Source organism: Leucopleurus acutus (genome assembly GCF_964270905.1).
Source record: "Leucopleurus acutus genome assembly, chromosome: 4".
NCBI classification, from domain to species: Eukaryota; Metazoa; Chordata; class Mammalia; order Artiodactyla; family Delphinidae; genus Leucopleurus; species Leucopleurus acutus.
Genome location: NC_139146.1, coordinates 43464054 through 43608232, shown reverse-complemented (window position 1 = coordinate 43608232; position 144179 = coordinate 43464054). Strand labels below are relative to the sequence as shown.

The window sequence follows — 144179 nt, the reverse complement described above, 5'->3', positions numbered from 1 at the left end:
CCCTGGGGTAGGAGGCAAGATGCTCAGAGCCTTACCTTTGTCACTAACAGGCCACCTTGAGCAGGTCACAGGGCCTCAGTCTTCCTGTCCAGCAAGGGGTTGGATTGTTGAAGTTCTCACCAAATTTAACATGAAATAGTGTTTCCTTGTCATGGAGTGAAGATGAGTGTGCATTGTATTTTTGTTAGCTTCTCTGAAAACTTAAAGGAGCTAAATCTCCAAGAAATTTTGCTCCGATTTTCTCTCACATTTATGTAGCTCACAGAGAGATGAGGTTACCTTTAGGAAATGATTGAAATCAAGCTGGTTTTATATATCTGATGGAAACATGAGATTTATTGTGAGCACACAATTCGGCCCTAATGTCTACGTTTCTACTTGGATAAAGAATGAACATGTTCTCAAAACATCTGAAATTCAAGGAGAAGCAAGTGCTCTTCTGATTTGAAGAGTTGACTTCAAGAAATGAAGGGGTTACAGACTCACAGATACAGAGAACAAACTAATGGTCACCAGTGGGGAGAGGGAAGGGGGAGGGGCAAAACTGGTAGGGGATTAAGGAGTACAAACTATTAGGTATAAAATTAGCTATAAGGATATATTGTACAACCCAGGGAATATAACCAATATTTTATAATAACTATAAATGGAGTGTAAGGTTTAAAAATTGTGAATCACTACATTGTACACCTGTAACTTGTATAATATTGTACGTCAACTATACTTCAAAACAACGAAGGGGTGGTGAAAGGCCTCCAAAAACAGTTTCTATCTATGGCCTGAGAGCTCTGAGAAGCACGGTTTTCTCTTCTCAAGGAAAAAAGCAAAGCAAAACAAACAAACAAAAACGAAAAACAAAAAGAAAATGAAGAAAAACCATGCCTCAGGAAAGGGACACCGAGAACACTGGTCCTTTCTGAGAGATAGACCATCTACCTACAATAAGGAAAGGACACGTAGAAGGCTTTTCAGCTCCCTTTCAATGTAGGAATCATGCTTGCCTGGTTGTCGTTGTGGTTGTTTTTAATAGACTTTAATCTTTAGAGAAATTTTAGTCTCACAGAAAAATCGAGCAGAAAGTGGAGAGTTTCCATATGCCCCTTGTCTCTCCCCTCAGCCGCCCCCACTCTCAGCATCCCCTGCAGAGGGGCACGTTTGTTATAATCCATGAACCTTCGCGGATACATCATTAACACCCAAAGTCTGTAGTTTACATTAGGATTCACTCTTTTTCTTTAATGTTGGATATCTCCTTATAGATTTTTATTTATTTATTTATTTATTTAGTTGTACCAGGTCTTAGTTGCTGCAGGCAGGCTCCGTAGTTGTGGTGTGCAAACTCTTAGTTGCGGCATGCATGAGGAATCTACTTCCCTGACCAGGGATCTAGCCTGGGCCTCCTGCTTTGGAAGCACAGAGTCTTATCCACTGTGCCACCAGGGAAGTCCCAGGATTCACTCTTGATGCTGTACGTTCTGTGGGTTTGGACACATGTATAATGACATGTATGTTTCATTATAGTATCATACAGAATAGTTTCACTGCCCTAAAAATCCTCTGTGTTCTGCCTATTCATCCCTCCCTCCCCTCTAATGCCTACATTTTTAAAAATCTCAATAAACCTTTTGATTTTGCAATAATTTTAGATTTTCAGAAAAGTTGCAAAGGTATTACAGAGTTCCTGTATACCCTTCAGCCAGTTTCACTCACTGGAAACACCTTACATTTTCATGGCACATTCATCAAAACCAAAACGTTGACGTTGGTACCTTGCTGTTAACTAAACTCCAGACTTTGTCTGATTTCATCATTTTTTCATTAATATCCTTTATTGTTCCCAGATCCAACGCAGGGTGCCATATTGCATTTAGTTGCCACATCTTCCTCATCTCCTCTGGTCTGTGACAATTTCTCAGTCTTTCCTTGATGGTCATGACCTTGAGAGTCTTAAAAAATTCAGATATCCTATAGAATATCCCATAACCTGAGGTTGGCTGGTGTTTTTTTCTCATGATTAGCCTGAGGTTATGGGGTTTTTGAACAAACATACAGATATGAATTACTCTTCTCATTACAACAAATAAAAGGGTGCAGGACATTCACATGACATCATATCACATGACATGTTTTGGTTAAGTGTTTGCCAGGTTTCTCCACTGTAAAGTTGCTGTTATTCCCTTGCCCTATGCTGTTCTTTACAAAAAGTCACTGAGTGTAGCCCACTCTCGATGGTGGGGGAGGTGGGAGGACAGTGTGTAGCAATTAAACTCTAACTCTTGAAGGGGGACAATCTACACATATTATTTGGGATTCTCCTTTCTTGCTTGCTCTTTTGATGTATATGTTTCATTCTGTTTTGTTTTGTTTTGTTGTTTTGTTTTGTTTTAGTCATATGCCAGTGATAATGAACAGTTGGCTCATACCAGCTTGGGAAAGCCTATTGTTACATTTTCAGGAATTTTGCAAGGTGGTTGACATACGTTGACAGCCTGCAATCAATATAGTGGGAGTATTTACACCACAGATATTGGCAAACACTACAAATCAAGACCCCGCCCCACCTGAGAGCTGGTTGTTAAACACCAACACACCTCTATATGGTCTATGTGACAAATAAACATAAAATGCTCCCCCGCAAATGCAAGAGACAATAGTGATAAGATATCATTATGGGTCCTTTATTTCTTTGTTGATTGAAACAGAAAATAAAATAGGAAGATGTCCTCACTCTGCCATCTCATCCCTACATCAGACACTACATCACTATGTACAAAAATGCTCAGCTGTACATCTGCTCTTTGCCCCCATCAATGAGTGAAATATACCACTCTTCAGAATTCCAGCTGAGAAGTTTTTAATACCTATGCTATCCTGAATGCAAACATGAAGTTTCCAGTCAAGGCAATCATTATTATTTACTTATAGCAATAACTACATCCATTCCTCATGCCCCCATCCTTCCCCCTTCTGGGGTGATGCAATGAGAGCCTCACCAGCACAAAGGGAGGTGCTCAACCACAGGGGAGGAAGCCTGAAATATGAATCTGGGAGTGTATATGCATATTGCCCCCTACATTCCAGAGAGAGGGAGAGAAACCTGTCTCCTTAATGTATATGTATTCCCTTTGGGAAAAGAAGGGGAAAGCTCCTGGATTTTTACCCTTTGGAATTTAAATAAATGTCTCCAGGGGATAGAGGAGATGTAAACACGTGGAGAGATAAGCCTCCTGAGGTCTCTGGCTTTTCAACCATCTTTTAACTTCCCAGGCTGTCTTCAGAGGGCTTCTAGGTTTCAACCAAGGACCTAGATTTCTTTGCCCTGAAAGCCCTAGCCAGGTAGAAACAAAAACATCTTCTGGTCTGTCCTACACCATCATCTGGAGAAGGAAGAGACAAAACAGAGTCAAAAGTTTTATTTAACAAGGACTAAAAGGACAAAATTCCTTGGCTGTTCTCAGTCTCTAGAGTCTTGCATTTTCTTTTGCTATTATCCAAAACACTAAAGTTATGGTTTCATCAAAAGAGGCAGCCCCAACTTATAGGAACCTAAAAATGAGCACATCAAGTTTTTGAGGATGACGTTGGTCTCATGAAGAGACATAACTAACAAATTCTGCCTCTCCAAGAGAATAGTAAACTCATCAGGCAGAGTCGGTGGCAGATCTCTCACTGGCCACCCCAGGTGAACTAGAAGCCTTCTGAGGACAGCAATTCTCAAACACAGCCTAACACTGACTGTATGTCCAACATCGGGACCCACGCAGACCTCCTGAATTGGAACCTCTGAGATTCTGGTACCCAGGAAGCCATATTTTTACAATGTTCCAGATAATCCCCAAAAGCAAACAGATGCATCCACTGCTCCAAGGTTCCTCTCAACTCAAAATGATACGGTTCTGAAAATGGTGTACAGCTCCACTGACAGGTGATACTTGCTTTTGCAGCAACTCAATATACACCAGTTACCAAAAGTAACCTTTCCATGGGATGTAAACATGGAAACCTGAAACATCTGCTTTTCTACAATCACTGCCTTCGGTTATACTGATTAGATTGCCCTTTGAAATCTTTTAGGGACATCTTGGACAGATTCCATAACTTTCTAGGCATATTCAGTTATTTAAATTCTAAACCAGTTTCTAACTTCAAACACTCTTTAAATCCTATCTCCTCTCTACGCCCTCCTCACCACCATCCAACTCAGGCATAAGGGATGAGGATAGAAGTTGGGGGCATAGTCCACTCTTTCCTCACAACCCTGGAAGTGGGAGGAGAAACGTGGTCACAGCCATAAAACACACACTGCCTTCCCCTCCCTCTTTTTGGTCTTGCTCTTGCCAGGTGAGTGGAAAGTGAGGAAGAGAGACACTTTGGAAGGGAGTTGTGTCCAGGAGATGCCCAGCCCCCTTTCCGAATGAGGGGTCCCCTTAGTGACCACTTAGTGAGCCCCTCTGTCCTGTCTCATCCTCTAACTTCTGTTTCCCTCACGTGGAGCCTGAAGAGCTGTGGGTATCACTTCTACAACCTCCGGGTCACCCCTGAAGAAATGCGGTCAGGGATTCTTCTCCTTCTTTTCTTCCCAAGTACTTGTCCTGCTGAAACAAAGGGCTCCAGCAAGCCTCCTGCCTTGAGGAATGTAGAAGCAAAAAGCAGTTAATAAGATCTTTGATCATTTGTGTCTCTACACCACTCTCCACTCCACTCAGACAGCAGCACCAGGGTTCTGTTGCCCTCAGCAAGCTACCAGCAGGAGAGCAAGATGGCAATCTGCCCTTACTGCAGACATCTCCAATCCCTACACGAGGCTTTCCAGGAGCATTCCCTGGCTGGGATTCTGGAGAAGGAAGTATCCCTCTCCTCCCTACAAGACCAACAGCCCTTGACTTAGGTGAAGGGGTGAAGCATAGCTAATAGTGGTAAGGCCAGTTTTGCCCACCTCTACATAACCCCTGGCAGGAGTCGTCAAACCCCATCAATGGTTGGCAGCTCTCTTTAGAACGAGGTATATACTCTGTACCTCTTTGTGTTCAGCCTTGGGTCCTAGTCACCAACCATAGAGGGTAAAGAAAAACCCCAATCAGTACTGCTACACACTTACATCCCTCAAGAGGCTGACTGTAGGAAAGACGTCAAACCCCACTGTCTGTTCACAATTGCACTTCCCATGTTTAGCAAGATGGCTGTGACACTGCATGCACTCAGTAACTCTTGAATGAATGAATCAATCAATCAATTTAGTTCTATGTTGAGAACCAAATAGAGACTAGATTCTGTCTTTTCCTTACATTGGTACTTACAGATTTTGCAAGGAAGCAGTAGTCACCCCTCAACTAGAACGGATAACAATGATAAAAAACAGAAACCCACCAAATGCTGGGTAGGGATTATGGTTTTAAATACTTCAACAGCCCTCTGAAGTAAGTCCAATTATCCTCATTTTATAAATGAGGAAACTGAGGCTTAGATATTTTAGTAAAATGCTCAAATACTCTCAGGATATACCTGGTTCTTAACCAAGATTTCTATCATTCTGCTTCTTTTCTTGACCAAGAACCTGCAGATTTTAGTTTTTGACTCTTCAAAGCAGGGATGGCATCTAGGTGTGATTTCATTCGAGGACATTTAAATGGTAGTGGTTGCCTGAAGCATCGTGTCAAGAACAATACTGGGATCCCGGCACTATCGATTGATTATGTCTGCCATGCATATGCAAGGTGGAAGGTGGTGGGACACACGTACCAACCCCCATCCAGGCAACTGTTGATATTTTTTTCCAGCCAAAGTTAGAAACTGGGAAAGTCTGTCTTTGGCATCCCCAGCATCCCTCCCTCTGCCACCTTATTTCCCTTCTCTTTCTTAGACTTGGTGTCCAGTCTTTCCCTCACTCCTGCTTTGATATGGATCACTCTTACTTGTCTGCAGTGACTCTCCGCATGTGCATTTGCATTTAATCTTTAGAACCATTGGCTGCTGTGCTGAGTACAAATTGCACTGGACCTAGAATCATGTGACCTGAGTTTCCATCCTCTCTCAGTGCTTACTACCTGTGTGATCCTGTAAAACTGACTTAATTTTACTCAGATGATCATGACTCCTGTCAGACCTACTTCTAGGGTTGCCTTGAGAATTAAATAAATTTAATTAACTAAAAGGGAATATAACTTATTACAACTGGGACATGACCTAATTTCTCTGCTGTTGAAGGAGCTTCGGGACCTGGTTAGAAGCTGGAGGAGACAATCTCCATGACAGGTACAGTTTCTCAGATACTCTGCCACTATCCCGTGTGGGCAACATCAAGCAATTAAATCACAGTGGCTAAGATGGTGGGTTGGAATTTCAGCTCCACCATGTACAGCTGTCTGACTCTGAGAGGTCTATGTCTCTTTTTCTTTTTCTAAGAAATGGAATAATGACAGTTTCTATCAGGATTAAATGAGACACAATATAAAACTCTTAGAATAGTGCCTGATGCTAAGTGCTCTATAAGTGTTAGCTATTCTTTTCTACCTAAGCTTCCTCTCTTCTCTAGTCTAATAATCTTCATCTTGGCTTGGAAAACCAGTTACTGACCAGGGAGAACTTCATGAGGGGTAGACACCTTGGAGAGGTGGATGCTCCCATGTCAGGTGCTTCTTGTGTCTAAAACCAGGTGCTACACCTCCTCTCATGGTCGCTTCATGGAGAACTTCATAAAGGCAACTCCACGGCTATGGAATGAATGGCTATTGGGTTTGTCTTGTCTATTAATTTCCCCATAAGGCATTGCCATGAATCGTTAGGAGAGTCTGACCAGGATCAGTGATTAGGTGAAAGCATACACTTTGGATGTCAGCAGGAGTTTGAATGGCTGTGTGACATTGCATAAGTTACTCAGCCTCTCTGGTACCCTCTGGCAAACCCTCTTCTCTAGACCATTCAGTGTTTATTTTCATCTCCTCTTTTTTCATCTTTCAATGCAAAGGTTGGAAAGCTAAGTGCTCACTTTCCTAACTTACCTTGCAGCTTGATGTAGCCAGCTGAGAATGTTCTGGCATGTAAATAGAAGTCTTCTGGGGCTGGGAGGGTGGGGATTTCTGGAGAATATTCTACTCCTCCAATTAAAAAAAAAAACAATGAACCTACCACCACCTCTTTGTCCTTCCTCTTGCCTTGAATACAGCTATGGCAGCCATCTTGCACTCATGAGGAAAAGGACAAAAGAACAGCACAGGTGCCATCCTGACACTGTTGAACTCTTGAGTCAATACCAAACTTATGAGAAGAAAACAAACACCTCTTAGTTTCATCAACAACAGGCAGTTTTTCAGAATTCTTTAGTTGAAAGCATTTCTACCTGAAACAATCAATTCCAGATCTATAAATGAGATTACCCGATTCATAAGGATATTGAAAGAATTAAACCAGATCCTGTATGTAAATCACTCTGGAGCTAACAGATGTTCAATAAATGTTAGACCCCAAAGACAAATTCTTTGCCTTCCCTCTCACTTCTTCCCCTGTCAATTTTACTGAATTACATCTTAGACAACAATTACATCAGCCACCATGGTCCTCCATTCTTCTTGTTGTTTCCCAGAAATAGTTCCAGCAACAAGAAGAGGGATAGCAGAGTAGATAAGAGTGTACACTTTGAGTCAATGAGATTTGGGTTCAAACCCAAGGTCTGTCACTTATTGGCTATATGACCTTGGGCAAGTTGTTTCACCACTTCTGAGCCTTGGTTTCCTCATCTGTCACATGATATCAACAACACAGTATTGTGAGAATTATAAAAAGTAATTTATTTCACATAGTGCCTGGCACATAGTGCCTGGTGGGAAGTGAGTATAGTTGATGGCTACTGCTGGCTCTCACTAATCTGTTAAGTGTCAAGAAGGCTAGGACTGTGGCTGACTTTTTCTCCTTTGAACCTCAGGGCCTGGGAAAGACTAGGCATCCAGTGTGAATTGGCCAAATGAATGAATAAATGAGACAAGATGCTGTAGGAAAGCAAGTCCCCTCCATCTTGCTTGCTGTTGTATCCCTATATCTAGGACTGTTCCCAGCAAACTGTGGGAAACGAAGTATTTGTTGAATGAACTATTGTCCTTTAATCAAAATGAGTCTCCAATTATATAATGGAGAGCACTGAAAATGAGATTCAACATAAGAAATTTCATTGTATGAACCTTTCACAGATAACCTAGTTTATTAATCTGGATATACCCAACCTTGGTGCCCCCTCCATTTGCAAATTATATGTAAATAAAATGTGTGTATATCATTTCTTCCTTGTAATAAAGACATCCTGATGGTAAAAGTCATCTTAATAAGTCAAGCTACATTTTCTCCCTCTTTTGGCTTAAACAAATATCTCTGTGATACAGCCCAAATTTTTACACCTGTATTCAAATCTTTTCTTTTTACAGTTTAATGACATCATTCTCTGCATTTTGTGAAGTTCACAATCTTATCTAAAAGATTTTTTAGATTTACTATTTTTTCCTTCTGTTTTTTCATTTGTTAATAATATATACATATCCTTCTATAGATTTTTTTTTATATCTGAAACATTAGCAGGACCTCCTATGAAGGGTGGTATGCCCTTTCACTTACATCATTATTCATCAATTGAATTGAATTATTGCCAATGGCTTTTAAAATATACTAAGTTTTTCATAATGTTTAATTTTGTACTATTACTTCTCTTGTTGTAACATAACTGATTTTTCTTTCTCTTTAATTTTCCAGAACCTAGCCTAGAATTTTTCATTGTCTTTCAATTGTTCTGAATTAAAAATATTATTAGTGATTCTCCTTAATATTTTATGACTGTAAAAAGGAGTAATTTATTTATAGCCTTAAGTGTTCACATTTTGCCTGAGAAGCAACCATTTTTAATTTAAGGAAGATTGTTGCCATCATTACCTCTCAGTAATAATTCAAGATGCTTATTATGAATAGATATAAAATTAAATTAAACCTCGAACTCACTGTTCATGCCAAGAACTTTACATTAATCAACATCCTTATAACCATAACTCATATTTCTATATATTTTTTCAGTTTACTAAAGCATTTTCATATTCACTATTAAACTTACTCAATATTATAACTCTATGAAGTGGAAATAGTTTTATTAATTTGGAGATAAGAAAACTGAGACTCAGAGTAGTTATCCAAGCTATAAATAGAAAAGAACCAATTCTGGCTCCATCATTATTCTGTAGGAATACCATGGAAACAAAAGAATGAAGGGAATTTAGAGACTAGTTGATGGAGGAAAAAACGGCCACTGTAGCAAACAGACCTGGAGTTGAAGTTCATCTCTGCCTTAAACAAGATTTAGCTGGGTGCCTGCTGGGTTCTATGCCACTGGTACTCATTGTTGGGATAAAATGGTGAACAAGGCAGATGTGGTCTCTGCCCTCCATGAACTCACTCTCTAGCGAAGAAGAGAAAATAAATAAACAGGGATTGGGTATTAGAAAGAATCTCTGAGGTCTTCTTTTGCAACTCATTCAATTTGCAGGTACAGAAACTGAGGTTTTGAGAGGCAAAAAGACTTGTCCAAGATCACAAGACAGATTGTCAGAAATCCAGGGCAAGAAGCTAAGATTCCTAACTTCCAGTCTAAAGGAATATATATAAATATCATTTTCAAAATTATTGTTGAATAATAGGTCAAAGAAAACAAAGAGACTTGGAACTGGAATTCTTATTTCATCTTTGACATATATAGGGATTACAGCACATCCATTTATTTACATACTGTCACGGCTGCTGTCACTACAATAGCAGAGTTGAGTGGTTGTGGCAGAAACTTAGGAGGGGTTTAGCTGTAAATAGCTGAGGACCAAACACAACTGCTTAAATAAGAAGGAAATATACATGGAGGCCCATGGACAGGCAAAGAACTGAGCTATAGTACACTCAGTGGGTCAGTGATGTGATTAAGGACCAGGGATCTTGCCATGTCTGCCATCCACAGATAAGGAGTTAGATTGGTATAGTTATGTTTTTGTTTTGTGAGCTCCCTAAAACACAAATAAGAAACAGCACTGGGGATAATGAATACAAATCATGCCTTGACTTCTGAGTACTTAGGGATTCACTAATTTATTCATTCGTTAAGAAAACCTTTCTGAGCATACACTCTAAGTCAAACACCACTCTGGTTGCTGGGGCACAAGAAGATTAAGACAAGGAGTTTCTACAGTGATTTATTAATATGGCCACATTCTGTGACTTTTATTTATGGAGTTATCATTACCTGGTCCCAAAGTTCCTCTAAAAATGTTTACACCAGTGTTTGAAATGGGAAAGCCCAAGGATTACGTTTAAGCACTATGACCATTTGTTTGCCCAAACAATATTTTAAATAAGTGGAGAATTTTGTACAATAATCCAAATTACTGCCTTCCACATGGGACGCTTGTCTGGATTTGAGGAGTGATTCTCTCACTGGATGTAGAGGGGGCATGAGCTCTCCAGGTTCCAAATATCACCATCACTGCCTTTTGCTTCACATTTTGCTGGCTTCACTCATTTACATTCCTTGCCTGCGCCTGAAGGGAGATCACAGGCCCTGGTGTGGATGGATCAAAGTGAAATAGATGACTGCGTATTTGCTCAGCAAGTTTGTAACAGTCTATCAGCGGCTTTTACTCTTTTGAGGATCAGAGGTCCACTTATAATCTGATGGTAGCTCTGAAAATGTACATAAGCACAAAAATCTGCATACAATTCTAGGGGGTTATATTAACCCCAGGAAAAGGTTTTTTTTAATGTGATAGTTGTATCACTTAGGAGGGTTTTGACTGCAAGTAACAGTAGGCTCCAACTGGAACTGGCTTGAACAAGAAGGAAATATACCTGGAAGTCTGAGTAGGCCTCTTGTTATGGACTGAACTGTGTCCTGCATCTCTGCAACACACACGCATGCACACACACACACACACACACACACACACACACACACACACACACATGCAAATTCATATGTTGAATCCCTAATCCCCAATGTGACTCTATTTAATGATAGAGCCTTTAAGGAGATAATTAAACTTAAACAAGATCATAAGGGTGGGATCTTACTCCAAAAGGACTGATTTTCTGTAAGAAGAGGAATTGACACCAGTGATCTCTCTCTCTCTCCAAGAAGAAAGGTCATGGGAGGACACAGCAAGACAGTGGCTGTCTGCAAGCCAGGAAGAGAGGCCTCACCAGAAACCAGCCCGACTATCACCCTGATATTGAACTTCTAGCCTCCAGAACTATGAGAACATAGATTTCTGGATAAGCCACCCAGTCTGTGGAATTTTGTTATGGCAGCCTGAGCTGACTAATGCACATTTCCAAGACTGGCAGTGGTCTAAAGTCTTCAAGTGACCAGAGATGGGTAAAACAAGGATAATATGACTCTGGTGGATTTGGACAAAGCTGCAAAAAGCCCATGCATAATAATATTAAAGATAGCAGCTAATTTGCATTGAGAACGTACTATATCCCAGGTACTACACAGTGCACTTTACATGTACTATCTCATTTAAATTATTACAAGAGAAAGTATTGTCCCTATTTCCCCCCCGGAAAGAAAGGACACTTCTTGATGTGTAGTGGGGGCTGATAATTTGCCTGCTGGACTCATCTTGCAAAACTGAAACTTTGCAAAACTAGCAACCACCATGCTATTTTCCATCTCTAGGATTTTGACTATTCTAAGTAACTCACATAAGTGGAGTCATACAGTATTTTTCTTTTTGTGACTAACAATTCATTTAGCATAATGTCCTCGGCATTCTTCCATATTGCAGCATCTGTCAGAATGACCTACCTTTTTAAGGCTGAATAATATTCTATTGCATTTATTTACCGTGTTTTATTTATCCATTCACTCATTAATGGACACTTGGATTGCTTCCACATTTTTGCTATTGTAACAATGCTATTATAAATACAGGTACACAAAGGGATTTATTATTTGTGAATGTGGATTTTTCTGGGTATTATGATCTCATTTGATTTTCCTGGTTATCATGTGACATGGGATGGCAGACTGCTAGTCATCCCCCAATATCCATTCCCCCTTCTTTCTTAAGTAGCAGAACCCTCCCTAGCACATAGACAACCAAAGTAAAGATGCTAATGCCCCGCTCCCCTTGCAGCTAGATGAGGTTACGTAACTAAGTTCTCTCCAATGGGTGTGAACTGAAGTTATTGTGCAACTTCCAGGCAGGCTCTTAAGAGCTAGGGGAAGACCCTCCCCTTCCCTTTTTCCTTTTCCTACAGGCTGGAATGTAGATGTGGTGGTGACCTATCTTGGACCTTGTAGACAAGGGTACCTCCCCCCTCCACAGAAATGGGGAGCAGCAAGATAAAGGAGTCTGAGTCACTGACTTTGGCTGTTAATGTGAGGGGTATAACATCCTTCTGTCTTATGTTGGGATCTCTGCTAAGATGTTCAACCTGTATCCCAAGTAATACGGATATGTTATTATTACTGCTGTTTCACAGATGAGGAAACTAGTGCTCAAATAGAATGACTTCCATGCAATCATAGCCAAGAACGGACCGGCTCTGCCTGTTTCCTTGCCTGCTTTCTTTCCATCATACCATCTTGCCCCAGATAATGTTTAGGCGATGTATATGCCTCCGTGAGTGCATGTGTGCACATGCATGTCGTGTGTGTACATCAATTTAGATTGTTTTGTAGAATTAATCTTTCTAAACAAATTAAAACTCTAGAGATTAAATAATATTTTAATTGTACCCAGGACACTTCGGAGTCAAAGATATTTTTTAAATGAATCATTTTGTAAGGTGAAGACTAAGTCCCAGTTTTGTTTTGTTTTGTTATGCAAACTCAGATTATACACATACACACACACACACAGAGACATAGATATGCACACATGGACAAATATGTCTCAATTGCCTTGATAGCCTGTGAGATTTGCTTTCAGGCTTCATTTATAATAATGGAGGAGGGAGAAATACAGAGAGGTGAGGACAAGATGGGTAATTTGCAGTACTGAATTTTTAAAATTTCCCTAGCCAATCACATTTGCAACTTAATTTGTTTTTCTGTTGCATGAGTGGTTTAGAAACTAAAACACATTAGAGGGAAGACAGTGGAGCAGACTGAAACATTGATTTTGAACCACAAATGACCATGAGTTTAGTGGGAGTATATCACTATACTTCCTTAATTCTGCCATCTGGTAAGGTTTTCCATGTGATTGATGAGAGACCATCATACAACATTACCAGAAGGGAAACAATTCCACTTACAAATATAGCTAAGCCATAATTACTATGCAAATGATTTCAGTAATGTAATAGAATGGAATCTCTGGTCATTACAGAGCAGACAACTCACAATGCTAATTGGGGTTAGTCTGTTTTCAGAAAGTAAATAATATTAACAGTAAAATAAATCCAAACTAATATTAAGTTTGATTTTGCTTATAATCAAGGAGAATGGTACGCTTCTGAAACTACATTTCTGTTCAAAAGATAAACTGTACTTGCTGCAGTCTCTAGTAAAAGCACAATGACATGGGATTGAAAATACTGGGGGACAAAATCATACTAAGATGAGATTTAGGACTTAAGAAAAATGGTCCTCAGTTGAAGGTTTTCAGGCCAGAAGATAGACGTGGAAATAGACAAGCTTGAATTCTCAGAGTTGTCTAAATATACTTGGGGCAGGAGGTGATGGCTCAGAACATGAAGAAAAAAAGAGGACAACGAGGAAGAAAACTGCTGGTAAGTCATCCTCTTAAATCTATTTTTTTTCTCCCCAGTCTCTCTTTTGCTACCCAAGTTTAAGTCTTACATTACCACCTGCTTGTCCAGTTATAATCATTTTCAAATATGTCGCCTTCTCACTTCATCCTCTGCCCCATTCATACTTACCCTTGCCCATTTCATACTCTAGGAAACCAGAAGCTCCTTCCTGCCACAACTAAAGTCCCACACTTTCTACCTCGGGGTGGACGTACCCAAAGACTCCTTCCATCAAAACCTTTCTCTCCCCATTCTGTACACCCACTGGGAGGGCACAGAACCCAAGCTTGGACAATTCATTCCTTTTCCCAAGACTCATAACAATGGAGTCCATTATTCCAGCAGCACTGCCCTGCTGCCTGTCCTCCACAGCAGACAGGATTTCTGTTTGTGGCTCCCCCCACATCCTGTTTTTACGCCAGATTCTCCAGCTTCCCTCTCATTCCCTGATCCACACAACAGCCCTCTAACAAATTCTCCTTTTATATGATCTTAGCCAAAAAAGAACCCTAACAGATACACTTATCCTAAGAAATTTAAGTCAAATCTTCACAGCATCCAATGGACGGCGGTGGGGAAGAAGGTAAAGATTATGCAGTAAATTAGGGCTGTTTCTTAAGACTCCTTGTGGTCAGTTTAAATTTGGAAATATCCTGTGAGTAGATGACATCATCATCAGAAGTGGAGGTGGTGGTTAATAACCAAGCTCCAAACCCAGACCATGTGGGTGTGAACCTCACTTCCTCCACCTCATAGCTGCATGACCTTGGGCAAATTGCTTACAAGGAAAATTCAGAGAGCAGGAATGCATTCCTCCCAGGATTGCTAGGAGAATGAATGAATTATATGTGTGGAATGCATAGAGCAGAGCCTGACCCCAGCAAGCACTGTAAGCACGTAAAATGTGATTATGAAGACTTCTGAAAAAGAGCTTATGTGGGTAAGCAAGTCAGATTTTAAAAATTGTGATTCAATACACTGACTTGACATCTGTGTACAAGGAGTTACATAGCATCCAAAGAAGTCCCCCTGGGGCTACAAATATTCCCACGATATTGCCATTATTCAAGCTGGGGGGTTTTATTCCCAGAATTTCTCCTTTAGAGCCTGCCGTATGTATTGTAGATAGGTTTGATTGCCTTTGTTCCAGTTAGAAAGGGATTCACTTACTAAATACCAAAAGCTAGTAACTATGACAGTATGCGGGCTATGTCGGACCATTCCTCCAGGTGGTCACTCACGTCCTGCCAAAAATTTAACTTGCAGAGGTGAGGAATTATGAATCTCTGCTCTCACAGGCCCCACTGGCTCAGGAAAGCAAGTCCTGGGAAACAAGCAAGTGCTTGCCTGACAGCAAAGTCCCCAGTCCAGGACCCCAAGTCTCCCCATGGTCCCTGATGGGCTTCTTAGATGGCTTCCAAGGAACCCTCGGTCCAAGGAGATGTTCTTACCTCTCCCCCTCATCTCACTTCTCCTAGAAGACCTTGATCGGTACCTGCTTCCGCTGCTCTGCCTCCTGGTCCTTCCCCAGGACTGGGATGGGATGACTCCCCAGCCCCATCTAGAGCGCTTTGTTAGGCTCTCCAAAGGCAGCCAATCGGATGCGCGTTAACGTGAACCAGCTCCCAGGAGCTGGATCCACTAGGTATTTGACAGGCCACCAGTGTCATACTAAGTTTAACCCTCTACACAGTTCTGGATTTGAAAATAGTGGGACAATCCGTACTCTGAATGAGATGCTTGAGCTCCCAGCTGCCAATAAGAACAGGAAATCAAAAAGTCTATGGATCTTAATCCCAGACTCCATCATACACTGTGCTTTGCCTTCAGAACTTCCTGCTGCCTAGAGATGTCTTGCTTGAGCTGTGATGGTGGTGGAGATAATCAAGGCACAGGTATATTTCAGGGCATGTCTGAGTCAGAGAAACAGTGGTGGGTGAATAGAGGCTGGCCTTGCACAGTCATATTCTGATCCCCATCTGACTGGTGGTCCAGTCACCAAGTCCTGTAGAGAACACAAGTGGTGGTGTCATTCCCCAGCAGTCCCTAATCTTAGGTGATTGGCTGCTGGCTCACCAGCGCTGCAGTCCCCGAAAAGACTCTGGTTAGGCCCTTAGATGAAAGCTCGTTAGCTCCCCACAGCCTCAGAGATAAGTTGTCTCTGACGCTAGCCTGTGCCATGGAATTTAAGTACAGCACACTGAGTGAGAAGAGACTTGGGAATAGAGGATGGTGACACCTCTCAGCCAAAGCCAGGGCTGCTCAGAAACAGGGCCACCGTTGAGGCTGTGCCACGACAAGCTTCCAGGAGGGAAATCTCTGCTGGGGCAGGGAAGTAGTCCCTGACATTGAGGCAGGCAAGCATGGATGAAGCCCATTCACAAGGAGCTTCTGGATTGGAGACACTTCCCACCAGCACAAGGCTCTGGAGAGACTCGGCAGCACTTACCAGGCTGTGCCCAGTGAGTTTCAGTGGTTGGCGTGGGTCTTCCTCCACAATTTTAGCACTGAGCACCTCACACCCTGCTAGCAAAAGATGCCAGGTAGCCGACATGCTGAAGTCTCAGCGCTGCCATAATGGGAGAAGGGGAGGGATAATGACGTCTCTCCTTAAAACGCTTACCGAGCAGGGTTATTTCTGTAGAATGAAATCACCATCACCCTCCCAGTTGAGAGGGATGGGGCAGAGGTTAATTTAGGGCTTGAGCAGGAGGAAATTTAGATATTGTCGGGTGCCAACCTGGCCTTCCTTCTTCTGAAGACAGGGACAAGATCTCCAATTCATTATTTTAGCTCCAGCACCCAGGGCAGTGCCTCCCATTCAATGGGGGCTGAATAAATACTTGTTCAGGAACAGCTCCAAAAAAAATTTTTAAGTCTTCAGAGGGAGACTACAGGAGATAGAAGTTTTCTTTCAGTCCTACTACTCTGTCTACTTCTCAGTTGAAACACAGTGACAATCGTCATCCCCCTTCTCCCTTCTTTTTCTCCCATAATTTTTTCTCTAATCTATTCACAGAGATTAAATGTATAGTTAAAAAATGAACCAAAACAGAACATGATTAGATGTTTATTGAGCTCCGTGGAAAAGAAACCTTGCCATGTTCAGAGGTAAGCAGGAATATATGGCCATGGTAATCTTTTATCTATTCTCATTGTATCCAACCTAAAAAGGCCCACATCAAACAAAACCCATTCCAAGCTTTTCCCTATGCCTCCTTGTCCCCAAAGTAAAATCTGCCCCTTATCTGAATCACCAAATCCCCATGGTACCATGTGGTTTGCTTGTTTGGATTTTTTGCTTTCTGGTTTTTGGGTTTGAGTTTTTTAAATAATATAAAAAATAAAAGTAACGCAGAAATATACAAAAAAATAAAAATTCCCTCAGTCCTCAAGGACTGTATTTCTCTTATAGGCGTTCTTCTTATTTCTTCGCGGTACGCGGGCCTCTCACCGTTGTGGCCTCTCCCATTGCGGAGCACAGGCTCCGGACGCGCAGGCCCAGCGGCCATGGCTCACGGGCCCAGCCGCTCCGCGGCATGTGGGATCTTCCCGGACCGGGGCACGAACCCGTGTCCCCTGCATCGGCAGGCGGACTCTCAACCACTGCGCCACCAGGGAAGCCCTAGGAGTTCTTTACTTTCCTTTTTTATTGTAAAATTTAAAAAATTCGACTTGTCTCTCCCTGCCCTCCAGCTATGCAGAAGTTCATGGAAGGAAAATATTGCCTCTTACTCACTTTTAATCTACTCCATATTGGTAAAATTTGAGATTTGAGTTGGACCTTAAAGAATGGGTGGTTTCAATAGATGGAGAGGATGGGGGAAGCTATTTGGAGCCAGCACAGTGCCTGGAACTTAGGAGAAAACTTATGTTTGTTGAATGTATGAATGAATGGGAGATCTATCCTCTATGATAGTGAAATGATGGACAGAGACAAATTCAAGATTAATAACGTTTATGAATAAAAAGTTTCCTAAAAGATGGAAAAGGAGGATAAGACAAGAAAAAGAAATCCATCTCAGTGATCGCGTCTTCAGCAATGTTGCTAAATTTAAACTGGTACAAATTAGCAGTTTTTATTTCCTAGCTTTTCATACTTTCTCCTTCCTTAACTACCGAATTTGCTCACACGCATACAATGCTGAATTACATGTATTAATGCTTCATTTCAAACTTTAAAAGTAAAAATTCTTAAAGAAGATCGCTCTATATTTTTATTTCTCCTATTGTCCTTGTTTTGTTTTGAGGGGAAACCAGCTTTGTAAAGTGAACTTACAAGCTTTCTGTCTTTCTCAATCACCGGAACAACTTGCATAAGCTAGTGAATAGACTTCCTTCACAATCTGACTGACTGAATCTTGAAACTAGTCTGATCCAGGTGTGTGATGGAGGGCACACGTGTGTGCATACATGTGTGCGTGCACATGCGCACATGTGTGTGTGTGTGTGAACACTGATTAAATTTCTTCAAAGTTAAGAGGACTTTTCAGGTTTTCCATGTCCTCTTGAGTCATTTTTGGTACTCTTCACTTTTCTACATGTTTAATAAACTAGTTCCAAGTTTATTGGCATAAAATTTTTCACAATATTCTCTTGAAATATTTGTAACCTCTTCTGTATCTGTAGTTGTGATTTCTTTTTCATTCCTAGTAATAATTATCATTTACTTCGATATTAATATCAATCACCATTGCTGAAAGTTTATCTATTTTGTTAGCCTTTTCAAAGAACTAGTTTTAATGTTTGCTGATTATTATTTTCTGCTTCCTATTTAATTTATTTCTGCTTTTATCTTTAGTACCACCTTTTTCTCTTGCTTTGAGTTTACTTTGTCATTCTTTTTCTAATTTCTTGAATTCAATCGGTTTTTTTTTGTAATTTTACATCTTCTTTTGTCTAATAATGTATTAACTCCATAAATTTAAAATATTGCAGTCACTAAACCCCATTATCTTTATTTGTAGGGTTTTTATTGTTATTCAGTTCTAAATATTTTAGAATTTTTATTATGCTTTCTTTTTAAGATACATTTTGTTAATTGATCACTGTGGGGTTTTTTAAATTTTTAAAACTGTGGGGATTATTTGTAGTATGGGTGCTAGTTTGAGTACATTTTAGTAGGACAACATTATCTATAGTATATTTGTTTTCAGGTGTTTGCTGAGACATTTCTGTGGCTCTGTATGTATTTATTCTCTAACTGATGGGAACGGGTGATTCTATTATGCCCATTTTGTTGTATTGTTCAGATTTTCTAAATCCTTTTAAAAAATACTGTCTGCCTTACTTAGCAGATTCTGAAAAAGATATGCTTTCTTGCCATTAGTAGAAATATACCCAGTTCTCCTTAAAAGGTTTTTAAAAATATTTTGAAAACAATGCTGTTAGACGCGGATGAGTTCAGAACTGTTCAATTTTCCTGGTGGGTTGTTTTTTTTTATGTGGTGATCTTCCTTGTCTCTAACATTGATTTTACTGCTATGAAAAAGCTAATACTAATTATTAACATACAGTTAAGCCAATATTAATAATTACTAATAATAATTAGGCTAATTAATAATTAATTAGTAACAGTTAATAACTAGTAATAGTATATTAATTATTAACATGCAATTAAGCTAATATCGATGATTAACAATTACTAGTAATAATTAGGTTGATTAATAATAAGCAAGCATTAATGACTAGTGATAGTATAATAATATTGCTATAGCAGCTTTTTTTTTCTCTTGGAGTATATAGAAAAAGGTGTTTGGAGAGTCAAGGAGGATTGACTCAGCCCCATTGGGTCAAGGTTCAGGCTCAACCCCATTCAAGCCAGCTGTCTGCCCCTGAGCTCAGCACTCCTCTGCTTCCGCCAGCCCCTCTGATGAGGAAGGGTAGACGCACACCAATCATCTCAGTCTTGTCTCTCCTTGCCCTGCATGACCTGAACAGTCACGGGGTGAGGCCCCACAGGCTGGGTGAATAAGAGTTTGCTGATAAACACTTCTTCATTGGCTGCAGACCATCCCACACGCTCCAGAGCTGAGGCTCCCTCTTCTGACTGGGGTCCCCCCGCCCCTGCTATTGAATGGCATCTCCTCTCCATCCTAGCTCAGCCCTATCGAACTCTCTTTTCAGGACAAGGAGCACGTCCTAGTGTCTAGGACACTCAATGGCCATTAAGACACTTCAGCCTCATCTCAGCTCCACCGTGGAGAAGCTCTGAGCCCAGAGAAAACCACACGGCCCATCTGGGTGGGTGTTTTGTCTATAAAGAGAGGGAGGTACATTTTTTTTTTTTAAGTCTGAGGTCATTTCTAGCAGAGGGAATGCTATGAATCTGTGAATCTTATTGCAATAGGTGACCCACTTTTCACATGTTGGAAATTTCAGATGTTAAGTACTTTGCTGAGAAAGTAAACAGACAAATCCCCAGAACTGGGCACAAGATGGTGCAGTGAAGGGGAACGATGGGAGGGGCAGGGACGTGAGAATTTACTTACTAGGGTGGAGCCTGGTGGAGCAGGAACAGTTTTCTTTAAACAAACACTCAAAACGAACGATGACTTGTTTTCCCAGGAAATCCCCTTTTTTGTGAACTCTACATCTCTAAGAAATGAAACATGACAACTCTCAAAACATAGCAACTTATACATAAGGATAAAACATTGTAAACATATCACATGCCTTTGAATTTTATTTTTGACCTCCAAGAATCTGAGTAATTATATGTTTTAAAAAAAAAAGACCAAGAATGTACATATTATATAGACCCTCTGTTTCCTAGGAAGTCTAACCTATACCAGTGTTTTCACTCTAAAGCGTTCTATAATTTGGGAAATCACAATACTCACCAAAATTCAGCTACAAAAAGCACAAAATCTGAAATCACCAGCACAGCCCTTCTGCTATTTCACTAGGTGGCAGCATATAATAATAAATAATGATATTACAAGTAAATCATATTATTTACAAGTAGTAAATAATAAAACTGTGAAAAGCTACTTTAATAACAAATGTCAGCCTCACAAAGGTTCTAAAACAGAAAGAACTTCAGTGCTTTTTCAGGTTAATTTGAAAGGACAGTGGACCATTTAGAGGTATTATTGTACTCTACGCATTCACACATTCCATTTTAGGTAAAAATTCTTGAAACTAAAGTATGATGGAGAGAAGGGTTGGATTCTCTGAGACATCTTTTCTTCATTGACATTTAATCAAAGGAAATAAAAACGCACCTCTAAGCAAAGAGAGCTGTCAATAAATACCAACAGGAAGTAATAACGAAGCTTTTCTCAAAGTCACATCTTGAATTTTACTTGGCAGTGAATGATCTAGAAAAGAAAATCGAAATTTTAACTCTAAGGAAACATATCAGCACAAATGAGAAATTTAAGGGCATAGGTAGCAAACTGGCATTCTACAGATTCAGGGCATGAATATGGTTTTCTTGACCTGAAGTGCATGCATGCGTGTGTGTGTGTGTGTGTGTGTGTGTGTGTGTGTGTGTGTGTGTGTGAAGAACTGCCCATATTAAAATTCGAGATGTTTCATACGGAAATCCAGATTCCTGGCTTCTCTACAGCATACAGATCTGCCAGCACTGAGTCCCTATTTTCACATGCAACAAGAAGCTGGCATCAAGTGGTGGCCACTCCTTTTAACCAAACGAGAGCCCTCCAGAGTCTCCCATTTACTCTGACTCTGGTGTCTGCTTCCTAACTATGTTAGTTTTCTGTTGCCGCGCAACAATGAGCACAAACTGAGAAGCTTAAAACAGCACCCGTATGTCAGCTCACAGCTCTGTGGTCAGAAGCCCGGGCACAGCATGACTGCGTTTTCTGCTCACGATCTTACAAAGCTACCGTCCATGTGTCAGCCATCCTGCTTTCCCATCGTCTTCCAAGCCACGTGGTTGTGCTCGAATTCAGTCCTGTGCGGTTGTAGACCTGTGTTCCCTGTTTGTCTCTTGGTTCTGAGCAGGGACACTGTCAATTCCTGTTGGCTGCCTGCATTCCTTACTACGTGGCCCCCTCCATGTCCAAAGCCAGATGTGGAGCACTTATCATGCGCCAAACCCCACTCATGCCCCAGATATCTCTCCAGGAGGAGCCCAGTCCCCTTTAAGGACTCACCTGATTAGGGATGGCCCACCCAAGCTATTCTCCCGTCCTTAAAGCCAAGTCCGCTATGTGATATAAGCTACTCATGGGGGTGACGTCCCATCACAGTCCCAGTCCCAGGGATTATGCAGGACATGCACAACATGAGGTGGGAATCTTAGAATCCTGTCTGCCACAATTGGCTAGGTTGGTTTATCATTCATTATCAAATTTGCACTGTTTTTTTTTTTCAGAATAGAGCTGAAATTGAACTATTTCTATGACACGTTTCTATCAAAAATTGAGACAATGAAAAGTGGAAAGGCCATAGAGTTGGAAAACAATAAGAAAAATGTTCCTACATGTTTCCTATCAAAATGAAGTGGACCTTTTTTTTTTTTTTTTTTGCTGTACACGGGCCTCTCACTGTTGTGGCCTCTCCCGCTACAGAGCACAGGCTCCAGACACGCAGGCCCAGTGGCCATGGCTCACGGGCCCAACCGCTCCGCAGCATGTGGGATCCTCTTGCACCGGGGCACGAACCCGTGTCCCCTGCATCGGCAGGCGGACTCTCAACCACTGCGCCACCAGGGAAGCCCCAAAGTGGACATTTTTTTAGACTCAGGCCCCATGACTCATATTTGTTGCCCAACTGGGAGTTTCAGTTTGTGGCCCTACTTTAAACCATACCGGATATGTGTTCACTGAAGACAAATGAAGCACCTCTCCACTGCCTCTCATGTGACTCCTGGCTCCCCAGTTCTACTTCTCCCTTTCCTCTTGACTTCATAAGCTTCAATCTTTGGGGTTCCCCGAGCTGAGAGACTGTGCTTCCTTTTACCACTGCTTCTCAAACTATCTGGGATGAAGAAACTTCCTTCCTCAACCCGTCACAGACTGATATATTTTTTAAATACCATAGAAATAAAATGAGTTCACCAATTAGGTTCTCAGATACTGGAGCAATGTAAAATTGCTATAAAAGTTTCCAAATTTTACCTTGTTAGAGACTATTAACAGATTGTTCATGGGCAGTTACCACACCCCTAACCACACAAAGCTAATAATGACCATTCATCAAGCATGTTTTCAGTGCAAATGTCATATAGCATCAAATTACATATATTGCTAAAGTTATAATAGCTAACTTTTCCTGTGGAATTATTACATGCCACTGCCCAGTATTTTTCTAGCTCTTTATATATATTATCTCCTCTGGTCCTCAAAATCTACTTGTGAAATAGATTCTACTACTATTTTATAGGTATGAAAGCCAGGCCCAGAGAATGTAAATAAGTTGCCCACATCTACACAGATAGTCAATGTCTCAAATACCGCACTCTGTGGTCATTCATGTCACCAACATTCATGGGGCCACAAGGAGTGCTGGAAATTGTACATGATTTGGTGTCAGGGACCAGAGCTCAAACCACAACTCCTCCGGCTCCCAGATACATGACATGGGTCAAATTACTTAACCTTTCTGAGATTCATGGTCTTCCTTGAGATGTAGCATTATAATATGTAACTCACTGGGATATAAAGGGGGGAGCGATGATTATATGATGTAACTTGTGTTAGTACTTTATAAATCATAAAATTCTCCTCAAATGTTAATTATATACACACCTCAATTTTTTATTGAGATATAGCTGCTGTACAATATTATATGTTACAGGTGTGAAACATAGTGATTCACAATTTTTAAACTTTTTTTCAAGTTGTGATTCACAATTTTTAAAGGTTATACTCCATTTATACTTATTATAAAATATTGGCTATACTCCCTGGGCTGCACTATGTCTCCTTGTAGCATACATATTTTATACGTAATAGTTTATACCTCTTAATCCCCTACCCTTATCTTGCCCTTCCGCCTTCCCTCTCCTCACTTGTAACTACTGGTTTGTTCTCTATATCTGTGAGTCTGTTTCCTTATTGTTATATTCATTAGTTTGTTTTATTTTTTAGATTCCACATATAAGTGATATCATACAGTATTTGTCTTTGTCTGTCTGACTTATTTCACTTAACATAATACCCTTCAGGTCCATCCTGTTGTTGCAAACGGCAACATTTCATTCACTTTTTATGGCTGAGTAATATTCCATTGTATATATACCATATCTTTTTTATTCATTCATCTGTCAATGGACAATAAGGTTGATTCCATGTCTTGGTATTGTAAATAGTGCTGCTATAAACATAGGGATGCATGTATCATTTTGAGTTAGAATTTTCATTTTTTTCAGAATTTATGTCCAGGAATGGAATTGCTGGGTCATATGGTAGTTTTATTTTTAGTTTTCTGAGAAACCAGCATACTATTTCCACAGTGGCTGCACCAATTTACATGCCCATCAACAGTGTAGGAGGGTTCCCTTTTCTCTGCATCTTTGCCAACATTTGTTATTTGTGTTCTTTTTGATGACGGCCATTCTGACAGGTGTGAGGTGGCATCTCATTGTGGTTTTAATTTGCATTTCCCTGATGATTAATGATATTGAGAATCCTGTTATGTGCCTGTTGACCACGTCTTCTTCTGAAAAATATCTGTTCAGGTCTTCTTACCATTTTAAATAGGGCAGTCTGTTATATTGATGTTGAATTGTATGAGCTATTTACATGCTTTAGAAATTAATCCCTTATCAGTCATATCATTAGCAAATATTTTCTCCCATTCTGTAGGTTGTCTTTTGACTTTGTTATAGTTTCCTCTCCTGTGCAAAAGCTTTTAAGCCTAATTAGGTCACATTTGTTTATTTTTGATTTTATTTATTTTAATTTAAAAGACAGATTCCAAAAACTATTGCTACAATTTATGTCAAAAAGTGTTATGCCTATGTTTTCTTTCAGGAGTTTTATGGTTTCTGGTCTTACATTTAGGTCTTTAATCCATTTTGAATTTATTTTTGTGTATGGGGTGAGAACACGTTCCAATTTCATTCTTTTACATGTAGCTATGCAGTTTTCCCCGCACCACTTATTGAAGAGGCTGCCTTTTCCTCATTGTATATTCTTGCCTCCTTTGTCACAGATTAATTGATCATAAGCATGTGGGTTTAATTCTGGACTCTCTATTCTGTTCCACTGATCTATGACACACATCAATTTTTAAGGTAATACTGGCATAGTCTCTAAACAATGCCTTTCAAAACGCTTCTTTCAAATATGCTGTATCAGGGAGGGGTCAGAGAGTGGAAGGATAACCCAGAGATGATCTGTATCAGTCAGGGCTCTGCCAGAGAAACAGAACCAGCATATTAGATGGATAGATAGATAAAGAGATAATATAACGTATGTTATGTATTATAAGGAATCAGCTCATGTTGCTGTGGAGGTTGGCCAAGCAATTCCAAAATCCATAAGGCCAGCTGTCAACAAGCATAGCCTGGAGACACTTGGGCAGGAGGTGATACTGCAGTCCACAGGACCACAGGCAAAATATCTTCTTCCTCAGGGAAACCTCAGTTCTGTTCTTAAGCTCTTTCTCCTGAAGGACCCTGGATCAGGCCCACCTACATCACTTAAAGTTAACTGATTGTAGATGTTAATCACATCTATAAAATACCTTCCCCAAAACACCTAGATTAGTGTTTGATGAATAACTGGGTACTATAGCCTGGTTGACACAGAAGACTGACTATTACATTACTGATAGCAAGAATCCACATCAGCGCTTGGGCTGGGGGAACATTGGAATGACATGGTATCCTAGAGTCCAAATGGTGGGGAAGCATGATGGTAACTGCCTGGTAAGCGCTGGGACCACTGAAGAGGCATTGCAGGTGGTAGAGCTACCACGTTTGGTAGGGGAGCTGAAGAAAAAGGGGAGAAATACCTGGCTATTCTCCCCTTTCCATCTTCCAGTTTCCACCAATGTTTCCCATGGGCCAAAACTTCAGGAAACCAGAGGGCAAAGGAGCCTGGGAAGTGTAGCTTCCTGTGTTGCAAAAGAGCTTAGAGGAATGAAGGACAATGGGACCGATGACATTTATAGACCTAAACAAGAAAAAAGAAAAAGATAATGTGCCCCTTCCTAGGGATGCTTAAAATTGAGAAGGCACTCATAAGGTAACTTGAAAGATGGCTTCTTCAGAAAACAAAGAACTGCTGTGTCATTCCCACCTTTCATTCATTTAGTAAATGTTAAAGCTTTATGAAGTTGGAGATAAGGCTTCAGAAGAGGAACTTGTGTGCAATGCTTAAGAGCCTGGAGTGTTTTTCCTGTGGGTCCATGTGCCACCAAGTGCGATGCAAGTACCACTTTCATCTGATGATCTATGCACTTGTAGAAATAAAGATTTCTGAGCCCATCCCAGATCTACTGAGTCAGAATCTATAGGAATGGAATGCAGAATTATGCATGTTTCTCAAGTTGCCCAGGTGATCATGAGGCAAACTGAAGATCGAGAACCAGAGTTTCAGGCAAGATGAAGCCACAGGAAGGATTAGCAGGGAAGTGTCATGATAATATTTAAGTTTCAGAAAATGATAATACAGATAACCAACACTTATGGACCAAAAGATCAAACAGTGCCTTAAGTACCTCACGTGTGGATTTATTTAACTACTCTGATGTCTCTGTGGAAGATAGTTGGTTTTTTGGCTCTGGGTAGCAAAATGGTAAGCACCAGTTAATTAGTGTTTAGTAATTTCAGATATGGAAAATAACCTCTGCAGGGGCTAAATCAGAACTTCATAAAACAAGTGTTATTGGCTCCAGATTTTTTGAAGATATCTGAACACGTACCATTGATTGAGAATTCATGTGGTTTATTCAAGCACAAATTTGAGCATACTCAAATGCATCTACAAATAACACCCAGTGAGTTTCTGGCAATGTAGTAGTTTCCTTTAGCCCCATTATTAACCCTTCCCTGCACCCACACTCTTTGCCATGTGACTTTGAAGTGCCCTTCTACAGGAGCAGGGTGCTCTGCTGTACCCCCTTGACCTTGGGCTTAGCCGAGTAATTTCGCCTGTGGATGTTAGCAGCTGTGACACAAGCAGAGGCTTGAAAAGGGGTTGCACACTGGGGCTTGCTCTCTCTTGTGCCTCTGTCATCACCGTGAGAGTGTGTCCAGGCTGGCCTGTTGGAAGAAGAGAGACATGTGGAGTAGAGCTACACCCCACCAGCTGCACCAGCCATGGCCAGCTTAGATCAGCCAGTTTAGCCCAGATGCATGGGAAACACACTCTTAGTGTAGATTGCACTAAGGATTTATAATTGCTTATTACATGGCGTAATTGGACCATACATAGCTCTATCAGCACTATATTTCCATCCACTGCATTGCACTGTGGACCAAGAATCACATCTGCCACATCAATAAACAGAGGATGTTGCAGCCATCAAGCCATCTCAGGATGGAAATAGGATGCCTGCCATCAAACCCTCAGCCACGGCAGCTACCCCCAAGGATGCACCCTGAGGAAACTTAGGATGGATAAAAACAGGATACTGGCCCTAGATAGCTGAGGTGCATATCAAAGGAATGATTTCAATGAGCCCAAACTTTTGCATCTTCCCACACACGGAAAAGCACTAAATTCATTAACTTGCGATGTCTGGTTTTCTTTAATTAATAGTCATCTTTTGATGTTCCGACCACCTGGTTTTTGTTGCAAACTCCTCTATATCCTGGCTCCTCCCTTACATCTTTGGGGCAGTCCCTCAGAGCAATCTGAAAGTCCTCTCTCTGGGGATTGAAGTCTGCAGAAAATCTGCCGAATAAAACATAACTCACAACTTTTATGTGGTGCATTTTTTATCAGTCGGCGGCACATTGGTAAAACTCTTTGTAAACAGTGCTTGGTGAACAGTGCTGGTCTCCCTCCAGCGATTCTTTTCTTCTTTAATTGTTCCACCTCTGTATCACCCTATAATCATCTTCCATATTCCACGTTTTTAGAGGTTATGATCCTAAGGAATGTGGAATGATCCCCCATTCCAGAAGTGTCTAGGAAGGAAGTTAGGATTCTTGAGGTTAGCGCTAGAGTTGAGTGAGAGTAAGGCATTCCCACCAAGACAACGACAGACTGCAACCTCAGAGGAACTGGTGAAGTCAGAGGCTAAAAGAAAATGGCCAAGGTCCAGACACAGAGGACAGAGAGAGACAACAGATTCGAAGAAATAGGATAGTAGTCCAGCTCTCAAAGGAAGGCATTCAGGGATATGGAGCTGATTTTAAAGGGAATCATACATAGAGAACTCTAAGGAATCTAAAAAAACATGCCCAAACTGACAGTTAAATTAAATGGAGTTAGTAAGGTTTTAGAAAAGGCCAGTGTACAATCGTATTTCTTTGCATTAGCAAAAAACACATGGAACCTGAAACTTCCAAAATAAGCCATTTATAATAGCATCAAAAGACACAAAATAGTTAATAACAATTTTAAATATATGTATATATAAGATCTATACCTTGAAAAATACAAAATATTGATGGGAGAAATTAAAGGACAGCTAAATTAATGGAGAGCCGTATTCACAGATTAGAAGACTCAGTATTGTTAAGATGTCAATTCTACCCAATCAGAATTGCAGCAGGCAGATTTTTTAAAGACTTACAAGCTGATTCTACAGTTTATTTGTAAATCTAAATGACTTAGAATTGCCAAAACCATTTTGAAACAAAAGAACAAAGCTGGAGAACTGACATTACCTAATTTCAAACTTACTCTAAAGCGTCAGTAACCAAGACAGTGTGATAGTGGTGCAAAGACAGACACAGAAATCAATGGAACAGAATAGAGAGTTAAGAAATAGATGCAAACATATACGGTCCATTGATTTTTGCTGAAAATGCTAAGATAAATCAATAGGAATAGTCTTTTCAATAAATGGTGCTGGACAACTGAATATCCATACACAAAACATTAACCTCAGGTCTTAGCTCACAGCATACATAAAAACTAGTTCAAAATAGATGAGATGTAAACATAAAAGCTACAACTATAAAAACTTCTATAAGAAAGCATAAAAGAAAATCTTCACAACTTTGGGGATAGGCAAAGATCTCTTAGGTAGAACACAGAAGTGTGCATTATAATAGAAAAATCGATAAATTTGACTTTAATAAAATTAAAAACTTGTCTTCAAAAGGCACTATTAAGAAGATGTAAAGACAAGCCACAGATTGGGAGAAAATATTTGAAATGAATGCATCTGACAAAGTACTTGAATTCAGAATATATCAAGAATTCTTACAACTGAATAATAAAAGATGAATAAAATTAAAATGTGCAAAGGTTTAAACAGACACTTCACAAAAGAAAATGATGTATGAATACCCAATAAACGCATGAAGAGACAAGCAACATCATTAATCATTAGGATAATGCAAAAAATTAAAGCCAAAATAAAATACAACTATACATCTATTAGAATGGATAAATTTTAAGACTGGCAAGAAGATATGAAGCAATATTGCCAGTGGAAAACAGTTTGTCAATTTCTTATAAAGTTAAACATATACTTGTCTTCTCACTCCTGATTATGTATCCCACCCCAAATATTATTAAAATATATGTCCATACACATGTATGTTCATAGTAGCTTTATTCATAAGAGCCAAACATTGGAAACAACCCAAGCACGTGATTTGATTGGATAAACAGATTTTGGTATATTTATACAATAAAATACCACTAAGGAATAAAAAGGAACAAACTACTGATATGTGTAACAACATAGATGAATCTCAAAAATACTATGTTGAGGAAAAGAAGTCAGACATAAAACAGTAATACTGTATGGCACCATTTATGTAAGCAGTCAGAACTAATATGTGATTCCATACTAGAATATGCAACACTAGTCTATACTAAGTGTCTTAATCAGCTCAGGCTACTGTAACAAAAATACCATAGAAGGGGTGGCTTAAACAACAAACATTATTTCTCATAGTTTTTGAGCCTGGCAAGTCCGAGATCAAGGCACAGGCAGATCTGCTGTCTGGTGAGAGCCCCCTTGCTGGCTTACAGAAACACATCTTCTTACCATCCTCACATGGTAGAGAGAGAAGAGAGCTTGCTAATAAGGGCACTAATTCCATCATGTGGGCCTCACCCTCAAGACCTAATTATCTCCCAGAGGCCCGACCTATTAGTGTTCCAACATACCCATTTTGGAGAGACACAAACATGTAGTCCATAACACTAAGAGAAACCAGATTAGTGGCTTCCTGGGATTGGGAGTAGGGGACATTGAATGCAAAGGGACATGAGGGGACTTTTTGGGGTGATGGAATCAAAACTATATCTTGAGTGTGCTAGTGATTACATAACTGTATACATATTTCAAAGCTCCTCAAATTGTGCATTTAAAAGGGGGGTATTCTTTTACATAAGTTATACCTTAAGATAAACAAGATAGCAGGCCCAGCTGTAGGGGCAGGGAGATATGGCAGGGAGGAGGCCTAGTCATTGTGTCAATGTAACTATTGTCTGCAACTTGCCTTTAATGCATGATAAGTGCATTCCAGTCACCAGACTCCATGCTTTCTGTACTAGAATGCATTGAAGATTCAGTACTAATAGCAAAGTATTCTCAGGTTCTCCACCTACAAATGCTTCATACTTTATTGTTCTGTATTTTTATACATCTGCTTTTCTTTCTGTCATCCTCACTCCTGCACTAGTCCAAACGTATAAACATAGATAGATAGGGGGAGTTCCCTGGTGTCCTAGTGGTTAGGATTCTGGGCTTTCACTGCTGTTGTCTGGGTTCAATCCGTGGTCACGGAACTAAGATCCCACAAGCCACGCAGCGCAGCCAAAAAAAAAAAGAATTTGTAAGGAATAAAATAGATAAACAACAAGAACCTACTGTATGGCACAGGGAACTATATTCAATATCTTGTAATAACCTATAATGGAAAATATATGTAATATATATATATATATATAACATATATATCTGAATCACTTTGCTGTACACCAGAAACTGACAACATTGTAAATCAACTATACTTCAATAAAAATTGTTTGTTTAAAAAATATAGATAGATACATAGATAGATAGATAGATAATCTCACTCATCTGGTTTACATATAAATTCTGTCAGCCATAAGCCTAGCATAGCAGACATTGAGACAAAAGAGCCTACCTGCTACAAAATGTTAAGTGCAGAGCACATCACATATTTATTTCTAAAGAATTGTATATTCACCAAATGAGCAAAGACCTGGAGAAGGTGGAAAGGATAGGGCCAAGCACACAAGCAGGTAAACTGGCCTTGGGAAAAATCCAGGAAACCCATTCAATGAGATATAAATAAAGAAGATCTAAAAATAGGGGTGTTTGAGAAGAATGCTACAGAATTGGTGGCCTTTTGTCTCTGCACTGAGGGAAATAAAGTGGACGGGAGTGAGGGAAAGAAAAGAGAATATTTTGTGACAGCCACTGGGAAGAATTGGAAGTAAGCTCACCACAGAAGGTCAGGAATGAGTGACCAGCTATGATCAGAAGTCATCATTTATTAATGGTTCCAATGAGTCTTGAGTCAAAATTCATCTCCTTTGAGAGTCCTGGTTCTGCTCTTTGCCTTTCACATGCAGGCATTTGAGTATTTTGAAAATGCACAAGGTATATAGGATATATATATCTTATCCACACATTGTATATCTCTGGGTTGTGAGAACACCAATGTGTTACTATCTTTGTATTACTATACATATGTCCCTAAGTCTTCTTCTTTCCGGTTTAACATCTCAACCTGCAGCTACTCCTCAGATAGCTGTTGTTTTGCCATCTTGGCAGCTCTCTCTTACAAATAGATAAATAACAACAAAAAAGTTAGTCATTCTTCACAGTACATTATGTGATGGTTAATTTTATGCATCAACTTAGCTGGGTCACAATTCCCAGATATTTGGTCAACATTATTTTTGATGTTTCTGCAAAGGTATTTTTTTGGATGACATTAACAGGTAAATTGGTGGACTTGGGGTAAAGCAAATTGCCCTCCATAATGTGGTTGGGCCTCATCCAATAAGCTGAACGTCTTAATAGAAAAGGACTGGCCTCACCCATGAAAGAAGGAGTTCTGCCAGCAGACTGCATTTGAACTCAAACTGCAATGCTTCCCTGGGTGCCCAGCCTGCTGGTCTACTGCATCAGAATTTAGACTCCTCAAGCTTCCACAGTTGCAGAAGCCAATTCCTTAAAATAAATCTCTTAGATAGATGATAGATAGATAGGTAGAAAATAGGTAGATAGATAGATATAAAGTTAGATATAGAGATTGAGATAGAGGCAGAAACATCTCGTTGGTTTTATTTCTCTGGAGAATCCTGGCTAATACACTCTATAAAAAGTGCTTTCACATAAGCTCTCCAGTAGGTGAATTATGGAAATCATTTGTGCTAATCAGCTTATACAGCCTTTTCAAACGTCTTTCACTTGGAAAGGAACATAAAGATTTGTGGTCCTTTCTCCATATCTCTCACTAACTATATTTTCCGAACTCCAAAACAGAGGCCACAGACTTTTCATGATGTCTAATATATCAATATAGATCTTAAAAGAGTTATACAGGGCTTCCCCAGTAGCACAGTGGTTAAGAACCCTCCTGCCAATGCAGGGGACACGGGTTCGATGCCTGGTCTGGGAAGATCCCACATGCTTCAGAGCAACTAAGCCCGTGTGCCACAACTACTGAGCCTGCGCTCTAGAGCCCGCCCGGGAGCCGCAACTACTGAAGCCTGCACGCCTAGAGCACATGCTCCACAACAAGAGAAGCCACCGCAGTGAGAAGTCCGCGCACCGCCACGAAGAGTAGCCCCCGCTCGCCGCAACTAGAGAAAGCCTGCGCACAGCAACAAAGACCCAATGCAACCAAAAATTTAATTAATTAATTAATTAATGTTTTAAAAAAGAGCTATACAGAGGAACTTGAAGGCTCAATTCCTTAGTAGCACTTTTAAAAAAAATAGTGACTTGAAGTTAGTTTATTCCCCAACCCTTCCCTCTGATCTTCAAATAAGTCACCTTTCTTCAAATAATGCAGGGTTTCTAACGTACCAGTTATAAATATCATTACTAAAGTGGATTTGAAATTCAACATCAAATCTATAGAGAGTGATGAGGATTTTGTTGGAATAAAGATGACTAATAATGTATTATCAAGAGCAGCAACGGCTAGGGATGATGCAACGGACAGCTCACCCACATGTTACCAAAAACAGACTGCCTTTTACAGAGCCCTAACAGAACAGTCACACCATTTTCCTGATGCTGGGTTCTCGGAGTCTTTTCTTTGACCCAGCTCTTTAACAGAACATTACTTACAAGCAAACAAACCCTAGTTTAGGATGGGAAGTGAATGGGAGAACAGTATACATAGCATGTATTCTCTCTCCTTTCAACTCCAGTTCACAAAAGGTGTGGTTTAGGGGGCAGAGCTGCATCCGAATGTAGGCACAAACACAGCCGATTCAGATATTAAATAAGTGAAATTTTTTATTGAAATATAGTTGATTGACAATATTATATTAGTTTTAGATGTATAGCATAGTGAATCAATATTTTTATAGATTATACTCTCTTTAAAATTATGACAAAATAATGGCTATATTTCCCTATGTGTACAATATATCCTTGTTTCTCATCTATTTTATACATAGTAATTTGTGCCTCTTATTCCTCTACTCCTAGTTTACGTCTCCTCCTTCCCTCTCCCCACTTGGTATCCAGAGTCTGTTCTCTATATCTCTGAGTCTCTTTCTGTTTGTCTTATCTTTTGGATTCCACATATAAGTGATAACATGCGGTATTTTTGTTTCCTCTGTTCAACTTACTTCACTAAGCATAATACCCTCTAGGTCCATCGCAAAATTGTTTTGTACTTGTTAGAAAATGGCTACTACCCCATGCAAACCTCTCTACCCCAGACCCCTCTTCTTTCCCTCTGGTCCGTCCATGGGGCTCCTCCAAGGCCTTCTCACAGTTTCCAGTTAAAAGGACAGTGCCTGGCAGAGTGGGAACCCTTGGCATCCTGCTCTCTGTAGCTACTGCCAGCACCCATTCTGATTGGTCAGCATGCATGCCCTCCTGACTGCTAAATATTCTAAATATCATACTTAGTTGGATGGGGAAGTTTTGAGCATTTGTTTTCATACAAAGGCTTTTAGTTACTCAATCTATTTTTGTTGAGAAAATAAATAATAAAATAAAAAGCAGAAGCATTTTTATAGCAATCTATACTTCATAGTTTTTCCAATACATTAGCCTCTTCAACAACTATTCAGTCTTACCATGTTCCAAGCACTGTGATAGGTATTTACATACACACACACACACACACACACACACACACACACACACACACATACACACACACACATCATTTACTCCTAATGACAACCCGGTGACTTAGGTGCTACTATAATAATTTCCCCCAAAATCATGTTAATATTACCTAACATTACTTTGTGTGCTAGGTGACCGGCACTGTGGTAAGCACTTTACATGGTTTAGCTCATTTAATCTACAACAATATCATAAGATATATGTCTTTTTCATCCCCAATATATAGATGAGTCAAGTGAGACTGGAAAAAATTAAGAAACATCCTTAAGGCGAATGATCTGGCGGGAACAAAGCAAGAACTCTCATCCATGTTTTTCAGTTCCAACTTTTCCACGGCCTTCTCCATTGTTCCTTGTTCCCTTGTATTAGGAGTGGACGTTGGCAGAAGTCTTGAATAATAGGGCAGTTGTAATTTCTAAATGGCTCAAAGTATCTTGAGCTCTAACTTTCAGCTTTAGGATTGACAACTCACAGATTTCATGTTAGAGAAGTATCACGCTCATACCAACTAATCTAACGGATATCTAGATGAAGTTCTGCTCCATTTTCGCAGTGGTCATTCTTGTCTTTAAAAGGTGGGCATTTTGCTATCCCTTACAGACTCTTTCTGTGTTTTTCTTTTACACTGTATTTGAGATGAAAAAAACTGAGCGTTCAACTTCCTGGGGACATTATAGAGCCAAGGAGTTACTGGAGACTTGCTCCATTCCTGCCCATTCCCCACTTTTCCCTGCTCTCGTGTATTGTAGGATGCTACACCATAAGTTTTGGGGGCAGGGACTGTGCCTATGTCATTGTATCCTTGGCCACTAAACTCGTGCTTAGAACATGAGAAAATAATAAATATTGTCTGAACACAGGAATAAGTATAGGTGAGTGGTGGTGCTTTTTCATTGCCTCCAAAAGAGACAATGGTCCTAATCATGATGAGTATGTGCTCCCCCAGCATACCTCCCACTCCCACCAGGTCAGAACTCCACCATATCCAGTATATGGCATCCGATACATGGTTCTCTCTTTATTCTTTCATACAACAAACGTTTACTGAAATTTTCATTCCTTTACTTAACTGGCATTTTTTGAGGACCTATTACACATGAGACGATATGCTGGATTCTGGGAATACAATGATGAAGAAGGTAAGCAAGGTCCCTTCTTCAGGCGGCTTACTTTCTAGTTGTAGGGAGGAGGTGGAAATGAATGCCTCCAAAAAACAACTCAAAAAAAGAATGCACAAAATAATTACCAATTGTATGGAGGGCTATGAAAAAATAAACAGGGAAGAGAGATGGAGTAACCAGGAATAGCAATGAGTAGATGACCTTTGAGTTGAGCTCTAAAGAGGAGGATGATCTACCCACACCTAGATTGTGTCATACAGAGCGAAGTAAGTCAGAAAGAGAAAAACAAATACCGCACGCTAACACATATATATGGAATCTAAGAAAAAAAAAAGTCATGAAGTACCTAGGGGTAAGACGGGAATAAAGACACAGACCTACCAGAGAATGGACTTGAGGATATGGGGAGGGGGAAGGGTAAGCTGTGACAAAGTGAGAGAGTAGCATGGACATATCTACACTACCAAACACAAAATAGATAGCTAGTGAGAAGCAGCCGCATAGCACAGGGAGATCAGCTCTGTGCTTTGTGACCACCTAGAGGGATGGGATAGGGAGGGTAGGAGGGAGGGAGACGCAAGAGGGAAGAGATATGGGAACATATGTATATGTATAACTCACTTTGTTATAAAGCAGAAACTGACACACCATTGTAAAGCAATTATACTCCAATAAAGATGTTAAAAAAACAAACAAAACAAAAACAAACAAACAAAAAAAACGATGGGACAATAGCATTCTAGGCAGAAAGAGAGCACGTGCAAATGCCTGGGCTCCTGAGGAGCAGAACGGAGGTGGTGCTACTGAAGTCCAGTGAGAAATGGGGAAAGCGTGAGAGCAGGAGAAGCCAGGCCTTGCAGAGCTCCATAGTACAGAGTGTGACTTTTATTCTCAGACAAATGCAAGACCAGTGAAGGAAATGAGAATTTTCTGTCTCCTGTGGACTAAGGAGGAAAGAGTAAAGGCAGGAGGTGATAGTGGCTTGGACTAGGAAAGTGGCAGAAGAAATGGAAAGCAGTCAGTGGATTCGAGTTCTACACTCAATAAGGGAGGCGGATGGAAAGGATCTGGCTGAAGCAGCTGAGATGGGAAAGAGTGAGATAGGGACAGGTTTCAATCAAGAGTTTTTGTTTTGTATATATTATTTTCCATTGCCTATTAAATACCCAAATGGGGCTATCACATAAGCAGTTGGATATACGAGCCTTGAGTTCAGGAGAGAGAGAGAGAGAAAGAGAGAGAGAGAGAGAGAGAGAGAGAGAGAGAGAGATTAGAGCTGGAATTTTTGTTTGTTTGTTTGTTTTCTGTTTTTGCGGTATGCGGGCCTCTCACTGTTGTGGCTTCTCCTGTTGCGGAGCACAGGCTCCGGACGCGCAGGCTCAGCGGCCATGGCTCACGGGCCCAGCTGCTCCGCGGCATGTGGGATCCTCCCGGACCGGGGCACGAACCCACGTCCCCCACATCGGCAGGCGGACTCTCAACCACTGCGCCACCAGGGAAGCCCCTAGGGCTGGAAATATTAAATTTAGGTATCAAGAACAGACAGATGGTATCAAAACCAAGTAATATATATAAAGATCTGTTTCTTTCATCAACACTAGTCAGAATCATGTTCATTCTATGATCTTAAGCAAATAACAACTTCTTCGTGCCTCCATTTTCTCATCTATAAAATAGGAGTCAAAGTCCCACTTCTTAGGGTTGTTGTGAGGGTTAATACAATGATCCATACCCTGGAACTAGATAAGCACTTCATGAGTGTTAATGGAACTAGCTTATATTTTTCTCACATAATTGCCTTCATAATCACTCTGGGTATGACTGTCTTAAGGCAACTGAATGCCTTCTGTGGGGTTACTCAGACATGCTTCTCTATCATCCTCTTGAAGTCCTGGCCAGTCATCCCGGCCCCCAGTCTTCAGCTGCCGTCTCAGACAGTTCCGGCCAGACTCCCACGCTCAGGACCCCCCAGGCAAGGGGAAGGCCCCAGTCTCATGGGGTAGGATGTCGATATTCCCTCCTCGAAGACTTTCCTCTTTTCTAGGTTTGCCTTTAGGACCACTCTAACCTGGCTTAAGGGGACAGCCCTCCCTGGCTTAAGGGGACAGCCCTCCTTTCTTACCCCAGATTGAAGATCGGGAAGATGCCATGATGCTCTTACACCTATGAATCCCATCTAAATCATCCTCCAGCTTTTTCTTATACAGTTGAAGGTGGTTGATGGAGTTGATGAAGCTCTGGACAGTTGAAGAATCCATTTCTTCACCTCTCAGTAAGTCCTACAGAAATGTGTCTAGCATCGCTCTTTATAACATAGGGAATTTGTCACACATTTTAACTAGCTTTGAGTTTCAGCCGGAATTCCTGCAGGAAACATCCCATTTCTCATCATATGTATTTTATTTTTAATTTTTTTCTTAGTGTCTGATTTATTAGCCCATTACGACCTCCATGCAAATAAATACTGGCCCATGAACCTGAAGTCTAAAGAGATTTAGGAAGAATAACAGTATAGAATATTGCCTCTTCTTTCTATGTGCTTATGATCGTGGGTTACTAATCTGAATAAGATTATAAAATTTGTACTATAGAAGAGTGCATGAAAAAGCCCATCTGGATGATGTTTGAGTTTAAGGGAGGATGATAATTAATTGCTCCTTCTCTTCAGAGTCCAGAACCAATTAAGAAATAGAGTCCAATGCACAGAGGCCAAAACATTAAATTTATAATTCAGCAAGGCTAGATTGGAGAATGGAGCTCATCCTGTAGCAAATGGAGGCTTCCGCCCACTGCCAACTCAGAAAGGCAGACCACTGCATCCCGCAAGATGAAAACCTGTCTTTGAAGTCTACCATATAGAAGCAGGAGCCACGGATGCATGCTGATTGTTGAAAGGCAGATCCCAGAGAGACAGTCACATGACCCATTTGAAAGGGAGCGAGAATCAGAGAAGCTTGGACAAGTGGACGTCCAACTTTCCCTACCTCCCAAATAAGAATGGTGAGAGAAGAGAGAGATACTTAAAGCATTCCTTGCATCCTTTTCCTTCCTTCCTCCTTTAAGGAAATGTAGTCCAAGAACCCAGGTTGGTAACAGAAACACTACCCACATTTTAAATGCTCAGCAGCCACACTTGGCTATAGTGGCCACTGAACAGCAAAGATAAAGAATCATTCTGTCATTACAGGAAGATTTATCAGCTCTGTTTCACTCTGTATAATTACATAACAATGTAAGATAGAATATATTTGTTTCATGTGGATGTGCCTTGTTTGTTCAGTGAGCTCAAAAGTTTTTCATGGGCAGGACTCTTCTCTTACACTTCTTTTGTATCCCAGAGCACTAAACCAGTGCTGGGCATGTATGGAAATAGTTTATAAGTATTTGTTGAATTGAATTTTTAGTACTAACTTGGCAATGTGTTATGAAGTAGAGCAGTAGAAAGAGAACTAATTTGGAAATCAGGAAACCAAGTTTCTCGCCCAAGCTCTTCTGCCAGTTAGTGTGTACCTTGGAATATCTCACTTAACCGAAGTAGTTCATAGTTTCCTCAAATGTAAACAGTTATAGATTAGGCTATATTGGAGGATTTTTCCAGGTTTGGAATTTTGTGATACATGTGAAGTGTTCACTCTTAAATAGAAATGCGCTCATGCGCACACACAGACACACACACTCAGAATGGAAAACTAGCCTGTTAAAGAATATTCTAGCCTGTTTAAAATCTCTGGAAGTAAGAGTGCTCCCTCAATAGGAAGATCTAAATGCTATTAACATTCAGAGAGTAGAGAAAAATCACCTAGAATTGGAAGAACACTGGGAGGGGAGCATCATGAGGTTCATTTGCTCTGACCCTGCCAGGTGTGAATTTTTCAGGGGAAGGTGTGTAGGAAGAGTTCCTGCCAGAGGGAGACTGTGAGTGAAGAAGAGGGGGAAAGGCAGCTGTCCTCGGGGAGAACTGAGTGGTCTAGATGGACCTGACCACCAGCAGCTTCTATGGGGGAATAGAGGGAGAGGGTGAAAAGGCCATCTGGAGCCAGGTTGGGGAGGATCTTGGTTATAAGCCATGGAGTTTGTATATTATTTGGTCAGAAGTTGGAAGACAGTCAAAGTTTTTGAGTAGGAGAGGAACATAATTATAACAATGCTTTAAGAAAATTAAGTCGACAGCAGAGTTTGGAATATATTTTCTGGTGAGATTTTGGAAGCAGGAAGATCACTTAGAGGTTCAAGTGGAAGTAATGTTAATTAGTGTCAACGCAGGGGAGCTGGAAGGCAAACGACATGTGTGTGGTGCTCTAGAGTTTACAAAGTTCTTTTCCCATCAGGTACTTCAGTTGATACGGCAATTGTGGGAAGTAAGTCTCTCAATGAGAGACATAATGCAAGGCAATCAGTTTGCATCAATAAATCTTAATTGAATTAACTTCAGGAAGACTCTAAAGGACTTGGTGACTATACACAGGAAGGAAGGCAGTGGGAAAGCAAAGATGACTCATAGACTTCAAACTAGAATAACTCGTTCATTCGTCAAACATTTATTGAGCTCTTATTATAATGCCAGGAACTGTTCCAGATGCTGGGCTGCAGCAAAGAATTTGATGGACAAAGACCTTACCCTCAGGGAGCTTACATACTAGGAATAAGAGTTCATCAATAGATATATAAAGAAATATAAAATATCATGGGGTAAAGAGAAAAAAATCAGGGTGAGAGGATGGAGGGTCAGGAGGTTCTGTTTTCTTTTTTTTTGGCGGTACGCGGGCCTCTCACTGTTGTGGCCTCTCCCATTGCAGAGCACAGGCTCCGGATGCGCAGGCCCAGCGACCATGGCTCACGGGCCCAGCCGCTCCGCGGCATGTGGGATCTTCCCGGACCGGGGCACGAACCTGTGTGTCCTGCATGGGCAGGCGGACTCTCAACCACTGCGCCACTAGGGAAGCCAGGAGGTTCTTTTTTAGTGTATTCAGAGTCCTCTTTCTGGAAGTGGCCAGGACAGAGGCATCTGGAGCCATCTGGCCAGGACAGAGGGATAACAAAAGACCAGATTTAGAAGGGTCTCATAAGCCAGGCTAAGTCATTGTGTGGAAGAATCATTCATAGAGGAACAAAAGTGGACATACAGAGACCAGCAAGAGGGTACTACAGGGGTTCAGGCAAGAGATGATGATACCTTGGACTAATGTGATATTTTTAGAGAATACAAAAACCAGCCAGATTCCCAATACATGATAAGATAAGGCTTACAGGATCTTTTTCTTGGATTTGATGTAGCATGGAAGAAAAAGAGAGAAATCAGAATGCTTCCAAGGGTTTTGCTCTGAGTGGTTCGGTAAATAGTTGTGCCCTTCTGAGATGCGGAATAGTGGGCAAAGGAATCAAGAGCTTTGTTTTGAACCTGTTATCTTTGATCAACCTGCTGAACATTCAAGCGGAGATGTTGCAAAGGAAGGATACGATTCTGGAGTTGGGGGAGATGTCTGGGTTAGAGATCTAAATGTCAGATGGCTTTACCATCACCAAAAATAGAGGAGCCAGGAGGGGAAAGCTGTTCTCATACTTATCCAGTATGTATTAAGTACTTAGTATGTGTAAAGGATTTCTCTAGGCCCTGGGGGTGCAGAGGCCAAAGACATAGTCCTTGCCTTCAAAGGGCTCACAGGTTGTCAGGAATACAAGCAAAGAAACCAATCACACTATAGTATGATAAGTTCTATAGCAGGAGTTTCCAGGAGTGATACAGGACACTGCAGAGGGGCAGCAGATCCAGAATTCAAGGAAGTCTTCCTTAAGAAGGTGATACTCAAGAGAAGTTTTGAGAATTGAAGAAGTGTTGTCTGGGGGAAAAAAAATCCAGGCCCAGGAAGAATGGCAATTCAGGTGGAGGGAACATAATTTATAACATAGAGGCACAGGATAGCATGGCATGGTCATGCATCTGTGGTTATTTCGGTATGACTGGAAAAGAGGGTGCTTGTAGGAGGGGGGCAAGAGATGAGACTAGACAGGCGGGCAGGGATAGATCATGCAGATCCCTCTAGGCCATGCTGAGGAGTCTGCCAGATGGAGAAGAGGACAAGTTTAGTCTTAGAATTGCTGAGTTTGAGATAGATATGGGACATGTCGAGAAGGTAACAAAAAACAGAAGATCAGAACTCCAGTGAATATTGGGGCCAAATTCCTCCTTTTATTTCTAGCTATATTTATAATATTTCAGCATCTCCCTCACAGAGGTCATTGTTGAAGACATAGACATGAATTAAACATCCAAGAAACAGGAAATACAGAGAAAAGAGGAGCAGGAAAGGAACAGAGCTGTGGGCAATGCCCACAATTGGAGAACTGGTAGAGGAGCAGAGTCAGGATGGAAATCAGGGCCCGAACAGTCAGAGAAGGTTAAGAACTGGAAGAATACAACGTCACTGTAGCCAAGGACAGAGGAAGGTGTGTGAAGGGGACTGTTGGTGGCGATGTCATATACTCAGTGAGGTTAAAGAAGGTGAAATTTGAGGGAATGTCATCCAATGTGGTGACCAAATGGTCCCTTGCTGACCTTTGGGAGAGTAATTTAGAAGCCTGGGGGTGAAACTCAGCAGCCAGGGGTTAGAGTGACTAGGATTGGAGTGAGAAAGTGAAGCCAGAGAAGGGGAACTTCCAAGCCTCGAATGCCAAGCCTGTCCTAGTTTCACACCTGGCATCTGCCGTTTGTATTCAACCTTCACTTGACCCTTTTTTCCTGGCTTTCTGTCCTGCCTCTCTTATTCCCACTGTCTACTTCCCAACAGGACAGCATCTCCTGCCAACAACAACCCTAGCATTCAGCCAGCCAGCAAGCTATGAACTGAATCATCAAGTAGACTTTATCAGATGACAAAATAGGGCAAGGTTTACCTTGATGAAACATGTGCTGTCATCGATTCTGTAAAATGAATAGAATCTCATTAAGGACATCTTTGACCTGGAAAAATTCACACTAATCTATGAACAGTGGTTACTAACTGGGTCCAGGCAACTAGGAGGTTGCGGGGACAGGAGATGTTTTTTCATTTCTACCATATGCACCATTTTATTGTTTTAGGTTGTTGTTGTTTTACAACAAAAATCTGTTGGTTTTCTAGTTTTAAACATTTTGGTTAAAAAATAAAAACATGACACGCCTCCCCCACCATGCTTCTAAGCTGCAGAATTACCATTTGGCCAAGACCACCTATATTTCTTCTTTTCTTTATGTTCTCCTCCCATCAATCTTTGGCAGCTAGAATTAACTCAGTGGAAATGCTGGCAAACTCTCCAGTCAGACATTCGTTCTCTTTAACGTCTGGCCATATCGAGATAATTGTTCTTCTATATCCATTGATATCTTGCTTTTAATTAATTGGATCTCTGCATATCCAAAAGCCACTTATGCAAATTAAAACAATGACTCCACTCAAGAAACTGGGAATGATAACCACAGTCATTGTGAAAATGAGTGAAGCTAATCAAAGCCCCATTGTCATAGTTTTCTTCTTAGTGACCAACAGCTGAAACAAGTGGAATCAGGAAAAGGATAATTGGCCACTTATTCCAATTCCCACCATTTATAATAGTAATACACAGCACAAATAGCAAACAAATTAAGTAGTGCTCCCATTGAGCTAATCAATTAACAACATGACAGCTTTACCTCCCACTGCTTGAATCTTTCCCTTTTATCTCTGACTCATTCGGACCCCATTCCACTCCCTGGACCATGACAATAGCCTCCCAGACTCTACTCTTGTTCCTCTTAGGCATAGCCTCTGCATTGGTCACTGGAATGAACTCTCTAATACAAAATCCAGGCCACTGCCTTGCTTAACACCTTTCAACCTGGAATGTTTAAGCTTTTTATCACAGCATCCAAGATGGCTGGTTTCTTGGCTCCTACCTGTGTATCTTCTGAACTCAGGCTCGTGGTGTATGAGATGAAGATTTCATCTTGATTTGGGACTATGGTGTGGAGCTCAGATCACTGCCAAACTCCACTTTCTCTTGTGGTGAGTTTCCCTTTGGGGGAACCAGAGTGTCCTCTTCTATCACTGAACAGTGGTCAGGACTGCCACCGTCCACTGTAGCAGGTTTTACTAATTTTAAGATTTGATGGAGAGGGTTAGTACCTCACTTTTTCCCTCTCAGAAGGCTTTTAGGACCCTTATGCAAATGCATCCACCTTCTCCCCAAACCTCTGCAGACTGAGCAGAGGTCTTGGTTAAATCAACAGCATTAAAAAAAAAGGTTAACAGTATGCCATTTTCCAAAGTCGACATACCTCAATTCTTATATTTATATAGAGGATGCAACTCCGATGTGACTTTCTGTTTGCCTCTAAATAAAAAATTCCACCACACCAGGTACTCATCATAGGTATAAGCACAGACGTATATCTTAATTCTTTTTATGTCTGCTTAGAAAATTACTTTTCTGAAAACTTCCTTTAGTAATATTATTGATATTTTATAGGTGATCTGACAGATCATTTTCTAGAGTCAATAGCACTAAGATTAGAGCCTTCTTAACTTTAACCAAAACCCAAATGAATGAACCATCTCAATCAACTGTTAATTACTTCTTTTGCTCCAGACTTCTAAAAGAAAGAAGGCAAGAAGCTAATAATTACAGATTTGTCAGAGACCATTTACAGGAGCTGTTGAGACAGCATCAGCCTCTATAGACCTCAATCACACATTCACACAGAAAAATGCAGTATCTACAGTTCTTAGGATCAAGTGGCTCTTGGGAAGGCAAGGTTTTCAAACTTGGCCTATTAAAGCTCTTTCACCCATGATAACCCTGCCTCATGGAAGAGCTTCTCAGGCCTCTATCAAATAGTGACTGCAGAAGTAGGAATGTCCATTGAAGACTTGACGGAAAAAACTTTAGAAATACAAGGCTGGACCTTCTGACACCAGTAAAAATATTAGCAGGACCCACAGACATACAGTCAACTAGCATGCTGTGGTCTTTTTAAAGATCCTTAAAAATATAAAAATACAGAGTTGGCCACGTGGATGTCTTCAAGTGCTCCAGCTTTCTGAGCTCATCCATTCTTACATGTACAAGTTGAAGCAGACAATGAACTTATTTAAGGACACTAGGCAGCGCTAGAACCTCTGGGAGTCACGTTTGGAGCTGTCTGAGCTACCTGGCCAGGAATAAGGCTATCCAAGTCATGCAAGAGTCCCACCTATTCGGTTTGAGATGGTTAGGGGAGGTAAATAAAGCTTTGTGTCTTTCTTCACACTATAGATCCTCATTTTCCCCAAATAATAGACCCTTATAACCCAACACTTATCCCATTTTTGTCTTAGTTCTCAGAGTTCCCTGTAGTAACTCCTCAACTAAAGGTTTTGGCAGCATCCTCTTCCCTTTCAGAGTCGCCTTATTTATATGGGTTAAACTCTACAAAGCCAGGGTAGAAACTCTAAATAAATTAGTTAAATTAAGTAGAAAGAGTAGCACATCGCCATAGTCAATTGCTGCTAGACCTAGATACAGACATGGCATAGCTCTGGTCTTTTAAATAGACCATGGATTATCAAAAAATGAATGTCTGTTATTTCACTTTTGCTAAGTCCTTGTATCTTCAGAGGACATCATCCCTTCAATATCTTAATGAAATTGCCTGGGCCCTGTACCATGTGCCTTGGGAAATCCAGGTACAGACACGTGCATGCAGGAGCCATATGCACACACTTAGCCTATCCCGTTTCAGTCTCTCCAAGGCACCCCAAGAGGTTATGTTTCTAGTCGTCGGTACGTGCTCTGAGCTACCTCTTTCCACTTCTTTGCTCAAAGATTGTTGGCATAGTGGACTCTGTGGGCACTCAACCAAAAGGAGCTGCCCGGCCTTCAGAGAAGATAGGAGACAATGACTGACCGACACAAGACTTTGAAAAACCATCCCTTTGCCTCAAGAGGAGACCAGCTCCGTGGTGGAATTCATGCTCCAGAGCTCACCGAGGGGTCAGATCCAAGTCAGCCCCGCCAAGGTCACATCCATGAGGGGCTTTCCTCTCCTTCCCTGTTCTGGTTCTCCCACTCCCCTTCTCCAAGCACTGCCTCAAAACATCACTGTCACAACAATCCCTGACCCAGGTTCTGCTTCTGGGGAACCAGACCTTACACAGTTGGATTTATAAGATTTTTTCCAGAAGGGGACTGAGAACTCAACACAGAACAGCAAGGATTCAGATCTGGGTTCCGTGCTACATTGCTAAACCAAGGAGTCCCAGCGTGAACCGCCGCAGGGTAGAGAATGCAACAACAGGACAAAATCATAACTACTTTCATGGTTTCAAAGACTTTTATTCTGTCCTCTCTAAACTGCCTCCCCAGAAGGAGGTGAGCACAAGAACAAGAGGTCAGCAAATTCTTGGCGTAGTTACTTCCCAGAGTTTGACACTTGTATTATAAGAAGTTTCTGAGAGCTGTGGAAGCAGACACGAGGCGTGGCAACCAGACTGTTTAGCTCTTATAAATCTGCCCTTCCCCAGACTCATTCCTCTCATTTTCTTTTCTTTTGTTTTATACTTCTTGCCATTACCAGATTATGTTTTTTTTTAACATCTTTATTGGAGTATAATTGCTTTACAAAGTTGTGTTAGTTTCCATGGTATAACAAAGGGAATCAGCTACATGTATACATATATCCCCATATCCCCTCCCTCTGGCATCTCCCTCCCACCCTCCCTATCCCACCCCTCTAGGTGGTCACAAAGCACCGAGCTGATCTCCCTTTGCGATGCAGCTGCTTCTCACTAGCTATCTATTTTACATTTGGTAGTGTATATATGTCCATGCTGCTCTCTCACTTCATCCCAGCTTACCCTTCCCCTTCCCCATGTCCTCAAGTCCATTCTCTACATCTGCGTCTTTATTCCTGTCATGCTGCTAAGTTCTTCAGAACAATTTTTTTTTTTTTTTTTAGATACCATATATATGTGTTAGCATACGGTATTTGTTTTTCTCTTCCTGACTTACTTCACTCTGTATGACAGATTCTAGGTCTATCCACCTCACTACAAATAAGTCAATTTTGTTTCCTTTTATGGCTGAGTAATATTCCATTGTATATATGTGCCACATCTTCTTTATCCATTCATCTGTCAATGGACATTTAGGTTGATTCCATGCCCTGACTATTGTAAATAGAGCTGCAATGAACATTGTGGCACATGACTCTTTTTGAATTATAGTTTTCTCAGGGTATATGCCCAGTAGTGGGACTGCTGGGTTGTATGGTAGTTTTATTTGTAGTATTTTAAGGAACTTCCATACTGTTCTCCAGAGTAGCTGTATCAATTTACATTCACACCAACAGTGCAAGAGGGTCCCCTTTTCTCCACACCCTCTCCAGGATTTATTGTTCGTAGATTTTTAAATGATGGCCATTCTGACTGGTGTGAGGTGATACCTCACTGTAGTTTTGATTTGCATTTCTCTAATGATTTAGTGATGTTGAGTATCCTTTCATGTGCTTGTTGGCAATCTGCATATCTTCATTTGGAGAAATGTCTATTTAGGTCTTCTGCCCATTTTGGGATTGGGTTGTTTGTTTATTAATGGAACAGGATAGAAAGCCCAGAGATGAACCCGTGCACATATGGTCACCTTATTTTTGATAAAGGAGGCAAGAATATACAAAGGAGAAAAGACAGCCTCTTCAATAAGTGGTGCTGGGAAAACTGGACAGCTACATGTAAAAGAATGAAATTAGAACACTCCCTAACACCATACACAAAAATAAACTCAAAATGGATTAAAGACCTAAATATAAGGCCAGACAGTATAAAACTCATAGAAGAAAAGATAGGCAGAACACTTTATGACATAAATCACAGCAAGATCCTTTTTGACCCATCTCCTAGAGAAATGGAAATAAAAACAAAAATAAACAAATGGGACCTAATGAAACTTAAAAGCTTTTGCACAGCAAAGGAAAACATAAACAAGATGAAAAGACAACCCACAAAATGGGAGACAATATTTGCAAATGAAGCAACTGACAAAGGATTAATCTCCAATATTCTTAGTTTTTTAAGGAATCTCCATACTGTTCTCCATAGTAGCTGTATCAATTTACATTCCCACCAACAGTGAAAGAGGGTTCCCTTTTCTCCACACCCTCTCTGGCATTTATTGTTTATAGATTTTTTGATGATGGCCATTCTGACTGGTGTGAGGTTATACCTCATTGTAGTTTTAATTTGCGTTTCTCTAATGATTAGTGATGTTGAGCATCCTTTCATATGTTTGTTGGCAATATCTTCTTTGGAGAAATGTGTATTTAGGTCTTCTGCCCATTTTTGGATTGGGTTATTTGATTTTTGATATTGAGCTGCATGTGCTGCTTGTATATTTTGGAGATTAACCCTTTGTCAGTTGCTTCATTTGCAAATATTTTCTCCCATTCTCAGGTTGTTTTTTTGTCTTGTTTGTAGTTTCCTCTGCTGTGGAAGAGCTTTTAAGTTTCATCAGGTTCTGTTTGTTTATTTTTATTTTTATTTCCATTTCTCTAGGAGATGGGTCAAAAAGGATCTTGTTGTGATTTATGTCATAGAGTGTTCTGCCTATGTTTTCCTTTAAGAATTTTATAGTGTCTGGCCTTACAATTAGGTCTTTAATCCATTTGAGTTTATTCTTGTATATGGTGTTACACAGTGTTCTAATTTCATTCTTTTACATGTAGTTGTCCAGTTTTCCCAGCACCACTTATTGAAGAGGCTGTCTTTTCTCCATTGTGTATTCTTGCCTCCTTTAGCAGAGATAGGGTGACCATATGTGCATGGGTTTATCTCTGAGCTTTCTATCCTGTTCCATTGATCTATATTTCTGTTTTTGTGCCACTACCATACTGTCTTGATTACTGTAGCTTTGTAGTATAGTCTGAAGTCCGGGATCCTGATTCCTCCAGCTCCATTTTTCTTTCTCAAGATTGTGCTGGCTATTCGGGGTCTTTTGTGTTTCCATACAAATTGTGAAATTTTTTGTTCTAGTTCTGTGAAAAATGCCAGTGGTAATTTGATAAGGATTGCACTGAATCTGTAGATTGCTTTGGGTAGTATAGCCATTTTCACAATGTTGATTCTTCCAGTCCAAGAACATGGTATATCTCTCCATCTGTTTGTATCATCTTTAATTTCTTTCATCAGTGTCTTATAGTTTTCTGCATACAGGTCTTTTGTCTCCTTAGGTAGGTTTATTCCTAGGTATTTTATTCTTTTTGTTGCAATGGTAAATGGGAGTGTTTCCTTAATTTCTCTTTCAGATCTTTCATCATTAATGTATAGGAATGCAAGAGATGTCTGGGCATTACTTTTGTATCCTGCTACTTTACCAAATTCATTGATTAGCTCTAGTAATTTTCTGGTTGCATCTTTAGGATTCTCTATGTATAGCATCATGTCATCTGCTAACTGTGACAGCTTTACTTTTTCTTTTCCAGTTTGGATTCCTTTTATTTATTTTTCTTCTCTAAAACTTCCATAACTATGTTAAATAATAGTGGTGAGAGTGAACAACCTTGTCTTGTCCTGAACTTAGAGGAAATGGTTTCAGATTTTCACCACTGAGAATGACGTTGGCTGTGCGTTTGTCATATATGGCCTTTATTATATTGAGGTAAGTTCCCTCTGTGCCTACTTTCTGGAGAGTTTTCATCATAAATGGGTGTTGAATTTTGTTGAAAGCTTTTTCTACATCTATTGAGGTGATCATATGGTTTTCTCCTTCAATTTGTTACTATGGTTTATCACATTGATTTATTTGCGTATATTGAATTATTGCATTCCTGGGATAAACCCCACTTGATCATGGTGTATAATCAATTTAATGTGCTGTTGGATTCTGTTTGCTAGTATTTTGTTCAGGGTTTTTGCATCTACGTTCATCAGTGATATTGGCCTGTAGTTTTGTTTCTTTGAGACACCTTTGTCTGGTTTTGGTATCAGGGTGATGGTGGCCTCATAGAATGAGTTGGGGAGTGTTCCTCCCTCTGCTATATTTTGGAAGAGTTTGAGAAGGATAGGTGTTAGCTCTTCTCTAAGTGTTTGATTGAATGCTCCTGTGAAGCAATCTGGTCCTGGGCTTTTGTTCGTTGGAAGATTTTTAATCACAGTCTCAATTTCAGTGCTTGTGATTGCTCTGTTTATATTTTCTCTTTCTTCCTGGTTCAGTCTTGGAAGGTTGTGCTTTTCTAAGAATTTGTCCATTTCTTCCAGGTTGTCCATTTTATTGGCATAGAGTTGCTTGTAGTAATCTCTCACGATCCTTTGTATTTCTTCAGTGTCAGTTGTTACTTCTCCTTTTTCATTTCTAATTCTGTTGATTTGAGTCTTCTCCCTTATTTTCTTGATAAGTCTGGCTAATGGTTTATCACTTTTGTTTATCTTCTCAAGAAACCATCTTTTAGTTTTATTGATCTTTGCTGATGTTTTCTTCATTTCTTTTCCATTTATTTCAGACCTGATCTTTATGACTCCTTTCCTTCTGCTAACTTTGGGTTTTCTTCGTTCTTCTTTCTATAATTGCTGTAGGTGTAAGGTTAAGTTGTTTATTTGAGATTTTTCTTGTTTCCTTAGGTAGGATTGTATTGCTATAAACCTCTCTCTTCGAACTGCTTTTGCTGCATCCCATAGGTTTGGGGTCGTCGTGTTTTCATTGTCATTTGTTTCTAGGTATTTTTTGATTTCCCCTTTGATTTCTTCAGTGATCTCTTGGTTATTTAGTAGTGTATTGTTTAGCCTCCATGTGTTTGTTTTTTTTTTACAGATTTTTTCCTGTAATTGATATCTAGTCTCATAGCGTTGTGTTCAGAAAAGACACTTGATATGATTTCAATATTCTTAAATTTACCAAGGCTTGATTTGTGACCCAAGATATGATCTATCCTGGAGAATGTTCCATGAGCACTTGAGAAGAAAGTATATTCTGTTGTTTTTGGATGAAATGCCCTGTAAATATCAATTAAGTCCATCTTGCTTAATGTATCATTTAAAGCTTGTGTTTCCATATTTATTTTCATTTTGGATGATCTGTCCATTGGTGAAAATGTGGTGTAAAGTCCCCTACTATGATTGTGTTACAGTCAATTTCCCCTTTTATGGCTGTTAGCATTTGCCTTATGTATTGAGGTGTTCCTATGTTAGGTGCATAAATATTTACAATTGTTATATATTCTTGGATTGATCCCTTGATCATTATGTAGTGTCCTTCTTTGTCTCTAGTAATAGTCTTTATTTTATAGTCTATTTTATCTGATATGAGTATTGCTACTCCAGCTTTATTTTGATCTCCATTTGCATGGAATATCTTTTTCCATCCCCTCACTATCAGTCTGTATGTGTCCCTAGGTCTGAAGTGGGTCTCTTGTAGACAGCATATATACAGGTCTTGTTTTTGTGTCCATTCAGCCAGTCCGTTTCTTTTGGTGGGAGCATTTATTCCATTTACATTTAAGATAATTATCAATATGTATTTTCCTATTACCATTTTCTTAATTGTTTTGGGTTTGTTATTGTAGGTCTTTTCCTTCTCTTGTGTCTCCTGCTTGGAGAAGTTCCTTTAGTATTTGTTGTAAAGCTGATTTGGTGGTACTGAATTTTCTCAACTTTTGCTTGTCTGTAAAGGTTTTAATTTCTCCATTGAATCTGAATGAGATCCTTGCCGGGTAGAGAAATCTTGGTTATAGGTTTTTCCCTTTCATCACTTGAAATATGTCCTGCCACTCCTTTCTGGCTTGCAGTTTCTGCTGAAGGATCAGCTGTTAACCTTATGGGGATTCCCTTGTATGTTATTTGTTGATTTTCCCTTTCTGCTTTTAATATTTTTTCTTTGTATGTAGCTTTTGATAGTTTGATTAATATGTGCCTTAGTGTGTTTCTCCTTGGATCTATCCTGTGTGGGACTCTCTGAGCTTCCTGGACTTGATTGACTATTTCCTTTCCCATGTTAGAGAAGTTTTCAACTATAATATCTTCAAATATTTTCTCAGACCCTTTCTTTTTCTCTTCTTCTTCTGGGATCCCCATAACTCAAAGGTTGGTGTGTTTACTGTTGTCCCAGTGGTTTTTGAGACTGTCTTCAATTCTTTTCAAGCTTTTTTTCTTTATTCTGCTCTGTGACAGTTATTTCCACTATTTTATCTTCCAGGTCACTTATCCATTCTTCTGCCTCAGTTATTCTTCTATTGATGCCTTCTAGAGAATTTTTTATTTCATTTATTGTGTTGTTCATCATTGTTTGCTCTTTAGTTCTTCTAGATCCTTGTTAAACATTTCTTGTATTTTCTCCATTCTATTTCCAAGACTTTGGATCATCTTTAATTACTCTGAATTCTTTTTCAGGTGGACTCCCTATTTCCTCTTCATTTGTTTGGTCTGGTGGGGTTTTACTTTGCTCCTTCATCTGCTGGGTATTTCTCTGTCTTCTCATTTTGCTTAACTTACCATGTTGGGGGTTTCCTTTTCACAGGCTGCAGGTTCATAGTTCCTGTTGTTTTTGGTGTCTGCCCTCAGTGGGTGAGGTTGGTTCAGTGGGTTGTTTAGGCTCTCTGGTGGAGAGGACTGGTGCCTGTGTTCTGGTGAGTGGTGCTGGATCTTGTCTTTCTGGTGGGCAGGACTGCATTCGGTGGTGTGTTTTGGGGTGTCTGTGAACTTGGTATGATTTTAGGCAGCCTCTCTGCTAATGGGTGGGGTTGTGTTTCTGTCTTGCTAGTTGTTTGGCATGGGGCATCCAGCACTGGAGCTTGCTGACCGTTGGGTGGAGCTGGGTCTTAGCGTTGAGACGGAGATCTCTGGGAGATCTCTCGCCAAATGATGTTACATGGGGCCGGGAGGTCTCTGGTGGTCCAATGTCCTGAACTCGGCTCTCCCACCTCAGAAGCTCAGGCCTGACACCTGGCCAGAGCACCAAGACCCTGTCAGCCACACGGCTCTGCAGAATAGGGAGAAAAAAAGAAAGAAAAAAGATTTTTAAAAAATGATAAGTAAAAAAAATTATTAAAATAATGATAATAAAATAAGAGAGCAACCAAACCAATAAACAAATCCATCAACGATTCAAGCACTAAAAACAAAACTAAGATAAACATAAAAATCAGAAAGAAATCGGTCTCAGACAGCAAACCCCAAGGCTACAGCTGCTCCCAAAATCCACTGCCTCAAGTTTGGGATGATTCATTGTCTATTCAGGAATTCCACAGATGCAGGGTACATCAAATTGATTGTGGAGCTTTAATCCGCTGCTCCTGAGGCTGCTGGGAGAGATTTCCCTTTCTCTTCTTTGTTCGCACAGCTCCCGGGTTCCGCTTTGGATTTGGCCCCGCCTCTGCATGTAGGTCACCTGAGGGCGTCTGTTCTTCAGACCTGACGAGGTTAAAGGAGCAGCTGATTCAGGGGCTCTACCCACTCAGGCCGTGGGAAGGGAGGGGTACGGATGCAGGGCGAGCCTGCAGCGGCAGAGGCCAGAGTGTTGTTGCACCAGCCGGAGGCGCGCCGTGCGTTCTCCCGGGGAAGTTGTCCCTGGATTCCGGGACCCTGGCTGTGGCGAGCTGCACAGGCTCCCAGAAGGGGAGGTGTGGATAGTGACCTGCGCTCGCACACAGGCTTCTTGGTGGCAGCGGCAGCGGCCTTAGCGTCCCATGCCCGTCTCTGGGGTCCACACTTTTGGCCGCGGCTCGCGCCCTTCTCTGGAGCTCCTTTAAGCAGCGCTCTTAATACCCTCTCCTCGTGCACCAGGAAACAAAGAGGGAAGAAAAAGTCTCTTGCCTCTTCGGCAGCTCCAGACTTTTGGAATCCCTCCCGGCTAGCCGTGGCGCACTAACCCCTTCAGGCTGTGTTCACGCCGCCAACCCCAGTCCTCTCCCTGCGACACGACCTCCGAAGCCCGAGCCTCAGCTCCCAGCCCCCGCCGCCCCGCCGGGTAAGCAGACAAGCCTCTTGGGCTGGTGAGTGCTGGTCGGCACTGATCCTCTTTGCGGGAATCTCTCCGCTTTGCCCTCCGCACCCCTGTGGCTGTATTCTCCTCCATGGCTCCAAAGCTTCCCCTCTGCCATGCCCCCGTCTCCACGAGTGAAGGGGCTTTCCAGTGTGTGGAAACCTTTCCTCCTTCACAGCTCAGTCCCACTGGTGCAGGTCCCGTCCCTATTCTTTTGTCTCTGTTGTTTATTTTTTCTTTTGCCCTATCCAGGTACTTGGGGAGTTTCTTGCCTTTTGGGACGTCTGAGGTCTTCTGCCAGCGTTCAGTAGGTGTTCTGTAGGAGTTGTTCCACATGTAGATGTATTTCTGATGTATTTGTGGGGAGGAAGGTGATCTCCATGTCTTACTCCTCTGCCATCTTGAAGGTCCCTCGTTCCTCTCATTTTCTTTCTCAACCACTTTTATGCACAAAATAAAGCACACTTCCCTCCATTCCTTTAGGGAGTGGGGCAAGTGCTACAATGAGGGATGTGTGACGGTTTGAGGAAAGGTAGAAGGTGATCTGGGCACAAGGAAATCCTGTGGGAACCGAGATGTGCAGGAAGGGCATGGCTTCCCCTCCATGGAGCAAGGGTAACATGAGGTGCATATGCATTCTCCCTTCTGCAGCGGGTGGGCTAAGTTGGAGGGATAGACAGATTGCCAGGGGACTGCAGAAAAGAAAGCTGTCAACATGACCTGGTGATCAGGAGGTGAAGGTCAGCAAACTTTTCACTGAGCTTAGGACATCTGATCTATGCCTGGAAGGATAGGAAGTGGATTACCAAGGAGAAAAGGAGAAAGGAGGAAATCCCAGTTGAGAGCCCCGAGCTGCAGAGATGTGAACCCAGAGAATCCCGCAGTGGTAGGACGAGGGAATCCTGCAGGGCTGTGGCAGGAGATGAGACTGGGATGATAGCTTGGAATCAGCTTGAGAAGGTCCAGAGGATCATGGAAGTGATTCCAGTGGGAACCACTTTGTTCATATGCCCACCCAGTGGGGAATAGACTAGAGAGAAATAGAGAGAGAGAGAGGTGAGAAGGCAGTGAAACCAGTTAGGAGGCTTTTGAAATGATCTCTAGTGCTTACTGCATACTTATGACATGCCAGGCACTGTTCCAAGTATTTTCCACATTTTATTTCACTTAATCCTCACAAGGGCTGAACGGGACAAATACTATCGTGCATCTCAAATGGCAGGAGGAAACTGAGACGCAGGAGGCTAAGTAAGTGGTCTAGGGGGTCCAAGCTAGTAAGCACAGAGCAGTGACTTAAACCTGGGAGTCTGGCTCCAGAGTCGGCAGGCTGTTCTGCTCCCCTATTCTGTAATCCTCCAGGGGAGAAATGTTGAAGGTCTGTCTGAGGGCAATAATTGCTGGAATAGAGAAGAGGGAACAAGACGAATGACATTTGCAGGGTGAGTAGGTGAGACAAAGAGATCAGTACAAATAACTGAGGTTTCTAGTTTCAGTGAACGAAGGCATGGACTTTCGCATTAATAAGATGGGGAATAGCAGCTCCAGGGGTGAAATACCATCTCTGTGTGAGATGTGAAGTTTGCAGGGATTAGGAGATATCCTGGTAAAACGTTCAAAAATGTGCCTTACTCCTCCCCTCCCCTTCCTCCCTCTCCCATCCTCCCCAACTCGCATCATCACATTTGCACTGTCCTTTGCTCTATCAAAATGTCTTCTCGGGGCTTCCCTGGTGGCGCAGTGGTTGGGAGTCCGCCTGCCGATGCAGGGGACGCGGGTTAGTGCCCCGGTCCGGGAAGATCCCACGTGCCGCCGAGTGGCTGGGCCCGTGAGCCATGGCCGCTGACCCTGTGCGTCCGAGGCAAATGTCTTCTCAAGAAACTGCCTGGGACAGATGCCATTGACACACTAAGGCCAGTAAGTTCTCTCTTCCTGGGCAACTCTAATCATAAATGAGAGGCTTATTCCTATCGAAGGAGTCAGTAAAAATCAAGATAATATGCTGGAGAGGAGGCTTCCTGGCACCATGGAGAAATTGACCTCCTTAAGAAGAGGACAGTAAGTCCCACCCGCCACGACCAATCCAAACTTCCAAATAGATCAGGGTCTCCCATTAATTCAATGGCTGTGGACAGACTGGGGTAGTTCTCGGGGTTCTCTCACAGGACACAAAAGCCGTTGGGAAGAGAGAACACTGGAATCTCAACTAATTTCCAAGAGCATACAGGTCTTCTTTCAAAAATGTTCTTGTCCAAAGCACCATATTTTTAAGAAATCAAGCATCTCTCTCTACTTCTTCATCTCTTCCTCCCTCCCTCTCTCTCCTGCCCTCCTGTCCTCCCTCCTAGTTGTTTTTACTTAAATAAAGTCATCAATAAATGCAAAAGGCTATTCATTGTGTCATAATTTGTAATAGCAGAGGATTGGACACAATCCAAATGTCTATCCATACGGGACTTAGAAACTATGATATGTTCCCATAGTTCTGTCATTCAGCCTTGAGGAAAAATGAGGAAGATTCCATACATATCAATATGGATACTGAGATAAATTATGTGCAAAAAGCAAGGTGCAAACTGGCAAGTCATATGCCACCTTTCCTATATATTTTTTTATATTTGCACAGAGAAATATATTTGCATAAAGACTATTTTCAGAAACAACATTAGTTACCTGCAGACAGCAGAGGCAAACAGGGTGGAGGGTACAGGATGAAAGCAACAGGGCCCTGGGTATAACCATTTAATGTTGACTTTGGAATCATACAAATCTTATGTTCAAAAAGTAAAATTAAATGTAAAAAAACAAGGAAAATAGCTCATGCAGAAATTAAAAGGAGATATTTTACAGAAGTAATCCACAGGAAGAAGTCAAACCATGGTGTATGGCCCTCTGGACAAACCCTCAAAGTAGGGGGACCTACTAGGCCCCAGCCGGTCCTCTCTATAAACGGTTTTCGGTGGATGGGTATAGGATGAGAGGAGGACAATGGCGGGGAAAGACAGGGATGGATGGAGAAAGGGGACAATATGGCTCAGGAGGAGAGAGGTCCAGAGGAAGTGACAGGAGAACAGGAAGGGAGAAGCAGCATGATCAAGACATCACTTCCCCAAACGGCCTCCTCCCCCAGCCTGCAGAAACTTCTCCCTCAATCTTGCCACAGATCTTCGTCATTCGCCAAAACTTTTTAGAAATATTTTTTCTAAATATTTAGGGGAGACCATCTTCCCTATTAGCATTATTTGCTTGTGGGGCAGGATGATACTAATTTAAAATACTAAACTGTGTCTCCTTTTCTCCAGGTCTGACCCTTCTTTTCTCTCTGCTGTCCTGCCCCCATCGGAGCAGGGAGGTGTCTGCATGTGTATTGCCTGGGGAACAGATGTGGAGGGTAGAACACAAAGGCCTGTCTGTCCAGCTTTCACTGCCCCACCCACCAGGAAAGAGGGAAGAAGAACGAGAGAATGACGTCTGGCATACTGAGAATGAGAGGATCCATCTAATATTCCGGGCACAGACAGGAAGACTCATGGCCATGTGGCCGGGACCCTCCAGGCAGAGCCCGGCCTGAGACCTGTGCTCCAGGCAAGGCAGGGAGACAGAATGAGACCCACATGGTGTGAAAGGACTATGCAGAGACAAACCTATAAAGATGGACAGTGAACAAAGCCCAGATCCAACCCCACCCATTCTCTGGCCGGGGACAATATCCGGAACTGTGACACATGTCAGGAAGAGAGCCAGCCCCGGGACAGGGTGAGGATTTCCTCTTCTTTCCTTTTTCCAGCAGCCTACTACGATGTGAGTCTAAAGTTAGTATTAAATTGGTCTACAGATCACTTTCATGCAGTGTTTATTGCACACTTCAATTTGGGGGATGAAATATATGCCCAATATCTCTGATTCTTTCTCAACCTAATTAGACCCACTTATACTCCAAGCAGAATTGTGGCTTGGTGCAGGGAAACAGAAGAAGGGCATCTCTGATTTTCCCTGGGCTCCCCCAGCCCCGTGCTGTCCCATTGCAGTGTCCCACCTACACAGGGTGCCAGTGCCAGAGCCCAGAGGCAATGACATGTCCGTGGCATAGGGAAACAGCAACACAAAGACGGAAGCTTGGGGAACTTGTCAGGGAGGAATCATGACTGCTCAGTCCACCTTTATTTAATTCATGTGCCCAGAACTAAATTCCACAGAGGTCAAACAAATACGCTAGACTCGAGAACAGCCAACAAAATTGTCCTGCACTTTGTCCTGAAGGCAAAAACAAACAAAAAAACAAAACGAAAAAAGGGTCAGAACAGGGACAGGGTGGAAGGGGATGCTAGCTATAAACATAAAGGATTCAAAGAGAATGGAGTTTGTTCAATGTCCTGGAGGTCCAGTAGCTGATGTCAGTTGCTACGGAAGGAGAAAAGTTTACTTGAAGGTAATCGCAGTACTGAAACCTGTCCCACTTCCTAAAACAAAGTTAACCTTTGGAGCTGTGTGAACTGGCAGACTGGCAGGTGAAATGATTACATTAGGATAAGAAGAGTGCATTTCATATGTTCTATTGCTCTCATAAGATTGCTATAGATTCTACTAAAAAAAAAAAAGAAAACAATAATAATTAAGGCCATCTACCAGTCCCTACTTACCTAGACTAACTGGTTCTTTTTTTTCTAATAAATTTATTTATTTTTGGCTGTGTTGGGTCTTTGTTGCTGCACGTGGGCTTTCTCTAGTTGCGGTGAGTGGGGGCTACTCTTCATTGTGGTGCGCGGGCTTCTCACTGCGGTGGCTTCTTTTGTTGTGGAGCATGGGCTCTAGGTGCGCGGGCTTCAGTAGCTGTGGCACGTGGGTTCAGTAGTTGCAGCTCACAGGCTCTAGAGCACAGGGTCAGTAGTTGAGGCTCACGGGCTTAGTTGCTCCGTGGCATGTGGCATCTTCCTGAACCAGGGCTCGAACCCATGTCCCCTGCATTGGCAGGCGGATTCTTAACCACTGTGCCACCTGGGAAGCCCTGTCTCCATGTCTTTACTTCCTTCTCACTCCTCCTGTTTGTCTCCCCAGCTGAGTGTTTCTCTCCCACTCATGAGGTGGCTGGCACTAAGGACAGTGATGGTGTCATTGCTGCTAACTCTAAAGGACATGCTTCATGTGTCTCCTACACGCCCTCTGCTGCATCCGTCATCATTGGACCCTGCTCTTCCTTGACCTGACTTCCGTGATAATACCCTCCGGTGGGTTTCTTCCTGCCTCTTGCCTCTCTTTCATGGACTCCTCCTCAGGCTAAGTCTTTCTGGAATGTTGGTGCTCCTCTACTTTTCCTGGGTGCTCTTCTCTCATGCTATATACCCTCCTGGTAGATGTCACCCATACCCTTGTCCTCAACACCCAGATGCAAATGACACCCATATCTGTATTGGACCCTGATTTCTCTCCAAATCACTATATCTGCATCCATATCCTATTTCCTGGACACCTCCCCTTGGCTATCAGTGGGCTGAAATATGTCATTTTGATTCTCTCAATGGAGGCAGTTTGATCTTAAGCAACGGTCCCCAACCTTTTGGGCACCAGGGACCCGTTTCGTGGAAGACAATTTTTCCAAGGACCCGGGTGGGGGTGAGGGATGGTCCAGGCGGTAATGTGACCGATGGGGAGAGGCAGGTGAAGCTTTGCTCGCTCGCCCGCCACTCACCTCCTGCTGTGCGGCCCGGGTCCTAACAGGCCGCAGACCCATGTCAGTCCATGGCCCGGGGACTGGGGACCCCTGATATTAAGGACTGAAATGAAACTGGCAGGGGCCAAAATGAGACATAGTAAAATTTGTTACAGATGAAAGGCTGACTTGAGGATCAAATATCGTTGCTAAATTTAAAAACTGCAAAAATTCTTTCAGAAAATATTGGGCTAGGTTAAAAAAGCAAAGTAAACAAAAGCAAAGAATTTGCCTGCCAATGCAGGGGACACAGGTTCGAGCCCTGGTCCGGGAAGATCCCACATGCCGCGGAGCAACTAAGCCCGTGCGCCACAACTACTGAGCCTGCCCTCCAGAGCCCGCGAGCCACAACTACTGAAGCCCATGCGCCACAGCTACTGAAGCCCGCCCGCCTAGAGCCCGTGCTCCACAGCAAGAGAAGCCACCGCAATTAGAAGCCTGTGCACCACAACAAAGAGTAGACCCTGCTCGCCGCAACTAGAGAAAGCCCGGGTGCAGCAATGAAGACCCAATGCAGCAAAAAATAAATAAAATAAATAAATTTATTAACAAAAAAGAATTATATTGCAATTGTCTGTTTTCTTATCTGTCTCTCCCAAGAAATTATAAAGTTCTCAGGGAAGGATCATGCCTTATTCACCATTATATTCTTAGTACCAAGCACAGTGGCTGACATGAAATAGGACCTCTCTATGTATTTGTTAGACAGATGGTTGGATCGTATTTAATCTTCACAACAATCCTGCACAGCAGGCATTACTACCCTCACTGAAAGAAGCACAAAGAAGTTAGGTAACTTGTGCAAGTTCCCATAGAAAGTAAGTAGCAGTTAAGATTAACCCTATAACAGTTTAACTATAAGGCGCATGTTCTTTTTATTCCACCATGCAGTGTCTTTTAATTAGATGCAACCCAAATACAGATATGGAGACACAGTTCTTACAAATATGGCATTGAGAGTCAACAGGGAGAATAAGGCATTAAAAAATAACAACAGAGTGTGGTCATGTAGTTGTAGGCGCACGGACAATGGGTATATACAGAAAAGAGACTAGCCATGGGGGAAAGGGAGGTTAGGGGAGACTGCGAAGGGGTATACTCCAACTAGGGCTTAAAGGATGAGTAAGAGCTTGACCGGCAAAGTTGGGAAGTGAATCCTGGACAGATGTAGAAAATGAGTTTAGTTTTCTCATATACCAGTTGCTGCATCAGAATAAGCTTAAGAAATTAATATTCTCTCTGAGTGTAGTTTAGATGACAAAGCAGCTAATGCCAATATTTTGACATTTCAAAACACTAAAGTGATTAAATATATGAGTGTAAGTGCCAGTGAAGATGATTTCTCAGAAGCATTGGGCATTATGCTGGAAGTGTCTTTCCTGGATGCTGCCAGTCCTCAGGCAGGCCATTATGAACACATTTCTTCGTGTCTGGTACCTCGTCAACCTATTCTTCTGTGTTCCAAGTGCTAATTAAAATTGTATGCTGCCTGCCAAAGGAAAAGTGCTTATATTAAAACAATGTGTCTAAATTAAATGGCTCAAAACAGCCTGATTCCAAGCTGACGTACAGTTCTTACCCCACGCTATAATTGTTGGGGGAGAGGGCTGAAACTCAGACATAAAATTTAACAGTGTATTCCTTCTGATATTTATAATTAATCAAAATAATCTAGAACTTTAAAGTTTCCAAAAAGCAGCTTCCAAGCCATCATCCCATTTTATCCTTTCAATAGACTAAAATGATTTGATTTGGGATTTTGAGGTGAAATATGATATTCTATACGTGAAGAATACATTGCTTACGGTTAAATTGCATCTGTGATTCCTTGTCAAAAACCTAACCCTTTGTCTTATAGCCAAACAAAACAATTTTTTTAAATGTTTGTTTTACAAATTTTATACAGAGATAAATTCTCAGTTAAAAAGATGTTGGTAAAAGTTCTTAGGGACTTGGACATTGAGAATAAGACTTAATACACAGTAAATGCCCCATAAACACAGATCGACTTTCTAATTGTTCTACTTAACAACTATGGGTAGAAGTGCAAGCAAATCTCACTATATATGAGGCTCAAAGAAACTATGAATTATTCTTGTCAAGAAGGCCCAGAGGTAGTGTTAGCAACCTTTTAACCCCCTAATTCCTCATTCTACTTCCAGACCATTTTTGCCCATTCTTCTGTCTAGTCAATGCCCTGCCTCTCCCACCATTTTTTCCCTGGGTTTAGCCCTGGAAACAAACCCAGTCTTGAAGCTCTACTCAAACACTCTGCATCTTCCTACCCGGCTCCCTCGGCACACGCTGCTCCATCTGCCTGTAAGGCCTTTTAGCTACCTGTCTCTGCCCCATTTTCTACCTGACAAACACATCTTCCAAGACCTGTTCAAATGCCACTTCCTTCTAAGCTGTCCAGGCTCCCCCTGAACAGAATTACTCGGTCTCCCCTTTGAACAACCATGGCACTCCATTCATTCCTCTACTGTAATACTTATCACACTGCAATGTAATTTCTTGCGGACAAGAACTACATGTCATTTTCATTGTTACTCTAGGGCTTTGTGTAGTAACTGACATAAAAAACATTCAACACGTGTTTGCTGAATAATAAATACTAAAGTCTGTTAAGTTAAGGTAAGCAATTTAAGGTAAACATTATAATTTAGAATAGGGAATTTGAGTTCATGGGAAGAAAAATAATATTACAAGTTTATGCCAAGTCAACATTTAAATTCAGCCTAAATACCCCAAGAGGTACCTAAAATCTCTTAAGTCTAGAACTTAAAGGAAACTTCAAGACAATATAGCCAATCCTCTGCTGTATGGATCAGGGAACTAAGGCCCAGAGCTCATCCTAAGTATCATGGCTAGTAAGTGGCAGCACAGAATCCTAACCCAGGCCTCCTGACTCCGAGTTTATAGCTTTCCCCATTTAATCTGCTGTCTCTCTATCTGAAGACCTTTTCTAGTCTACTGCCATCACTTGATATTAGATTGTAGAGTCTAGCCCCAAACAAATATGCCACACAGTTTGGCAAAGAAGCAAAACAATCAGACTGTTTTGAGAAAACCATCCGTTAGCTAGAAATAAATGCTTGCATGGGTGAATCCACCTGTGTGTTTATATAGGTCCCTAAAGAATTAACAGACACTGCCTCTATGAAAATTTAGTTAAAAAATTACAAACTCAGAAGAAAAAAATCCTTGCTGATATGTTGTTTTTAAAAACACATCCTTACAAATACAAAGAAAACTATTTTCTTTCAAGGGAGAAGCCAATTATACTACTCTCCATAAAACAGAACACTGGGAACTTCCCTGGTGGTGCAGCGGTTAAGAATCCACCTGTCAATGCAGGGGACATGGGTTCAAGCCCTGGTCCAGGAAGATCCCACATGCCGCAAAGCAACTAAGCCCGTGCACCACAACTACTGAGCTTGCGCTCTAGAGCCCACAAGCCACAACTACTGATCCCATGTGCCACAACTACTGAAGCCCGCGCACCTAGAGCCCGTGCTCCGCAACAAGAGAAGCCACCACAATGAGAAGCCCGTGCACTGCAACGAAGAGTAGCCCCCGCTCACCGCAACTAGAGAAAGCCCGCGCAGCAACAAAGACCCAACCCAGCCAAAAATAAATAAATAAATTTATTTTAAAAATAAATAAATAAACAATGTTTTTTCTCCTCAAAGAGAGAAATCTGGACTGGAAAGCTTGCTAAGCCATCGCCATGTTCTCTCTCACCAGTATTTTGGAATTTTCCAGAAATTTAAAATTTAATATGAAACAAACCTTATATCTGATCTTGAATAAAGGGTCTCATTAGCCAATAAAGCATGGATTTACGTTCATATACTTTTATTACATAAACAGAACCTACTTTTAGGTCTTCAGAACAGACTATCTTTTATAAAATATCTCTTGTAACAATATACAGTTTTCAATAGGTCCTGTTTAAAATGTTTTCAGTCCTATATTCTTGTGCCAGAGAAATGCTTTTAGAAAAAAGATTTTGCTCATGACCGTTTTTGTTAAGTTGTAACAGGTACATTAGAATCAAAGGCACATTATTCAATTTGTGCTAGATCTTCCAGAAACAAACTGAGTTGATGTCCTTTAGAAATCCATGGAATAAAGCCCAGAGAGGATAAAACATAATAAGCATCAGTCCAAAAAAATGATTGCCGAAGATAGAAAGTATTATTACTGAAACTCAGAGATTCAATATACTCACATAAATTTACTGCAAAGCCTTGCTCTGGGGCCCTCAGTATATTTTATTTCTTTAGAACATCAGTTGCCATGCTGCTCGGATTTTCTGAAAACATCAATTCATACTTTTCTCTTGGAAAGACAAAGGTGAATGAATTAAATTCAGTACTACATTTTGTGAATTAGGTGTGTGGTATTTATGGTTTAGAGAATAGAAGTCATGTACTGCTAAAATAAATTGTCAATTGGGAAATACAGAATTATTTTAAACTGTATTCTATTCAGTGGTTGAATCTATACTACCAAAATGAGTGGTACAATAGTAATCATCTCAAATACCTCTTCAGTTGCTGTTAAATGCTACCTTCAAGCGGTGTTCTTTTTTTTTTTTTTTTTTGCGGTACGCGGGCCTCTCCCTGTTGTGGCCTCTCCCGTTGCGGAGCACAGGCTCCGGACGCGCAGGCTCAGCGGCCATGGCGCACGGGCCCAACCGCTCCGCGGCATGTGGGATCTTCCCGGACCGGGGCACGAACCCGTGTCCCCTGCATCGGCAGGCGGACTCTCAACCACTGCGCCACCAGGGAAGCCCCAATTGGTGTTCTTAAGAGTTATGCATGTGTCCAGTACGGAAAACTTGTATAAAGCACAGAAACCCTGAGTCTTGGGGTGAGGAGTGGAAAGGTCAGCGGGAACCACCAGTTCTCCTCACACAAAGGGATGAAGAGCTAATGCTTAGCTCATAAAGTTGGGACATTAAAGATGACACACCTTGGATGTGTTATCAATAAAGTTACTGCATTTGAATTCCCTGCATTCAAATTTTAGACCCAATTACAAAGTCACTCTATAATTAAGGATTTCATACTTTTCTACGAAACTTCAGAGTATAGGAAAATATCTAGCTCTTTATAACCCAAGGGTCCAAGAATCTGAAAAGGGTTTGGAAGGGTTTTATCAGAAAATTATAGAAGAGGCCATCAGGGTAATCTGGTGTAATACTCTACAGTAGAGAAAATGAAGCATAGAGAGGTCACATGTGTCACCTTAGATCAAAAGACTCTTTGACTGGACAGCCAGAGGGTCCAGGCCTTCTCTTGATTCAGCGCCCCTTCAAGTCATCAAAGTGCCTGATGTTCCCGTTACTCAGGAAAAGTATATGAAACTAATTCCAAACATATTTTAGGGGAAATATACCAGAAATGTTATCATGTTATCAAGAGATAAATTGCTTTGTAGTTGAAAAGTGAAACCTACTCAGTCTAAACAAAAGGAAGCATTGGAAGTCAGCACTGAGGAGAAAGAAAAAGGGAAAATCTTATTTTTTTCAGCTCCTACTGTAGTATAGGTATTGCCCCATTTACCAGCAAAAGATACTGAGAACCAGAGTTTATAGGCTTCATAAGATAATTTTCTGGAGCTTGAATCCATGGTTCCTACACAATGTGTTCAATGTATTTTGTTTAGTCACAAAATCACAATCATTAAATCTTTACTAAAATAGGCTATTTATTGTTTTAATTGTGTACACTACTCACCCAATTTTCATTCTTTTTAAAAACAACATTTTGCGTTTTGCTATTTTCAAAATACAATAGCTACATGGTAGATATTACCACCATTAGGTAAAGAATACAGTTAATTGAGATTGACATATATACACTAATATGTATAAAATGGATAATAAGAACCTGCTGTATAAAAAAATAAAATAAAATTTTAAAATTAAAAAAAGAATACAGTTAAGAATACGTGTAGCAATTTTACAAACTCTTAATTGAATTTATATAATCATAGTTATTATGCATCTATATTAAAATATAATTTGAATATATAAATCCCTTATTATTTAAGAAGTTTCTTCACTCATTGAGTTTTTTTCCTTCAGTACTGTTCACATGTAAGACTCTTCTCCGCTTCTCATTCTTGCTCATCACTTTGCTCTACTGAAACTATTACCCACCAATGAATTATCTCTTTCACTAGCAACTAATATAGTGACATGTTAACAGCACACCATCCTACTGTTTGCTGAATTAATGTTTTAAGTTCAATTCCTGCAGCTCATTGTTATCCAAATTCTGCTTTTAACTTATAATTTAACTCAGAATGTTATTTGATGTCTCTTTAATGGCGAGGGTTATCATGTTTTTGAACTACTCCTATTATTTCCTAACGGTGGCATTATGAATCTAAGCTTATATCTTTTGTTCTACAACTGATATCAAGAACATTATGATATTTTAAGTTCTATCAGAGAACTGTTGGTTTTCTATGCTTTGTAACTATTTCTTGAGATTATGTGTAACTTAAGTTTTGATGATTTAGAATACATACTTCATAATACCCTTTCCCTGGATTCTGAAAATTTGCCAATGGGTTGAATTAAGTCAGAGAAAAATTTTCATATACAGTAAGATATTTGATTATCTAATTATCAATACCTAGACAAGGAAAGAATAGTGTTAATTGAAAAAATTATTTATATTAATGTTCATTTCAAAAATGCTTTTTAGTATATTAGACTTATGTGTTTGAAACTGTGCAGTTTCACAAAACGTCAGATAAAATAATGCAGCTCGAGTGAAAAGACCCAATTGATGAAAAGCTACAAGAGCTTCAGCTTTCCCATTTCTGCTTTGCTCCTCTGCTATAACACCTTCAGACCTGGCCTGGACACACTGCTCCCTCCCTCTCTTTGCTGACTATTTTAAAGGACAGAGACAGCCCTTGGAACACCATGCTCTTCCTCAGGCTATTACAGAAAATGAGAGAAATCCATTCCTACAACTGGCTGCCTTAGGAAACAGAATTTTAGATTCCTTCCCTTCCAGCTCCTGTTGAGTTAAAAGCAGGGGCCATAAGCCAATAAATGTGGTGAGACAGCACTTGGGAACTGACATAAACAAGCAATAAAAGCCTACTTCCTTCTTCACAATCAGTGCATAATAGAATGGGATGGTTTTACACTATAAAAGATCAGAGAATAATAGAATTTGAGCTGTAAAGGAATCTTAGAGGCCATACAATTTTCAGTACCTTTTGATTTTCAAAATGATTCTGAAGATTTGACCAGAGCACTTGTTTTTGATTGATTCATTAAGACTCAGTTTTGACCAAATATAGCCAAAACAGAGAATTTCATGGTCACAGGAATGTTTAGAAATGTCATCCTCTAACTGTTCCATTTTATGAAGGGGAATAAGGATGTTCCAACGGCATCAGTTCCTCCTTTCACTGGTGGCCGAGGGTCGGTTCCCAGCTACGGGGCCTTTTTGGTCCATCTTGGTCGCTCGCCCGTCTCTTACCCTGCTGTTAGACTGTTAGGCGGCTGCCCGCAGCACGGTGCCCAAAATAGCTCACCGTGAGTCTGCAACCAGGTAGGTACTCACTAGTGACAACACAACACTCAAGGTCTTTAGTGAATCAACACGAGGTCGACTTTGCTCTATTCACACCCGTTTATATCTGGCTCTCAAGTTTAGGTCTAGGGTAATTTCCAGTCAGCTTAATGCTAAGGGAAGAATTACAGTTTTCCGTTTTCGAATCAAAGGGTACCAGAGGTACAGGTGAAGTTGGCAGAAGAGAACTCGACCTGTCACGGTCCCCCTAAATGGAGTGCCCGGCCCCTTCCCCGAGCCCCGGGCATCTTTACTTCCAGGAGCCCTGCGGCGGCGGTGGTCTCGGCACCGCCCTCGGTGCGGAGTCACACGCCTGAGCTGCAAAGGACAGTCACCCCAAGTAAAGAGGTCGCCCAGGTGAGGGACCAAGGGCACCACGGCGGCCAAGAGCTGTATCCGAACCCTAATGCCGAAAGACAATCTAGTTTGTCCGCGGGCGCGGAAAACGTATAAAGCACACTGCTCCTCGGGCTGAGTCCCTGAGACCATCGCTTCTCCTCCGCGCCCCCACCTGTTGGGTAGCATCTCCGGGCTCCTCCTTGCCCAAGTGCTTTGGAAACTGTCAACAAAAACCTAGAGGCCAGGGAATGTGACAGGTGATCATAACTATGCAGAGGAGATGGAGCCCAGATAGCGGACCTATGGGGCCGGGCCTCGCGGGGGTCGGGGATCTGGAGCCGGGCCCTCAGAGCCGCGGCCACGCGAGCTGTGCCAAGACCGGGCGGGCGGCGCCGGCGCACTCCGGGCACCGAGCCTGCAAAACGGGCCCCGGGCGAGCGGCCGGCCACCTCGCAGACAGCGGGCAGCAGGCGCAGCGGCCGCCGCCCCTGGGCGCCTCGGCCAACCCTCCGGCCGCCGCCGCCTCCGCTCTTGCCCCGCTCCCGCCGGGGCCCCGACCCGAGCCCCGGAGGCGCTCGCTCTCCCCGGACGCGCGACCCGGCTGCATGGAGCCCGCCGCTGGGTCCAAGACGGCCGAGCCCGGCACAGCGCGGGAAGCCAGCGCTCGCTACGGCGACGGCAGGAAGAAGATGGCGGCGGCCGTGACGGCTGCGGCCTCTCACGCGCAGCTGACGCTAATGGCGCGCGCCGGCCGGCGGACCGCGGATAGTGGTGGCAGCGGCGGCCCGGGCTCCACCGAGGGGCGGGGCGAGGCGGGAAGGGGGCCGGCCGGAGGCGGAGGCCGGGCGGGAGGCTGCAGGGAGGCGGTGGGGAAGGTTTGTTGTGCTCGGAACATGGCGGGCGTCGGCGACGCGACCGCCCAGAGAGAAGGCGGCGGCGGCGCCGACATCCCGGAGAGGGAAGGCCGCGGAGACGCGGAGCAGCCGGGCGGCGGCGGTCACGGGCCCCCGCCGGCGCCTCAGCACACGGAGACACTGGGCTTCTACGAGAGCGACCGCCGGCGGGAGCGGCGCCGCAGCCGCGCAGGTGAGAAGGGCGGGCGGGCGGCGCTAGGCCGCGGCGAGGGAGCGGAGGGGGGCGGGGGGCGCCGTGGGACTGCCGGCTGCGAGCTCCGGGGTCGCCGCTGCCTCCGGGGCCGCCGTGGTGTGGGCGCGCGGAGCCGCCGCAGCTCCCGAGGCTCCGCGGCCGCTGACAGCTCCTCGGGCGGGTCTGCGCGCAGCGCCGAGGCCCCGGCGGCAAACGCCCAGCCAGGTAGGTGCGTCCGAGAGAGAGGGCTGTAGCCCGGGGAGTTCGTCCCCACTCGCTTTCCTGCTGTTGAAAGGTCTTTCAAAACAAAACAGAACGCCTGGTATCCTCACGCCTCGATAACGTTGGCGAGCATCTCCCCACGTCTCAGGGAGCCCAGAACTGAGAAACGCAAGACTGATTTCATTATCTGTGTGTCAAGGTGACTTTTGTTCTGTGTTTTAAGCGAAGTTGAGTCATCGAAACCTGTTAACTTGCCCTCTAAATTTGTGTTCTTCTGCTGCAGATAACAAGGTGGTAATAATGACCGTAAAGTTCAGTCATTTTGCTCAGGACATAAATATTTAGCACTCCTGCAAATGTTACCTGTGAACTTTTCCTAAACCGAAACTTAAGCCACTTTGAAAAAAAAGAAAAAGGCTGCGTAAGATGCACTTGTGGATCCTAATTTCAATGACCGGTTTTAAGCATATTGTTACAATGTTGTTTCTTTAAGCTATAGGAATTTATTCTTATTTTTAGAGAGTTTTTAAAAGTTGCATTTGTATTCATATTGCAGTTGTGTATTAAGCTTAAAAAAGGGGAAGACTGAGATGTGTGTTTCATTGAATATAGGGTGATAACAGCATTTTAATTCTTAAATAATTCTAAGTTTTGAGCAGGAACAGACCCATAACTACATTAATTTCTTCCAACTAAAAATTTGCTTCTGGTACACAATAGGAGCTGCATTAGCCGTTATTTCCTGCAGTTCATGCAAATAAATGTTTAAGTACTAAGGCTTACTGCATCATTGATTGCACTCGGGTATTGAAGATGTGGGAGTACTTAAATGCTAACTTAAGGCTGATCAGGTAAGATCCTGATTGATTTGCTAATTATCAGAAGTAGACGTAGGTTAGACTTTGAAGAGGTCTTTATCTTTGAAAAATTAAGTACAGACTGTGCCTTGTTTTGTCTTTTTCAATGAACCACTTAGATATTCTCAACTCTAAGTTGTCAGTTAAACACTTGCTTGGGAGAGTGTTTACTTTCTAAATTGGTCAGATCTAGGTAAGACAAAGTATTAATCTCTTAGCTGTCTGTTTACTTACTTGGACTTCAAAATTAAAAGCACTCTGGTGCAAATAGAAAAAAATGTAGCCAGGTTTCACTATAATTTCTTTGAAATATTTATGAGTTTTAGGAAAGCCAACATTATAAAAGCCTTTGTTATTGTTTGCATGCACAAAAAATGAAGTTGTTAGGTGCCTTTTGATGATCATAGATGTTGGGCTTCTGGAGTAACCCTTAACACCCCTTCTGTGGCCCTGCTGGTCATGGGTCTGGATATCTGGTACTGTGGACTTCCATTGGCTTCACGCCGCCTGTGCATTCTTCATCATCATGGGTTACGGAGCGTGGTTTACTTAACATGTTTGAAGCCGGACTTTTAACCCAGAGTTGCAGGAAGTCGTTATCGGGGACACACTTCCGGCTTTAGTCTTTGGGGTAGTCATTGTTTCCCAATTCTGGACGTTATGTTGAGGAGGGATGACCGTGGCAGCTCTTGGGGATGAGGACTTAGGTGAGAATCCCAGGAGTATTTCAGCTGGAGTCACCAGCCAGCGTTGTTGTGTCTGGGCCTGCACGTGGGCCCTTTGTCCTTTCCCCCGGGTGTCTGTCTCTTCTCCGCTAGTTACACAGCTCTTGCCCTTGCCAGTGCCCACTCTCCAACTCTGATGCTGCACTGGTCAGGGCATCCTCGCTGGAGATTAGAATTCTTTCAGTCACTCTGAAATGCCCTGGGCTGCTAAGTGGCTTCTGCATTCACCCTAACCCTGCAGCATTGCTCCCTTCCACTGCTCAGCATCCTTTCCTTCCTCTCCTTTCCGGAATTTGGAAAACTCTTACCTAGGGGCTGCCCTGGGCCAGAGGGCCTTTGAGTGGCACCACCTAGTGTCATGTGAGAAATATTTCTTCCCGAATCAAATGTCTTCCAAGCCTAGGTGCTTGCACTTAAGGTGTTACATGTCCATTTTTTATATTCTGGTGCTGCCTCTGATACTCTAGTCTTCCCTCCGTCCCCTGCCAATTCAGGGCAACCTTTGTCTTTACTTTTTTTTTTTTTTTTTTTTGCTACGCGGGCCTCTCACTGCTGTGACCTCTCCCGCTGCGGAGCACAGGCTCCAGACGCGCAGGCTCAGCGGCCATGGCTCTCGGGCACAGCTGCTCCACGGCATGTGGGATCTTCCCGCACCAGGGCACGAACCCGTATCCCCTGCATCGGCAGGCAGACTCTCAACCACTGCGCCACCAGGGAAGCCCTGTCTTTCCTTTTGAAAGTCATAATTTTAGTGTCTTGTTGGCGTGAACCGTCAGTTAGTTCCAAAGTCCCCGTTATCATTTCTCCCAAGGAATTTAGGACTCTTATAAATTAGACGTTTGTTGGCCTGCCCTAACCATCTACGGTCCCGTAAATGAATATACAGATTAGGTGATTATCCAAACCCTCTGAATCCAAGTAAAATAATTCAAAACGTAATGTTTGAGGTTCCTGTTTTTATTTTATACCTGTCTGTGTTCATTGATAGTTTTTTTTTATGTTGGGGGTAGGAGTTTATTAATTAATTAATTTATTTTTGCTGTGTTGGTCTTCGTTTCTGTGCGAGGGCTTTCTCTAGTTGTGGCAAGCGAGGGCCATTCTTCATCGCGGTGCGCGGGCCTCTCACTGTCGCGGCCTCTCTTATTGCGGAGCACAGGCTCAGTAGTTGTGGCTCACGGGCCTAGTTGCTCCGTGGCATGTGGGATCCTCCCAGACCAGGGCTCGAACCCGTGTCCCCTGCATTAGCAGGCAGATTCTCAACCACTGCGCCACCAGGGAAGCCTGTTTATAGGTTTGTAGAATATTTATGTATATTAGTTTGTATATATACAGCCACATCAAGGGTAAGCTTTCTTTTTGTTTGTCTTTTCAAACTCTTCTAATCACTTTGTTCACTGAACTCCCTCTGACTTATATGTAGCCTGGCAATGGGCTGAGACTTTTCTCAGGTTCTAGTACTTAAACCTTAACATAGATAGGAATGGATATCCCACTCGTCATTCCTGGTTTCATTCTCTCACTCATAATGGTCACTGTGTATTCCACCGTAGCCTTATGTGGTCACCTGTCTTGAACTCTGGGTATAGTAGTCATCAAGAACCGCAGATTCATCTCTTCTGTCTTCTTTTTTTCCTCTTCTTAAAAATATGACCAACTTCTATTGTCCTTTTTGATATAAGACCAGATAATAAGTACATATGACTGGGACTTCCCTGGTGGTCCAGTGATTAGGACTCCATGCTTTTGCTTTCTCTGTTCAGGTTTGATCCCTGGTCAGGGAACTAAGATCCTGTAAGCTGCATGGCACGGCCAAAAAAAAAAAAAAAAAAAGTACATATTACTATGTTTCCATGCTTGTGCCCCACTTCACAGGTCTGCAGAAGTTCTAAGTGGGAGAATTTCTGTATAGCCATATTCCCATTTAGGAATCTAGGCCCAGCAAGTCAACTTTTGACTAAGAATTAGGCAATCTGTGCTTGGCTTGGTTCAATTGTTCAATTGCTTTGTAGACTCTATGCTTGCCTAATCCATTTGGCTCTGTTTCATAACTCCACTACTAAATAGTTTAGTATCTGAAGTATCTAAGTTGGCTCTAGTGACTGGAGACTTAACAGTAGAAGACTCGTTGTAAAATAAATACAACACCTACTGGTGAGGATGAAACAATACCTATATAATGCAGGTATTGGAGTATGCATAGGGATAGGTATTGCTTGTAAAACAAAAGAACTTGAAGTAAGGTATGGGTGAACAGTATGGTTTTTGACTGTAGCAGTGCCATAGGCCCATTTTGTTCCTTTTTAGGTGGTGACTCGTCACTCTGGAGCTTAAACTTGTTATCCATCCCTTGGGCTTCTCTTCTCTTTCTTTACATTTTAAACTTCTTGCTTTACCTCCATAAGAGAATGAACAGAGGCAGGAAGAAAGACTAAAACTCAGAAAAGCCAACTGATCTCCTTTTTAGCAGCTCCCACAAAAGATTTTGAGTGGGACAAGGGTTTTAACTGTTCGTATTCACTATGTCCCACTGTGTATTTGAAAATTTAACATTTTGAATATTAAAATACATTCTCATTTAACCAGTCCTGATCCTCTATAGTATGTTACATAGTTATCCTTATGGCCCCAAACTTATCCTGATGGATGATTAAAGGCTGTGATTCTGAAAATTATGCTCTAGAGTAAATCAGTTTCTCATTTACAAAGGAAAGTAAGAATAATTGTAAAACTGCCTGAGAAATTACTTGGAGTGAACACAGCCCTGTTGCAGATAAAGTAAAATTAGCTTCTTCTCTTCTGACAGATGATTGCTCTCCTTTGAAAATTCTCACTTGCTTTACTTAACAAGTACTTGTAAACTGAACAAGCAATGAAAAGTTATTTATTTTGATCTTTGACTGGTTCAATATTCTTGACCTTTTTAAGATGTTTACCTTCCACCTAGTTTACCCTCCAAAATTCAGTGCTAGCAGCTCATTTGCAGCCCACTTTGGGGATGCTTGCATAAAAGAGAAAGAGGTCTTTGGAAAGACTGTATCATTGACTGTCAAGTTAATGATATTTTGTTCCCATTTTTAGTCCCTTACTTTGTAACCTTATGACCTTGGAAAAAGTCACTTCTCTTTTTGTATCTGTTTTCCATCTATAAATTTATGAATATTCTACCTATTCTTTACTTCCCTAAATGAGATTATTTATAAACAGTTTGAGGACCTTAAAAGTTCGACTGGAACCTTTACTGTATTTGACTTAGGAAAGCAGAATTGCTGTCATTGATTCCTAGTTGGCCTTGTACAAGGGTGTGCCTTTGTATTTGTGTAATAAACTTGTAACTAATATTTTAGTGTAACTTTAGTAAAGCCTATTAAATTTTTGCATTATTTAAGACTGTGGAGATTTGCATGTTTCATAGTATTTTCCTAGCAGTTAACCAACATTACTTTACAGTTTTTTTGATGGTCAATGGTATTTTAAGAAAGATATATTTAGACATATTACTGAACATGTAAATATATTTATGATTACTCATTACTTCAAATTAATACTTTTTTATACTGAGTTTTTATTTCTAAAACAAGCTCTCTCAGAAGATAATTAAACAATATTTCTTCTTTTAGGGATGAGGAAGAAACCATTTATACTGTACTTTTCTCAATTTAAGATACTGGATCACAAGGCAATTCTGTGGTAGATGAATATTGTTTAAAAATAATCTGGAAGAATTGATCCAGGTTTATGATTGGTATTATTTTCCTAGTGTTAAATATTCATAATTGGCAAGACTAACTTATTCAAATGTAGAAGCTCGTTTCTATTATAATTGTTGATAAATAGTAAAATACTTCTATTTTTAAAAGACTTTTACTGAATATTTCTTCTTGGTGAGATCTGGATAAATGAACCAAAATTGGTTGACATCTGAAGAGTTCAAACGGTATTCAGAAAATAAACAATTGGATTATTTTATTTTGGAAAATAATTTGCACTTAAACTATAAAGAAAGATGTTTGGCATAACAAATGAAAGTGACTCTTGCTAAGAAGGAATGAAATATCACCATGGTATGGAAAAAGTTACGGTTCAGTTAGCTAGCAGAATTCTTGAAGAGTGGCACCCACAGGTCAAAGAACAGTAGTAGCCTTCCTAAATCATTAGCCAGGCACTCTACCCAGTATCACGGGACAAGTGAATTCAGGTAAGTCTGTAGAATGCTAGAGAACAGCGTTTAAAACAACGGCAGCAACAAACAAAAGCACTGAAACACAGCTATACTTTGGAACAGAAGATTGAGTAGCATCCTGCAGACAATATCCATGGCCAGGAAAAGATTGGAGGTGGGGAGACGAGACAGAGCGGCAAGACTACCCTATGCCTTAGGAGCTCAGGCCACCGGGCAACAGAATCTTGTTCTTCAGCGTGAATCAGACGGCTCCTTCTGACAGGTTGAAGCCAGATCAGGGCTAGGTCATCTTCTCTAGTACGATTGTGAGATATATGGGTGATAATTATGGTCCAGGGGAGAGAGCACGCTGGACTTGGAGTTCAGAGATCCAGGTTCTATTCCCAACTTGCCCCTTAGCTTTTCAGTGACTTTGGACAAGTCTCCTAACCTCTGTGAGCCTCAGATTCTTCATTTGCAAAATGTGAATGCTGTTAACTGTTCTTTAGCTCTCAGAATTGTGAGAATTTCATGAAGTAGTGTGAGCAGGACCTTTGTAAACTACCCCAGGCCATCTAGCGGGAGGATCCTAATCCCTTAAGTAGGGCCAGTTCTCCAGGAGTGGGGGAGGAGGAGGAGGAGGTAAGAAAGCTTTCAAAATATTTCACCCCATGAAGCTTTTTTTGTTGTTGTTAGTATTGCTTTAATGTTTCTTTTAGAACCATTCCCCAGCCATTAGTATGGTGTTAACTGTAGGCAAACACTGCCCTTACACTCAGAACTCACTGCTGGCCAGACATGAAGAAGATCTGGGTACATGGTGCTTGCTTTCAGAAAGCTCATAGGCTGGTAAGGGAGCTGATTAGTAAACAGTGTAACTTCATAGAAGTAAACCCAGAATGCTACAGGAGCACAGAGATGGGGGGTGGGGGGAGACCCAGTTTTCCAGAACACAATGGCCTGTTTACAAAAGCACTTGAGACAGTGATAGAATAATCTGGTGCCAAAAAGCACACACTTTAGGATAGACTGCTTGATTTGAATGCTGGCTCTACCATTTGGCTTGCTCTGTGACCTTGGAGACCTCCTTAACTTCTCTGTGCCTTGGTTTCATCATCTATAAATTGGGCATAATTATAAAAACTGTCTCATAGTTATGAGAGGTGTCTGCTCAAAACATGTTTTATCATTTGATTTTTAAGTGTTTACTTTTAAATTTTCTATGGAAAATCAAAATTGGTGTTTATAACTAAAATTCTTGCATTTCTAGAGGTAAAATCCTGACACGACACTTTTTCATATTTACTATATAGTTAAAACACTTTCATAGGTTTATATTTTATAACTTGTTTAAGGAAAATTAGTTACTTAAGTTATATAGTTTGTTAAAGATGCTTATTTGATGTGTTACCTTTTATCCATGGAAACAGGATTGCAGAAATAGCAATAAACATTAGGAACCACCAAACTAGAATTGGTTAGTACTATAGATCATGTGAAATTACTAGTCAGTAGTTCAAGCATTGTGTCATGCTTTGCAGTTTTCATAGCCTTTCATTCAAGTCCTCTCTCAGTCCCTCGAACATCCTTTGTGGATGGCAAGCAGGTAACAGGTGTTGTAAAACTGCTCCAAGCCTTGGTTTCCTCTTCTGTAAAATTGAGATCTATGAGTGGAGCGGGGTCACGGCACTAATGAGTGACAGAACTGGTGCCAGAACTTCCTTCTTCTAATTACTAATCCTGTGCTCTCTTTGTGCATCATAACAAAACCCTTATTATGGTGGAAGCTCGGTCATCTTGTGGGCACCAGGGAAGGCACCATTATGGAGGATAATTTTCTAAGTAAACAAGGGTACAGTGTTGGGCTGCACCCTGCAGGCCTACAAGCCCTGTGCTTGCCCAGCTTCAAGACTGAAGAAAGAGCCTGGACTCAGCAACAGAGACATCAGTAGTTTAATGGATGGGGGATCTTACACACGTGAAGCAAGATCCTGGAGTGACATCCCACAATGTGTGGCTGACAGCGGGCAGGACATGGTGGCAGTCTTCGATCTCAGGGAGAGTGGGAGATTACCAGTTATAGGGCAATTGACCTCAGGTAGGCTCATTAGTTACCAGGGAAATCAGTAGGGGGCACACCCCTCACTACCCCTTTGATAAGAACAGTCACTAGCTGGGGCCTGAGGCAAGTATATAGGAAGATCACTCATGTGCCTAAGATGTAGGTGAAGCAGGCACTGGCTGGGCAGGGGAAGTACAGAGAGCAAGAGAACAGCCACCTTTAGTGGCCTCACCATACATGCAGCTGTCTCAACCTTTTAATTTAATTTGAGTTTTTTTTAAAAATTATTTATTTATTTATGCCTGCGTTGGGCCCTTGGTGCTGCACCCGGGTTTCCTCTAATTGCGGCGAGCGAGGGCTACTCTTCGTTGCGGTTTGCGGGCTTCTCATTGCGGTGGCTTCTCTTGTTGCGGAGCATGGGCTCTAGGCGCGAGGGCTTAAGTAGTTGCGGCACGTGAGCTCAGTAGTTGTGGCGCACGGGCTTAGTTGCTCCGCGGCATGTGGGATCTTCCCGGACCAGGGCTTGAACCCTTGTCCCCTGCATTGGCAGGCAGATTCTTAACCACTGAGCCACCAGGGAAGCCCTTAATTTGCTTTTTAAAATTTAAAATTGTACGGTAACCTGTTTATCTCCTTCACACACTGTGATACTAGTGCGCTCCCCAACTTCCTGCACTTACAGGGGACGATGCACCCAGCCACTCACCAGCTGTGACTGCATTGCGGTGCCCTGTCCTCCTAGGGGTGGAGGGACAGGTACCTGTTGGGGGACCTTTTCCATCATTTGGATGCATACGGACTGGAGGCTCCTTAGCTCCGGCGACTGCTCAGTCCAGTGAGACACCAGGAGCTTTGCGTTCTTGCCCTGCTAAGAACACCCCAGTCTCAGAACACACCTGCCTCAGTCACGAGCTCTCTTCCCAAGAATCTGCTACTCTCTGCTTTTGCCACTTCTAATTTCTGATTCTGTTTTTCTCTCTGCCACACCCTCCATTGTGATTTCCCTTCCTCTTCTCTGACCACACATTCTTTCAGCGAGCATTGGTTGAGCACCTCTTACATGCTGTACCCCGAGGATGCAAAGGTAGAGGAGAATACCAGACAAGAAAACGCATGTACCGTGGCTCCGGGAAGCATGGAGCTGAGTTGGGGGAGGACTTGTTCTGCCTGGGGAACCTGGGAAATCTTCACGGGGCAGGTGACTCTGCACGTGTTCACCTGTGGAGGCTGGAAGGGAGTTCTCAGGCCAGTGAACAGTGTGATCCAACTGACACATTTGCCAGCAGTGAGAAGTGATGTAACTAGAAAATCATAACCTTGAGGTTCAGGGAGGCAGTTGTGCGGCACTGCTGGAAAGATAGCCAGGGGCCAAGGCTGCAAGGCTCTGGTGTTGCCACTGCTGAGGTGTTGACCTCACCTGGAGGTCCCACGAGCCCCAGAGGGTTTCCATGGCTGGCCTGCGTGCACACGGACAGGTGCCAGGCCAGGTGGGACCGAGGGGACAAAGGATCGGAAGGAGGGCTCCGGTCAGGAGTCCTCTGCAGTAACCTGGAGAGAGAGGACGAGGACCAAATGCAGGCTGAGCCCGGAAAGAAGAGGGCACAGTTAATAAACATTTCGAGAAAGAGTCATTAGGGCTTGGGGAGAGGAGGGAGGGGATGGTCAGAATTGGCCCCAAGCCGCCAGCATAGAACCCTCTGTATCACTGGTGAGCCCTGAGCTAACAGCAGGGCTGCAGGAGGTCGGGGTGGGGGGGGGGATTAGTGGAGAAGAGGTGGTGTTTGGATTTGCTGGTTTAAAGGTGCCTTTGGGATTTCCAGGTGGCAGTTGGAAATATTGGTTCAGGCTCAGGAGTCAGAGCTGAAGGTATGGTGACTTAAGGATTTAGATGATGGTTTTGACCTTAGACGGCCCAAATAGAGTATGTGTAGGAAAAAAAAGACAAGAAAAAGAGAAGGTGGCTGATGACACATCAGAGAATATGGCCTTAAAGGATGGCTGGCATTTTACTGTAACCGTACTTTGTTCGGATATAGTGAATAGAGCACCGAACCGACCAGCAAATGCTTAAGGGTCCGGTGGGGGAGGAGGCACCCCTGCAGAGACTTAGGTTAGCAGAGGTGATTCCGAGAGCAGAGCGCCACTGATGGGGGTGGCAGGCAGGAACGTGAAGCTGGGGGCAGATGCCGCTCAGCAGTTATGGTGAAGTGACCTTTGGGGCTCATGACTCAGCTCGCTGGCGCCAGTGAAACTTTGTGTAAGTGCAGTTTCTTCCGCTCTCTGAATGTCCTGTTGCTTCCCAGTTTTCACAGGAAAGAACTGATATTTTAGATATTAGCTAATTAAAACATCCCTTTCTTTCTAATTGGAAAACTGAACTGTGTGCACGTATAACTGATCTTTCTTTTCTGTTTTAGCTGTTTTGCTTGCAGCTCAAAAGACTCTTTTTCTCTCCTTCAGACGGTAGATCTTGTCCTGGACCTAGCCAGCCAACAGCATATTAGAAAGTTCCTAGCCAGAAATTTTACTCTACACAGATTTGGTTATACTAAGGCCTTTTTTTTTCTTTTCATTTATTTATTTTATTTTAATTATTTATTTTTGGCTGCGTTGGGCCTTCGTTGCTGTGCGTGGGCTTTCTCTAGTTGCAGCGAGCAGGGGCTACTCTTCTTAGCGGTGATCAGGCTTCTCATTGCGGTGGCTTCTCGCGGAGCACGGGCTCTAGGTGTGTGGGCTTCAGCAGTTGCAGCTCGCGGGCTCAGTAGCTGTGGCTCACGGGCTGTAGAGCTCAGGCTCAGTAGTTGTGGTGCATGGGCTTAGTTGCTCCACAGCATGTGGGATCTTCCCAGACCAGGGCTCGAACCTGTGCCCTCTGCACTGGCAGGCAGATTCTTAACCACTACGCCTCCAGGGAAGTCCCTATACTAAGGCCTTTTAGTCTGAACATCTATTAATATATGCAGTGAAGTTTACATCTTGTGCACGTGGCTTCAACCACAAATGTACTGAGAGTACCATGCTCGTGGTGCACTGGATGATTTGGCCTGCCCCTGCGCTGGGCTGCAGTAGGTGGAAGTCCGGTTTTCTCTCCATCTGTTTCAGTCTCCTGTTTCAGACAGCTTTCATGGTATCACTGACTCTCCAAATGGATTATGAATCTTGTATTTTAAAAAAATGTGTGTAATTTTTTGGGGGAAGCTGTAACTTCTATACATAAGCAAGCCACTTCACCTGACGCTCAAAGAACTAGCGGTCTGTCCCAGTGTTGGAGGAAGTAAGCTGTTTTTAGGCCCACTGGGAGATAATAAGTCCACTTCTGAGTCTTCCTAAGGGCTTTTCAAGGGTACTTTGGACTATACACTGTTCCCCATCCCTGCAGCCTTTAAATCCTAGCATCACATAAGACGTAACTATGAGGGTCGATCACTCGTAAATGAAATCAACCTCCCCTCTTTGTCATTTTTTGGAGGGAACACCAATACTGTATTTGGTAAAAGGACTACGAGGCCAGCTCAGAGCAAAGAGGACAATTTGAAACCTTTGGTGTTCTGAGTTCTGGAAGAGAGGATGGCCTCCTAGAGAGTAGAAGTAGGGATGTCTGTGAAGTTGGGGACTGAGAGGTCACCGAGGTGCTGGGCTGTCAGAGAAGTGTCACCCAGTGGGAAGATTGGGATCAGGCATTAACACCCTTACTTCTCATCTCAAGTCCTCCAGGTACAGCCAAATGGAAAGCATTCCACCTCCTTTGGCCTTTCTTTCCTCAGCTGAGATGAGATGACTGTGGGTGAATTTGCCTCAGAGGAACCGAGGAAACAGGTGGACAAATCCAAGGAAAGGGAGGTCTTTCAGATCGGGTTGAGGTTCTGTTTTGTATGACTTATTATAATTACCATCATGTTGGGAAGCCTTCACCTGGGGAAGTGGCATTATTTAGATACTTGCAGGATCTCTGAGGCTGAACAAGGAAGAATTTGCACCAGTGTCTGTGTACTTCACCCAGGATAGTTCTTGGGCTGAAGCAATGCCTGTTAGGTGACTTGGCTCCCTTTTGAGTGTGTGTGTGTGTGTGTGTGTGTGTGTGTGTGTGTGTGTGTGTGTTTATGTGTTTATCTCCATTTTGTATGTACTTGGTATCTACTCTTTTTACCTGCCTTCATCTCTCCATCAGTCCAGGTCCTATATCACCTGTAAGACCCAGGACTAGACTCTCACAGAACACTTTTCTAACTATTCTGGCTCATAGTAATCGTCCCTTTTATATTCCTGTGACTTTTTCAGTTTATATCACACAGAACAGCAATTTTCTCAACAGTCTTTTCCGGTGGTTTGTGTGCAGTTCAGTTCTGGGCACAGAAATGTAGATTACTTTGTTTTATTCTCTTGTTGTTTTGCATATACATTACCTGTAGCACCAGCTAGCATGGAAGTTCCTTGATAAATACTGTTCTTTTTGTTTTGTCATTTTTCTTTTTTCCTGTAGAGCTTTCATTGTTGAGGTTCCTCAGTGCTGAACTAACCAGAGGGTACTTCCTTGAACATAATGAGGCCAAGTATACAGAAAGAAGAGAAAGAGTGTACACTTGTATGCGAATACCAAGAGAATTGGAAAAGGTACTTTTTTTTTTTTAACTCGTCGTTTTGAAAATGATGTCAATATGTTAATTCTATTAAAAAAATTGTGAACAGCTTGAGTTGCGTTTTTAAAATATTGGAAATAACGTGATCATAAATAATTAAATATATTGGGGGAGTAGGAATTCCCATTCAGGAAGAGTCTTAAAAAGTGTATTTTTAGTGTAAGATCCAGTGATTTTTAACTTTGCAACTTATTAAACTTACCATATTCCCATTTGTGTCCCACCCAAATAACTTTTTCAAGGAATTGCTCTCTACTTATTCCTTTAGTTCTCTTCAGTTTTGTTTTACTAGAAGCAGTTTTTTTCCCATTCAGAGTAATATAAATTATTTAATTGCACCCTTTTTTTTAAGGTTTCAGTTTCCAGAAAGCCCTCATTTTTAAAAACAGTTTCTTCAAAGAAAAAAGACAATTTGTTTCACCTTCATCACAGAAAACATCTCAGCATAGGATGAACATAGTAATAGCAGCACTAAATCTTTGCACATAGGGCGCTCCCTTGATTGTGTCCCAGGCCATCAAGACCAGTCAGATACGAAATCAAGGCCGCTCTGTCTGCATTGATAGAGTTGACCAGTCTGAGCAAGAAGGAAAGAATTAAATAATTCAGCTTTAGCTATACTGAAACACGTTTTCATACTTTTATAGTAACATAAAATTTGTAATGTTCCAGTCACTTCTCTAGGATCATACTTTACTATTGGAGTTGGTATTGGAAGAGATTGGTTGGTTTGGAGTTGGTTTGCTTTCTCAGTGTATTATAATAACAAGAGGTGTGGTACAGTGAAAAGGAAGGATGCCCGGTTGCTTTCAGTAGGTTCTTAGTGGCGCATCATGTGCTGAAGCTTTGGAAAGTTCTGTATTAGGGTGAGATTTAGAGAGCTAGGGAGCCAGCAGACATTTGAGACAATGAAACAGCTTGTTGCCTTTGGTCAGGATCATTAAACATGCGTAGCTATTATTGTGTTGCTGCTTTTCTGGGGAGTTCTAGGGTTCTGTGGAGGAGCGGAGGGCTGGAGGTGAGGAAGGAGGTGGAGGCCTGGGGGGCACCCTCGACAGCACTCCTCCCCAGGTGCAGCATCAACCTTATTTTGTGTATTGGAGTTGCTTTAAGATTTTGTCCTGGAGGGACCTAGGGGGTGATGTTTCTTTTGCTTGAGAAAAAAAAAAAATTTTTTTTAAGGTAAGTCTTGTGTCTTTCTTAAAACACTTTAACCTGCTTTTCAAAGCTCACTATTTTCTACCAATGATAAGCCATGGCTGGAAATGTGAGGACACTGCTGGAGGCGTGGACCTCTGCGGCCTGGACTCTTGTCGGAGACGGTGCCGGCCTCGTCCGCCCACCTGTCTGAGCTGCTCTGGACTCCCATTTTGCTCTGGGAGAGCACAGAGGGATTTGCCTGCAGTCACAGGCAGACTTTATGGACACGCCCGGGAAGCTGGTTCGACACGGAGAGGTGTCCATCTGACCCGTTCTATCATCCCACCTGTGGCAGAAATAGTGCGTGATGGCAGCATCCTCTCGTAATTCTGTCACCTCATCAGAGGCAGGTTCAATACACCCATCGTTCTCTCTTTATTAGCAACATTGAAATCACAAACAGGTTTCTGGGTAGATTTCTCACAGAAACTTGTAAGCGTTTCATGTTTGTTATTGTATTAAATTGTCTTCTGGGGGAAATCCCTGCAGGTCTTTCTGGGACTGCAGTATAAACCATTGTTTTTCAAACTGTGGTCCGTTACAGGACCACTGATAGGTGGAGTAACCCATACGGTTACTAATCAGTTAGGATTTATTTTTTTTAATTAAAGAATAGAAAAAGTATCAGATTGCATTCATTGCCTGTGCTAAGGGTAAGTATTTTTTCTTAAAACTTAGGGCTCACTTCTATGTGTATAAAACGTATTAACATCAGAAAAGTTGAATGGGCACTGCTCATGCACAGTTGTAATTATTCTAATCCTGTTTCCCATGAGAGAGGCTTTTAGCTTTAGGCCTATTTAGGAAATTTTCATTTAGTCTCTTAGAACAACACTTGAGCAATTTTACTGCTTAAAATGTACGAAAGAATGTCTTCTTTTTCAGTTTAGAGCAATTTCTTCTTCTAAGACTAAGTGAAACACAGAGGAAAGTTAGATTTCAGTTTAATTCAGGCTTAAATGTCTCTCAAAACAGCATGAATTCACTCTGCTCTCTCTAAGGCCTTTATTTGATATGTGGGGATCCCACTTCAGACTTTTATTGTGAGAGGTGAGAGGCTATCTAGATATTCACACTAATCTAATTTATTTTTTATTGGTTTCCTTTGTGTTTGTCTATTCTAATATGTAATACCTTATTCGTTTTTTTATTGTTCTTGTTTTTTTGGGTAAATGCTAATATATTTTTACCTAACCTTTGCAGGAAGAGAAAGTTGATAATTAAAGAGCACTTTGCGTCTACAGGGATTGCAAATACTATAAAGCATGTAATTACTGCATATTATACTTTAAAGTCAAGAGAAAGGTCAGCTTAGTATCTCTTACCGAACCTGTTTAGTGATTGTAAAAAAAAAAAAAAAAACCCATGTTTTTTGTGTCAGTGGATAAACACATTATACTTGACATTTAATAAAGGTGAATTGCTTACATATTTAAAATAGTATTTCCAATTATTAGCACTGTTTTACATTTGAACTTTTCAATCTTAGGTAAGCGTATGAAATTTTGGAGCATTTTGTTGGCTTTGGGGCAACATTTCCTCTTTTCCTCCACAATCCCTTTTCCCCTGTGCCCACACACACCCCTTGGGTTCTTGTCCTAGATCTGCTGCTAACTGCTTACGTGGTCCACTTTGGGGGCTGTGTTTTTCTCTTCCATTACAAGGAGGAGGCTGAACTGTACTTTCTATGCATCCTGAACTGAGAGCCAGGATAGCAACGTGGGTTAAGGGCATGAACTCTAAAGTCAGTCTGCCTGGACTTGAATCTTGGCTCCACAGTTTATTAACTGTGGGGCCTTGGTTAATTTACTTCTGTCCGTGTGCCTCGGTTTTCTCATCTGTGTGTTAATTATGTGGTAAGCCTTCTGTAAGTGTTTTAAAATCTTTCAAGCCTCTCTTCAGCAAATTGGGAATGCCTTGCCCTGGGAGAACAAGAAAAATTTTGAAAGGTTTCTTGTCCCCAGGTTGCATTCCAGTGGAAGTCTCATTTGCAATAGGGGTAGCTGTCATCTTGGGCTGAGTACAGCAGGAAGTGATTGGGAAAGGACTGATTTTCAAGGTTCTCCTGTGTCCCTCTTTCATCTCCTGCTATACTTTCATCTTCCTTCTTTGCTAGCTAATAAACGACTTTTCTAACCCTGCAAGGGCCATGATTTTCTGACTCTCAGCCCTGTTGGATTGCTGACGTCCTGCAGAAAGAGCCTTTAGGGAAAACTGTTTTCTTCCCTCTTTTTAGCCAGACTGTCTTAGGGTAAAGCTTATCTCTTTCATGAGGATTTAGCTAATGGCCATAGAGATAACATACCTTACACCCTGACATTTTCTGCTGAGCCCTCAAGTCTGACCTCAGCAGGCACAGGGCTGGAGCTGACAGTTAGGATAGACAGTGGTTGCTTTAATCAGGTGCTGGTGGAACCAGGGCAGGGGATCACCAGTTTCCCAGAGAGGAAATTCCTGGTGAGTGATTTTCACTGCTTCTTACCCCACTTGGCTTGGCCAGTTACATCCCATCTCTGGCATCCATTTCTGTGTTACTAATAAAACGAATAGCATTTATCACATAAGGATTAGATGCTTAGCACTGTCCTGAGCACCTGAAATGAAATAGCATTAAATCGCATCAGCAGCCTCCTGAGGTATAAGTACCATGAACGTTCCGTGTCCTCTTCCTGCCACACTCTGCCGTCCCACGTAGACGCCCAGACAGATCTCACCTTCAACCCATGTTTTGGTTGAAGCATGTGCTAGTGTGTGTTCTGCATTTTGACCCCATAGGAACAGTTTACTCCACACCATGTACAAAATCATCCCTTGTCCAAGGGCTAGTTTTGTCATCTGAGTGAATCCAAAACTGCAGGAAGTAGTGAAGAAATGCTCAGCATAGTATTGGATTGGCCAAAAAGTTTGTTCGGGTTTTTCCGTAAGGTGTTACACGTTTTCTTAACATCTTAACAGAAAAACTGGAACGAACTTTTTGGCCAACCCCATATTTTCTAAAATTCCCTAATGTATTTAAATACTAATTTAGAGAGATACAGCTCACTCAAGCATTTATTTATTAATTTCCTCTGTCTTTGTTTTGAGTGCTCACTGTGTTCCAGGCACTTTCACAGTGTGGGAGTAGAGAGATAAACATAAGATTCGTGAAGGTAATGGCAAGGTGGTGAGGAGAAAGGTCACTTCTGTACATTTTACAGCCTGTGTGGCGGGGACAGGAGTGGTTGTACTAGGGAGATCCAGAGGTGGGAAATTGTTAGGAACACACAAGAAAGGACAGGTACACTGGAAGGTTGGGCTGGATCCAGGTTACTTTGAATGGTTAGGCTAAGGAGTTTAGACTAGCTTTGGGAGGAAATTAAAATTTATTTCTCAAGAATACTTTTAGCTGTATAGGTAACAGAATACCTAATGGTGACTTAAAAAGGTTTTTGAAAAAAAATTTTTTTTTTTTTGCAATACGCGGGCCTCTCCCGCTGCGGAGCACAGGCTCAGCAGCCATGGCTCACGGGCCCAGCCGCTCCACGGCATGTGGGATCTTCCCGGACCAGGGCATGAACCCGCGTCCCCTGCATCGGCAGGTGGACTCTCAACCACTGCACCACCAGGGAAGCCCTGAAAAAATTTTTAACAAGTGAAGAGGAAGAAGATCTTAATTGTTCCAGTGGATTAATGAGGCCAGCATGGACTCAAGTCCTTTTTATCTTTCTGTTTCACCATCACTGACAAATTGGCTCTCAGTCCCTCTTTTAATAGAAAGATGACAGCTGCAACCTTGGGCATTACATCTGCATTATAATCAGAAACAAGAGGAGATGGACAGTGCCACCTTTTCCACTGTCCCTTTTATAAAGAATTTAAAGCTTTCCCAGAGGTGCCCCAGCATGCTTCCTTCCTCTATGTCTTATTAGCCACTGAGTCACACAGCCATCCCTGCTGCACAGGAGACTAGGCCAGTGAATATCATGCTTTTCCAACAAAGGGAGAAACAGATTGAGAATGATAATCGGGTTATCCACCCCTCAGAGCTCTGCTTCTGAAACAGCAATGTGCAACATGGATTAGAAATAAGCAGGGAGAGCTTACGATCCCTCCATAAGTACGCTCTTTCTTCAGATTAAAATCAATTGATTAGGGCTTCCCTGGTGGCGCAGTCGTTGAGAGTCCACCTGCCAATGCAGGGGACACGGGTTCATGCCCCGGTCCGGGAAGATCCCACATGCCGCAGAGCGGCTGGGCCTGTGAGCCATGGCCGCTGAGCCTGCGCGTCCGGAGCCTGTGCTCCGCAACGGGAGAGGCCACAGCAGTGAGAGGCCCGCGTACCGCAAAAAAAAAAAAAAAAAAAAAAAAAGCAATTGATTAATTTTACCTCTTAAGAAATTTATTCCTCGTGTTAAATACATGTCATATGTGGGATGTGATTATTATGAAGCCTTTTATCAAAATTTTCTGTAGTTACATATGTTTATGTAACCTTGCCTGTATCATAAGAGGTAGAACTAAAATGAAAATATATTTTTACTTTACCTTATAATTCTGTGCTTTTTGACAATCTTTTATTTCATCATTACCATGCTTTGTATGTTATAGTTATTTAATATATTTTTTTAGAAAATTGAATCCAACTGCTTAGTCTTAAATAGAACTACTTAAGTTCATCAGGTTGAAGATATAAGTATACAGTAGGTATAGAATATTGTGTTTGGGGCATAGACTTTGTTATTATTGGAAGGGAGAGGTTACTGTCACAGAGGGAACTCTTGGGGTCGAGGTGAACAACCTTAGCTTCTCATCTCGGGTCTGCAGGGAAGAGCCCAGTAGCCCGATCATGGTGTTCCTTTGGCTTTGACTTTCTTCGTCTAAGATTAGGCACTTGGACTAGGTCATCTCAGGAGGGTGGGTAGTCCATGACCGTGTGAATGAGTTTGCTGACGAGGGGCAGAGGAAATGGGAGTAATGGAAACGTTCACAGCAGGGAAATTTTACATCTCTAGTGGAGGAACTTAGTTCTGCTTTTTTGAGAGTTGGAAGGGGTAATAACATTTAGGAAAAAATAATTCAAAAAGTTCCTTTCAAAATAATGAACTTAGTGAAAATATATAAAGCCTTTTTGTTGTTTCACAGTGTAAGTGTATATTAAGAAAATGTAGTTATAGCCAATGTTTCACCTTTATTTCAATAAAACAGTCCTGAGATTTTGTTATGAGAGTACTTAGATCTGTTTATGGCAGTGATTTTTGGGGCATCCTACTCGGTTTCTAATTTTCATGAAAACATTTGGGGAATCATCCCCCTAAATTGTTCTCATGATGCAGCTCTTGCTTGTGACACACCCTGACTCAAGACGTCCCACCACATGACTACTAAGACACCAGAGAGCCTAGGGTATCTGCTCACCTCAGCATCTCAGCAGCCTTGGCTGGTGTTCCTCCTGGCCTGCCTGACGCTTGGCGCCCCTGGCTTGCAGCAGTGGTGACAGCAGCTTCCACGTGTCTTGTGTGACAGTCTTACCGTTCCTAACGCTTCTTGGCGTGGGGCAGGTGGGAGTGCAGATCCATTTTGGCGGAGGCACGAGTAGCCCACTTCAGAGGGAGGTCTTGGAGGTGATGGGGGATGGCCCAGGCATCCAGGGCTTCCTTGGCCTGGTGTCAGCCCTGTACCTCTTAGGCACATAGGATCCATCAGATGGTTCTAGGGCAACCAGCCAAAGACTTCAGGCCTCCGTCCCATTCACTGATGTGTTTAAAAGACAATTTGTGACCTTGGCACTGTGGGGCTATGTTTATCTTTTTGGATCAGTAACTTATTTCTGTCACGTTAGCTTTGGAAGCAGTCTAAACTCTTTCTCTTCCTCTCTCTTTCCATCGTGCTGTATCAGGCCACTGTGCTGTCTCCCTCAGACTAGTATTCTCCTTCGTAACTGTTCTTGCTGCTTCTCTCAGCCTGCTGCAGTGCTGCTGGTCGCTCCCTAAAAAAAGCAGATTTGAGCCTAGAAGGTGTGTGATTGTAGCCTGCAGCAGCTGCTAAGACCTCGCAAATGTGCCATAGGGTCCTGAGGGCACCCCAGCCTTGTACATCACAGCCCTGTTTGTCCTTGCAAAATACCAAGTAATGGCCCCTGCCTCAAGCAAGGGTTGTTGTAAGGACTAAGTAAGTTAATACAGGTCAAGTGCTTAGAATATTACAGTATTCAACAATGACTAAAAATAAGAGAAGGAGGAAAATCTCAAGATCTTTCCATGTGCAGTCTTTCTACAAATTAAAATCTTCAATATATTTATTTACCTCCGAAGAAATGTATTCCTTGTGTTAAATATGTCAGGCATAAGTTGACTGTTATGAAGCCTTTTATCAAAATAACCTTGTTTTCTGTACGCACATGCGTTTATGTGACTTTACCTGTCATGAAAGTACTTGGCTCCTTGTAATCCCTTTGTTTACCATCTCCTAGAGTGTAGACTTCCCAGGGGTATGAATTTTTGAATTCAGATGAATAAAAATTATTTTATTATAGGGATGACCTTGAAGCAGTAATTGCTTTCAAAGTCAGTCATTTGTAAACTTCCTTATTGATAACCCAGTCTCCTTGACATCCTTCTAATTGATCCCCGCATGTGAGTTTGTTGAGAACTTCCAGAGCACAGGATAAAGATTTGTGCCCCTTAGTGGTTAACTGAGCAGATTCCTGACCCTCTCATCTGATGATTACATTCTGGCCACACAGCCTCCCACTCACGTTTCACCTGAGCACGCTCTTGTCTTTGCTTGAAATGCTGTTCCTCCTTTCTGTGCCTGGCGGCAGCTAGTACCCATCTTGTCTCCTGGTGGGAGATCTTTGCTAACGCTGTTCCTCCCTCCCCCAGGTGCCCATCCCAAGTTCACCACCACCACCACCACCCCCACCCCCAGCTCGCTGCTCAGACCTGATCTCAGCGCATCCAGAACACATCCTTCATCTGGCCCTTACTCTGCAGTCTGTGTCCCGCTCACTAGATTTCAATTCCCTGGAGAAATTGTCCTTCCTAAATGACCTTTCAACCCCCGTGTAGAATTAAGCAGGACGCAGGTTCTGCTCTGACAGGAGTAGACCCAGAGCTTTATAAACTGAGACCAGGGGAAGGAAAGAAAACACCCTTCCTGCTTTACTACTGCTTCCCAACTCCCACCCCAGAGCAGCCGCCCTCAGCTCTGGACACTACTTTGTGGTCATGGTGGAGGAGGTAGATTCAGAATTGCCAGAGATGGTTTGTGCAACTCAAAGAGGCATATTCCAGAATCACTGTGGTTTAATTTTGGCCATAACATTTATTGAAATTTCAAATGGCATTAGAAGGAAGGCAGGAGATTTTTGTCAAAAAAGGAAGCATTTTTAAAAGGTTAAGAAACCTTGCTCCACTCTCCAGAGAGAGAGGCTGGCATTTTATTTATTTCTTTTGAGGCTAGTATTTTTCATATGAGTAAGAGCAATAGTGTTAGGTTCACAATGAGTGTGGTAAGAGCTGGTTGTGGAAATTTTCACTAGCGTGTGGTGTTTTGTTGACCAGAAGTGTTACAGAATTGTTGTAGTTTTAACATTGATGTTCAATTATTAAAAACTTCTGTTAAATCTTTTTTTTTTTTTTTAAACATATAAAGCCAAATCCAGTGGCGAGGTTGAGGCTGAGTGACAGGTGTCTTCAGTAGAAATAGTGCTTCAGTTTCAAAGCCATGTCTTCTGCAGACCTACTGGCCTTGCCTCTACTGCTCAGGAACTGGGCAAGCTCCCGAGTTTCACTGCAGAGTCGGGGCAGGGGCAGCGTGCTCGGGTTGGAGGTGAGGATGGACGGAGGCCCTCAGGCCCTGTGCACAGCACCTGGCCAGTGCCTGGCCGTATTGCCCAGTACCCGTAAAAGGCTTCTGAAGCCTTTGCACACAAGATCTCCCGCCAGACAGAAAGTCCAGGGAACATTAGAGCATGCAATACACGTTTCGTTAAGAGAGAGAAGGAGGAACAAATCAAAGACTGAGCTAGCTCTGGAAAGTTTTCACACAAAACCTTCTGTAGCATTTTGTCTTCCATCCCCGGGAAAATAACACGGAATGGAAAAGAGGTACAAGCCAAAAACTCCAGTGTGGGGTTTCTTCTTGAAGTTTCTCCATTATGCTTTGGTTTTCTGCATTCTGTTATTCATGTAGTGGCCAGTTCAAAGAGATGACATATTTATAAGGCCTCCCCCACCCTGCCCCCCGTAAAGGTGAGATGCAGCTAAAGTAAGATACCGCCTTCTTCAAGATGGATAAAGTGAGGTGGGGCTGGAGCAGCAGTACCAGAGGAGGAGAGAAATGGGGAAATGGGGTGAGAGAGCAACAAGGGTCCAGCGCGCAAGGCATGACTGTCAGCTGATAGGACGGATGTTCACCCGTGGTTTAAAGAGGCATGTTCCAGAAGCATGGTGCTTCTTTGATTTTAGCCACAACATTGTATTTATTTTGAAATTTCAAGTGGCATTTAAAGGAGATTTTTGTGTTTCTCGAAACAGGGTGGCATATGACACCAATTTCATTGCTTTATAGTCACACCTGTATATTTCAGGGCCGATTTCATTAGCTGTTACTTAAGACTGCTTGAATGCTTTATGGTTATTTGGTCCAAATGAAGAGGAAATAGTACTTGCCTATTTTATCAAGATGCCATACCAATTAACTGAAGGTGTGAAAGTACACATTATTCTTGTTAATAATATATACTCAAACCTTTTAATTTTATTAAGATAACATTTTCAGAGCTAGCAGGAAATCTATATGTGTGAAATGTTTATGCCTTTTGTAAATTTGATTCATTAAATGCCTTTTATTTCTACATTTTTTATGACACTAGGCAAATTGGCAAAAGACAAGTTAGCACAAAGAAAATTACGTTAACTCCTATGCCTAGCAAAAATAGGGAGTAAGATCTTTTTGCTGTGCTTAAACTGCTTCAAAGAGAACATGTAGGGACTTGAGGCAGACAGACCCAGGCGTGAAGGCCAGTTCCTTCACTCTGACCCACAGCCTTGGGCAGGTGTTCAGCCGCCAGAGCTGTGGTTTCCTCGTGTGCTGAGCAGGGATGAAAATCACTAGCTCAAGAGCTGATGGGGGATTAAGTAGTCAGCACTCACCACTCGCCTGGAGGATGGAAGACACAGGAGTCCCTCTTGGCACATCTCCTTCAGACTCCTGGATCACCAGGTAAATTAAATGAGATGCCCTCCTGCGCCCAGTAGGGCGCCAGGCTCACACTCAGCCCAGCAGGGGTTTCTTTACCTCCCTCAAGGATGAATGTTTTCAGGATTACATCTTGTTTACTTTTTTGGGAAGTTTTCTCATTTTCATTTGTAAAGAATTTAAGAGAATGCTGTGCTTTGTGAAAAAAGTTAACACCTGAACAGTAGATAGAGGAGTTGGGTCACTTTTCCATGTTTCTAAACCCTGAAAGGCATCTCTTTTGCTTTACTTGTGTATTGCATGTTCTCACATAGATGGATGCCTTCTTTCCACCCAGTTGAAGTTTCTTTAGATCATAGCCACTTGCTTTCCTTCCATTTTATTTTTTAAATTTTATTTATTAATTTATTTTTGGCTGCGTTGGGTCTTCGTTGCTGCACGCAGGCCTCCTCTAGTTGCAGCGAGCGGGGGCTACTCTTTGTTGCGGTACACAGGCTTCTCATTGTGGGGGCTTCTCTTGTTGCGGAGCATGGGCTCTAGGCGCGCGGGCTTCAGTAGTTGTGATATGCAGGCTCAGTAGTTGTGGCTCGCGGGCTCTAGAGTGCAGGCTCAGTAGTTGTGGCGCACGGGCTTAGTTGTTCTGCGGCATGTGGGATCTTCTCAGACCAGGGCTCGAACTCGTGTCCCGTGCATTGGTAGGCGGATTCTTAAACAACTGTGCCGCCAGAGAAGTCCCTCCTTCCATTTTAATATTGAGATCTGTCATGTCGACAGCTCCAGGTGGTCTTTATGTGGTCAGCACACAGTGGGGGGAAGATTTTTTCTTGCCCACTGAGTTTACTGGGCTGGTTTAAAATGTGAAGGGGAGGATAAACAACAAGGTCCTACTGTATAGCACAGGGAACTATACTCAGAATACTGTGATAAACCATAATGGAAAAGAATGTGAAAAAAGAGGGCTTCCCTGGTGGTGCAGTGGTTAAGAATCCGCCTGCCAATGCAGGGGACACGGGTTCGAGCCCTGGTCCAGGAAGATCCCACATGCCATGGAGCAACTAATCCCGTGCACCACAACTACTGAGCCTGTGCTCTAGAGCCCGCGAGCCACAACTACTGAGCCCGCATGACGCAACTACTGAAGCCCACGCGCCTAGAGCCCGTGCTCTGCAACAAGAAAAGCCACCACAATGAGAAGCCCATGCGCCGCAACGAAGAGTAGCCCCCGCTTGCCGCAACTAGAGAAAGCTGCACACAGCAACAAAGAACCAAAAGCAGCCAAAAATTAATTAATTAACAACAGCAAAAAGAGTATGAAAAAAGAATGTCTATGTGTATAACTGAGTCACTTTGCTGCACAGCAGAGATTGACACAACATTGTACATCAACTCTACTTCAATAAAAAGAAAAATTGAAAAAAAAAGTGAAGGGAAGGCCCGTTAGACTTTTGTCACTGTTGTTTACCATGATACTAATACACATTCCTCTAAGCCTAAGAAAGGTGACTGTTCTTTAAAAGAAGGTTTGATTCTTTAAGAGACAGTTTTCGTCATGATTACTTTTCTCATCGGTGTTCTTGTTCACGCTTCTTCCTTCCCTGGAAAGTTTCCTTCCCCTGTTCCCACCCCTCCACCCCCTCCCAGTTTACCCTCTCCGGGTGTCAGTAGCCCTCATCTCAGATGTCATTAAGAGTCTCCTCTTCTATGGAGCTTTTTCTAAATCTCCCAAAGTTGGGTTGGCCATTCTTTCTCAGGGCTCCCCTGTTCCTTGTATACTTAGTTCTATCATAGCAGCCGTTACCTCTGCATTGACCTCCTTTATCTACATGCTCGTGTCTCTATCTGTGAAAATGCGAATAAGCTTGCTGAGGGCAGGAACCCCATCATGAGGTCCTGCCAGGCTCTGCCCACCAGGCTGAGCATCTTAGTTGGCCCGTATTAACGGCTTAGTAGATGCTGATGAATGAGTGATGTGTTAATCCCCAGTGTACGGTCACGAGAAAGACAGCCACTTACACGGACACAGCAAAATACGTTCTGGGAATGTCAGGTTTCTGTCATTTTCTGCCTTTGGAGTGTAAACAACAGATCACCAGCAAACAGGGAAAGGATTCTTGGTGACAGGAGAGTAAGGACCACTAGCTTTAGGTGGACCTTGCTCATTTTATAGCACTCCTTTGTGTGTAAAACAAGGGGACAGACAGAACTGTGACTGTGCTGACGACAGGATGACTGACTCAGACCAACTACTAAGAAACCTGGCACATATATGTATACATACACATACGTGTGTGTGTATATATATATATTTTTTTCTTTGAGACATTCTTGCAAAAAATTAATAAAATGTGTCCTTTCTTATAAAGGTGTGTTAGTTTGCTAGGGTTGCAGTAACAAAGTACCATGAACTGGGTGTCTTAAACAACAGAAATTTGTTTTCTCACAGTTCTGGATGCTAAAAGTCCAAGATCAGAGTGTCAGCAGAGTTGGTTTCTTCTGAGGCCTCTCTCCTTGGCTTGTAGGTGGCTGTCTTCTCCCTGTGTCTTTGTGTTGTCTTCCCTCGGTGTCTTGTCTGTGTCCAAATTTCCTCTTCTTATAAGCATACCAGTCATATTGCATTAGGGCCCACCCTAATGACCTCATTTTAACTTAATTAACTCTCATCTCCAAATACGGTCACATTCTGAGGTGCCAGGGGCTAGGCCTTCAACATCTGAATTTGGTGGGGCGGGATGCGATTCTACCAGTAACAGTGTGGATTTTAACTGCTTAATATATATATGTAGGACAGTTTATTGACTAAGGATACATCAAGTGCTGTGTGTGAGGGTGTATATATCATACCATGTTTGTGTGTCAGACATACAGAAAGTCACCACTCTTAAAATGGGGGAGTTTAGTAGCCTGGGTATGGCTACTTCTCTAAGCCATCAAAAGCTTCTGTCCTCCTTATGTGGCAAGTATACAAGAAAGGGGGAAACATTACAGATATTAGCAGCTATTCCTCCAATTAAGAATAATGCCTTCTCTGTACAACAAGTTAAAGTATACATGAAATTTTGTTAAAATTAGTAATCTCTTTACATAAGAGTAAGGTTAGACTTTACAAGTTTTATCTGAAAGGTTTTCTATAATATCTCTAAAGTTTGAGGAAGTACCCAGAAAGCTACATCAGATGCTGTGGTCAAGGGCAACTTGTGTTTTAATTGACTTGTGTAGGTGGTAAACCAAAGACTCTGGAAGAAGAACTACAAACTTGCATTTTGAAAAGGGATTTTTCATTGGAATATGGCTTGTATACACAAGGAGAAGTACTAACTTGTTATTCCCATGGATAAGTTATAAGAAATGAATTTCCTACAAAGCTTAGAAATTCCTTGATTGTTTGAAATTTTCATCTGTAATATTTTAAAGAATATTTATTTTACATTTTGTTTTTTATGTTCTTCTCTGCTTTTAAAATCCAGCTCATGGTCTTTGGAATCTTTCTGTGCCTGGATGCGTTTCTGTATGTGTTCACCCTGCTTCCTTTAAGAGTTTTCCTGGCGCTGTTCAGGCTCTTCACACTGCCTTGCTATGGCTTAAGGTAAGTTTAAGATTATGAACTATTTTAAACATTTAAGTTATTTTTACTACTTGTAGTTGAGCTAAATAACCACTTGCATAGATTTTTTAGAATAGGGATAATCATTAAGTTTCTTTCACACTTTGGCCCTTAATGCATAAATGAACACTGTTTATCTTTTTAATGAATATTATATAATATGCTTATATAATATTTGTACATTTTATATGTACTTTTTTTTTCCAAATGGTTTTGGACCAGAACTTTGCTTTGGCCAGTAAACAAATGTTAATAATGCAGGAGGCTGTGTAGAAGAATAGAAAGGCCTAGCACTGAGAGTCAAGGACCAACCACATTGCCACTGTGCTAGCTCAGCCTGTACTTTTATTTTCTTCAAGTCCCTTGGCCTCCTGGGCATCATCTGTAAAGTGAGGACCAGGTGCTAGGCTGGGAGGTGGGCGGCGGCTGGCATCAGAATCTCCTAGGGAGCTCTTAGTACAGGGTTCCTCCTCTGTCTCATTTGAGAGTCTCTGTCTTCATGGCCTAGCTAGCCTTAGTTACTGCTTACAGGTGAGACCCCCGTCTGATTTGTGAGAGGGGAAAGCTCTTGAAGACCATTGTCCTGGTGGGAAGGATCAGACAGTCTGGCCCAGCATAGATTAACTGACGAGTCATCAGCAACTACTAACTTCTCTAAGCTTGTGTCCCCATCAGTAAAAAGGGGATGTTTAGAGCCAGCATCTTTTACCACAAAGACTGAGAGATGTGCAAAGAATACCTAGTGTAGTGCCTGGTTTGTAGTAGACAGGAATAAATACCAGTTTCCTTCCTTCCTTCTCTTCCAAAACTGGGAACAGGAAGATGAAAATGTAAAGCTTATGTGACTCTTACTGCTTTTTTGGTCTTGAGGTTAGAAATTTGGATTTTACAGGTTTTTTCTCTGTGGTTGCATCCACATGCCTCTGCTCTGTGTGGTCACTCTCTGTAACATTATTACAGTGTTCTTAGCATAGTTGCCCAATTTACGTTTGTCACATGGCGTCATTTTTCTAAATACGTTTCATTCCGAAAAAGTTGCAAAATACTGAAATGGACAATAATATGTGAAACTTTATTTAACTATAAAGTAGGTGACTCTTCCATGGTATATTAAATATATGAATAATAACATTATCATCAGTAACCATGGAAACTGAGTTATAAAATTATTGATCAACATACAGAATTATATGTTGATTTTTTTTAAGACTAAAGTCATGGAAGAGTCTCTTTTAAAGTAATAAGCATATACTTGATATTTAATAGGTACTGAATAACACATAACAGTCCTTTTAAAAATGGCCTTAATCAGTCTTAATAAGGAAGAAATCCCTCCAGTGTAAACTGGAAAAATTTATCAATCATGATGATCATATTGTGATAAGAGTAAAAGCTCGTCTTTGCGAGATGGCATGGGGTAGATTATAAGAATTAAGATCACATCGTTGTTATATGTGATACTTCATATTCTATAATCTTCCTCTCCTTCCAGAATGAAAGAATTATGTTATATATTTTATTAATTTCTTGTTAATCAAACGGGAGTATCTTTTTTAGGAATTTACCATCAACTTTAAGATATTCAAGTACGTGCTTTATGCCTTTGGGAGAATTTTTAAGAAGACTTTATTCGTATCAGCAAACCTTTTTTTTTCAGACATTTGTAGCATGGTACTCCAATATTCAGAAAGCCTAACCTTGTATACTATCACTATTCCTTTATCACTGTTGGGAGCTCAATAGAATCATGGTTATTTCAGTTACCTTTTCAGAAGACCAAGAAAAAAATCTAAGACATTACTAAATGGAAGTCTTCATGTGTGATTGCATAACAAGAATAGACGCATGGAAAGTTGGATAAAGCCCAGGTGAGGCTATCTGACATAAAATAGCTCGTGCCTACACTATGAGCTAGATTATTTTTTAGTTATTCTTTGATCAACAATGTGAGGCAAGTTCGTGCTCTAGCTGTCTTTAAGCGAATGGCTTTTAAAGACAGAGCATGTTCTCCGTGGCTGTTGGCACTATGAGATATAGCATTAAAAGGATGTGTAACCTAAAATCAACAAGAGCCATCTTGTTGTTACACAGGTATCTAAACTGTGTCCCTTGTCACTTGGGGAGCAAGGCACCAAAGTAGCATTAGAGAAGTCTTTCAGTGTTTGTTCTAAAAACTGGGAGAGGTGTTGCAGAGAGCTGGGAAGACTTCATCCCTCCACTCCTTGTTGGCTTTAGTGTGAGTGGTCAATGGTCCCTAGAGCCAACCTTTTCTAGGTATTTTAAGGGGGGTTTTTGGGCATAAAAAGTAAAGGTGATAACTTTCGTATATTACTTTAAAATACTTTTCAATCTAAATTAATTTGAATAACATTTTAAAACAGATTCAAGTCCGTTCTATTTTCAAGTTTTTATGGCCAAACTGACACTAGAGGGCAGCCCATCACACCACAGTGAAGACTCCGCTAAGTTTTCCTGGGCAAACAGTTCTTGCTATTTCTGCAGTTTGGATCAACTGAAAAATTACATTTTATGCCATCACTAATAAATATGTGTATATATAATGTGAAGTGCAGTTAAAATTACATAACAGAACTTCAGCACTTTAAATACTCTGTGAGTGTAGGCAGATTATACAGAATATGAAGATACTGCCTTCCTGTCTTAGTGCCTTAAGTATACTTTATCAGAATTAGCAAAACTATTGTTAATATTAAGTCTAAGACCTTTCAGATATTTTAGGAATATAAAAATACATTTTATTTTTACAAATTATTAATCAGCCAAGTTTTGTCATCTTATAGCTTTTCTTCCAGCATTCTCTACTTCCATTCAAGATTATTTGATTTGTCTTGCCTGTAACTGTATCATGTCCCATCTTTTTAAGCAAACAAAAAGTGCTCTTTCCTTCCGTCTGACTTTATTTTTTCAAAGAGGTAAGAAGAAATTAAAGAGACCAGCAAAGAGGTTAATTGCATTCTTTTTTCTTTTTCTCACTCTCCTGTATTTTAGTTTTCTTTCTGTTAAAAAAAAAAAAGAAAGCTACTATTGATATCTTCCTAGTCTCTTAGTTGTTTGAAATTATTCCCCAAAAGCCGGGTGGGGGGTGGGAAGGGATATTTGTCAAAGTAATCAAGATGCTGACATGAAAACAGCAACAGTTTGCAGGCTCTAGTGCTGTGGTTTCAGTGTCACATCATAGCAGAGTACTACTATTGCCCTCTTTTCAGAAATGGGATTGGTGTTCTCACCTCCTCTACGTGCAGAGTTGTATCTGGTACAGCATTTGTGAGAGGCTTCCGAAAGCTGACAGCCTCCCGGGTTTTCTGCTTTAGAATTGATTTTTTGAACCTATTTCTAAATCTTCTGCAGACTTGCCGTGGGTTTTGGTTTGGGGGTGTTTGTCAGTACTGACAAACTAAATAGACTTTCTGCCTTTCACTAAGCCTGAGGGCCAGGGCGAATCTGCAGCCCTTAAGAAACCAGCCTTTATCGGGATTGCTCCCCTGGTGGACATTTTGCCAGCTTTTGACCCTGTTAAAATATTTTTCATTTTGAGATGTTGGCAGGGTAATTTTCTTGACTCGATAGTTGTGTGTGTGTTATCTGCAAAGGGTGTACTGCTTGCATAAAAAGTTTACACCTGTCCTTAGTAATTTCAAGAATATTTAGGTGAAAACTGTTGCTAATGAATTTACAGTCTTGAAAAGTCTTTGCCCTTAACTATTTTGTTGTAGACTAAAATAAAGAAATACATCCAGAGTCTTTAAAAGCCAACTGATTTATGTATGTCTTCCCTCTTTCTCAGGATAGTATAATTTTTTAAAAACATTTGAGAAACTTCTTGAATTAGGATAATTTTTTTAATGATGAGGACATGAAAATCAGAATTAAGTTTTGATTTATTATATGAAGTATCTTTGTTTCTTGGAAGAATGAAAGTATTTTGTTTTTTAGAAAAGTCGACTGCTCTATATTATGCTAAAGAGGTATCCAACATTATTTTTTCCAAATTTACTTATAGAATAAATAAATAATAACCAGTTGTATGTGTGCTTTTAATTCACCTGGCATTTTTTCTGGATCCTTTTTCCTCCTCCAGCCTGTGGCTTCATTTTGTGTTGTAGAAGCCTCAGTCACATTTGAGTTAAAAGTTGAGGGAGATTGTAGAGAAAAGCAATACTATCTGGTGCCAGGAACTGATAGTTTTGAAAACTTTGCTAAAATATTTTAGACAATAATAAGTGTAGAGTAGGTTTAAGTAATAAATGCTAGAGTATTTTTCTTTTACTATTGGAGCAAATAAAATATGTGCAAGTAAATTTTACTGATTTCTCACCTCGGTTTTAGGCATAACTCTTACTTGGGCTTTATGTACTTTTTTGTTTTTCAGAGGCAATGGTGTCTTTTTCTTTTGAGAATTTACCCCACAGAAAGCTCTCATCTCCCGAAGAATTACGAATTTCAAATGCTTGAGAGTTTCTTAACCCATTGGGTTTCTTCCGTATGCCTTACCTCCTCCAAGGTAGTTCTACCTAAAATTAACTGCACACATATGAACACACACACATATACATAATAGATTTTTCTCTTTTTAGATATAAGCCTTATTTTTGGCCTGAGTGATTCATGCCACCCCTGTCGCGCATGTAGGGAGAGCTCTTGGTAACTTTCTGTGGGGAAACAAGTACGTCTGTCATTTCCTCTTACCAGGGCTGGTCTACGTGGCTGATTTGTAGAGAGCAATATATTTGTTAGAGAGTCTTCCTAACCTCAGTTTTATTGTCCGCTGTTTCCTCACCATGACGCTCTAAGTAGCGTAGCAACATTACAACCTTCTCTCTTTCTTTCTCTCTCGTAAATCAGACCGAAGGGAGGAGCACTTTCACTTCCTTTATAGAATGGAATGTGGTGTCACAGGGACTCCTCGTGGTGAGTAAACCCTGATTTTTCCTTCTATACTCTCGGCCAAATTGACATCAGTACAAACGAATACTGATTATAATGAAAAAATATAGACATAACCATTTGGAGATGGACACATACTGAAGAAAATGTGGTTCCCTTACTTGGTCATAGAGCTTTGTCCACATTTGTGCAGGATTTCACCGTGATCTCATCTAACATAAGAAAATCACTTGATAAAATGATCTTTAATTATACATGTCGGACTAGACCTGACATCAAGTACTTCATTCCCAATGCCACATCAGTCACCTGAGCCCTTCAATGTGAGCAGTTTTTATTCTGCATCCTCCAAGCACCAAACGTAGCTTATAAAACCAGTGGTTTTTTCCTAGTATAGTTTGAAATTATTTTCAAAGCCCAAGGAACGCTTTAGTCATTCAGTTTAAGCTTTTATAATTATTTTTCTACTGTCTGTCACAAAAACTTAAGATTTAAAATTTTCAGTCTCCTAATTAAAGAAAATATCTTAATCTTAATACTTTATTCCAGTTTACTCTAAAATTATAAAACGACTTATCTTTCAAAAATGGAGACCATTTTTAATATTTCACGTTTTTTTCAATAGTGCTTATATATCTTCATTCTTTCAGTTATACCACAAATAGCTAAAAATGTTAAAAGAGAAAGAGAGAAAAAAAGAAATCCCATCCGCGTATTTTGTAATGAAGTAGCTCATGCTGATACCTTGGCATGTTTCAACACCAGTTTGAAAATTAACGAGGCAGGGCTTATCCCAGTTCTCTTACTCATTTGTGTTGCCTCCTCTTCTTTCCTGATCTTTTTCTGTTCACTATCAGTTTTTACTTTAATCTTAGTTGGCATAGTACCTTCTGCTGAACAGGGTGCAGAAAAAGCCTACACCTGATCATCTTGCTTTACTACATCATTCTGTTCCCCAAACGTGCCCTTGAAACAACTGGGTCACTTTATTCGGTAATTGTGCAAATCCAGGGAAAGTATTTGAAAGACCAAAAGATAAAATTTAGAAATGTAGACAATTTAATTTCTGTAAGAGTGGCTTAACTTGAAAATTAAAAAAAATTTAAGTTGTGTTGACTATCTTGTTTAATATTACTTGTCTTGTGATAACTCACAGCCAGCTGTAAATTAGATGTAGTGGGTTTTTCACTTTGTCCAACAGCTTCCTCCGCTTGTTTATGTGTTAGTGTGGGATTTTCAGTGCTTGCAAAACGAATTGCCAGTAACCACTGTTTAACAGGCATTTATAAGGAAGAGCTTCAGCCTGAAAGTATTGTTCATAAACCAATTCAGAGTTGATTGGCAGGGCTGTAGAGAAGCTTCTTACGGAGTTGGAAATACTTATCATATATCATATCTAAAAATGTCCTGGCAGAGAAGGAAACAAATGCTGGAACTGGTTCAAGTCGTTTTAATCAGCTGGACTTAGTTTGAGGTTAGATTTTTTCTTACTCAGAGAAGCTGTGATGCCCCCTTAGAAATGATTTTTTTATTTTTGCAACTTTCCTTTTTCATTCACAGGGAAATTTATATGAAAACAAGACCCTTGTTTCTTAAGAGTTATGCTTTTATTTTTTTATTTGAATAAATCCTCTTAATTTTGAAATTAAGGAGAAAATCAGAGTCATCTCTGTAGCACCCAGTTGTGATGTAAGCAATGGAAAATTTTCACCAAAGCAGAGAGTGCACATAAAGCAGGGCACAGATCCAGTGAAAATAGTCCTTTTTTCCCTCTTTTTAGAAATGAAAAATTATAGCTATTTTTGGTTTTTAGCACAATAATTTTTCCATATGAGATGACAGTACAGTGATAAATTATACAGTATTAAATTATGCTGAAAGATAAAAGATACTGAGTTGCTGATTCCTGTAAGTTTAAAAGTTCTTTTAAAGAAAAGTCTGGGACGGTAGATGGGAGTGAGAACATGCCTTCTGGAGCCAGATGCAGAGGGTCAGATCCCTGGTCCCCCACATCTGATTCCTGACCATGCAGCTGCAGGCACGTTCTTGATACTCTTTGCGTCATCTGTGAAATTGGGATGGTGATGTACCTTCCTCATAGGATCTCATAGGATTGTCGTGGAAGCTAGAACAGATACGTGCCAAGTGCCTAGAATGGTGCCTGCCTCATAGGACCTGTGGATTGTAGCATAAGGTGTTTCTTCAACTCTTCTGCCATTTTTACAGCCTGCTTTAATCCTAAGCAAAAGAAAGCTAAATTAAAGTTGTTTATTTAAAATTTAAAAATTTAAATTTATTATCATCTTGGTTTAAAATGTGTGGTATTACGTTATTTGGGGAGACAGCTTTCCAATGTTTGGTAGCTAATTTCTAACAATGACTTGTATCGAATATAATATTCCTCCTTAGATATACTAACACACTGTTCCTTTGTTGCAAATGTTTATAAAGAAACAAAATTGGACAGATAGGTATTAAAAATCCTTTTATCTCTTAAATAAAGTGCTTTGACTGAGATCACTTAACTAAGTAGATGCCAATCTAGTACCAAAAGCTCTAAGTATAGATTTCTACTTTAATTAGTTATCTAAATCTTTTTGGTAATTAATGCAAATTCATTAATACCACCCTACTTTTCGTTCCTATCGTTTTCTTTAGTTCATAAAACATGACCTCTAGTTCTTAAACACAAAGGCCCCCGACTATGGGTGATTTGTGCTTTTCAGCATATGCTCAGCTGTGCCAGCACTTCTGAGGGGGAGGTGGGTGTGTGCTCCTGGCTGATGCTTCGGGTTGACGCTGGCCATCCCAGGGGAGACAGGCACACAGGCCAGGCGCCCAAGAGTGTTCAGAATGTCTCCTCTTCTCATTGTTTGACTTAAAAATATGTTTACCTCCAGCTCTTGACAAATATACCGCTTCCATTTTTTATCTTGGGGTCCAGCAGCGAATTACCTCGATATTTGAACAGCCCTTGGCAGAGTTCTGTGTTCTGGGCTAGGTGTTTGGATATGGGAAACACAGCTCACTCTGGATTTCATGAGGAGAAAAGGTCCAGAGTCTACAGGGAGAGAGAGGAACAGCACTGGAGACAGAAAGGGACAGAAAAATGATGATAGACATTGATCAGCTTTGTCCTTGAGGCAGTTTTTCCCAAGATTTCAACTTCAACTACTAAGAATAACTTCCCTCGGCTTGTACCGTGGTGGTATGACTTGGACACGTGGCGTGACTTGGACTATTCTGACCCGTCTCTCCGTCTAGCTCGTTGGTTCAGCCCAGTGTCTTCTCATCCTCTGCTAGCCCTCCCTGGACCCAGTCTTCTCAGAATTTGTCTCTTTTCAGGATTTTTGCAGATTTCCTATTCTCTCTGTGAAGGGGTCAAATTCACACCTGACTGAAAACCTCTGCGTACTACAATGTAGTACGCAGTGCAGTGTGTATTGTAGAAAACAAGTGTGAGGTTCTGTAGCACATCTGACGGAATTGGCATCGCATGCCTCACTGTTATCTTATAGACCAGTGTTCTGGGTAGCAGTCACGGGTTCCTTGTTGAGCCCTACAACGATCTTTGGAAGAAAAGAGCCCCCGATCTGAATGTGGACAAGGGCTAGGAAGGAGCTCCAGAGAGAATAGGTAGCCAGGAAATACCAAGTAAGTAGAGAGCTCAGGACGCCAATAGGCCGCTGGAAAGGGAGCTCACCCCTTAGGCAGGTCCTAAAGTGTTGACACAAGGGGCAGAAATGAAAACACTCTGGAGCTCCTAATGCCAGTATTCAGGCTTTTTATTGATTGTATGATACATATGTAAAAGCTGCCAAAGCAGGAGACTGAGCATTTTCTATCTTGAGGAATCAGCCTGTAGTTGACTTAGAGAAAACACCTTTCCCATTCTTGTCACAGGAATTTTACGTTCAGTGAAAGAAGTCTTAAATTTCTTCTTTTCTAATGTATTTTTTTGCTGTGTCTTAGGAAGACATTTCCATTCACAATTTAGGTTTAGCTCCTTATACTCTGATCTCAAAAGTAAGGAATGATTCTGCTTGTATTAATTAGGAAAAAACCACAGTTGACACTTGAGCGACTGGGGGTTAGGGCACCAACCCTGTGCTCAATAGCCAGCCCTCCGTATACATGATCCCTCCGTGTCCGAGATTCCTCTGTATCCATGGTTCCTCATCCATGGACTCAACCAATCGCAGAGCACGTAGTACTGAAGTACATATTTATTGAAAAAAATCCACATATAAGTGGACCCGTGCAGTTCAAACCCATGTTGTTTAAGGAGCAACTGTATTTTCGACTCATGTCATAGACGGCTAACTTTTGTAATATAAAAGCTGTCCTACAAACCAGTAAGAGAAAGATGTGAGGAGAGAATTCACACACAGTATAAATAACTTAAATATATAAAGAAGATGTCAGTCTCCTAATGAGAGAAATTAACATTGAAACTACTAGATTCAATTTTTCACCAGTGGCATTGGCAGAGATCCCACAGTTGATCAAATGCTAATTGATGCACGTGGGCTTACAGGTGTCTAGTGCAAGTGTAAATTGGTACAACCCTTGCAGAGGGCAGCGCAGCTGCTATTATCAAAATGTCAAGTGAACATAACCCTGAGATTCCAGTTTTAGGACTTTATCCTATAGATTCACTTTCACTGACATGGCATGACATGTACATTGCATCATGGTTTATAGTTGCAGAAGGCTGGAAATCTGTCAATGATATGTTACATAAATTATGATACATCCACACAGTGGAGCACTGCACTGTCATGTAAATATGAATTCCTTATGAACTGATAGGAAAAATCTGTTATGCTGTTAAATAAAAAGTGCAAAGTGCAGAACACCGTGCGTAGAGTGCTAGCACTGCGTAAGAAGGCTGAGCCAGTGGGGCTCCAGGGCTTCCCGGTGAGGTGGGAGGCTTGTGTCTTCTTCGTGGAAATCCATTGCTTCCAGGCACTCTATCAGCAGCCGCCTGCCTTTGGTGTTCACTTGTTTAGGTTCCCCACTTCTAGCAGTAATTCTGGTTTAATATTTTATATTCTCTCCTTGGGCAGAAAATTTCATACTGTTGAGTAGTCAGCATAACTTTCCTTGTTAGTTTGAAATTTTTGAAAGATCAACCTAAGTCCCATTACCTTTGTTTGCCACTGTATGTCCAGTAAAGATTATTTATTCAGGGACACAGAAGGTAAAACTCATATTTTTATTACTTCTCATATATTTCAGGGACAGACGTTTGCTTCAGCCTGCCCAGGTGTGTGACATCTTGAAGGGTGTCATTTTGGTCATCTGCTATTTTATGATGCACTATGTGGACTACTCCATGATGTATCACCTGATTAGGGGCCAGTCCGTCATCAAGCTCTACATCATCTACAATATGCTCGAGGTGAGTCTGGGCCCTCATTTACCCTCCAGGCAGTCCAGCGCCCCAGCCTGCACAGGCCTGGCCGGTGGCACACGGCTCCAAGCCTTCCAACACAGAACACTTTCCTGCAGGCTCTGGTAATGGTGCTTCTGGTCTCCAGTGTTCATCCGGTCGTTGGCGACCTTGTTAAAATGCACATTCTGCTTTAGTAGGTCTGGGCTGGCACTGTAGAATCTGTCTTTCTAACAAGATGGTGCTTGTGCTGCCGGTCCTGGGACACACTGAGGGTAGCAGGTCCTCAGGGCACAAAGTGTCCTCAAGTAGGGAAGAGGGGCACCTGCTGCCTAGACATTTCTGAGTCAGTGCTCCCTTGAGACTGTAAACTGTCAAATGGTAGAGAAATTTATTTTGCAAATTCATTGGAAACCTATGTATACTTTTTGCTAGAATTTTTAAATTTATGAAGATACTTTTAGGGTTATGTGTATGTTGGCTATAGTAGATTTATATTTTAAGTTGCTTTTGAATTTTCACACCAAGCAAGTAAACAATTTCCCGATTTCTGTAAGTACTTAACATTTTGAATACAATGTCTTCCAAGTACGCTACGCTTTAAAGCAGTCATCATATGAAAATCTGCATTTACATAAATTAACAGTTACACAAAGCAAAGAAAAACATGCTTTGCTTTATAGGCAGAAACTTAATAAGTCAGATAGATAGTAAGCCAACCTGGGTTATATAATTAACCTCTGAGACTCAACTTGCACTTTCCTATACTACTCCTTGGGGACATAAGTAAGGTCTACCTGTCTTTTCAATTAGTCACAGACGGGCTTGTCCTGGCGTAGATACGTGGGGTGGTGTGGAGGCTGCTGGCCTTTCTGCCCTGAAGCTGCACTGCCCGGGCAGCTGGGGGCTTTCCATCTCTTAGTAGAAGCCACAGAACTCTAGCCGTCCTGGTTAGTCCTTAATTCATTGACTGGGATGATTTAAAAACCACACCCCAGCTTCCTGGTTTTAGGCTCGTTGCCATACACTTGCTTTGCTCCGTTAAGTGTGGGTGTGGTTTGTGAAGCAGAGTAGCCATCCTGCTCTCGCCTCCCTCCCACAGAAGGAAAAGCCCAGGTCTCCTTTCTTCCCCGGCCGCGTGGGTGGCTCTCCGTGCCAGCACCCCACTAATCTCCTCCATGCCTTCCCTCCGGGGGATTGCAGGTTACCGGGCTTCTCCCTATTCCCAAACTTAAGGCAGACGCCGCCTGATTGACACAGCCCTCTACAAGGTGGTGGTATTACTGTTACTAGGAAACAGGGCAAGCAGAAGGATCCATGAATTGCTGATCGAAGTGGCTTAAGTACTGACTCACTTTGTAGACTAGAGTTGATGAGTGGTTTCAGCATAGTGTAGAAGAGTCCAGACTCTAGTATAGAGATAACTACCTCCAATCCTGGTTATCCTGCACGTGGCCGCCGGTTGCTGAATGACTCTAACCTTCAGCTTCTCATCTGTGAAGTGGAGATACTAGGGGAATTACCAGGAGTACATGAGACAGCCCGTAGAGGGGCTTAGCACAGACCAGGCATGTGGTAGGAGCTCCCTAAATGGTAGCGATTTATCCCTTCATTCGGCAGATATTCAACCAACACTCCCTACATGCCAAGATCCCGAAGATCCAGAGATGAACAAAGCCTAATCCCCTGGAGCTTATATTCTACAGGTGGGAGAGAGGCAGTAAACAAGGAGGTATTTGGAAATAATAAATAACCGTGATGAAGAAGAACACGGTAATAGTTAGAGACCACGGGAACCACAAAAGACTGGATGGTCTGGGAAGGTCCTGTCTCAGAATGTGACTGAATACTGAATGATAAGCCCTTCTGTTTTCTTTTTTTATGTGCTTCTCTTTATTTATCATACTGTATTCATGGAGATCAGAACTTGAAAATGTCTTTAGGAAGCAAAGCTGCTTATTATATTCTTATATGATAAACCTCAAACAAATTACAGCTATTGTTATTTACTGCTTTAGGTGTGAGTAGAGTGGGTCAAATGATATATTTGTCCTAAAGGATTTAAGTTTGAATCCTGAATTTGAGTTCAGAGAGTTTTAAAACCAGAGGAACTGTGATTTTGATGTATCCTCTCCCTTTTACTTTTGCTACTAAAACTTTTCTTGTTACAAACAGAGTTTACTAGACAAAGTCTAATTCAGGTAACACAAAACTTGAGCACTCATTGTGTGTCAGAGAATAAGGAAATGTAAGTGAAGAAGTAAATAAAGATCCTGCTCTCTTTTGGAGCCTGGCTTCTAGTAGGATTTAAAAAGTGAGATTTCCAGTATTTGAGTTCACCTCTGAATTTTAGTAACATATTCAAATGGAATATTGAGAAATACCTTAACAAAATTTTTCCCTTTAGGTAGCAGACCGTCTGTTTTCATCATTTGGACAAGATATATTAGATGCTCTCTATTGGACAGCAACAGAGCCCAAAGAAAGAAAAAGAGCCCACATCGGGGTGATTCCTCACTTTTTCATGGCCGTTCTCTATGTCTGTATCCTTTTAGACGTCTCGGAAATTCCAACCATCAATGCGTATTTTACATTATTCTATTTGGTTAGCTGTTTCTCAGATTTAAAGATATGTGTGTGTCCATATCCTGAAGACTAATGTGAACCCTCTGCTTTCTTTTGAGAAATTGCTTATAATAGTACAGTTGACCCTTGAACAACACAGGGGCTAATTCAAGTATAACTTACAGTTAGCCCTGTGTATCCAAGGATTCAAGCAACCATGGACCATTTAATAGTGTAGTATTTACTATTGAAAAATATATGCGTATAAGTGGACTCATGCATTTCAAACCCATGTTGTTCAAGGGTCAACTGTAATTGTAAATTAATTTAAAGAGTCTCATGTGTACATGACCCTTTGAACTGCTAGAAAATAGTTCTGTTCTCAGTGTAACTGATTATAAGGAAGGATTTTAGAATAAAGGGATAGCATGTTTAAGCATACTTTAGGTTTATATAGCTCTATATAACTTTTTCATACATATATTAGAATTTTTTTGAAGTTATCTTTAAACCTGTGAATTCTTTGTTTTAACCTTCAGCTTAAAATGTATACAATTCATCTAGAAATAAAATTTGAAATTGGTTAGGGAGGAATTTTTGAGCTTTTATTTCTCCCTCCTTCATCTCCTGAAAGCTTTTCTTTTGGAGAGTGAATGCTTTACTGTATAGCACAGAGTGCACGTGTGTGTATGTATATTTACACACACATGCATACCTACACTTAAGGTCCATATGGGATCAGGACTCATTCAAAGGAATATGTCGTGTGATTTTTTTTTTCTGTACTGTCTCTGAAAGAACAATGCTTGAAAGAATTGGATTAATATTTGGGAAGTTAAAGGACTATGTAGGAAAAATTTCTGTGGAGAGTAAAAGCTTGTTCCAAGTATAATGAAGTAAAAAATTGCTGTTCTAATTTAAATAAACTATTCCATATGTAATATGAGTATAATTGTGCAGCTTGTGGATGTCTTCAAAAATGACATCTGAGGAAGAATCTTAATTATCAGACATTTCTTATTGTCTTATATTCCCCGCCCCCTGTAGAACCAGAGAGGAAAATCAGTTCCAGACTTTTACTTTGTGTTCTCTTCTATTTTAGAATGCAAATTATCTTAATTCACAATGTATATATCTAGGTCTCTTCTTTCAGTATTTACCGTAGTTTATTCCATTTATTTAATAAATTTTTCTGAGATCCTATTTCCCAAGCATTGTACCAAATGCCAGAGATCCAGAAAGAACAAGACAACTGTTTTCCAGGACTCACAGTCTAAATGACTGGATTCATTTCTGCTTTTGTTTTGTTTCATATGAGTTGCATACATCTTATCCCATCAAATTTATATCAACTATAGCTAATAGGGGAATTACAAAGATAATAAAATACTTACATAAGACTTGATTTAGAAAGCATAGTCATCTTTTTTCCCCATTATAAACTTGCAAGATTTTATAGCATTATCTATTAATATAAACTGAAAACAGACTTAAGTTTTTTTCCTTGACATCACTTACTGCTAGTTTTGCATGCGATCCTTATAATGGTTCAGGCAACAACTCTCAACGTGGCTTTTAACTCACACAACAAGTCCCTGCTTACTATTATGATGTCTAATAATGTAAGTATGAGATTTTATTTTACATTTTTGAGGTTATATGGTACTTTAACAGCAGTATTCTGAATGGGAAAAAATTATTTTTTCTAAATGTTATTTATTCCCTAAGAAGTTTTATATGTAGCATGTCCATTTTTAAAACTGTGTTAATGATGAAGATGATATTTGTGTTTACTATTTCAGTTTGTTGAAATTAAAGGAAGTGTTTTCAAGAAGTTTGAAAAGAACAATCTTTTTCAAATGTCAAATAGCGGTATGTACAATCAGATTCTACTTGCAGCTTTATGCAGTATTATTTTGTCACTCATTCTGAAACTCTAATGTCACGATTCCTATGGGCCACTGTTTTCTTTGACTTAAGCTGTGCTTGCTTTTACTCTCCCAACATCTTTACTGAGTATTTTTTTTATTATTTTGGTTATTGTAATCTCAGGATGTTTAAGATAGTAAAAAATTACAGATATTTGTATCTCACCTTACCATACTTTCAGAAGCTTCTCATTGATCCAGAAATTTCTTAGGAGCAGCTGATATTATTCCATTTTACAGATGTGAAAGTTGAAACAGAGAGTAATTTGACTTCCCTAAGGTCACTCACTTAGCTACTAAGAGAATTCTGGTGATAAACCTCAGATTGGCTCTTAGTTCTAGGCTTTTTCAGTTGTGCCTTACCGCCTCCTTTCTAATTCTAAGATGTGTGAGGGCACAAAATTTATCCCCAGAAACCTTATCTTACATAGTTAGGATAATCATAGCAGCACAGTGTCTTGGTTCTCAAGGTGTGGCCCATGGAACCCTGGAGGGGAGTCCCAAGACCCTTCCAGGGAGTCTGCAAAGTCAAAACTGTTTTCATAAGAATATGAAGACATTATCTCTTTCACCATGTTGCCATTTGCACTATGGTGGAAAACAGGGGTGAAAAAGCCAGTGAGAGATCACCACGCGCCCACTGGAATGGCTGGTCCTGTGGCTGCCAGTGTGTGTCAGTGACGCTGGGGAGTGCCCCGCACTGATGGTGGATGTGAATTGCTGCAGCTGCTCTGGGAAACGTTTTGGCGGTTTCTTACACAGTTACACATTGACCTACCCTATCACTCACCAGCGGGAACACAGTTTCACAAAAGGACTTGTACTTGTAAAGAATTGTAATGGCAGCTTTATTCATAGCCTGAAACTGGGAACAGCCCAAATCCTCCCATTAAGAAGAGAGCAGATAAATAAAATTTTGGTATATCTGCACTGTGGGACACTATGCAGCAGTTAGAGAGAACTACGTATATTCAGCTACATGGATGAATCTCAAAAGCCTCATGCTGAGTGAAAAGAGGCCAGACGCAAATAAGTACCTACTGTGTGATTTCATACTTATGAGGTTTATGATCAGATAAAATTAACTTATGATGATAGAAATAAAAGAGTGATTACTTACTGGCGGTGGGGTTGACTGGGAAGGGAGCAAGGAAACTAACTGTAGTAATGGAGCTGTTCATATTTTAGTGATGGGAATGGTGGCATAGCTTATGCATTCATCAAAACTCAATCAAATTGTACACTTAAAAGTAAAATTTCACTATACATAAATTTTGCTGTACGTATATTAGACAAGGAAAGTAATGGCATATGAGTATATTAAAGCAAAGGAGTGTTTAGAATTATAGGAGATTTGATAGCTAGGCAAGGAACAGAAAGAACTAATGAAAAACTTTAGATAATTCTGTGGAGCAGTGATAGACCTTGGATCTCAGAGCTCTGAAGGGCAGTTGGCAAGGTGTCGTTCTGTGCAGTAATATTCTTTCAAACGTGTGCTGCCAAGCTCTTTACGTTTGAAATGTAAGAGGAGGGGAGGGATAGGAGGGAAGGGGCATGCTCTTCTCAGCTTCAGGAGTTAACTCTAGAATATATTGCTTCAACTATAAGAATTTCACTTGTAGCAGAAATCATATTATTTGTATTTAAATTAATAACCTGGTTTGAGTAGGCATTCTTTGTAGAGTTTTAAACTAGACATGCAGATCTTTAAGTTATAAGGGTTTTCAGTCTTTATCGTGAGGAGGAGATTGTGAACGATTTTCAGCCTTATCGCCAGTATGTTGATATAATTAATATCCCTTTTTCCTTTCTTTTATATACAAGTCCCCCAAATTTTAATCTCTTAGCTTAGAAAGATAAGGAATTCAATATTTCAGCTCTAAGAAAACTCTGAAAACAGTAGCATATTAATAAAGCAATGCATGTGAGTCTATAAGGAATTCAGAAGTATATTTTGGCTTAAAATGGTTAGTAATCAGCATGAAAAGTTTTGCTTTTGGTTAGAGGTAAAACAATTCACGTTACAATGCAGGGTGATCTGTGTTGTACCCACTCTGTCTCCCTTCAAGTTTTATAAGAAATTAATTTTACCTAAGGTAGAATTTTGAAACCTGTTCCCAAGTAAGAAAAAGAAAAATCTGTCGGAGACAATTTCGCTGATGTTGCAGGCGGTGCTCAGATATTAAAGGAATAGGTAAGGAGTCACTAACGCCTGCCTTTCACGTGGTGACCGAGTTTATTGCCTCCTCCCCGTGCATTAGCATCTATGAAATGAGAGCCAGTCCACAGGATGCTGCCGGTCACACACCAGCTATTTCTTTCCCTGTGAATTTCCCTGGGAAACTGAGCTGCCATGTACATGGGATCAAATTTAGTACCTCATGCTAGTTTAATGTTGAAAACTTGGTTTGGAAATTTTAGAGTGACTTTATCCCTTTCAGTTTCTTGCCTGACTGTACATTGTCTTTAGGGGAATTACCTGAGGACACGCGAAATAGAGTTTAGTTAATAAAACCCAACTTTTAACATTTTTTCCTTTCTTCCACATCATGTCATTGTATGCCCCAGCTGAGTATGGAACCTAGACCTTTCTGACCTGGGTTCTTAAAATGAAATGTTTTACATAGCTGTTAACCCACTGACAATGTGAACTGTACGTTCAGAAAGATCCTGCAGGAGTTACATTGGTCTGAAGTAAGGTTCCAGCTCAGGGTGATTCTGTTTAACTCTCTTAACATAAGCCTGAGTACCTGCATTAATTTGAATGACTGTTGGAAATAAAAGAGTCACTCATTGCACATTTAAATTGTGACTGTAAATATGTTAAATATCCCTGTTAGTGGTGACTTAGAAGAGGAAAAAGGAGCTTAATAATTTGAATATCAGAAATATTCTTAAAGCATTAATCACCCGTGTTTTTAAGCTCATTAATAAAGATTAAGAGAAAACATTCCCATTTTGGTAGGAGTTTCACTTTTTGATTAATGCGAGTTCAATCCAAGTCAAAACTGTGTTCTGAAGATGAGATATGATGTAAATACGTTGTGGATTGCATTATTAATATTGTAAATAGATAAATCATTCAATCAGCAACATATTTACATCTTATCGTTATCAGAATCTGTTATTCTAAAAAATGTTACTTCTTTATGTAAGATTTTATTTTATTGCAGAGGAACTGTGTCAGAATTTCGGTATACTTTAGTGATGCTCAAATTTTAAAAGTCAAATCTCTGTAAATTATTTAAATGTACAAAAAACAAAGTTGTGAAAGTACAAGAATGAAACATAGTGGGATTTTTTAATAGCCACATAGCAGCCTCATTTTCATAGTTAGATTGATAAATGAGTGCTTTTTTAATTGTGTTTTTAATCTTCAAACTTACCACCTTTCACGTCCCTCATAGTGTAAAATTGCATTTATCTACCAAAATTTATCAATTTTTATTAATCTCTACAGTATTTTGAAATAGTCTGCTTTTCTAAAATCTATTTGACCTTAAATATCCCCCTAATATAATGGAGTTTTGGGCTTCCCTGGTGGCGCAGTGGTTGAGAGTCCGCCTGCCGATGCAGGGGACACGGGTTCGTGCCCCGGTCCGGGAAGATCCCACATGCCGTGGAGCGGCTGGGCCCGTGAGCCATGGCCACTGAGCCGGCGCATCCGGAGCCTGTGCTCCGCAATGGGAGAGGCCACAACAGTGAGAGGCCCGCATAACGCAAAAAAAAAAAAAAAAAATGGAGTTTTTCCCCTTTTATCAGTATTCTTACAATTGAAATGATTATAGGTTTCGTCTGTGCCGGCAGCTACCATGTGTCCAAGAATCAGATATGATTAATTTAAGCACTGCTCTTGTTTTTGTTTTATTATATAAGACTTCATAAAAATTATGTTGGATTATCTCAAATACTATTTTAAATTTCACAAGGCAGTTTCTTTCCAGGTAATTCTGCAGTGAACCAAGTCAGTATCATGGAAAGTGGAAAGGTCAGAAATAAGTACACTTCTTTGCTAAATTTGTTAATGGAAATTAGAAATCCAAAGGGGTTAGCACACATATAGATGCAGCTCTGTGAATAACTGTACAGAATTCCAACTGAAAGTACATGAACAAATTTAATTAGTCCCATAAATTAAGTCCCACAGTTAACTATACATAAGTAGCGGAGAATACATTTTATTTAGATTATGATGGAAATTATTCTAGGACAGGCTTTTCTCAACTTCTTTTTTTTTTTTTTTTTTTTTTGCGGTAAGCGGGCCTTTCACTGTTGTGGCCTCTCCCGTTGCGGAGCACAGGCTCCGGACGCGCAGGCTCAGCGGCCATGGCTCACGGGCCTAGCCGCTCCGCAGCATGTGGGATCTTCCCGGACTGGGGCACGAACCCGTGTCCCCTGCATCGGCAGGCGGACTCTCAACCACTGCGCCACCAGGGAAGCCCTTCTCAGCTTCTTTTAACCTATACTCCCGTTTGAAATCACAAAATAAGTTGAAAATGTGATCTAGAACTAGTCACAACATGTGTGCTTTACACTCCGGAGTGTGCTTCCTTGCAATTCTGCAGTGCCCTTCGAGGGGGCACGCCTGTGCTCTTCACCTGGAGACTCACTGTGCTGTGAGCTTATAACCCAAAACATGGCATTTCATAAGAAATAACGCTATGGATTCATAATAGAACAGCAAATTGTGACCCCTAACCTTTGAAGAAGTAAAGGTACAGCTCAGACTCCTCACAAATAGGGGCTAGGAGCCAAGCTACCCTAGAAAAGAGGTACTGCTACTAACTAGAGAGAGTTCAGGAATTTAGGGAAGAAGACACATGGAAAACGCCAGCTCACTTACAGAGGCCAAGGTTTAGCTGTAGAACAAAAATCCAAATCATTTGCTGTAGATTGACAGGGTAAGGTGGAAATCAGAAAGGAAGAACAAAGCTGTCCCAGGAAGGACTTCAGAGTGAAACTGAAATGCAGAGGGCTATAGGGGGTCCCACAGTTGAATTCCTGAGATATTAGATTTATTAGGGAAATGACAGATGTGTACAGGCTTTTGAGATGGGCCCTACATGCGTGATGACTTCTAGCCACAGCCCTACCATTGTATAGACCCAACACGTGGATGTACCAGACTTAGCACAGACAGATTTATTTCATTCCATTTTTTGGTTACATAGTATCTTAGACTCTGATAAGAAGATAACAGCTTCAAAAATGAAATGTGTAAACTATCCTTTAGCAGGAATTTACTTATTTGCTTTTATTAAATTCATTCAGACTAAGCTCAGAATACTTAGTAACTTACAGTAAATATCATGAAACCTAATTTTTTGCTCGTTTTATTCCCCTAAGTTCCACATATATCCTTAGTAATGCTATTGTTATACTAGCACTTTCTTAGCTGAAGGAGTCATCAGGTCGGTACTTGTATGCTTACTATTTACCAGATCGGAAATAGTCTGGGAAGCAGGGGTTTTATGTTACCCAAAGTCTTACATTTTACACTCTTCTGTTATTTCTTCTTCTATAAAATGAAAACAGTTTTCTTACGTTCCCAAAGACCCCTGGAGCAGTCTGACTCAATATGAGCAGATTGATGGCTTGAATATTTTTTGAAGTCTGTAGAAAACTGGAATTTCCATACTAGAATTATGTTGGTGAACGAAGTAGATGGCCTACCAACGTAGCACCACCGTATATATAATTTTACAGACATTTTATATATATTTTATAACATATTAATTTTACACACATTTACATATATAATTTCATCATGCTCTGACTAAAAGAAAGTTATTTTAGATACATACTATATAATTGTTATCTATATACAATTTGTTATATATCTACTATTTGTGAAATTTTCTTTCAGATATTAAAGAACGATTTACAAATTATGTGCTTTTGCTAATAGTGTGTCTAAGAAACATGGAACAATTTTCTTGGAATCCAGGTAAGTAACTCTTAACAAATACGGTGCCTTCCAATTTTACTCTTGAACCAAAAATCATTCTCTTCCATGGAATAAAATGAATATTGCAGAAAACTCAAAATTTTTAGCTGTTCAACTCTTTGGGTGTTGGAAATAGCCGTTCCAGTAGGACAGATTGAGTGTGCTCTCTGTGGTATGGTGGGAGCCAGACCACGTGCCGTGGTGTTTGGCCCGTCATTTCCTGTGAGCCACACAGCATCTCTATAGAGCTGTGTACCCAGTGGGTGAGTGGACCCTGTCGAGCACTGCAGCTTCCAAGCCTCTTTGCTGATTTTTCTAACTGTAGTGTGCTGTGGTTATCTAAATACAGTCAGATCTTTTTCATTTTACGGGTTCACCAGAAGAACTTTTACTCTTCCCTAAAATTTATCTTTTACTCATTCACTGCCTATGAATTAGCATTTTGAATAAAGATAAATTAAAGAAATGTAATGTAAAGCAGTAAACTTTGTTACTTACACTCTCTGAATCAAGGCTGGCAAGGAAGTTGTTGAGATTCCATGAATTTTCATCAGTCATTCAGCTAGCAGACATTCACTAAGTATATGTTATGTGCTGGGCACTGGCACAGGTAAGAAGGACTAAGATGTGCATAGGAATCACAAGCTAATAGAGGAAATAGATAGGTAATTATAACGCGGTCTGGTGGTGCTGAAGTCAGCTTGGTGGGAAATGATCAGGTATCTCAAGTAATTCAGAATTTTTTACGTCTGACATTTCTGTATAACCTTGTTCTTAAGCATCGAGGTCATGTTTTGCAGTTTAGTACCCCCAATGCCGTGCATGTTATAGGTATTTAATAACTTATTGTTAGTTTTCAGGTGTGTGTGAAACATCAGAAACAGATGTAAAATGAGATATGTGATCTTGGAAATATATTTCCAGAAGTTATTTTCTTGTAGAAAGCATACAATCAAATGGTATATCTTAACAGTGGCTTGACGTCTCATCTGAATAGATCCAAAGGCTACTTGACCTGTGGTAGCAAAGCCCCTCTTCCCCCTCCCCCACATACCCACACCTAGATTCTCTGCATAGCTGGATTCTTGCTTTATAACTAAGTCAGCTAACAGGATGTCCATGAGAGGCAGTAACGGGCGAGTGTGGCTGGTCCCAGCAGAGCCCGCGTGGGATCAGCAGTCCCTAAACAGCGGTATTGTTGCGCCCCGGGATAGTAATCCCTAAACCTGCTGACAGCTGGATGTTTAAAGTCGTGTTCTCATTTGTACTTGATTTTCAACAAGTTGTCTTAGTTTTCTTTGCGAGTATGATAAGAGGAACACTTCTTTGTTGGTAAATTCATCATTCTTTTACTCTTTGTTTTTGTTTTTTTTAGGTTTAAAAAAAATTTTTTTTAAACCAAATACCACTTACGGAAGCTTACCCTAAATTCCCAAGATGATGAATAACATAGAAATAGTACAAGCTTTCCTGTATGCCTGGCCCATTGCTATGCACTTTACATCATTGTCTCATTTAATTCTCATAATGGTGAAGTGTGGATACTTTTATCTGGTAGATGAGGAAACTGGAACTTAGGTAATTGCCAGCATCATCTAGCCAGTCAGTGGCAGAGTTTATTGTTGAACGAGGTTCCCTGATTCCCCAAACCTCAACAGGATGTGAAACTCCCTAAGACTGCCTTGTCTTGTCAGCAGGCAGAGCCCCAGCTGTGCTCTTTCCACCCCACCTTCCAGCTGCCCAGGTGCTGGGTTGCTACAGGTCCCTGCCAACAATTCCGATCCCTTTCTTTCTCTGTCCCACTCATATCCTTCTTCAAGGTCTAAGGAGGTTATCTGTTGGCATTTTTTTGTCAGGTACTTGGTGCTGAATTGACATTCTAATAAATATGGTAAAGATGAGCAAATCTGACAAATAACATCTGTATGACAGTGAAATAAATGATTGATCAGTAACTTTAAGTCTTAGTGATCAAGGAGGGAAAAAAATTTGTTCAGTTGACTTCAGCACATGTTCCTAGTAGTTATTCACTGTCACATTAAGGCAGCCAGAGAGTTTTACAAGGAGCCTGCTTAGTTAGCCGTCACACCAGTCCTCCCCTGCTGGTCCGGAAGGAAGCCAGGGGCTCTGCTCACCACTGTGCCCCCTTCAGTAGGGGTTGGCACAGAGGAAGCACAGAATAAATAATTGTTGAATGCCTTATCCTTTATCTGGATAAAATAGGGCTCTTCTGATAATTAATTGAATGCTGGTTCTCTCTCTATTATCACTTATTGAAAACGTTATAGTTTTGTCCTGTGGAGATTGCAGGTTTCTGTGGTAGCCTGTGATAGGATATTACGGATTCTCTTCATATTAAAAGATTTAATTGTCTCTCTTCTCCCCTACTTTATAGATCATCTCTGGGTGTTGTTTCCAGATGTCTGTATGGTGGTTACATCAGAAATCGCTGTGGATATTGTAAAACATGCCTTTATCACAAAGTTCAATGACATTACTGCAGATGTATGTATTTTAATAAGCAATTCAGTGTTTGGTGTTGACTTCTGGTTAATATTATAAAGTTGTAGAAGAGCAAGTTTAAGTTTACTGCATTTATGAAGAAAAATAGAAAAGTACTACTACTTTACAGTTAGAATTATAATTTTAAATTTCTAAAAATAATTGAACTACTGAAAGTACATTATTTCAATATTAAACAGTTCTGGTTCCATACATTTGGGTAGAGGTATAGATGACCAGTAGTTGAGATCAGGGTGTCAGTAACTCAAATCCATTATAAACTGTTAATAACCATCATAATCTGTCTACTTAAACTGTTTAAAAATCACATTGTTTCTATTTAAAACATTAGATATCAAAACTTCTCTCTCTGCCTAGATTGTTTAATATTTTATATTTAAAAATTGATTCTTTTTCTGTGATTATGAATAGGTTTCTGATAAGTCCTAGAAGACAAGAGCCTTATGTTATATTTTTCTAGTGAAAGCATTTGCTGGAACTTTGAGAGATTTGTTTTATATTATAACCAGGTAGTCTATAGAATTTCCAGAAATAGAAATGGGGCTTTAGGCTTGTTGTAAACAAAACGTAGGCAAGTTTTCTAGTGCAGTCCTCATTCCTACCTCAGGCCCGAAATGAATAGTAATTTCACCAGTTACCTAGATTTGGTTTGGTTGTGCTTTGTCTTAACTCTGATGCTTATTATTTCAAAAGGCAAAGACTTAAAATGTAATGCAGTTGCAGCTGCTACAATGTGATGATTGGATTATGGGGTTTCTGAATGTTTTAATATACTTGAATAAAATATAATTTTGCACTTTTTTGCATAAACGGTGATAAAGTAATTTTACCCTTTACTCTCTTGGCTTCCTCCAAACAAGAATCCCTTTTCATGGGATCATTTTCTCAGCAACATAAGTCAAAACTAATAGGCTTGATTCTAATACTTCGTGCAGTTTTTAGTGGAATACAAGTGCCTTCATAACTATGTTCTCTAACTCAGCTTTATATTATGTTTAGCATTCATTTTTCTAAGAAGGCATCATTATCATTAGATATACAGTAATAATAATTTTTAAAGTGTTCATTTAATTTAAATTTTCAGAATTATTTTCTGTGCCTTACACTACTTAAAATATAACCACTCCTCCCCAGATTCTAAACTCTCAGGATCATAATCATTGAATATTTATCCCTCTTTAAGAGAAACCTTTACAAAGCCTGTGAACTTACCAGTTGGGGGAATTGAGGCTATGTTTTACCCTTATTGTAGGAAAAGGAATAAGAGAAAAAACTACCCAGATGTCGCTTAGTTAGTAGCACCTTCTTTCTGGCTAGTTATTGAACGTCTTATCTACAAGGTAAATCTTTCCACGTTGTATGTTTGCACTATATTACTTAATATTTCATTCTTACTTGTCTTTAGGTCTACAGTGAATATAGAGCCAGCCTTGCTTTTGACCTTGTTAGCAGTCGACAGAAAAATGTGAGTATTATATTGAAGACATAGTCTGAAGTTAACTGAACAATGGTTTAATTCAGCATGGGATATTAATTAAGGGAAAGCTAGGTAAACTTCCTACTTATCTCTGTTCTTGACACTAAATGTTTACAAAATAATAAAAATAATACTAATATGTAACATTACATAGGGTATGGTTTCTGCAGTGTTGTAACAGTTATGCAACTTTGTATTTTAAACTTCTTATGAACACTTAGATTGCCACATCATTTTATTAAATTACATTATAGGTGCTAGGTTCTCGCTCACAGCCTCACCTGTTTATAACATTTGCTGGTGATGAGTGAATTGTACTTTTAAAATGCTATTTAATCCCGTAAATCCTTTTCTCCTTTCTCTGTCTAGGCATATACTGATTACAGTGATTCCGTGGCACGGAGGATGGGGTTTATTCCTCTCCCACTAGCTGTTTTAGTAAGTCCATACTTCTTTTCCCTTTTTTATGACGAGATGACTGTCATTATAGAATATTAATAAATGGATTATCAATAAGTTTGTTTTAAAAGGACTTGATACAAAAATTAAAGGTACATGACTTAGAAGGAAATTTTGTTTTTTAGTATCTTCCTTTTGGATTTTGAGCCATCCAATAGGTAAATGATATTTATTAAGGCTCTATTTTATGTAATGGCTTTCCTGACAAGGAGAATATTCATTTTTGCTTATTCATTTGGCAACGATTTTTCTTTTAGAGTGGAAATACCTAGTGGTTGGCATTGATGTGGCCACTGTAACACATATTGGTGGAAGTATAAGTTGATCCAGCGTTTCTAAAGGGCACTGTGACGGTATTATGCTTTGATGAAGTAATTCCAGTTCTAGGAATTTATCCTAAGAAAATAGTTATAAAAGGCACATGATGATTTATAGGCAAGGTTATGCATTGCAGTGGCATTTATAGTAGTAAAAATTTGGCAACAGATGAAATAGATAAATATGGTATGCACAAATGAAGAAATACTCTGTGTTCGTTATAAGCACTGCTTCTTAAATTTTTTCCGAAGTTTTTACAAGGATATTTTCTACTGTTATACACGGGAAATACCATATATATTTTTTAAATAATAGCACTGAAATTTACTAGATCAACCAAAAAAATTAGTCATCAACTTCTGATATTTTAATGAATTGCTCAGAACAGCCTTGCATATAGTTACTATAATATTTAATTAAGGCTGTAATAATGTTAATTAGGAAGATTTGCTGGCTGCACTTATATATGATTATATTCTTTTTTGGGGGGTTTGGGGGGTTTTTTGTTTTTTTTTAATTTTTGGCTGTGTTGGGTCTTTGTTGTTGCACGCGGGCTTCCTCTAGTTGCAGCAAGTGGGGGCTCTACTCTTAGTTGGGGTGCATGGGCTTCTCACTGCGGTGGCTTCTCTTGTTGCAGAGCATGGGCTCTAGGTGCGTGGGCTTCGGTAGTTGTGGCACACGGGCTTCAGTAGCTGTGGCTCGTGGGCTCTAGAGTGCAGGCTCAGTAGTTGTGGCGCACAGGCTTAGATGCTCTGCGGCATGTGGGATCTTCCCAGACCAGGGCTCGAACCTGTGTCTCCTGCACTGACAGGCGGATTCTTAACCACTGCGCCACCAGGGAAGTCCCTATATTCCTTTTTGGCTACCTATTCTCATATCAAAACAAATGCCATCTTTTTGTCAAAGGACATCTGAAGTTCTCTTATAAGGCAGAGTCCCATAGAAATTAACTAAGAGAGGTATAAAGAAGTTGTAGATTATACTAACCGTAGTTTTGACCAGCTTGCGTAACTTTTTTTTAGAGGATGGATGATTAATAGATTTAATGTTATTTAAACTTCAGCAGGACTTTTCTAATAACCACATCCTAAATGTTTTCAGTTGTATTAGGAGCTTGTTTTTATTATGTACTAACTAATTCGACTTTCTTTTGCTTGGGAAAAGGAGCTCCTAGAATTTTGGAAAAACAGAAAATTTTTCAAGAGTAAAGTTATTTGTTAAAGGTGTAAGAGATTGATGAAATAGAATTTAAAATTTTTCTACATTTGTTTTCTACAACTGGAAAAAGGATACAACGGTGTGAGAATAAACCTAGGTTGCCTGACTTTTTTTTTTTTTAAAGGATTGGTTAAGTGGTTGGATTTAAGTGTGTCCCTGCTTTGCCAAATAATACTTATTACTTATTTGCCAGAAAACTTGATTCATAATTAGTATGAATTTTTTAAATTAGATTTTTTAGATTTTTCTTCAGTCTTTGTTTTACTCTTTAAATAAGTTTTTATGGTTGTTATACGAAAAGATTTAAGTTTAATTAATAATTGATTAGCAGAACACTTCTGGGAAACCTCCTGTAGTTTCAAAGGGGATTACGTAGTTATGCGAGGATCCAGCAGGTTTTCTTTTGCAGCGCTTTTCTCACAGAGCGCCAGAACGACACCCTAGCTTTGGCAGAAATCTTGGGGCCCTGAAGAATAAGCTGAGGCCTCAGTAACTAAGATAATTCTTTAATTAAGGCCAAGAGTGGCAGTGTTTCCTTGTAAATGTTACTGTTGGTCCTAGAATGAATTCATATCCAAGAAAAGTAAAATAAATCATATGTTAAGGTCTAAAGGAAATTGGACTTGGGACACATGTATCTTAAAGTTACCTAATAATATACTGGGTAAAAATGAAGTCGTTTAAGCCTTGAATGTGATCGTTGGTTTGCCTTTCATACTAATGAATAAAATTCTAGAACCATGTTACTTTCCATCACAAATGTTTGTACGACAGGTCATTTCCCCATTAGAGACTGTGACAGAGATGACGACTTCCATATCTTTCCTCATCGTGAAATTTTATTGAATATATGGCAGTCCATTCTGTCTATCTCCTCCCAATTGCTCTTTTATTAAAAGCTTTTTTTTTTTTTTTTTTTTTTGCGGTATGTGGGCCTCTCACCGCCGCGAGCCCTCCCGTTGCGGAGCACAGGCTCCGGGCGCGCAGGCCCACGGGCCCAGCCACTCCGAGGCATGTGGGATCCTCCCGGACCGGGGCACAAACCCATGTCCCCTGCATCGGCAGGCGGACTCTCAACCACTGCGCCACCAGGGAAGCCCTATTAAAAGCATTTTTTAAATGTCATTTAAAATGTATCTTATGATATTTATTTAGAGACCCTTCCATTTGATGATAACATTACTAGATAAGGTCAGTTATTTTCCCTGATTTTCTATTTTCACATAGCAGTCCCCCTATACCCTAATATGTGGGCTTATTATTAAGCTGAACTTATAACGTGTAAACATTTTCCAGCAACAGATCCCACCAGATTTATTCAGCAAACTTCCAAGGATAGTGCTGTTACTCCTATGTTTCTGTGAGATAAGTAAGAAAATAGGTGTTTAATCAAAACTATCCAAAGGAGGCAGAACATTTCTGGCCTTTAAGTAATTAATTTTGTAATAGTATTTAGTTTTTTTAAACAGTACAAACCCCCTAAGGTTCCCTTTTCTCTCTTCCCCTGCAAGTCATTGGGGGTTCTTAGAGAGTCAAAGAAAAAAGGGCAGAAACAGCAGGAGCGAGGGAAATGCCCACTAAGTGCTTCTAGTTCTGGTAGGGACACATGCAGCAAGATGAATTCATTTGTATCTTCCAGAATAATTTTTATGTTAAAAGTCAGCTGATTTGCATCTGTGTATTAACATACAGGTAAACATGTCATTCATGAGCTAGGTATAGTGTCTGACTTTAGAGTCAGCAGTTGAACATGGCATTAGCCACAGCCATCCTGGAGTTGTCTAAAGAATCCAAATCTACCACAGAAGCTTTCACAAGCAGCCAGATTCTGATATGAATCAACAAAACTAGAACTGCTTTCTTCAGTTTAGACAAAGGCCACAGGTATGTGCCCAAAGTGTTAAAATCCACATGGAGAAATCTTTATTTAAATATTAACTAATAACTCTGTTTGTATGTTTCGTTTATGTGTTTTGTTGTTTTGGTTTGTTTCTGGCTAGCTCATCAGAGTTGTAACAAGCTCAATTAAAGTCCAAGGAATCCTGTCTTATGCCTGTGTCATACTCTTCTATTTCGGGTAAGATTAACCATTCTTGAATATGTTTTTGGTTATACAGTAAAGTATAAATGCAAGATGTGATGGAAGTTAATAGCAGCTAAATCATAACAATATGCCCATCCCAGCTGTCTTGGGGGTCTCCCTTGACAGCATGTATCTCCAAATGTATTTGTGACTCAGTTAAATTCTAGTTAAATTAAATATGCTGTTTGGTAGTAGTATTAATAGCACTTTAGATTTAATTTTAATCTTTTAGTGAAATCATTTAAAGCCCTTTCTGCCTAGGACTTAAGTTTCACCCATGTTTTATGATAAAATCTGCCATTGTAATCAGATATTGTTCTATGTTTTAAAAAAGTCTTTGTTTCTACTATGTTTGCCATACTGATTATTTAGCATGCTCTAGGCCTATGTCATATAAACCCAAAGGAGATGCAGAAATGTATCATTTCTCTGCCTGTGACTGGTTAAACTTTTATCTGCAGATTTGTTGGTCTCATGTGGCTTATATCTTGTTGGGAAAGACAAAGGGTAACAAATTAACAACTAAAATACTTTAAGATAGTAATAAGCGGTATAAAGAAAATAATATAAAAAGGCATTTTTTGCCACTGCTAGTTTTTTCACTACGTGAATTTATGATAAAGCAGCCCCGCCTAGGTTTAGGTTTACTTTAGAAGAAAGGGACCCCATCCCTGGTCCCTGTGCTCACATGCAGTGGCGCATCAGGTGGTGCATCAGGAGCCGTGCTCTGGGCAGCAGTCAGAACTGAGTGTCTCGAGAGGAGAAAGTGAGGAGAGGATAAGCGTAGCGGTAGTGACCTCAGCCAGAGATTCACCCAGAATCTGCCCCTGGGACGAGGTCCGCTTTCCAGAGACATCTGGGTATTTCCAGTTCCACGTTTTGAGTGTGTTTTCTATACTGCTGTCTGCCTGCTAACTGACTCAGCAGGTGCTCCAGAGGTGTCCGACGCAGGAGCCCAGGAGCAGTCAGTTTTCCCCGTCTCCACCAAGTATGTGAGTTACAAATAAACTTTCTGTGCCCTCAGTGCCACGTTCAGGCTACGCGGCCAGTGTCAGTGATGCCCAAAGCAAGATGTGGTTCTGATCAGATTGCATACCATTTACTGTTTGAATGAACATAGAAATGCTTTACTGTATTAAGGTAACTTTCGTCAGCTACTGCCATTAAAAAACGTGAGATCCTCCTTCCCTGGCACAGACGCTCACACTGCCCTCCGAAGTTCTTAGTATCATTCCTTGTTTATCTCCACCCTGCCAGGCAGAGAGCGTGGGCGAGGATGGCCGGCGGTCCGGCAGACCCCGGGAAGTGCCTGGGCTTCAGCTCTGAGGGAGGCGAACCACTGGAGTCTTGTGAGCACAAGAGGGCTAGACCCATCTGGCTTTTTGCAAGGGCTGCTCTGGCTGTTGTGCAGAGAATGGACTGGAGTGTAGCAAGGAGAGAAGCACAAGTCAGGCGAGGTCAGGAAGCTGTTCCAGTCATTCCCCGGAACGGTGACCACAGCTGAAATTGAATGGTGGCAGTGAGTGCTAAAAATCTGTCAACTAGGGATACATTGAAGGTGGAGATGTGCAGGACCTGCTGATGCATTGTGAATGTGAGGCGAGAGGGAACACGAAGCACCAAGTGTGATCACAGAGTGTGGGGCTCAGGCAGTTAGGGCGATGGGCTGGCCGTCCACTGTGATGGGGAAGCCGGTGAAGACAGACACGTGGGGCTGGTCCGCCTTGGTGTTTTTTGGAGGGTTGGGGCTGGAATCGAGAGTCCTGTTTGGGTTTTGTAAGCTTGAGATCCTCCTAGACATCCCCTGGTGGTGTCAAGGAAGCAGTGGAAGGGCTGAGTAAGGAGGGCGGGGGAAGTTGGGGCCGGCGGTAAACCTGGAAGAGTGGCGCATGCACGCGGAAGGTCCTTGCAGCCTTGGGTCCACGTGAGGCCCTCGGTGCTCCGGAGTAGGGAGTGGGGAGGCCAGGGAGAGTGAAGGAAGCCTGTTTGCTTCTTGTTTGACCTCCTTCCACGCCCCTCTTCGGACTTCCCCTCACTGATGCGTAGTTCCGTGTCACTACCAGGATTTCGTATCAGGCCTAAGAAATAGCCACCCCCGTCTTCACTCACTGTAGAACTGACCGTGAGGTCCTTGGTGTTGTGCCATTTAAGGGCCCCTATTTGTGTGACGATACCAGTGTGAAGAGTTTTTTTCAGAATTTTTGCCAGATTTGTTTCAGTTGCCTAAAAAGGTTATCTACCTTTTGGCCCAGAAATCCCACTTCTGTAATTATGTATTTTGGAATTTATCTTAAGGAAACACAGATTTAACGTAAGTTTTCCTAGCCAGAAACTTTTTAATAGAAGCAAAATATTAGAAATAGCCTAAGTAACCAGAAATTAAGGGCTTTGAGGGGCTTTGTTATATGATAACCAATATAGTGAAGCATTGTGAGACCATTAAGATAATGTCATTAAGGAACACCAGCGGTTCTGGAGAATATTCATGATGTATTGTCATGTCAACAACAACGATGGGAATAAAATAACCAATTTTGTTGGCATTTCTGTGTGCTCAGCACTGTTCTGAGCACCTTACTGAAATCACCTCTATGGATTAACCTGTTAGGAAATTCACGCAGATCCACACAGGTCCTGAGCAGTGGAGTCAGGATTCGAACTCAAACACTTGGCCCCTGGAGTCTCTGCACTCTCTCTGAACTCCAATCCCCTACTGCCTTCTGAAGAGACCCCATTTCTAGACAGTGAGAAGTATGAATAGACGTACATTCAGAGCAAAAATGACTGAAGGATAATATACCAGATGTCACAGTGATTTGCACTGGAGTGTGGCATTATAAGTTTTTGTTGTTTTTCATCTGCATTTGCTAAATGTATTTGTTTTGTAATAAAAGAATAAATGTCAATTTAGAACCAGGTGAGACTTCTAAGTATAATTTCTTCTTATAAAGAGAACTAAGGAGTTTTTCAAAAATGTTCCCCCATGGTAAAGAAACCTCCAGAAACTCGGATTTTGCATAAGGAACTGGGCCCTGCGGCGCCTGGGTCATCCTCTCTCCCCCTCCCCTCTACCTGCCCAGTGACTGAGAGGGACTCCAACAGTAGTTGGTCATTTCTTTCCGGTTTTAGGTTGATTTCTCTGAAAGTACTGAACAGCATTGTCCTGTTGGGAAAATCATGCCAGTACGTGAAGGAAGCCAAAATGGAAGAAAAGTTGTTTAACCCTCCCCCAACCAGCGCTCCCAGCAAACCATCCAGTAAATCACAAAATAAATGTAAACCCTCTCAAGGTAGGTTTGGTTCTTTTTATCACTTCTATGAATCATTCTATAATGAATGAATTGTCTGAACTCCACTTAATAAAAAAATCACTGTTCAGTCGATGTTTAGCAGTGCTTTCAAGATTGGATTTCGCTTTGATTAGCTGTTGATTTTTAATGTTTATGCTGTGGATCTCATCACAGGTGCCCCTAACGCAGTGCTCCGAGCTTTTTCACTCCTTCGTTGGTTGTTCGGTAGATGATTATTGGGCACTTGTTACCTGACAGGCCCAGGGATACAGCAGTGAGGCAGGCAGAGCTGGATCATCGGGGAGAGAGAGGGAATGGATGTGCACTATGGCAGGTGGCTGTAAGTGCTGTGGAGAAAACTAAAGCAGACCCAGGAGAGGGACTGTGGTGGGAGTTGGGGGCACTCCCCAGCCGTGAGGAGCCGGCATCCGGGCAGAGACCGAGCCTTCCAGGGAGGAGCCTCCCAGGCACAGGCCATGCGTCCAGAGGCCCCAGGCAGGAACATGCTTGGCGTGTCAAGGGACAGCCTCTCCCCCGGGATCGGGAGGGACTGGAAGGGGGTCCAAGAGGCTGCCCAGGGCTCCAGGTCACCCAGGGCCCTGTGGGCTCTCGTGAGGATCTCAGCTGTTCCTGTGTGAAGGGGTTGTTGCAGGGCTTGGAGCGGAGGAGTGACACGATCCAGCAGACTTTTTTTTTTTTTTTTTTTTTTTTTTGCGGTACGCAGGCCTCTCACTGTTGTGGCCTCTCCCGTTGCGGAGCACAGGCTCCGGACGTGCAGGCTCAGTGGCCATGGCTCACAGGCCCAGCCGCTCCGCGGCATGTGGGATCTTCCCAGACCGGGGCAGGAACCCGTGTCCCCTACATTGGCAGGCGGACTCTCAACCACTGCGCCACCAGGGAAGCCCCAGCAGACATTTTAAAAGGACTGTTTTCAGTCTTTGTGGAAATTAACCTCAAGAAGGGTGAGCCCAGAGCTTCCCTGGTGGCGCAGTGGTTAAGAATCCGCCTGCCAATGCAGGGGACACGGGTTCGAGCCCTGGTCTGGGAAGATCCCACATGCTGTGGAGCAACTAAGCCCGTGCGCCACAACTACTGAGCCTGCACTCTAGAGCTTGCGAGCCACAGCTACTGAAGTCCACGCGCCTAGAGCCCGTGCTCCGCAACAAGAGAGGCCACCGCAGTGAGAAGCCCATGCACCGCAAGGAAGAGTAGCTCCCGCTCACCGCAACTAGAGAAAGCCTGCGTGCGGCAACAAAGACCCAACGCAGCCAAAAATAAAATAAATAAAATTAATTTATTTTATAAAAAAAGAAAAGAAGGGTGAGCCCAGAGGTGGAGGCCAGTGGGGAGCTGCCTGGCTCAGTGCATGGGTCAGCATGTGAGCGGGCAGGCTGACCAGATTCTGGGTGGGTTAGGAGGGGCCCAGGGCTTGCCAGTGAGGTTGTGCCGTGGGAGAAGAGTTGAGGATGATTCCAGGGCTTCTGGCCTGGAAGATTTGGAGGAAGAACTGGGGCAATGTGTGTGACAGGTAGTATATGAGATGCTGGAGATACAAAGGTAAATAAATCATGCTTTAGCGCCTCACAGACTGACAGGGGAGACGACAAAAGTGGATAATCCAAATTGGTGAGTGAGGTTATAGACAGGGGCGTGGAGGGCACAGGAGAGGGGCCCTTCCTGGAGGTGGTGACGCCTGAACTAAATCCTGAAGGGTGAAAAGAAATAGGCCCAGGTGAAGATCGGGGCACGTCAGGAAAGGGACCAACGTGGGCTGAATCGTGGAGGCCTGAAACAGAAGAGAACTAGCGGGTCAGTATTCCAGGCGTCAAGTTTGTTCTGGAAGGAATAAGAGATGAGACTAGAGCTGGGCCGGAGGCCAGTCTGAAGAGAGAGCCATGCTCGTCATGTATGCTTTATTTTAAAGTAGAACAGAAACTTGTGATTAACTTGAAAATAATTTTTAATTTTAAAGAACACATAAGTACTATTGGTGATAAGGGATTGCATTCGTTTCAGCTACCTGGATAGTTCATAATGGGTCCATATGTGTTCTGTTAGGTTAGGCTCCTTCAGCACAGTAAGAAACTAATAACCATCAGTCTTGCTTTCAAGAAGCCTCCAGTTGAAGAGGGGATAAAACCTGTAGCACGCACTGCAGTTCAAGTTCACTGGATCCAGAGCCCCGTAATAAGAAGTGCATTTTGGGCGTGTGCCTTTGTGTCTGGTCAGGATGTTTTGGAGGTCAGGAGACCACTGGCCAGAGACCATTCAGGAAGATATTGCAAGTCAGGCAGCTCGGGCCCAATTTGCATATGAACAGAGGGGCTGGCTGTCAAGACAGCATGGAGTCCATGATGTTCCAAAAGAAGCAAAGGACAGCATGTGGGAGGGACGACCAAGAGAGATGAATGTATTCATTGTCTCAACCGTGGCAGCGGTTTCAACAGGTGTATATATGTGTCAACACTCATCAGATTATCCATTTTAAATATGTACCATTTGTGGTATGTCATCCTTACCTTGATGAAGCTGCTCTTATAAGAACTGAATGTATGATTCAGAGATTGGTGGGTCCAGGCCCCCAGACCACTGCTTCTCAGGCCAGGCTCAGGATCGTCGTTGCCCAAAATACACATTAGAGGTTTTGTCCATTGACTCGTTTTTACTTCTGATTTGGACTTCCTGGACATGAAATGCTGACCATGTCTAATGTGACTACACATAAGAGGTGGAATGGATTAGAGTCTACTTAGCCCTGATGTCCTGAGTTTAGGAAACAATGTTAATTTTTCAGCTCTGGCAACAATCTTCTTATTGGTTTTATAGGAGGAGGGTTGTTACATAGGAGTTCTGATCTTTCCAGAATCAGGTAACAGTGTTATTTGTGTGACATGATCCACATAATAGCTTTTATATAAAATTTTGGATGAGGAAACAGAAATAGTGTAGCCTCTGAGTTTCATTATAAACTCTGGGGCTTATACAGCATGCTGTTTGCTATTATTCGCTTTATCCGAAAGCGTGGATAATCAACATTTCTTTTCAGTACCACTATATTGGTAAGCTTGTGGTTATTACAAGTTGGGGGGAAACCCTTTTCTAATTAAATGAATCTGTTTTTCCACAGAAGAAAACCTGTCTGCTTCTGTCACCAGCCAGCCTCTTCATCAGAAGGAAAATGTCATACCACTACTTGTGACAAGCAATTCTGATCAGTTCCTGACAACTCCAGATGGTGACGAGAAGGACATAACGCAAGAAAACTCTGAATTAAAACACAGATCCTCAAAGAAAGATTTGTTAGAGATAGACAGGTTCACAATTTGTGGAAACCGAATTGACTGATTTCTGTAGCTGCGTGTGCCAAAGATACAGAGTCCCGGGGCAGCAGATGCTGTGCTACCAGGATGGACAGATGCTGAAAATGGCACTTAAATATTTATTTAAGAACTTAAATTATTAATGGAAAGCAAATCTTAGTGTCCTTCTTCCAGTGATGTGCTCTGGCTGAAGGTCAGGTCACGTGAGTCCGCCAACAGTGACCTCCAGCCTTGACTCCTTGGAAAACTTGACGGATTAGGAAAAGTTCCTCCTGCTTGGCAAAGCAGCAGAATCTCTCTGGGCCCGACAGGAGCAACACGGACATCACTTTTGCTTTGTCAATCTGTGCTTCCAGAAGATCGGATTTTGATGTGAGTCCTCTTCAGTATAAGGATATACCTGGAAAACTGTGAAGCTCTTAGCATGATGCTCCCTTTCCAGCCTCACTCTGTTTCCACAGTTTTCAAACGTCACTTCACCTGCCAAACCATTAAAAATAATAATTAAACTTAAGTCAAGTGTTCTTACCACCAGAATAATCTTTGAAGATGTACCTGAATTAATCAGAATAAAAAACTACCTTAAATAAGACATGATGAATAGTAGCACTTTATAGAGAAAAAATAAAAGACCCTAAGCCAGTTTATTTAAAAAATATTAATTAATGAAGGTTATGCATCACTGAGAAAATGTTTCATAATTTTTCAGTTTACTCTTTACAGCAAACGTGAGCTGTGTATTGTTTCATTGCAGTGGATAAAATAGGAATTCCCTTACAGAAAGCCACTTCCTATGCTGAGAAAGCGGAGCAGTGTTAACTTTAACTGTAGTTAACTGGTTTCACTTTAAACTAATTAATTGCTTCCTAAACTGTTACAGTTAAAAGGATTTGGTGTTGAACAGGCTGAAGAACTGTCAGTATACAAAATTCAAAGGTGACGACTTCAAGTGGGTTTTCCAAGCAACAGTTTTGAAGTCCATCTTCTAGCGGATGGGGCAGCATCTTGCTCCGGCTTCTGGAGGGCATGGGTGGGTCTGTCTGTGTGCCTGCGCCTGGGCGGGCCTGTGTTGTGTGGGGAGGTGTGGCTGTCACGTGCACCTGTGCCGGGCTGGGCAGGCTGTGTGGGGGAAGGGAAGTGGGGTGTTCGGGGCGTTCAGGTGGCTGCCTGGGTGTGGACAGGTGTTTGTGCGGGGATGTTGGGAACAGCGGCCAAAAGGTGCTTTTTGGTTTTGTTTGAGATCAGTATTCCATTGCTGCTTAATTACCGGTTTGTGGCCCACGTCATAGGACAGGTTATTTTCCACCACATTTTACTTTGAGGAACCTTTCTGCACTTTTATAAAAATTTTACAGGGTCTAATTTCAGAATGTCCAGGTGTTAACCGTTAACTGTTAACTTCCTTTGATGGTTTCATTTTAAAGTTTTCATTTTAAAGTTCAGCTCTTGTGCTGATATTTCCATCACGTGTCGTGCAGAAGGTAAATTGTAGCTGATTTGTCTGTTTCCTGGGTGAAATGTGAAAAAGCAAGCTTTAATGCTTTGGCTTGTCCCTCTGAAAAAACAAAAGTGGATTTTAATGTTTTACATTAAAGCTAAAGAAATAGAAATTAACATTTATGTAGGATAAAAAAGAAAATTGTACAGAAATGCTTTTGTGAAACCAGGAATTATTTTAACTTAAAGATGAAAGACTTTAAATTGTTTTGTGTATGTTTCAGTGAAGGCCCGTTTTAGGATTATTATTCTCTTTTCCATCTTCTCTTCACCAACATAAGGAACAGTGTCTGTGAGGAATGGGAACAGTTTGGGGGTAACTTTGCCAAACATAGCCCTGATCAGAGCAAAAATGTGATTTGGGTATATCTTTCAGTTCAGCTTGAATTACTCTGTTACTGTGCTGTCATTTTTGAAAGATCTTTTTTTGGCAGAATATATTGGGAGTTTGGAATAATGTTCATTTCCTCTGTTAAAATGGCATTCAGTACTAATTTTATAAGTGCATCTTGTGTGAAACTCAATAAATTCAATTTTATAATCTTTTTTAAAAAGGTCACTGAATTTATTTTGATAATATTTACTACTATATTCAGTGGAGTGAATTTCCCACTCTATAATAAGAATTTACTTCCAATTCACAAGTGACAGGACTGTCTAATTTGAATTATTCTTTTGGTTTTAATGGGAGAAAAATGTTTGATTTTTGTCTTTGGAGGAAAAAAATAGACTGGGTCTTGATCACAGACCATTTAATATCTCTCAGCAAATTAAGGTACTTCATTTTGCAGCTATTTGAATGTCACACCATGTGCTTTTCATATCTGGGAGTCAAGTTTAAGACAGTACTTTGGTTAAAAAAAAATCTGAGGCACAACGTAAGTCAGACTTGTAGCTTTCTCTTCGGGATAGAAGTATAAACACCAAGAGTCATTCAGAGCTTGTCCAAATTTTCTTTGTACTTTTGTACTTTGGCTAGCAGTTAGACTTTATACTCTTTATACGTATACATGGAAGAAACTTGTTAGAACCTCAGAAATTTTCCTCCGATCCCTGGTAACTCAGCAGAGATGGATATAAAGTCACAAAATAATTTAAAATCACTACATTTTGGACTGTTTCAGTTCCATCTATTTATTCTTTCAACAAAGATTTATTAACACTTTCTATGTGTCAGGAACTGCTCTAGCTGCTGGGATCAGCAATGAACAAAAGTCCCTGCCCTCCTGGGGAGGACTGATAGTAAACAAGTCAGTGAAATAACAGCTGCTGTGGGCAAGTTGCCTAATAACCAAATGATCTCTCAGGTCTATTTCAGTTTTAAAATAAATATAGTTCTTTAACATCTTAATGTAAATCTGATTTTTTTTCCTATTGGATTTGCTTAAAATAAAATAATTGTATAGCAGTTTCACAGTGCTTCCATAAAATAGAAAAAAATAAGAGGGACTTCCCTGGTGACGCAGTGGTTAAGAATCCGCCTGCCAATGCAGGGTGCGCAGGTTCGAGCCCTGGTCTGGGAAGATCCCACATGCCGCGGAGCAGCTAAGCCTGCGAGCCACAACTGCTGAGCCCGCATGCTGCAACTGCTGAAGCCCACGCGCCCAGAGCCCAGGCTCTGCAACAAGAGAAGCCACCGCAATGAGAAGCCTGCGCACCGCAACGAAGAGTAGCCACTGCTCACCACAACTAGAGAAAGCCCACGCACGGCAACAAAGACCCAACGCAGCCAAAAATAAATTAATAAAAAAAAAAGAAAGAAAATATTGTTTTTTACTAAATACTGCTAGTTGTCCACCAGCATCTTCTGTGGCATAAGCATAGAGCTGTGGCTGGGCACCTAGCTGCCTCGCTGGGGACTACATTCCCAAGCCCCTCTTGCTGTTACATGTGGCCAAGTGACTAATTCTCACCGAGAGATGGAAACCAAGGGTATATACCATCACAGGCCCCCTACATCTCTCCGTTTCCCACCAGTTGGAACCCAGAGAAGGTGTGGCCCCTCCCCAGCCATGCAGGTAAATGCACGGGGCTCACTGGATGGCAGAGCCTCAGTGGGGAAGGAACCCAGGTCCCTGAATGCCTCTGCGGAGTGGAGTTGCCCATCAACCTGGGACACTCAGCTTAGACTATACATGAGAGAGAGGTAAGTGGTTTTGGTTCTAAGCCACTGAACCTGGAGGGTCTGGATTACAGCCCACATTCATAACACTTCGAAATCTGAAAGGGCCTATTTAGAGATCTTTACATAAAAGGAGTGGATGTTAGACCTAACTTCCTAAAACGGGTGCTTCTAAAAGTACTCTTTAGATATTTACTATTTGTTATTTGTAGAGGAAAAGATAAAACGACTATGCCCCACTTATTCAGCAGTCAGACTGCAGCACCCTGGGTCATCACGACATTAAGTGTGTTTATAAGTGGCAAAGTCCTATTTGTTCATATACTCTACAGAAAAGATGTGCCCTGTCCCTTGTCTCTCAGGAAATTGTACAGGAAGAATAGATTATGAGTACAGTCGAACAGCACAGAGAATTGGAAAGAAAAGGAGTTAGTATGTCAAATGAGCAGCAGAATCGTGATAATCCGGGACCAGTTTGAAGCAAATGGTACCATGTATGTGACGTGACGGCTGAAAATATCCAATGTGTACAGTTGAGAGGGGAAGTTGTTAAGAAAGAAATTGTCGTTCCAAGGGAGCTTCTGTTTTCTGAGGAGTTTCCTTAGTAACAGGCAGTCTTGGCCTTGCTGTTGTAAATTTCAGTAAGAAAAGAAAAGCAACACGCACTGGCCAGTTACTGAAAGGCACCGTTTGGCACAGCATAGTAAAGTTTATCTGGAGTCATTTGATACTTAAAATGATGAAAAAGAAGGGAATGTATCTGCACGATGTAGTTTGCTTTTCACTTACAACTTTCTTTTTGGCAGGTGAGGAAATGAAGTGAGGGTCTTGAGAGTACAGTTGGCACCTTTTTGAGGGAATTAGATCAGGGATTACAGAGTGTTTGTGCTCTTGAGGGGTGAATCACCTGCAAAGTGGGTACTTTCAAAACTGCAATTATTTTCAACAAGCTTATTTTCATTTCATTTTAGATACGTCTACATAAAAATGTAAATACTCGGGAAAGAGACAGCTATCATGTCAGGGTTAACCAGATAAGTGAAATACAACAAAAATGCCTAAATAGCTTGTCGGGCTTGATGTAAGATATTCATGGCACGGCCAGTTGCTGTGCACAGCACAGAACTAAATAAGCTGTGCTCTCTGTTCACAGAGTTTATCTGCAGCCTGATGGGGGACCACTAACTAAGGTAAGTGCTACCGCAAACATGGTGCTGGTTGCTACAGGACATCGGATTCAGATGGGTTCACCATGTTCACTGTAGCCCTAGCATTTTGTACAGTTCCTGGCACATGGATGCAGCCAATAAATGTTTATTGGATGAATAAACCTGGGAGTCATTGTGGAGGATGTGCAATTAGGCTGCTTTGAAAGAAGAGTAGGAATTAAATGGATTAAAAAAAAAAAAGGGAAGGACAAGTCAGAAGTGAATGAATGAAGGAAACCCTTTAAGGAGGTGACTGTGGTCATTCATGCCAGAGTAACAGGACTTAAGGGGTGTAGGGCATGGTGACCTTGTGGACGTTGGATGTCTAGAATGTTTACCCCTCTAGGAAGTCCGGGGAGGGCTGGCTGGCTGGCTGTGTGGTGTTGAGTCAGGGACTTCCTCCGTGTGTAACTGCAAACCTCAGTTGTAAACTGGGCTTGATAATATTCTCAGGGTTATTGGGAGGAGCGAATAAGATAATGTATCTAAAACTCGGCTTGTAAATGATACAGCACTGTACACATCTAAGTTGTGCTGACCATCATTACCTGATGCCTCACAGATTAGTGGTCCTCAAAGCGTTGTCCCGGAGCAGCAGCATCGCATCACCTGGGAAGATGTTAGAACTGCACGTTCTTGGCCCCCGCCCAGCCATGTTGAATCCGAAGCTCTGGAAGTGGTGTCCGACGATCGAGGTGATTCACGTGCACGTTCAAGTTTCAGAGCCCCTGGCCTAGAGCCATCACTGTCTAGGATCTGGACCTCAAATTATGGGGCCAGAAACAGCTCCAGCTGCTCTTCCCAAGGTAAAGACCGAAGAGACTAAAATAGAATTGGGGAGCCAAAGTTCTCTAGCATATGCCTACGTTTTATTTAAAATCCACACTTCACTGATGTTGCTTGCGCAAGACAGGGCAGTTAGATGAGGCGGAGCAGGGCTGAACCGGTGTCTTCCAGATGTTCAAGGCTCAATGCTCCGCCTACTGCACCCTCAAGGCTCCACCCCCAACCTCTGGCAGTAGAACTTTTCAGATAAATCATGCAGAAATCATAGAGCGCTGGGTCAAGATATCACATGACACTCCAAAGTTTTAATCACCAAAGTCGAGGAAGAGAGAAAGGACACACAGTCCACTAAGTTGTGCAATTGGGCACCAGAACCCTTTGCGGGAGACTCATCCCCTCTGGGAGCAGCCTGCTGTTCTGAGAACTAGTGACGCAGCAGAACTAGTGACGCAGCAGACAAGGTAGCAGGGTCCTTCGCTTGGAAGCTTACTTTCCAGTGCGGAAACCGGACCACAACCTTGGGAACAGCTGAGTAGTGTGGAGGGTGATGGGTGCTATAGAGAAAACAAGATAATGTGATAGGGATGGTCAGGGAAGCCCTCTAAAAGCTGACATGTAAGATGTGGCCTGAGGTAGAAGGAACTCCTTTCAGGCAGAGACCAGCAAGTGCAAGTTTGCTGAGATGAGAGTGAGAAGGGTGTATTCTTCCCACAGAAGGAAGTCAGCAGGGCTGAAGGGATGTGGGGTTAAGGACAGGATGCAGCTTGAAATGCAGTAAGAGGTGGGCTATGGCAGGGTCTCCAGCTCCTCCAAGCCCAGGGTCCAGGAGGGGCCAGGATATTCCTGGTTTGGGGACCAGATAAGGAGTTAGGATGTTGCTTTTTCCTGCCGTGTGAAGAGTGGGTTGTAGGGCAGCTAGCATGGAATCAGGGACGTGTGTGTGGGGGGGTGCTTTTATGGGATAAACCAGGGGACGGAGGCCTGGAATCGGGGCAGGGCCAGGAGCCCCCCAGTCTGACTTGGTTCTGTCTCCACCTCGGAAGGAAAAAGCAGCACCTCTGCAGGAACCTTTAAACCTCCGCTGGCCGTACAGCCACATGACAAAGGTTTCGACTTACACTTCATCCTTGTGTTTTTTCAATACTGACACTGCACGTAGGCAAAATCAATCTTTGTCTGATTTTCTGTGTCTCACTGGATGATGTAGTGATGAGCAGCCTCCTGAAATGATTGCCCAGACAGGCTGGGATCCAGTCACTGGCTCAGGATGGAAATCACATTTGCATTTACAGGCAACGGAAGGAAGCACCCTGAGAGCCCCAGGCTGAATAGCAGGAAACTGGGCTCAGCTCCCTCATTGTCCGGACTGGACTGAGAACTGGAAACAAACATAAAATAGATAGGTAGTGGGAAGCAGCCGCATGGCACGGGGAGATCAGCTCGGTGCTTTGTGACCACCTGGAGGGGTGGGATAGGGAGGGTGGGAGGGAGGGAGACGCAAGAGGGAAGACATATGGGAACATATGTATAACTGAGTCACTTTGTTATAAAGCAGAAACTAACACACCATTGTAAAGCAATTATACTCCAATAAAGATGTAAAAAAAAAAAAAAGCTGGTGGCGGGGTGACATAAAGCCATGCGGTTTCAGATCCTACCCATCTTTAATTAGAAAACACCGCATGAAAGAATATGACTTTCCCTTGTAAATGTAGTGGGTGTTCATTTCTCCTTCAAAGATAACATGTTTAAAGATGATGTAGGTCCTAGAAAGATGGAATTTTAGCCTTGAAGGGGCTCTAACAGGCACCCAACCTCTGTCCCAGGACAAGCTACTTTTCTCCTGTACCCCAGTGTCATCTAGCTTTGGCTTGAAGCAAGAGCTGTAGTAGTAATAAGAATAATAATGATTTTTAGAGAGTACTTATTAGACATCTACTGCAAACCATCATACAAGGCCCTTTTAATTCATACTTCATCTAATCTGTACAATATGGCTGCAGGGTCCCCATTTTATGGGTGTGGAAACTGAGGCTAGGAGGCTTTTCACAACAGTCATCCGGCTAGGGAAAAATAGGACCAAGATTTAAAGGCTGGTTCATCTAATGGCAGAGCACTGGTCCTTCACAGCTGTGCAGTGCTCAGACCCCAGGACAGCCCTGCACCAGAGCTCTTACCAATACGCACAAGACGTTTTTCTTAAGTGGTTTTCCAACAAAAGCGTGAGCATTTAACAAATTTTCCATTCCTCCTGACCTCTTTTCAGTTCACATTTTCCAGTCTCTCATATGATTCCAATTCTCCATAGGTTGGCTTTGCTGAGTGCTATTTTTAGAATTTGGACGATGAATGGATTGTTCTGGTTCTACTGCTTACTGTTGAATCACCTTTTTTTTCTCCCTAAGGAACCTAGACGGTGTGAGGCATGACAACATGGATTTATGAGATGCTTAGCATTTGGTTTCTCATTTACTCCTGCGTGGTGGGTCCTGATGTCCATGTACCAACTGGGAGACCAAGACCTTGGTTTTCCAAGAATTTGGGTGTGGTGCCAGGACCTTGGAGCAGGGCTCCTGACCATGGGGGGGGCACATGCTTGCTAAACACGTGGGCATAACATGCCCCCCATTGCTGATCACGTGCTAAGAAAGGAGGGTGGGGACCACCTTCCTGGCTTGAGCAATGGTAAATAGCGCATAATTTAAAAGCTTTTGTCAATCCTCAGGTAATAGACATTTGTTATAGAAAAGTCAGAGGACTATTAAGAAAAAGGTAGAGATGTGGAGAGGAATATCTATAATTTTACCATCTAATTTGTTGTACTTTCTTTCAAACTGTTTCTGACAATATATACACAGGTATGGGTTTCTACGTGTAAATATATTTCCATGATACTCTACATACTGGTTTATCACATGCTTCCTTTCCTTTACACGTGGTGGACATTTTTCCAAGTCAATGATTTAAAATAGTTTTAATGGCTGCCTAGAATTCCATTTACGGCCATATCATAATTTGTTTAATCAATTCCTTTTTGTTGGGCATTTGATTTTCTCATTAGCATAAATTCCTAGAGCTGGAATTCCTTGGACAAAGTCTCCAAACAACTTTTGTTGTAGTTATGAAATTACCTTCTAGACGCACACATGAGCATACCTGGAACCCCACACTTCCACCAGCCCTGATCTAATCCTTGCCAACCTTACAGATGTTTAAAAAGGGTACCTAGTTTTAAGAGTGTGATTAAATATTTTAAAAATATTTATTAGTTGTTTTTCATCTTAGTGGCATGGGTATTTATATCTTTAATTTTTCTTTTTGGTGTTAGCTGCAAGTGGGGCTGGGAGATGGGGACTTGAGAGCTTCCTGATTGGCCTAGACCAGTGATTTTGGAAATTTCTGATGGAGACCCATAATAGGTAATAAAGCTGACCCTTGAACAACAGGAGGGTTAGGGGTGCCAACCTCACTGCAGTAGAAAATCCAAAATCCGTGTATGACTTTAGAGTGTGCCCTCCCAATCCATGCTTCCGCATCCTCGGATTCAGCCGACCGTGGGTTGTGTAGAACTGTAGTAGTGTTTATTGAAAAAAATCCACATATAAGTGGACTCAGTTTAAACCCGTGTTGTTCAGGGGTCAGCTATACATGGCACATTGAAACCAGGGTACACACACATATATAACTGAAAAGTAAACTTTCACCAAACAATACTTACCTTCACTCTGATTTATTCAGAAATTTTCAGTTTATAATTGTTAAATGCTGGTCACACTATACTAAATTGATTTCATAATCTTGTGATGGATTGCGTCCATAGTTTGAAAAACACCAGTTTACGCCGAGCATAATCAACTACCTGGAATATACTGGCTCCGAACAAGATCAGGGTTTCATTAGCACAGGATGAAAGGGAGGGAGACATCAGGTAGACATGTAACAGAGCCGACATCAGACCTTGAAGTGTGGGCCCGTGTGAACACGTGAACCCTGGCAGAGCGGCAGTGTGAGTGAACAAGCATGCGTCCAGCACCAGGCGGGCTGGGCTCTGGGACGGACGGAAGGAGATTGTCTGGGAAAGTTGTCTGAGCCCCACCTGCCCCAGAGGACCTTGACTGCCAGGCTGCAGGAGAGCCCCTTCAGGGAGTGCCTTAGCCAGCCACGCTGCTGGAACACATTACCAAAGACGAGGGTGGCTTAAACAACAAACCTTACTCAGTTCTGGAAGTCCAAGGTCAGGGTGCTGGCAGATCTGGTCTGATGAGGAGCCTCTTCCTGGCTTGCAGGCGGCTGTCTTCTCTTTGTAGCCTCACCTGGCGGAAAGCAGAGAGAGAAGGCTCTCTCCTGTGTCTCCTGTCTCCTGTCTCTTCTTATAAGGACACCATGATGGTTAATTTTATGTATCAAGTTGACTAAAGGATGCCCAGATAGCTTCCCTGGTAGCGCAGCGGTTGAGAGTCTGCCTGCTGATGCAGGGAACGCGGGTTCGTGCCCCGGTCCGGGAAGATCCCACATGCCGCAGAGCGGCTGGGCACGTGAGCCATGGCCGCTGAGCCTGCAAATCCGGAGCCTGTGCTCTGCAACGGGAGAGGCCACAGCAGTGAGAGGCCCGCGTACCCCCCCCCCCAAAAAAAAAAAAAGATTAAAAAAAAGGATGCCCAGATAGCTGGTAAAACATTATTTCTTGATGTGTCTGTGAAGGGCGTTTCCAGAAGAGGCTAGTGTTTGATTCAGAAGAAGAATAAAGAGATCCACCCTCACCAATACGGGCAGCGCCATCTAATCTGTTGAGGGCCCGAATGGAACAAAAAGGTGAAAGGAGGGTGGGATGTCCATCTTCTCCTGCCCTCGGACATCAGAGCTCCTTGTTCTCAGGCCGTTGGACTGAGGGGCTTAAAACCAACAGCCTCCCCAGTTCTCAGGCCTTCAGCCTCGGACTGAATTATACCCTCAGCTTTCCTTATTCTCCAGCTTGTAGACAGCAGACGGTGGAACTTCTTGGCCTCCATAACCTTGTGAACCAATTCCCAGGATAAATCTCCTCTTGTATATAACTATATATGTCCTACTGGTTCTGTTTCTCTGGAGAACCTAACAAGGCACTAATCCCATCCCGAGGGCGCCAGCTTCATGACCTAATCACCTCCTAAAGACCCCACTTCCTAATACCATCACGTTGGGGGTCAGGGTTTCGACATGTGAATTTTGGGGGGACACGGACATTCAGCCCATAATGGAGAGAGTTATCCCTGGGCAGGAGTTCTCAGATCCCCAGTGGCCGTTCTTCAAGGTTCATTTTAAGATAGCAGGATCACCCTCCTCCGGGCTATTCACCAAGCCCAGTGTTGTTTCTTCAGGTGTGTTCAGATTGCAACTACTTCTCTGCACTCTTTTCCTCATGTAGGATAAGTTTTCCTAGTGTCTTTTCAAGCACGCATCGTAACAAATCCTCCCCCAAAGTTCTATTTAAACTCTTCATTGGATGTTTCTCCAATGGCTAAGGACAACTACACAATGCAGATCAGCAGTTACATTCGATGGGGCCCACATCCCCTTGAGTCACAATGTATAGAGCATCCAATGAACTGGGCCCTGTCTCTGGGACACAGCACTCAGCATCCTCTCATTCCCCTCCATCTTTGTTGCCCCAAAAGACTGGGGACACAGCAATCTATCCCCATTCTGTCTAGGCCAGGCACAAAGTTCCCCCCAAAAGGAGGGTTTTGCTCAGTTCCTTAGTGTCCAGAAATAAAGCGTCTGTGTTTTTGCCAGTGGATCATTTCAATGCCATTGGAGGAGTGCTTCACCAAATCTTTGATCACACCATGTCCTGCACCCTGAGTCCTGTCAGTTTGGAGCCTCTTTGTCGTAAAGTTGATGGTCAGTGATGATGGAGAGAAAATCGATCCTCTGTGACTGGATTATGCTTGTAAGGGAGAGATCATCTAACAGGTTATTGTGGACATTGCAAACGTATGTATTCCCTGTACATGTACAAAGGAATATTACCTAAAGGGGATCTCAATTCATCATCTTCCATTCAGTCATTCATTCAGTCAACAAACCAAGTGAGAAGAAGAATCCCAAAGAATCACTTTTACTGTACTGTGTTGCTTATAAGAAATAGCCTTCTGGAACTCACTGTGGTATTTACTGGAATGCTACTGGACTCTGTATGTTTCTACATGCTACTTCGAATCCTTGTTGTTAAATGATGGTCAGTAAAGAATTAATGAACGAAGAAACAAAAATCTCCATTCTCTGGTGAACTTGGGCCCCTGGACTGAGAGATGAGAGAAAGGATCTGATGTAATGATGATGAAACCTTGCATTTGTGTAGAACCTAATACTTTCTGGACTGTTCTCATTAATTATCTTTAATAGATGAAATAGGTTTGACTATACTCATTTTTCAGAGTAGGAACACAAGACCTGGGAAGGTTAGATAACCTGCCCCATAGGTGACACATCTGGCTAGTGATGGAGGTATGACTCACCCAGATGCAGCCCTGTGGCTCGCAGCTCCAGGTTTACCCCACCCCACCCCCTGAGCAGGGCACCCTGGTGCCACTGCAAATTAAATTCCTACGATTTCCTAATTAAAATGGTATTAGCTCTGCCATTTTAACACAGATGACTGATAGGGATGCCGTCTTTCCTCTACTTAGCAAAAGGCCTTTCACTTACAACTACGTAGTTAAGCCACAGGATAACCCCCCTAGCAAGCTGCTGACCGGGTTTGAAAAGCCGAAGCTATAACTCAGTGCAGACACAGTATCCTACCCAGGAATTAGAAGCTCTCTGTGTGTTCCTGAACTTGGTCTAGACTCACAAGGGCAGCCTCCCAACCCCTGGGTTTCATCCTAGAGTGGGCCATTTTCCCTTTTTTGCTGTTTTGATCAAATGACAAAAAGCTTTTATTTTCAAAAAGCCGTTTACAACTCACCAAGAGCCCACATACCATGATTTCATTGGATGTTCAGGGCAATCCCGTGAGGTCAAAACACATAATTCGGGCTTCCCTGGTGGCGCAGTGATTGGGAATCTGCCTGCCAATGCAGGGGACACGCGTTCGAGCCCTGGTCTGGGAAGATCCCACATGCCGCGGAGCAACTAGCCCCGTGAGCCACAATGACTGAGCCTGTGCATCTGGAGCCTGTGCTCCGCAACAGGAGAGGCCGCGATAGTGAGAGGCCCGCTCACCGCGATGAAGAGTGGCCCCCACTCGCCGCAACCAGAGAAAGCCCTCGCACAGAAACGAAGACCCAACACAGCCATAAATAAATAAATTTTTAAAATTAAAAAAAAAAAAACAACACTGGTTTGTGTTGATGCAGTGCTCCTTCCCACGTCTGGACTCTGTGTTCACGTACGGTGGGTGCTTTAGGTCATTCATTCTGCATGTACTTTTTCTGAGCTGGGTACCCTCACAATCTACTCCTTTTTATGGATAAGACTCTGACCTAAGATAAAAGCTGCAAGTTCAAAGGAACACAGGAAGTGGCGGAGGCAGGATTCAAACCCAGGGTGTCTGGCTTCAGACCCTGCTGAACCACCATGCTGTTCGCTCCATCTGCAGCCTTTCTGCAGCCCTGGGGCCATGTTTGCCACTTTGATCATGGTCCTGTCCAGAGAGCAGGTGGGACTGGCAGACAGCAGAGCATCATAGAATCGTCCTCTCCTTTCGGCCCCTCCAGAAGGCATGGACACCAGCTGGCTCAACCCAGGAAGCCAAGAGACGCAAAGAAAGAAGCTCACTTCTGTTGCTGGCCTGCTTGATGCCAGCAAGAGGGCTGGGTCCTCGCCGCACACTGTCTGAGTCCTCACTGCAAGGAGAGAGTCTTTTTTCTTTTTTTTTAATGCTTTTATTTATTTTTTTAATTGAAGAATAGTTGATTTACAATGTTGTCTTCATTTCTGCTGTACAGCAAAGTGATTCACTTATACATATATATCTTTTTATATTCTTTCCCATTGTGGTTTAATCACAGGATGTTGACTATAGTTCCCCGTGCTATACAGTAGGACCTTGTTGTTTATCCATTCTATATGTGCTAGTTTGCAACTGCTAACCCTAACCTCCCACTCCAGCCCTCCCCCTCCCCCCCTTGACAGCCACCGGTCTGTTCTCTTTGTCTGAGTCTGTTTCTGTTCTGTAGATAAGTTCATTTGAGACATATTTTAGATTCCACATGTAAGTGATATCATATGGCATTTGTCTTTCTCTGACTTACTTCACTTAGTATGATAATCTCTGGTTCGGTCTGTGTTGCTGCAAATGGCATTATTTCATTCTTTTTTATGGCTAATATTCCATAAGGAGGACAGTCTTATCTCAGGTTTATAACTGAGGAGCCTGAGGTCCAGGAAGGCCAAGTGAACCCCCTAAGATCATACAACAGTTGGTGGAGATGAGAATTGAACCCAGTCTGCTGGCAACCAACACCACGCCCTTGAGGCCGACGGTAAAGTGACGTTATCATCCCCATCCAGGATCAGAG

At 41.7% G+C, this 144179-nt stretch overlaps 1 protein-coding gene across 1 annotated transcript; it reads left to right on the top strand.

The window, feature by feature from the left end:
• Positions 1-67761: 67761 nt before the first annotated feature.
• TAPT1 (transmembrane anterior posterior transformation 1) lies at positions 67762-132442 on the top strand. Its single transcript, XM_082838542.1, has 14 exons — positions 67762-67994; positions 80500-80630; positions 94501-94619; positions 104784-104946; positions 107345-107480; positions 109027-109124; positions 109305-109374; positions 115297-115377; positions 117773-117882; positions 119306-119365; positions 119747-119815; positions 123373-123449; positions 126585-126745; positions 129873-132442. Exons 1-14 carry the CDS (start codon positions 67802-67804, stop codon positions 130088-130090), a joined length of 1686 nt encoding a protein of 561 aa, XP_082694668.1. The 5' UTR covers positions 67762-67801; the 3' UTR covers positions 130091-132442.
• The last annotated feature ends 11737 nt before the right edge of the window (positions 132443-144179 follow it).

Bases quoted from the DNA above. Each gene is read 5' to 3' on its own strand.
- TAPT1 (XM_082838542.1), top strand. From the start codon at position 67,802: ATGGCGGGCGTCGGCGACGCGACCGCCCAGAGAGAAGGCGGCGGCGGC. The intron at 107,481-109,026 runs GTATCCTTTTAG...ACTTACTGCTAG, and splicing joins CATGGCCGTTCTCTATGTCT to TTTTGCATGCGATCCTTATA. The intron at 117,883-119,305 runs GTATGTATTTTA...ACTTGTCTTTAG, and splicing joins TCAATGACATTACTGCAGAT to GTCTACAGTGAATATAGAGC.